The sequence below is a fragment of the Manihot esculenta genome, chromosome 11 (genome assembly GCF_001659605.2).
Source record: "Manihot esculenta cultivar AM560-2 chromosome 11, M.esculenta_v8, whole genome shotgun sequence".
NCBI classification, from domain to species: Eukaryota; Viridiplantae; Streptophyta; class Magnoliopsida; order Malpighiales; family Euphorbiaceae; genus Manihot; species Manihot esculenta.
In genome coordinates, this window is record NC_035171.2 from 29713981 (window position 1) to 29858159 (window position 144179).

The 144179-nt window shown below is 34.7% G+C and overlaps 12 protein-coding genes, 3 non-coding genes and 1 pseudogene across 23 annotated transcripts; 8 read left to right on the plus strand and 8 right to left on the minus strand.

Moving 5' to 3' along the window:
• Positions 1–371: 371 nt before the first annotated feature.
• LOC122725039 lies at positions 372–1122 on the minus strand. The gene is made up of 2 exons (XM_043961460.1): positions 823–1122; positions 372–707 (listed from the first exon to the last, which is right to left on the minus strand). The coding sequence occupies exons 1-2, from the start codon at positions 1120–1122 to the stop codon at positions 372–374; spliced, it is 636 nt and encodes a 211-aa protein (XP_043817395.1).
• A 9211-nt stretch (positions 1123–10333) lies between these two features.
• LOC110625486 (60S ribosomal protein L3-2) lies at positions 10334–12236 on the plus strand. The gene is made up of 4 exons (XM_021771100.2): positions 10334–10494; positions 10652–11067; positions 11265–11674; positions 11812–12236. The coding sequence occupies exons 1-4, from the start codon at positions 10410–10412 to the stop codon at positions 12068–12070; spliced, it is 1170 nt and encodes a 389-aa protein (XP_021626792.1). The 5' UTR covers positions 10334–10409; the 3' UTR covers positions 12071–12236.
• A 149-nt stretch (positions 12237–12385) lies between these two features.
• LOC110625696 lies at positions 12386–14751 on the minus strand (annotated as a pseudogene).
• Positions 14752–19125: 4374 nt separating this feature from the next.
• LOC110625805 lies at positions 19126–24046 on the plus strand. Its single transcript, XM_021771458.2, has 11 exons — positions 19126–19446; positions 19829–19913; positions 20569–20765; positions 21570–21652; positions 22460–22505; positions 22598–22654; positions 22822–22876; positions 22961–23061; positions 23182–23245; positions 23343–23476; positions 23781–24046. The coding sequence occupies exons 1-11, from the start codon at positions 19357–19359 to the stop codon at positions 23943–23945; spliced, it is 1077 nt and encodes a 358-aa protein (XP_021627150.1). The 5' UTR covers positions 19126–19356; the 3' UTR covers positions 23946–24046.
• A 4087-nt stretch (positions 24047–28133) lies between these two features.
• On the minus strand, positions 28134–30896 carry LOC110626418 (THO complex subunit 4A). Its single transcript, XM_021772300.2, has 5 exons — positions 30567–30896; positions 30323–30466; positions 29772–29840; positions 29504–29685; positions 28134–28558 (listed from the first exon to the last, which is right to left on the minus strand). The coding sequence occupies exons 1-5, from the start codon at positions 30726–30728 to the stop codon at positions 28396–28398; spliced, it is 720 nt and encodes a 239-aa protein (XP_021627992.1). The 5' UTR covers positions 30729–30896; the 3' UTR covers positions 28134–28395.
• A 74-nt stretch (positions 30897–30970) lies between these two features.
• Positions 30971–31044, plus strand: TRNAV-AAC. Its single transcript has one exon. It is a non-coding gene; the product is annotated as a tRNA-Val (tRNA).
• A 72-nt stretch (positions 31045–31116) lies between these two features.
• On the plus strand, positions 31117–31190 carry TRNAV-AAC. Its single transcript has one exon. It is a non-coding gene; the product is annotated as a tRNA-Val (tRNA).
• A 69-nt stretch (positions 31191–31259) lies between these two features.
• On the plus strand, positions 31260–31333 carry TRNAV-AAC. The gene has a single exon. It is a non-coding gene; the product is annotated as a tRNA-Val (tRNA).
• A 19443-nt stretch (positions 31334–50776) lies between these two features.
• LOC110626920 (actin-depolymerizing factor 2) lies at positions 50777–53291 on the minus strand. The gene is made up of 3 exons (XM_021773110.2): positions 53085–53291; positions 51297–51562; positions 50777–51195 (listed from the first exon to the last, which is right to left on the minus strand). The coding sequence occupies exons 1-3, from the start codon at positions 53085–53087 to the stop codon at positions 51045–51047; spliced, it is 420 nt and encodes a 139-aa protein (XP_021628802.1). The 5' UTR covers positions 53088–53291; the 3' UTR covers positions 50777–51044.
• Positions 53292–58264: 4973 nt separating this feature from the next.
• LOC110626311 (histone H2A) lies at positions 58265–59364 on the plus strand. The gene is made up of 2 exons (XM_021772134.2): positions 58265–58554; positions 58892–59364. The coding sequence occupies exons 1-2, from the start codon at positions 58345–58347 to the stop codon at positions 59129–59131; spliced, it is 450 nt and encodes a 149-aa protein (XP_021627826.1). The 5' UTR covers positions 58265–58344; the 3' UTR covers positions 59132–59364.
• A 1295-nt stretch (positions 59365–60659) lies between these two features.
• On the minus strand, positions 60660–62912 carry LOC122721233 (glycine-rich RNA-binding protein 4, mitochondrial). Of its 3 annotated transcripts, none has more exons than XM_043961718.1 (5): positions 62553–62912; positions 61400–61539; positions 61257–61325; positions 61058–61167; positions 60660–60956 (listed from the first exon to the last, which is right to left on the minus strand). In XM_043961718.1, exons 2-5 carry the CDS (start codon positions 61497–61499, stop codon positions 60909–60911), a joined length of 327 nt encoding a protein of 108 aa, XP_043817653.1. In that variant the 5' UTR covers positions 61500–61539; positions 62553–62912; the 3' UTR covers positions 60660–60908. The 3 variants fall into 3 exon arrangements, with proteins under 3 accessions (XP_043817653.1, XP_043817652.1, XP_043817654.1); XM_043961717.1 differs by having other exon boundaries at positions 61400–61528; positions 62553–62901; XM_043961719.1 differs by having other exon boundaries at positions 61058–61164; positions 61400–61528; positions 62553–62884.
• Positions 62913–63769: 857 nt separating this feature from the next.
• On the minus strand, positions 63770–68145 carry LOC110626310 (cold-inducible RNA-binding protein). 7 transcript variants are annotated; one of them, XM_043961722.1, is made up of 5 exons: positions 68008–68123; positions 67846–67914; positions 67646–67752; positions 64180–64216; positions 63770–63987 (listed from the first exon to the last, which is right to left on the minus strand). In XM_043961722.1, exons 1-5 carry the CDS (start codon positions 68042–68044, stop codon positions 63980–63982), a joined length of 258 nt encoding a protein of 85 aa, XP_043817657.1. In that variant the 5' UTR covers positions 68045–68123; the 3' UTR covers positions 63770–63979. The 7 variants fall into 7 exon arrangements, 5 of the variants coding, with proteins under 5 accessions (XP_043817657.1, XP_043817659.1, XP_043817656.1 ...); XR_002489700.2 differs by lacking the exon at positions 64180–64216 and having other exon boundaries at positions 68015–68145; XM_043961724.1 differs by lacking the exon at positions 64180–64216 and having other exon boundaries at positions 63770–63983.
• Positions 68146–71975: 3830 nt separating this feature from the next.
• LOC110627127 (histone H2B) lies at positions 71976–72709 on the minus strand. Its single transcript, XM_021773372.2, has one exon. It carries the CDS (start codon positions 72630–72632, stop codon positions 72189–72191), a length of 444 nt encoding a protein of 147 aa, XP_021629064.1. The 5' UTR covers positions 72633–72709; the 3' UTR covers positions 71976–72188.
• A 36849-nt stretch (positions 72710–109558) lies between these two features.
• LOC110626589 (40S ribosomal protein S15a-1) lies at positions 109559–111433 on the plus strand. The gene is made up of 4 exons (XM_021772591.2): positions 109559–109704; positions 110396–110546; positions 110646–110806; positions 111143–111433. The coding sequence occupies exons 2-4, from the start codon at positions 110414–110416 to the stop codon at positions 111239–111241; spliced, it is 393 nt and encodes a 130-aa protein (XP_021628283.1). The 5' UTR covers positions 109559–109704; positions 110396–110413; the 3' UTR covers positions 111242–111433.
• A 6591-nt stretch (positions 111434–118024) lies between these two features.
• On the plus strand, positions 118025–125745 carry LOC110626588 (ras-related protein RABE1c). The gene is made up of 8 exons (XM_021772590.2): positions 118025–118295; positions 123341–123413; positions 123507–123607; positions 124362–124427; positions 124695–124792; positions 125025–125087; positions 125159–125251; positions 125371–125745. The coding sequence occupies exons 1-8, from the start codon at positions 118223–118225 to the stop codon at positions 125452–125454; spliced, it is 651 nt and encodes a 216-aa protein (XP_021628282.1). The 5' UTR covers positions 118025–118222; the 3' UTR covers positions 125455–125745.
• A 7624-nt stretch (positions 125746–133369) lies between these two features.
• Positions 133370–134110, minus strand: LOC110626977 (zinc finger protein ZAT12). The gene has a single exon (XM_021773189.2). It carries the CDS (start codon positions 134017–134019, stop codon positions 133525–133527), a length of 495 nt encoding a protein of 164 aa, XP_021628881.1. The 5' UTR covers positions 134020–134110; the 3' UTR covers positions 133370–133524.
• Between the last annotated feature and the right edge of the window lie 10069 nt (positions 134111–144179).

Sequence of the window (144179 nt, forward strand, 5' to 3'; positions counted from 1 at the left end):
AACCCCTCAATCAGAGAGAATGGTAGGAATAAAAGGTATCTCACCTTGAAGCCCGCCTGTACCATAAAAGAAAACCAACCAAGAAAAAACAACAAAAATAAAAGAAAAACAAACTATCTACACTCCACTCGGAGGGGTGATTTGTACAACTACAATGAGAGCTTAATAGGCTAGTAGGCACCTCCCATGCAAGCTGGTTTTCAGGGGTGATTTGTACCTTTTTTTTTTTCTTCAAGGTAACGGAATTGAGATTAATTAAGGAGGCATATAAAGCCAAATACAAAGTCACTTTGAGCCATGGGATTACATAGAAAATTTGGATTCAGAATGGCTTTAGAAGTAAAGGAATGAACCGCTTTGTTCCCATCTCTTTATGCATAAGTAAAGGAGATTGAGTTAAAAGAAAGACCAAGTTCCTCAATATCCTTGATCAACCCTTGAATAACCAAGGGAAAGATGTGACCATTAGCTGCTTGGATCACTATCAAGGAATCTCTTTCAACCATAATGTTCTTGAAACCTCTATGAAGAGCCATAAGAAGAGCATCCCTACAAGCAATGCATTCAAGGATCAAGAGATCATAAATATGATTCACCGTTCTATAATGCCATGCCAAAACCCTTCCTTGTGAATCTCTAGCAAGTGATGCAACGGATCCTTTCCTTTTAGACCGACAAACTGCAGCATCAAAGTTTACTTTCACCATCTAGGGAGGGGGGATTCCATGACACTGCAACATTCAGAAATTGAACATAGTTGAAGGATGTATTTGAATTCATTTGCATAGCTGTACAGAAGTCATCCAGATGATTCATAGCAACCCTTAAGAGCTCATTCACGTCCAAGTAGTGTTTTCTGAAAATAAATGAATTCCTATTATTCCATAAATGCCAAAGGATAAAGGTTGCCATTTGTAACAAAGCCACACTATTCGGCTGCTTTCCTAGAAAGCTTGCAAGATCCTCCCAGCAGGATTTTGCATTTGAATAAGTGAACAAAGCTGATCGAAGTCTCAGAGGAGAAGTTATCCAGATTGCCGCTGCTCTAAGACATGTAAAGAAAAGGTACACGATTGACTCAATATCGCCAACTGCTATGCAAGATGAATCAATATTTGTCATTCTATGATTGACAACTTCATTGCATGGAAGTCAGTTCTTTGAAAGCTGCGAAATAAAAACAAAATAATTTGCTTGGTAATGGAATTTTTCACAGGTCTTTTCATATTGCCTCTCTATTTGCATTTGAGCTTGCTTCAGGTTCTTGTATATGCTGAATCTTTTGGCTATTAAAAAACCAAAATAAGGAGTCCTCTCTTGCAAATAAGGGGATAGGAATGGCGAGCATACTTTGCACGTCCTCTTGTGAAAAATTCTCCTCTAAGATTCCCCTATTCCACGAACAAGAAGATTGATCAATGAGTTGAGACACCAATATTATAGAATGATTATGATTTTGTTTAGTTATTGGCCTAGAAGGATAATCTTCAGGAATCCACTTATCCTCTTTGCAAAGAATAGAGTTATCTGTACCAATCTGCCATCTCATGCCATCGAAAAGCACATTCCTCCTCCATAAAATACTTTGCCAACCCATAAGAGTGTACTTCTAGACTGAGCTTGTAGGAAGGTGGAAGAATGGAAGTATTTACCTTTTAAGGCTCTGGTTAAAAGGGAGTCCGGGTTCTTTAATACACGCCACCCTTGTTTTGCCAAAAGTGCCATGTTAAAGCTCTGAAATCTTTAAACCCCATCCCTCCCATGAATTTTGGATCGCACATGTTAGACCAAGAGACCCAATGAAATTTATGTTGTGATTCAGAATGCCCCCACCAGAAGTTGGAAACAAGCATGTTCAATCCTTGCACAAAGAAGCTGGAAGTTTGAAGCAGGACATCACATAGACTGGAATGGCAAGCACCAACTTAATGACAACCTCTTTGCCACCTCTTGATAGCAGTTTTTCCTTCCAACTTGCTGTTTTGGACGCAATGGGATCTTTAAAGGTGGCAAAAATTTGTCGCTTCAACCTTGGAAAGTCGGAAGGAAGGCCCAGATATTTGTCCAGAGTATTAAGGTGGTGGATATGGAGAATATGAGACACATTACGTTTTACTTCCAAAGGTGTATTCAGGTTAAAGAAAATACTAGATTTGCTCAAATTAATGGATTGTCCACTGGCTTTCTCATAAGAGTGCAACACTCTTTTAATTTTCTTGGCTTCATCAGATGTAGGTTTAGCATAAATTACTGAATCATCTGCAAAAAAAAAAAAAATAGAACCATAACTTGAGATTTTAAGACCCTATAAATCGGAAACTTTAATTTTATGAAAGAGACATTTGAGGAAAAAAAGAAACAAATAAGAAAATAAAGAATCTCTCGTCTCATGCCACGAGTAGGTTGAACGAAACCAGATTTGTGTCCGGTAACTTTAATAGAATATGAGGCTTTCATGACACATGCCATTATCCATTTCACCCAAAAATCATGAAATCCAAAAAATCGCAGCATGTGCTCTAAGGCTACTCCACACATTCGTAAGCCTTTCTAATATCAGCTAATTGTCGTACATTAGTTCCTGTATTTCTATCTCAGCTTAAGAGAACGGATAACCTCATGATTAATTAAAGTGTGGTTAGATATAAGTTTATTCTTACTGAAAGCACTTTTCTTCTTATCAATAATAGCATCCATAAGCGAGTCGTTAGGACTTTTAAGATGATTTTATAAATGACATTACAAAGTCCTATATATGGCCGAAGATCCTCGATAAATTGCACATGATTAGTCTTTGAAATGAGAGAGATCAGGTATGATTCATTATTCTATCTATCTCTCTAGTTGAAGAGACAGTTCTAAGGACCTCATTGCTAATGATGTGCCAGTATTTTTTAAAAAATAATCCAGGGCCTTACGGGGGTTAATGACAAAGGTTAACGCTCAGACCTCTTCCATGGAGACAAGTTTGATGAGAAAAGCATTCATATAGTCTGAAACCCTTTTCTGGAAACCCGCAGTGATAAAGGCATATCAAGAGTGTTTTGAGTATGATGTATGTGAAAAAAATAATCCATAGCAATAGCTTGGATGCCATTCAAGGATGTTTTCCAGACTCCCTCATTATTGAACAGACCTGCAATAAAATTTCTTCTTTTCTGAATCACTTTGGCATGAAAGTAAGCAGTGTTGGAATCGCCTTGCTGTAGCCAATTAATTTGTGCTTCTTGAGCCCAAAAAAGTTCTTCATTGCAAAGCTCAGAGGCTAACTTCTTATTGAGTGTTCGAATATGGCTAACCTCCCCAGTTGGGATTGTTTTAAGTAACGAATACAATCTAGGAGGTTATTGATCCGACTTTTAGAATTCTAGTGATTATGCCAGTTCCAATCAACAATGGTATGTCTAAACATTTTAAGCTTAGAAGTGAAAGAAGACATACCATGGTCAACCGGGTTAGAGCCCCAACAGGAAGATACAATATTCTCAAAATCATCCTTCAGGCACTACCTACTATCAAATTTGAATAAGCATTTAACTTCAAGGTGAGAAACTTGAGCATTAGGATAGGTTGTGAACCAAGAATGTAAGAAAAGGCATCTATAATTGTTGATCCATCTTGCTCTTTCTTTATTCTTTGTCTCCATAAGGAAGACTAAGTTTAGAGAATGGGATTATAAACCCCTTTGAGGTTGTAAATTGTCAGAGGATTCTCCACAATTCCAGCTTGGAAGCTTTGTTGAACGCTTTGAGGCCATTCCGGGCCGGCCTCCTCCACCCTCAGAAAAGATGCTTCTCCTGAAAGAAATGAGTTCTTTTGCTAGCATTGTCCACCAACACTTCAGTTCTTGTCCTCTTTTCACCTGACAAGGAGTCTCGATTCTCGGTCATTTTCTGCATATCCTCCCATTTAGGTGATGAATTTTCAATGATAACAGCAGAAATTGAAACTTTAGTTCTAGCTCTTCCAATTACGACGCTGGTGCACTGGGTGAATCGGATTTGGAGCATTATCAGGGGTGATTTATACCAAGTGTCTTTCACATGGTTCATTTCCGTTGATGATAAAGCCATCACCATATTGTGGGACCCAACGCTCAAACCGGCGGACCATAGAGTGTCGATTTGAGCCTATTGTGCAACGATAAGCGATCCAATGTATAAGGTACTATACAACTACAATGAGAACTTAATAGGCCAATAAGCACCCTCCCGTTGAAAGCTGGTTTTTAGGGGTGAGTTCTACTCAAGTGGCTTGCCTTTCACATGGTTCATTTCAATTGTTTAAAGCCATCAACATGTGATACCTAGCACTTGGACTGGTGGTCCAATGTGCAAAGAACCAACCATGATAAATGTGGCCATGACCAAGCAGAATTTTGCTTCTCCAAGCGTAAGTTAATTGTTAGAATCCCACATTGCAACAAATAAAATGCAAAATTCCATAATCTCATTAATGCATTGAACTTTTAGAAGCTCATGCCAAAATGAATCAAAACATTGTAGGTCGAAATGATAATCTCCAAAAAGCATAACATCAAACCATCTGGCTTTCGTGTTCTTTGGCCCCAAGATCATCAATTCAACCACGAAAGTTAAACAGCCATCCAATAAAGGTGTTCAATGTTATTCAAGCAAAAAAGCAAGTTCTGATTGAAAAATCACATTTGGAGTATCTATAACATCTCTCCCGTTATTATAAACCATGAAAATAGAGCAAGTCCATTTCCCTTCCTGCAAGGCACAGCTCATAACTTTGTTGGGTATCCAATTCACCTGCAAGACATTAAACCATGAAGCAGTGTCATAAACCTACAAGTAGTTTGATATGCCAATAAATGCCCACAAATCAGTGAGATTTTGGGTCTATTTGGCATTATTAATGGAGTTGCAGTTGAGAAAAAAGCCTTTTTAAATATGCTAACTAGAGTATTAAAAAATTATGAAAAATTAAATTTGATAAATTTTATTCATAAGAACACTAAGATAATAAAACTTTTTTGCAAATTGCTTTTTCAACATCTAAAGTACTGTTTTCTCCTCCAAGGCAGTTTTGCTCCTCAAATCACAATGCCAAATGGGCACTATGAACTTCTGTCTTCTGTACTTGCTAAAAAAAACTATCCTATTTGACCAGAACTGTAGAACAAGTTAACAATAACAATGACTTTCACACATCCCAGAAGTCTGAAGAACAAAACTCCCATTCAAGGGATAGCATTATTAACAATTACCAGTAGTAGAAGACGATTGAAACATGAATCTATCTAAATAATTGACATGGATCCATAATCACTAGAATTTCAAGGATAGTAGAATACTTTGGCATCTAATTGCAACAATTTAAAATCCAAACTTTATATGGATAGACATGCACACAATGGCCACAAGCCCCATTTGCAACACATTTCCAACCAATCTGCGGATCGCTGAACATGCATGTCCAACCAATAGCATATTCAAACAGCAAACAGTTTTACATATCTTAATACCAATTGCTTAAAATCATCTCCTCCATCTTGGCTGTATATATTCAATTTCAATTCCTTTGTTTTATAGAGAATTGGGCATAAAACCTTAGTTCCACTCGTATCAAACAGAAAGAAAGCGCAATATATTTAAGGAAAGGAATCTAGTGATTATTAAATTTCTAGTTTTTAAAATCTATGCATACTAATTTTAGCAACATGTATGACCCCTTTCAGACCTAATCCTAATTCCCACATTGTAAAATTTCAAGTGAAATCATGAAATTTTCGCATATATTCTAACAATGACTCTAGGGTTTACAAATTAGAAACGTACTTCTTGTGCCTCTGGACGAAAGGTGAATTTTTCGCATCCTCCTCTGCAAATCATTAACAGGGAAATCCAATCAAACCACATAGATCTTTATAAATCATCTCATGAAAACACACACAGATGGCCAAGAAGAAGAAAATGAAACGTAGATCGAGATATGGCACCTGTAAGGCTAAGAGAGAACTTGGTGATGAGGGTTCCAGTTACGGCGAAGCCGACCAGGAACGGCCAGTTCCTGTTGAACTCTCGCTTGAAGAAGACGGGCCACGGATCGAACCACCTAGGCATCTTTTTCTCTCTTTCCTTTGGTCAGGCACTGACGCACTGTCTACTTGTGATGATGGGTAGCGGCTGTGGGCAGCGAGTTTTGTAGTTTTGGGGAGTACAGTTGCAACCGTAGGATTTTATTTTAGCCTACTTTTGTGGGATTTAAGAATCGGACGGGTTGTAATTTGATTTTAGCATAGTAATTAGATGATGACTATTATTACTAAAATTCAATTAATTAATAATAATAATAATAAAATAAATAAGCAAAACTTTTTTCCCGTTTTATAGATATATATTTTTAAATAGTTTCAAATTGTAACACGCTTTATTTTTCAAAATAATAAACTTATTAATTTTTCTAATAATTTTTTTATTGTGTATATCAATAATAATTAATATATGAATTAGTAAATAATTGAAAAACAAAGAATATCTTATTATTGTCAACTTTTAAATAGAAGCCAGAGAAAAAAGAAAAGCGAGAGAAAAGAGAGAAGCGAGACATCATTTTATTTTTATTAGCGGAGAGGAGACTTTCATCTCCGCATCTCCTCTGTGTTAAACGATATATAATTTGTTTTATTTTAAATTTTGTTAATTTAGTTATAATTTAATTATGTTTTAATAATATTCGACGTTGAGAGTTTCGAATTCCACATTTTTCTACCTCCAGCGAGATCTATTGTATGTCGACGATTATAATTCAGGAAATTTCGTTATTAAATTATTTACTGCTATTTATATATCTGAATGCCATTGATTTCAGTGCCCCATTTTGCTCTCAAAGGGCATGACATTGATGATTTGAGATAACATCAACAAAGCCAGTTTGCTTGATGACTGATTAGAAGCATGTATGAAGTAATAGTATTTCTAATCATTAGCTTTCAAGTGTCTGCTTGAGCACAAAATGCAATACATATGATATTTGTATTATTTTTGTTAGATGCTTTTCAGTTTAATGTCCATGTTCTGTTAATAGATTGCCCAGATAATAATCGAATTTATTAATATCTATTATGTTAAGGTCATTTTTATCGTTTTTGAGATGTGTGAAATCAATATCAATTTAATATCAAAATTTAAATTATATCATTAATTAGGGTCTAAGTGTAAATTTATTTTTTCGGTTTGATTTAAAATTAAGATTTTAATATTTATAAAATTTAAATTAAATTGATTTTGATCGGTATATTTTAAAATTAAAATTTTAATATTTATTTATCTTTGACTTAAAATTTTGATATTTATAAAATTTAAACTAAATTGATTTTGATTAGAAATTAAATTATTTTTATTTAATTTAATTTAATTTAATTTAATCGGTTAAAAATTTTTAATATTTTTTTATTTTTTATATTTTATTTTTAATATTTTAAAATTTAATTAAATTATTTTAATTTTTATTTAATTTTTTATTATTAAAAATAATATATTATTATTAATAATCGGATCGATTTAATTTTTTTAATTAAAATTAAATTAAATTAAAATAATTAAAAACTTTAAAATTAAAAGTTAAATTAAATTAAAATAAATAAAAAAATTAAATCGAATTATCGAATCAATTTAGCGTGATTAATTTTTTTGATCTGAATTAGACCTAAAAGTACAATGATTTGGTTTTAATAAAAAACAACTGAATCCTGATTGGATTCTCTATATCCGACTCAGAAAAGCAAATGAATTTGCACATCATATAGAAGTAAACATTCGAGATTTCTTGCATTTATGGGCAAAAGGCCGCATCAAGCTAAGGAAAACTAGAATGGAGCCAATAGAATAGTTTAACTTTTTAATTAATTATAATTTTCAATTTTTATTTTTAAATAAAAATTAAAAATTAAAAGAATAAAATCTAAAATCTCTCAAATTTACACAGATGCATTTATCATTATACTAAACTTGTAAATACAATTAAGTTTTAAATTAAAGTTAATATTGAGAAACATAACTGAAACTGAATTTATAATTAATCCAAGCCAATATATGAAATTTAATTGAGTTGAACCAAATTAATTTTATCCAATGCAATTTCATTTTCTAGTTGAATATAATCTATTTAATGTTAATTAATTTACATTTTAGGATTTGTTGTCCGCAGTTGGAATTGTTTTGATACAAAGGTCCAAAGCTCATTTGAGGCACTCAGGTATGCTATGACTAAAAAGAAAAAACAGTATTGCTTGGTCCAAACCCATCCCAAATACATCTAGGGTAAATTATTATGTAATCCCTGAAATTTTATTAAATAAACTACTTTGTTTTTGTTTTCAAATCACTCTACTAAATCATTTTTGTATTTTGTAAAATATAACCTTTTAACTTTTTTTTTTAAAAAAGTTTTAAAAAAAATCATTAGCTACCTGATTTCTATAATTTTAATTATATCTATTATTTTAGTTCTTATACTTTTAAATACTTATACTATTTGATTTTTCTCATCAAATTTAAAATAAATTAACTAATGATTTTTTTTAATAAAATTTTTATTTTATAAAATATAAGAATATTTTAATTGAATAATTTTGAAATATAAATAAATTAATAAATTTTTTAAAAATTTAGGTATTTGATATTTTTTCTTTCATATATGTAAAACTCAATCTCATTACAAGAGATAACCCTAACTACACTAAACTAGCAACCAACTTATATTAATGCCGACAACAAAACTATTTATTGAGATGCCGATATTGATAAAAAGAGCAAAGGAATAGAAAGTATCTGAAGTAAGGTAAGAAAAAATTATAGAAAACCGAACCATATAGAGAAACTCTATATCTATTACATGTTGGCGACGATCGGAGGTGATAGAACTCTTTAACGTCTCACTTTTGCTTTCTGAACTGTTTATGAGTACGTGCGAGATGTAACTATTATTTCATTTCCTGTCCCCTCTATCAAATGATAATCATCGATTAATAGATTTTAGAGTATTTAGACCAACAACTACAAAAAAATAATAATTGAGCACAAAAAACATAACTCCTGCTAAGGAAGGGGCTATGTCCTCTAAAGAAAAGAGTTTCCTCTAAAAATAAAGTGTCCAAATAGAACATTATGAACCACCCAAGCAAATATAGGAAAAAACCAACAAAGATCCAAATATGCATATAGAAAAAATATAATTTCTTTCTAATTCTTAAATTCACCGAGAAAAAGTAGCTAAAAGAATGTGTCTCTCACTCTTAGAGGCAAAGGAAGGATAGAACTCACATTCGAGAAAGGAAGAAAGATCCTTACATTTTTTATTTGTCTAATTAATAAAAATTTAACATTTTTTATTGGACACCAATTTTTTTAAATTCAGCAATAAAAATTCTTTTGAAATCTGTGGGGATTATTGTAAAATTAGTTTAGATTTCGAAAGATTTTATGGTAATTAAAGATTTTATGGTAATTAAAGATTTTATGATCGTTGAAAATTTTATGGTAATTAAAGATTTAAATATAATATTAAATGTGATCTTTATGATTTTATTTTCAATATCTTTATAACCATATATAGCGGTTAGTTTTTATACAATAAATAGTCTTATCTCTACAAAGAAATAGACTCCCATTCTTTTACTTTATTCTTTTTTTGCTCTTCTCTGTGTAATAAATTCTTGTTGCACTGATCTTGGAATACGTCCAGTGATCTCCTCATCGGGTAAGACCTTACAATTTCTGTCATTTATTCATAATGGTTTGGTGTTGATATCAAATGCTTAGAGGTCAAGGGTTGATATAATTTCATTCCTTCAAGAAAAGAAATTCGTGATTATTGAGTAATGAAATTATATGACCTTTTGGTTTTGTAGCATTTTGATGGCGGAGTCTTTTTTTTTTTTAAAAAAAAATTTTAAGTTTAATGAATTTGATTTTTTCTCTTAATTATTTAGGATTTTACTTTTCCTTATCTTATCCAAATACAAGAAACTTTTGTCTGACTACATGCTATTTCAATGAAATTGTCAATTGTGTATTTTTTTTTAATAAAGTAATTGTTAAATATTAAAACTTACCCTTCTTTTTGATAATGTTTATTATTTTTAATTGGCTTGAATGTTTCTCTTAATTTGTATCTGTGTTTTAGTCATTATGATTTTATCCAGAAACTTTATCTCAATTTTCAGCTCTTTTATGGGATAATACCTGTTTTAATCCTTTTCACTTGGAGAGAATAGTGTTTCTCTGGTTTTATACACACATAGATTGATAAGTAGTAGCATTTGAGATTAACCAAATATCATTTGAAAATTTCTTGCATTCTGTTGTTGTGAATTTTCTGCATTTTTCAAGGAAAATAAGTTTGAAATTCATAGTGTTGCAGTGGTACCCTGAAGTTGAAGCATGTCTCATCGCAAGTTTGAACACCCCCGGCATGGTTCTTTGGGATTTCTTCCAAGGAAGAGAGCCTCGCGCCACAGAGGAAAAGGTTTCTAATTCTTGTTTTAATTTCAGTAATCAATATTTGTTAATGTTGATTTCTTACTCACTTGTGAGTCGTTTATATCTACTATTTTTGCAATTTGCATATTGGTTAGTGTTGTGCAATTGTTGATTTTTTTTACGCTTTTATGTGATGTTTACAGTGAAGGCATTCCCCAAAGATGATCCAACAAAACCTTGCAGATTGACTGCTTTTCTGGGTTACAAAGCAGGGATGACCCACATTGTCAGAGAAGTTGAAAAGCCAGGGTCAAAGCTCCATAAGAAAGAAACATGTGAAGCTGTTACTATCATAGAGACACCACCTATGTTGGTGGTTGGGGTTGTGGGTTATATGAAAACACCCCGTGGTCTCCGTTCACTGAACACTGTCTGGGCCCAGCATTTGAGTGAGGATGTGAGGAGGAGATTCTACAAGAACTGGTGCAAGTCCAAGAAGAAGGCATTCACCAAGTACTCTAAAAAGTTTGAATCTGAAGATGGGAAGAAAGATATTCAAACTCAATTGGAGAAACTGAAGAAGCATTGTTCGGTCATTCGAGTCTTGGCGCACACCCAGGTAAATTACTTTCACTTTTCCCTTGTGCATTCAGTTCTGCTAATGAGATATAATTACTCAACAATTTAGTAGCACCTTAAGACTGCTGGATTGCTGATCCTTGTATATATTCATGGTTTTGGTCTTCTGAGTACAACTTGTATGTGCTCCTCTTTAATCCTTAACTCTTCACATTTGCTGCACTATTGACTCTGCAGATAAGAAAGATGAAAGGGTTGAAGCAGAAGAAAGCCCATCTGATGGAGATTCAAGTAAATGGTGGGGATGTTGCCAAGAAGGTTGACTTTGCCTACAGTTTCTTTGAGAAGCAGATACCTATTGATGCAGTTTTCCAAAAGGATGAGATGATTGATATTATTGGTGTAACCAAGGGTAAGGGATATGAAGGTGTGGTTACTCGTTGGGGTGTGACTCGCCTGCCCCGCAAGACCCATCGTGGTCTAAGGAAGGTTGCATGTATTGGTGCTTGGCATCCAGCTAGGGTGTCATTTACTGTTGCTAGGGCTGGACAGAATGGGTACCATCACCGTACTGAGATGAACAAGAAAATCTACAAGCTTGGGAAGAGTGGCCAAGAGTCTCATACTGCAATTACTGAATATGACAGGTTAACATTCTTATTGCTTTTTTTTCCACTGTCCTATATTAATATCATTCCTCTTGATCTATCAATTCGGAAGAGGTTATTGTTGTTATTGTAAATTTGCTCCATCAAAATTGGCTAATCTGTTTCACAAATAACAGGACTGAAAAGGATATCACACCAATGGGAGGATTCCCCCATTATGGTGTGGTGAAGGAAGATTATTTGATGATAAAAGGATGCTGCGTGGGACCAAAGAAGAGAGTTGTGACCTTGAGACAATCATTGTTGAACCAGACATCTAGGGTTGCTTTGGAGGAGATTAAGCTCAAGTTTATTGATACATCCTCAAAGTTTGGCCATGGTAGATTCCAGACAACACAGGAGAAGTCCAAGTTCTATGGGCGTGTTAAGGCTTGAGTTTAGTTAAGCATGGGGGAGGATGGATGAACATGAGAACTTTTCTCCTTACGTTTGAGCATTTGTTTTTCTCCTATTGTTTGAACCTTTTGAGGTGTGCTTATGCTGTTGGTTTGCTTGGTGACTGCATCAGCTGCTTTAATTATTACTAAACCTTTTTGGATGAGATGCGAGGTTTTAAAGTTCTTGGTTAGATATTTCTTTTTTTTTTCAAGGCCTGATTACAATAAATAAAAAACTCATAAAGCCCATCATATTTGCGAATTCAACCTACAGAAATACTTGGGCTACCCTTGTGAACCTTCCACCCAGGAATTCTGAGTAAATCTTTGCTCCTCCTCTGTTATCTCAGCATTTGACCATACATAAGGGAAACGAATCCCTCTCATAGAAAACAAATAGAAAGAGCTGACCTAAAGCAGGTATACCTTAGCATGTTCTAGCTCTTCTAAGAGCAAAACCAGCTCCTTCTCCAATAAGGAACCAGTCGCAATCCTGTTCAATCAATAAAATTTAAAGGATCATAAATCACCGGAAGTAGCTTTTGTATTAGAAGAAAGTAGAGAGCTCTATGCCCTTCGGTATCCGAGGGGCGTGATGCTTTGGTTGGATCATCATTCCTTTGAGATAGAGTTCTGCAAGCCACAAATCCTCCCAAGCCTGAAACTCCAACATTAGAATAACATTTTTAGTATGTTATGGCTTACATTTGTTAGAGAAAAATTTATGGTTCACTGAAGCTCCAAGCGGAAAACTATCCATGGATGTAGAGGCACACTTAATAAACTATATACAATCATGTTCATCTTTTTCGTCTCTATTTTCTAATTCTCAAATGTGTTGGAGGGTTTTTTCTTGGCTATCAGTTAGTTCATAGACTTAAAAATTTCTCATTCTTGAAACCAACAACGTTACCTATTGGAATAATGGCTGCATCAGAAACACCACAAGTCCTGCAAATTCCACAGTTAAAAAGAGCACAGCTTTAAAATTTTGAGATTGAGTAGTTAGGGCCCATCCATCCCTGCAATTGGGCAACCTGTAAATTGCAATCTGCTGCACCAAGAAATTTGTTATGTAGCTTTTTGAGCTCACCAAATCCATTGCTAGTATAGCTGAACCCACATTAGTTGTTGCAAATGGTACACAAAATGGATTCATCTTTTTATATGAAACCCTCAATGCTTCTACCGCATCATTAAAAATCTGTTCAAACAGTGTCATTCATTCAGTAATCAGCAGAAGGAAGCAAAAGCAAGTTTGTCATTGATTACAGAATGCAAATGAATAATTCTGAAAGTGAATGAAACACATGAAAGTTCTGTAACTCACTATGGTAATACTTAGAGAAATGCTTGACATAATATCAAATCTTTCTTTGGTATTGAGTTGAAGTTTAGAGTTAAAGAAACACCATTAATATGATGACAGAGCTTCACTTACTTTCATGCCTCCCAATGCAGAGCCAATAATAACCCACATCTAGTTTTATCCAAAACATTCATAACTTATTCTGCAATTCCAGCATCTGCCAAGGCTTTCTTGCCAGCAGTGAGCAAGTAAAGCACAGATTTATCTGCCCTATTAAAAAGCTTGGGTGAGACGCATCCATCTGCTGAGAAAGATTTGATTTCACCTGCAATTTTCTGTTCCAACAAGAAAGGAGAAAGATTTGATTTCACCTGCAATTTTCTGTTCCAACAAGAAAGGAGAGTTGTAAAAAACTGATTCAACTAACTATACAACCAATGATTTATGTAATTAGGTATGAGGCAATGAAAATATACAGTGGGAAACTGAGAGCAGTCAAAAGCCTCAATCTCACTTATTCAACTGACGCCATCAAGAAGATTATTATAGAATGTATCTGCAACTTGACCTAGTGAGGTTACCACACCCATCCCCGTCACAACCACCGCCGATTCTTTGTCAGAGGTTTCTTCTTCAATATAATTTCCTTTTCAGGTTGCACGGCCACAGCCACAACCCCTAAAAGCACAATAGAAGTAGTTACTAAGAAATGTTATAAAGATGCACTTATACAAAAATGGGTGAGGCTAAGCCCGATATATTGATTACTCATGAAAATGAAATTATAATAAATATTTTCCTCATCCATATTTAATGGTGAAAAAACTTGTTTCATATGAGCACACGCTTTCTTTAGTCTATTCCTACAAAAATTGATAGATTAACCCCTACCCTACTCGAAATTAAATCCGTTTTAATATATATAATATCTGAACCATCCCAAATTCAATTATTCCTCAAAAAAAAAATAAAAAAATACCAAAGAAAAATCAGAATCCCATCAACCCTTTTTGAGTAGTTAAATATGAAACCATGTACAATTACAAGAGTGGACTGCACTTCTCTTCTGCATTTGTCTTCTTTTTGATGATTTTGATCCGAAGAGTGAGAAAATTGTACAACACCTCAAATGGCTCCAAGGACAGGCAGGAACTCATCAAGTTCTGCATGCCAGATACTTGGAAAGATGAAAGTAAGTTCTGTGAACAGTGGACTGAACCTATGAGCTTCTTGTGTCTGGACTTCTGCAACAGCCTCTTTGGATACTCAAATATAGAGGACTCTAGAAGATGATCTTTCTCGCAAGCAATGGACACGCAAGCTGCAAGAAACCACGTGCACAGAGGGGAGGAAAAAGAAGAAACAGCCATCGATTTGGACTGGTAATAAAGGCAAATGTAATTGACAACAAGGAGCTAAAGTTTGTTGATAGAGCTGCCACTGCAGAAACTGTAACTAACCCAATTGCAAATGACACAGAAAGTAAAAAAACTAAAACAAAAGTGTAACGATTAAGCTAAGAGATCAGCAGTTTGATAAGAAAATTGTCATCGGAAAACAGACACTTTAGAAAATTCATGGTGATCATATTTCTACTTCAGAGCTTTTGAAGGTCCTTAGTGCCACATTTTCTACTGGAAGTGTAAGTTAAGGCAAAGAGAAGGGATAAATCTAGGTGGGTTTTTATTCTAAAATGGAGAAACCTGCTTTTTTATACAATTTCTGTGCATTAAATTGATTATTGTATGTTTGTCTTTGTATTATGGTAAGTTTCCTATTCCACAGCATTCTTAATGCTGTAATTTAATCTGTATGTCTGAATTTGTTGTGCTTATTGTTGTTTTTGCCTGTTGATCATCTTTCTTTCGCTTCTGTCCATGGTGATGATTTCAAGCGGTGGTTTGAAATGGATGGAATTGTATCTGGGGCTGTGGGATGGGACTCTGATTTGGTTTTGGGCTGAACTTTGGTTTATTAGGTTGTGGGTTGGACTTTTCATTATTAGGCTTATTACTATATTTAGTCCAATAGACTTTTAAATGTAATTACCCTTTACATAATTAAAATATATATATATGAATTAGCAAATAAAAATAATAAGCAAAATTATTACTTTTATATATTAAAATTTGTCAATCATTAAGGTTTAGCTTCATTTACTCTTTCTATAATTAAATATAAGTAGCCCAATGAGCGACAAAGGCACATCAATATTAGTCTTGAGTGTTATGATGATCAGACAATAGAATTTTCTCTATTTTTTCTTATAAATAGTGATTTTGTGTTGTTTTGGGTTTTTCAGTTTCCAATGCCTATTTGTTTTTTAGATTCCATCTTTTAGATTTTTATTTGATATTTATTGTGGCATTATATCCTATTGAAAAGTTGGAGTTTGTGGATTTTGATATCAAAATCTTGTGTGATTTCTTAACGTGACTCCATAGCTATTATACATAAACTGTCATGGTAGGATTCTTTTTTCTAATGATTGATGATAATGAATCTAAAATTTAGTTAGATGTATAGACGGAAGTGATCGGCCGCAGTGACGATTTTGACATGCATACTTTTATTATATTTTTATTGTTGTTTTGGCATATATGATATTTTAATTGTTGTTGCGGCTTATTTTCACTAATCATTATATTTTTGTTGTTATTTTAGCATATATGATGTTTTAATTTTTGTTGTAGCTTAATTTTATTAATTATCATATTAGTATTAAACAACTCACCAAAAGAAAATATTATTATTAAAGACATTAAATATGAATGTCAATTTATGAGAAATAAATATGCTAGCTAAGTCTTTTATACTTGTAATTGTACGTACATTGCTTTAAATGAAATAATTTATCATCTTTAAATATTCAAATGATTAATTCTATGTTATGTATGTGCACAAAATAATAAATATACGTCTAAAAGAATAATTTTGAATATATTAATTGTAAATTAAAGATAACGTTAAAAGTTTTCTTGCAAAAGGGAAAGGAAAAAAAATAAAAAAAATGCAAAAATGTAACAAATAACCAATTCATTATGTTAAGTAATTCGAAAGCTTCTTCTCCAAAAGAAAAATTATACTTTATAATGATATTTTTTGGACTATTCTAAGTCTGCGCTCGTTGGATACTCCAAATTTCCGGTAGTTGGAATTGAGTGCCTTACCTCTTTTAATTTGAGTTTATTGAATTTTTGTACTGTATGAGGCTGAGAATTTGAAATGAACTTCTATTTTGTTACATTTGGGTGAGCATTTGAATCGAATCGAACAGAATAAATCGAAAATTGAAATTTTAGTGTTTATAAAAATCGAATCGAACCGATTTTGATCAGAAATCGAATCGAACAGATTTGATTCGATCGGTTTCAATTTTTAATAATTTTTTTATTTTTTACATTTTATTTTTAATATTTTAAATTTAATTAAAATATTTTAATCTTAATATAATTTAATTTCTCTATATTATTAAAAAAATATATTATTATCATTAATCGATTCGATTCGATTTTTTTATTTTTCTGATCAAAACTGAACCAAACCAAAATAACTGAAATTTCTGAGTTTAAAAACCGAACCGAACCGAAATGTATAAAAAACCAAACTAAATTTTTAAATCAATCCAATTCAGTCAATTTTTTCGATTTGAATTTAATACTATTCACCTAGTGTTACATGGACTTTAAACCCTTTACTTAGATCATTTTTAAATTAATTTTTCTTAGTAAGAAATTGGGAATATGATATTTAAATTTGATTCTATCAGCTAAATGATATATTTTCAATTTCTAAATCAAATTAAAATTAAATATTATTTTAATTAATTAATTATTAATTTTTTTTACAAAATGATAAACCTTTTATAAGTGATGGAAATGAACATAATATTTATATTTAAAAAAAGCTAATATACATTTGAAAGTAAAATTAACATTTCAAAATTTTAATAAAAAATTTAGAATTTTAGATGTTATAATTTATTAAAAATAAATTTATATTCAAATTACTCGTATAAAAATTAAAATTTTAGAAAATATAATAGTCTTTGTCGGCTCTCTCTTAGATCCGGTAAATCTCTTTGGAGGTATGGTCGGCAAACGTGTGACTAGCGAGCAGCACATGCCTTATAACAACTGTTCATACCCTCATACCACGTGCAACAGCATGGAGCTGTGTTCAATTCATCCAAACAGCCCAGCACAGAGTTCCCGTCCCTTCCGTTTCCTCCTTGGCCATTAAGTAATTCAATCACTTCCTTCTCTCCCCCTCCTATCATAATTTTGTTTTTGAGAAATTATTATTTACTCTTTATAATATGTAAAAACTTATTAATTAATTTTTTATTAATTTTAATTATTAAATATTAATAAAAAAATTAAAATACTTTCAATATTAAAAATTAATTATAAAATATTTTTTATAAAATTAATAAACTAATTAATAAATTTTTTTATGCTATAAAAATAAAACAATAATACATTCTATTGTTAAAATTAATACAAAAAATTAATTAGTATTTTAAAAATATTTTAATTTATTTTTTAAAATTAAAAATTAATTAAATAATTTTTTTATACTACATATTTAAATAATAAAATTTTCTTTTTTATCGAAAAAATTATCATAGTCCATGTTTGATATAGAATTGTATTTATTAATTTTTTAATTTTAAAAATATATTAGTAGTATTATTTTTTAAAAAGTTTAATAATTAATATATTAATCGTTTTATATTGAAAATTATAAAAAAATTTAGAATATTTTTAATATGAAAAAATTAATTAAAAATTTATATTATCAAAATTAAATAGTAAAATATTTAATAATTAAAATTAATAAAATAACTAGTTTAATATATATTTTTAAAATTAAAAAATTAATTTTTTTTATCCTCGTATAGATTAAAAGAGTGTTTGTCTGCATTTTTCTTATAATCGACATTTGATCAAGGTTTGGAATTTTTTTACTTGAATTATATTTTTTTACTATTTTTTAATTATAAAATTTTAATATATATACCATTTCAAAAAAAAATTTAATATATATAATAAATGATTTATACTTATAAATAAATATAAATATTATAAAAAATTATATTTTATTCACTGTCATATTTATAAATATCATATAATAATATTTTATTAACTTTATATATAGTTTAATCTCAAATAGATAATATATATATTTTTATTCATTATTTTATATATTTATAATAATATTAAATGTTTGACTTTTTATTTAATATGAATTATTTTATTAAAAAATTTAAATAATTTTTTTAAAAATTATTTAAATTTTATTTTTATAAATAATAAAAAAAATTAAAATTAAAATATTTTAAAAAAATTTTAATTTTAAAAAATCCAATTCAATTCAATTTTTATAAATTTATTTTATTCTAAACAGATAAACATTTTTCAATTGAAATTAATAATTAATTATCAATTAGTACAATCGACAATAACTATCCTTACCGACTAGCGGTCAAAATTTTCCTATTAACATCCTCCTATCGTCGTCATAATTCATAAGTCCAGTCTAAGTGGCCACGTCATACACATGTGTAACAGTAAAAAACTGAAACAGCACAGACACGTAATTTCTCTCTCCTGTAGCACCATGTCTCCTCCTCCTCGCTATTGTGTTGCTTTACCCCTACGCCACGTCGACCACAAAGCCAGCCGCTTCATTAATACTAATAAAATAATAATATAATAACAAAAAGTAAAACTTCTTTTTTGTTTTTTCCTTTTTTAATTTTACGTTTTTTCTGGTAAATGATCCCAATTTCAAACAGTAACTGATACTGGAGGAAACTTGCCGTTTCTCGATTTGGTTAGATTCTTGTTCTCGTCTTTTGGAGCTTCAAGCTTATATATATGAGACGCGAAGCTGATCTCAAATTCTCAATCTGTTTGCGTCGATGTTAGGGCTGTCATATTCTATTCGTGAGCTTTCTATAATCAAAGTCGATGAGAAAAATGGAAAAATCTTCTTCAACGCCTCCCAGTTCATCTTATCTCAATGCTCTTACTCTAGAAATCGAGAAAAAGCTCCAACGGGTGCGTTTCTCACGCTTATTCCTTCATTTCCGTTTGTTTCCCTAGAATATTTATTTCTAAAGCATTCAGGAAAGTTGATTGGTGGATTTCTGAAGTTTAAGTTTTTGTTTCCATTTTTTGTTATTATTACGTTGTAAAGCTGGTGGAGGATTTATTGAAATCTTATTTCGTTATTTAAATGTCCCTCTCGAAGGGTACAAACGATAATTAATTAAATAATGGTAGTTAATTAAGCTTTAACTGCAGCTAATTTATATCGTTTTTCTGATATTGTTTCCTTCCGGCTTGAAAATGAGTTGCAATATAATATTATAATCTGAAATTGGCCGAATTTGATTAAAAAACTACATGCTAATTGTTAGAATTCAAAATTTTGTTGCAGGCTAAAGCTTCTGCATCGCAGAGACGCAACTTGTTGCAAGAGTTGTTTGCTGACATAGCTTTGGAAGTTGATGATCGAGCCAGAGGTGAGTTAATGCTATCAAACACACGTTTTTTTTTTTTTTCTCTTTTGTTGGTCATTATTTGAAAGCATTATAGGACTATAATCTATAAGCCTAAAAAATTGCATGTTTGATATTGTAAAGCTTTCCTTGTTGGTTGTTAGATGGTATTTGTAGAAATAGAGAAGTTTTTTATATTTTATTTACCGACGTATAAACATTAAAAAGAAAAAGAAAGAAAGAGTTGCTTTTAACTTAAATTAGTAGTCGTTTGATGGCTATGGTCAATGTCAATAGGCTAGTTTGTATCTTATTACTAGCTGAAATTGGATGGAGCGGAAGCATATTGCAGTTTCCTGAAAAACTAAGACTTAAAAATTTAATACAACAATGGAGGAAGGGCATGCCTTTTGAGTATTTGCTTGCATGACACGGTGGGACATCATTTTTATTGACAAATGAGTAAGTTTGGCAGGGAATGGAATATTAGTGTTTTTTAAAGCCAAGGGAATAGAATATTAGTTTTTTAAAACTCACGTTTTGATCTGTCATAAAGATTGAGGCTTACAATCAGCAAATTGCTGCATTATCAATTGCAGGTGCTACGTATAAGATATAGCTATTATCTGACCTTCCTCCGTTGTATGGTTCTCATTTTTTGTATTGAAATTGAACACAGATATAATTCTCAGCGGGAAAGAAGATACAAATTCTCCTGCAGAGGATGGTGCTGGTGGTCAATTATGCTTTTACAATGTTCTTGCTGATTATTATGTTAGGGTGCCGGAGAGCGGAAAACGAATCCTTGATTTAATTGTCCAACTTTGGAGCCAATCATTTGCATCGAATATTTTCTCTCTTCTGTTCCATAAATGGGTATGCCAGCATAGCTTCCACCCCCTCTTCTCATTCTATTCTTTTCTATTGCTGTTCATTAGAAGTCCTCCTTATACTGTAGAATTGTGCAGTAATGGTAGGCATAGTTATAGAACTGTATTGTTTTGAGTGTCATATGGTTCTTATATTTTTCCTTTAGGAAATTAGAACTTTCTGCTTAATGGAACTTGAAAGCCTGCAGGAAAGCTACTTTTCCACTTCATCTTATGTTTTGAGTAGAGACCCTATTTACTTGTTGTTTGTTATTCCTTTGTTGAAAATTTAACTTATAGTAGCAATGAACTGGCAGAATAGGTGTAGTCTGTTGTAGCTTGTATTTTGACTGGTCAAATTGGCCAGGATTAAAAAGTATAATTGCAGCGAAATATTTGTGCAAAAAGTTCAAGTTAGTTTGTCCGGCTGTGCCTTTCATGATTTCTTAGGATATTCTCTGATACTAGATGCCTGATTTCTGTTTCTTTACTAGCTAGAAAAAGATAATCACCAACTCTGGGTTCCAGAGCCAGGGGAAATTTTTATTATTGTCAACCTCTTATGCTGCCACATTGCTGTTAAGCAATGTGTATGAATACCTTGGCTACTAAGGCGACGCAAGAAAATGGGCTTGGCAGGCAATTAGCACTTGTATGAGAATGTCAGAATGCACTGATTTATTATGGACTTTTATGTTAACAATATGTTGATGACATCTATTTCTACTATTGAAATTGTGCAGTAAATGATAAGTCTGGATCCCCATTTAAGTTCCTATGATGCCTGATCAGTGCTTGTACCTTTCTGCAGCTTTTTGATGCCCATCTTGATAGTAATGAAGTGCTTTTACGTTATTCATCTGCTCTTGTTCAAGGTGCTACAAATATTTTCTGGTATGAATATTGTCAAACTTGTGTGGATTGCTAGTGTTTTAGCTGCTGCATAGGGATCACTGATGGCGTTTGCTTGAATTGCAACCGAGTGTCAGCAGCACTCTTGGATTATGCTTGTTAACAGATACCAGGGATGGAACGTTTTCTTAGTCTGGATTTGGAAAAAAGAAATACTCACTAGTTTTGAAATTGATCATCTTAAGGTCCAAATTTATTTTTATTTTGCACATCGCTTCCCAATTTCCTCTTCTTTCAAGATAAATTAAGTTCTGATCATTCTGTGAAATCAATTCCATTGAGAAATGAGATCAAAATATAAAATGTTCATAGCTTATTCCCTGTAAAATTTTTCCTCAAGGGAGTATAAAATCAATGTATTTTGCTCCTTCTGGTGGTTGAGAATATCTGGGTGTCAGAACCAAGATGCCAATTCACTCTTCTTAACAATTTTGGGTGCTCATACAACCAAATAGCTTTTTTGGTGGGATAAGGTGTTAAATTGGCCAAAATGTCAAGCTGGCTAGAAGAGAAGAAAACGGGAGAGTTTTTTTTTTTTTTATGGGTTTTGTGGTTTTTTTTGGGGGGGTTGGTGTTGGTTTCGTCTGATAATTATGTACCTTTGCATAGTAATTTTGCTCTTTCCAACTCTGTGCTGTCAGATTTAATACTTTATCTATGTTTCAAGATAGAGGAAACTACACGGTTATATTTTACCTTGTGGTTGGAGAAGTTTCATGTAAAATCCATTATCCCTTTACAAATGTATAAAAATGATATGGTGATTTTATGTTCAATACCTGTTTTCAGGATTGACATCCAAACAAACACTAGGCATTTTCAAACCCTCTTTTCGGTAAGAGGCCTTCAATGATATAATGACATACAACCTTCTATTATTATTTTCTTATGCCCTTTACTTTACTTTTGCCCTTCCATTGGTTTCAGTATCTTCTTGAGGAAGTTGCACTAGAGCCTAAGCGCTTGAATAAAATTCCAGTGCAGGTCAGGCAGTCACTGCTTCTTTCTGTCTTAAATAGCAATTATTTTGCTTCAAATAGTTTCGCTTTGTTGTTGATACTCTATATTGTGAAAAAGTTTTGAACTCTGGAACCATCATTTAGCTAGCAAGCAAATTTTCCTTATAATTTGTCAATCTTTATTTAGTTCAGGCACAGCGAGATCTATTTCTTCTACTTTCGAGATTCTTACTTTTTTACAACTTGGGTAAGCTTTATTACCTTGCATATATTCAATATTGAACAACAAATTGCTTTGCCATTTACTTATGATATACGTTCTTCTTTTTAGGCAACAAACTTGAAATCTTCTTAAAGCGGTTTCCAGTTTTTCCAAATGCTTTCTTGGTTGGTGGTCCAGTGGACTTCTTTGTGATTGAACTGGCAGACCAGGTATGCATATTTTATTATTGAAATTTCATGCTTCTCTTTGTTCTATAATTAGGCACTTAGACCTAGGCACATGCTTCTATTTGCATGTCCTAATGCTGTTGGAATTCCTTTGGTGGTCAGCTTCAAAAGTTGAAGGTGGAGCCAGTTCTATTGCATTACCTCTCTCAAATTAAAGTTCTCCAAGGTTGTATGTTCAGCTACAAAGAGTTGAGATTTCTAGTCGCTAGCATTGGTGTATATTTGATCGTGTTCTGAATCAGTACTGTAATGAAATTCTGCAGGCATGGAACTGAGAATGACCACAAGTACAAGACTAAGGGCATGTTTATATAGTTTTACTTCTCCTGGTGGTCCAATGTATCCTACCAGAGCAGTCCGTCATGCTGCCTGGGAAGCTTTAGATTTGCTTTTCCCTGTGAGTACTCTCTTTCACCCGGTGATACTTCTCCATTAACCCACCAAATTAATATATATAAATATATATATGTGTGTGTGTGTAAATTAACATGAAAAATCAATATTTGTTGTCGAGCCTACTTACTCTTTTTTTATTGTGGCACGATGTCTCTTTTATCACAAATGATATGGTGATTGAAGATGATTGGTTGCATTTATGTACATTCCCAAATCATTTTGGTGAAAGTTGAGGACATGCATGATTCCCACCAGGTTTATGCCTCTCAACTTAGTTGCAATAACACGAGCGTGTTGTGGTACAGGTGGGACAGTATCCTCGACATCTTATAAGTCTGTTTTTTCGACTGTTATATCCATGGTGTTGGCCCTCTTCCTGTTGCAACTTCATAGTAGCTTGCATAAAGACAATTTTCTGTTCTCTCGTGCGGCTGTTGTTTTCTAGTTGGGAGAAGCTGAGGGACAACTAAGTGTTGAATGCTAAAATGTCAACCCAAAAAAAGAACAAGAAAATAAGTGTGCTGTAAAAGACCTTATCTGAATTGAAGGCCTGCAGGTGGATATTATTTCAGAATGTGTGTTGTACAAGTAATCTCTTTTCGGCCGTTCCTACTCACATTTTTAGTTCTGTTCCAGTTATTTAACTAAAGCCTTCATCGACCAGATTTATGTCAGGTTCGTTCACGCACGTCTTTCTTACCCTTGTATATGGTATATCAATATTCAATATGGTCCAAAAAGATTCGAATATAAATCAGTACTCAAAATACTTTTAAAAAAAATTATTATTTGGTTCTTATTATATAGAAAATTTTATTAGTTAATCAATTGGATTTAAAAAATATTAAAATATTTTTAAGTTTACTAATTAGATTTTTGTTTAAAATATTTTTATTATAAAAGATTAATGAGTAAATTTTTATAAAATGAATATTCATTAAAGATTAAATAGTAAAATATATAGCAATTAAAAGTAGCTGAACGGTTAATTTGTATATTTTTAAAAATTTCAGGGGACTTTTTTAGATCTGTTTTGAGTTTTTCTATTATTAAAAAAAAAAAGTAAATAAACCTAAGCTAGAGCAGCCTACCCAGGAAGTAGATAGCGTTTTGTTTTTACTTGATTACACACGTCAAACCTTTTTTTTTGTTTTTTTGCTTGGAAAAAACAAAGGCTGATTAACGGGTTGAATTTGCGGGTGTATCAAATATCGAGTAAATCACCCAAGGGAAACTTTCACAGAATTAGCATCACTAAAATACTAAAATGAACTAAAATTAAATGAGAACTTGAAAGATGAGTTTGGAATTTGACTGATGTTTTGAAAAAGTTTAAAAGATGGCTTGAATATAAAATCGAAACTAAAAGAATGGACTGATTGCTAAAATCTTATTTAATTGGTTGACTTGTTGGGGCCATCAATCTTGCTGTATACTTTATTTTATGAAACCCTGACTTTCACATTAATTTTCCTTCAGTTCAACCATCCATTAACTAATAATTCTTCTCGGCGAGTAACTTCCACATAAATGAATTTATCTGTCAATGAATAAGTCAGTAAACAATAATTAGACCATCTAATTAAATTAATAAAATGAAATTACCTTACAAAAAATCAACTTGATATAAATATATGTATTTCTGTATTAATACAAGATAGTTTTTAGAAGTGTTGACAAGTGATGATGATTTATGTTATTGATATATAGTGATTTTTATTTTCAAGTAGTTTAATAAAATTTGTTAATATATCAATTTAAGTTTAACCCTTCATCTCCTAGTTTTATATATCTCTAATTTCATAACCGTACATATATCATCACCGCGCTATGTATAAAGTAATACCATTTACTTTTGCACAATTTATATAAAATTGAAAAGCAAGCGATTGAGAAAATTGTAAGAGATGTATAATTTTCAAAGAATTTATAATTCTTGCATCGAAGGAAAGGCCTGAGGCCTAGTTACAGAAGTAAAATAAAATAGCAGAAAAGCCTATAACACAAGAATGGCCTAGAAAGAAAAACCAGTTTAGACTAGCCCAACCTAGGTATGAGTCCCAGCCCATTATCTAAAACCTCATTCCAAACTAGTGCAGAAACAGAGAGAGCTCCAGCACCATATTTTGCTAACGCTGTTGATTTGATCCTCAGGTAGGTCACACATCGGCGCATGAAGGACCATGAGCCAAAAAACAGAAAAAAATCCACACCCAAAAGCACAAGAAGTTTAAAAAAAAAAAAAAAAAGAACAAAATTTGGGACGAGGCAAAGCAAGCCATGACAGGCAACCCATAACCACTTCAGCACCAGCAAAAGGAAAACTGAACCATTGAGGCTGGGCGTTCCATTCGTATCTTATAAACTCTCTGAATTTCGCAAACCAACCATAGGTGTTCCTTTACTGGAGGTAAATATAGGAGACATCATAAATCTGGGTGATGAAAAGCAATAAGCATAAGATTTGAGAGCCAAATCAGAAAAAAGAACCGGCAAGAGAGAAGATGGACGAAATTCGATGCCATCAGCCTCCCAGATCTACATAAAAAAAAGCCCACAAATCTACTCTGCCATTTGGAATCAGCCGCATGCACATAAGGTACCAGCAAAAAATTGAACCAAAAGGAGAAAGACAAAAAAAAAAAAAGGAAAGAAAACAGACTACAAAGCATCAAGCAGATATAAAGGAATTCCTCTTCAAAGAAACTCGTATATGCAATCCACAATACAAAATCCTACATACACCCATCCAAAAAGGCAGGAGGAGCCCACGTGCTCCTGTCTCTGCGTGGAACGAAGAGGACGTCCCCCGCCCTGATGGGACAGGGAGCGACCGACTTCAATGACAGTGGAAATGACAAAGCCTCGAAAACTAGGGATGAAAGATGAGAAAAATTCTCTCCAGACTAAACCAGAGAGGGTTTTCTTTAAAAGAATTTATGATTCCATGCCCTAGAAAACCATCAAAAGCAATGTTCACAAGACTTGCTGGTTTGGCATGCGAAAAATATATCAACACTTATTTTACTACAATCGAACTGACAATTTTTTATGCTTTTTATTGAAAACATCCACCATCTGATTCTGAATACAATTAACACAAATTAATATATGTGCGCCTGTATATTTTGCCGCAAGAATTTTATCACAGTATGCATACTAATGTCTGCTCAAGTAATTGTCACAATTTTACATTACAAGGCTAAATTGAAAAAAAAAAAAAAAAAAAAGAACCGGCCACTCTTTAAAACTGTTATTTACGGGGTCAAACAGAGCATGTCCACAAACGATTTTAAACAGGTGATCCAGAAGGCTTTCAGTTCACAGCCACCATCCTCCATCAGGCATTTGATCAACGGAAAGACCTCGCCCTGACTTCCACAACCACCGGCCACCGCTCAATATTTATTTAAAAAAAAAATTCAATTCAAGGAGCTCTCGTTATTGCCTTGATATCTATTCTGGAGAAGCAAAGACATGTTTTTAAAGAACTAAACGGATTTAGAAAATTCAACCTCACAGCAATTGGTGCAGTTTCTTGCATATTTCTCTAATTTCATTTCTTTCCACCAGAAGTTTCTTGCCCAGTGTAAAGATAACAGCAGCCACATAACAATGTTACAAGAAACATAAGTTGGCAGTATTAGTTGAAGAAGCACAAGGTTGAATTCTAAGGCAGTAACACAAAAAATACTGCCACCACTTCCGTTCCCTAATTCTCACTAGAATACAATCAGCTTTAGCAAAATTGCCTGAATAAGACACCTACATCATAAATACACATTACGTTCATTCCACAAGCAGACTATTAGTTCTATGGCCAGTTGCTTCTCGTCCAACCCCAAACAGTGAGAAGTGAGAAGTAAGCTGGCATTATGTTCACGGCAGTCTCTAGATAGAGGGCAGAACTGATCTAACAAGTTCAACAGCCTCGACAACAGAGCGTGAACACCAGAATCCAGCACCCATTCTGCATAAACAGTACTGGGCAATTTTTCATTTTAGCAGCAAATTCTTCCGTTAGAGAACAAGTACCAGTAGCGCATACCACCGACTTTCATTCCTTAAAGATAACAGTCCAATTCTTTCCTGCCCAATTAGAGAATATTTGAAATCCTCAAACCAGGAGGTCTAAATATGATCACTCACCAGAACATCAGTACAGTTCTTAAATCCAAACAGATTGCCAAACACCTAACACCAGTTCCTACTTTAAACATGTTCCAGATTTCCTCTACAGTTGTGACTTCAACATTTCAGGCTGACTGAAGCGGAGAGATTCCAACACTACATATGCTACATCAGATGCCATGTCTAAGGGAAGAGCCAGGGGAACTAAAATTTCCCTGGAGATAATACAAAAAGACATGCAACTTACAAAGCTAAGAACTCAACCATCCAAATCAACTGGACCATGATGAAAGGACAAGTTGTACTGCTAATTATAGTTCAAATATAAGGAAATCTACCTCAAGAGGAATTCTCCCTGTTCTTATGATGAAGAAGCAACCCAAAGAAACAGGAACTCTGGTAAATTTCTGTTCAGGCTGAGTCTTCCACTCCTTGAAGACAGCATTTCATTGTGCAAGAACACATGAGAAAAATAGTTCCACTTCCTACTCCAACTTGCAGAGTAAAACAGAAGGGGCTTGAGAAGCTAACAAACCAAAAGCATGAGTGCAATTACATACTGACAGCTGTCCATTAACCCCACATATTTAATACCCAAGTCAAGGAACATTCCATAATAAAAGCCCAAACTCAAAAATAAAGATACTAACAGTTTCTCTCTGAGTATTTCTGTAATTCCTAAAGACTTGATAAAGTTACAGAACATAGTCGCAGTTGTTCCATCATCAAGCACATAAAAGCCCACAAAAGGAAGGTGTACGACCAACCAAAAAGGCAGAAGGAGATCCTTTAATTCGTCTGCATTGCTTCTGAATGATACTTCTCCAGATCAGCATCAAGATCTTCTGCAGATACTTTCTCACCACGACCCCTTCCACGTCCACGACCCCTTCCAAATCCACGGCCACCACCACCGCGTGGCCGTCCAGTGGTGCCACCTCTTCCTTGTCCCCTAAAAGAAAAGGGAAAAAGTACTCAAAACACTGTAACAAAAACATTGCAAAGCCCATCTTTTTGTAAAAACAATTACTACAATAACAACCATACAAATAAGAAATTGTAAAAGAGCATAAGCAAGCTAAACCAAGGATGGATAGCCAATGGGAAGTACATACATGCAAACAAATCAGAGTCGCAACAAGTATTACATCTTATAAATGAATGTACTTTCAGTAGACAATTGATGAAATTCATCAATATGATAATCCAGTGTTACTGCTGCAAGACACACCAACACATGCACATGACAAATAAAAGGCATAAAGCAGCAGATTGTAATGATATATAAATTAGAACGATAGACACACAATTCAACAGTATTAGACTAGAAAATAGACAAGAGTTCACTCTTCTTCATTTTATCCTTAAAATTTTATGAACAAAATTTCAAATTCTAATGGAATCCACTACAAAAAAGAGATATAATCACACAACTGCTGGCAGTAGAATTATTAGTTAGCGGAAAGTTCAAATCAGAAGTCAAACTGTCAAAATATACAAAGATCACATTTTGGCAATTTTATCAATCACATGCACAAAGCTATTGAGGTCATTCAACTACTTTAAGGAAAGCTATACTTTCTCTACAAGACTTCTGCATGTGCTTCCAAGGAGCAAAATTTTGTTAAGAGCTGTAAGATTTTCATATCTTGGAGAATTGTAACGAAGGAAGTCATTTTCTCCTAGGATAACAAAATATAACACAACCTTCTAAAACAAATCAGGACCATTCAAAGCCAATGTCTAAATCCACAGCAAATTATGTTTAAGATCTAAGACATCAAAAACAAAACTGAATTGATTAGGGGGGCACAAAGAAGAAACATAATAAATTGACAACTTTTCAAACTGTGAATCACAATTAGAAAATGGGAAGTAAAGCGAACATAAAACATACCCTCTAGGAACTCCATTTGAATTTCCAAAAGAAACGTTATTAGCAGGAGGTGCAGCAGGAGTAGCAATATTTGTTCCCACAATCTCTATCTTCATCGGTTTCCCATCAAGCTGAACATTGTTATATCTCTTAACAGCAGCCAAGGCATCTGTTCGCCGAGAGAAGACTACTTCTGCTGTTCCCTAAGAAAAAGAGGTATTCTAAACTACAGAAGGATACAAAGTATTCATCAGAAGGATGAAGTTTATGTCAAATTTGAAGTAGATACCTTCGATCTCCCACTCCTATCATAATGGATTGAGTACCGCTTCAAATCACCAACTTCCGAAAACAATTCCTGCACATTCCACATAGTTCAACAAATATTAGTTAAAGAAACATTTAAAATGAAATCATTTCCGTCAACTATTACCGACAGTTTTCTATTCAATTAAAAGCCATAACAAAAGTGAGATTACATTACTCAGATAACAGATTCATAAACAGGTGGAATACAGACTACTAAAACCAAATTTTCAGGCATTTAAAACAACCAAGAGAATTTCCTCGGCAGAATTCTATTATACCGACCCTTCATAATTGAAAACAAAATAAAATTTTCAATGAATAATAATAAATCTTCCAATTTCCCCTATGCATGCAAGATTAAAGCAAATACATGCAATTCATTTCAGCAAGCACGTTGATTAAGAAAATCCACTGAAACTAATTCAGGATCTATAAACCACACAAATAAATACATACATCAGTATCTGATTTCTATAAAAATAGATACCAACGAATTTACAATGCAAACAGACTAAGTTTTTAATTAAGTACCTTAATATCTTCATTTGAGACACCATAATCTAGATTAGAAATGTAAAGCTTCGTTCCGGTCTCTATAGCGGAAGCCCGGCCTGCTTGCCCGTACGCCATACCCTGATCCGTAAACATGTCGTGCTGCCACGTCGTTTCAGGCGCCTAGGAACAAATCAACAACAAATCATACCAACCGCAACAGATTTAGACTTCATATAGAAAACAAACACACAAAACATCGAAAACCTAAATAAACAAATACCTTACTGGCGGTATACGGCGCAGCTCGATTAGCGCCACGGTTGGCCAAACGGCGAGCAGGTCCAGGTCCGGAAGGCCGGCCGCGGCCTCGGGCGTTACCGGATCCGGACTTTTTATTGTTCTTGATGATATCATCGAGAGACATATCCAAAGCGCTAGACATTTTTATGTCAAAATTTGTATAAATTTACTAAATTGCTTAAATAAAAGCAAAGTACAGCAATTCTGGAAAGAAGAAGGAGAAAGAAACGAGATTAAGCTTATGGATTCGAAGATAGAGAAAGACGAGGCCAAAGAAGGAGGAAGATAGGGTTTCCTCAAAGAAAAGATCCGGGATTGAGACGGTATAGCGGTTAAAGGAGGTGCTACTTAATCTTAAAAAATATAGAGCCAAAGTACCAAAACGGTGTCGTGGTGTAGTTGGTTATCACGTCAGTCTAACACACTGAAGGTCTCCGGTTCGAGTCCGGGCGACGCCAGTGTTCTTCTTTGTTTATTTTTCATTGTACGCATACTTGAATATACCTTGACTCGGGTACATATGTCACAGTGGTGTCGTGGTGTAGTTGGTTATCACGTCAGTCTAACACACTGAAGGTCTCCGGTTCGAGTCCGGGCGACGCCAATGATCTTTTTTTTTTTTTTCTTTTAAGCATTATACAATATATTTTGAACCCCGTCTGTATGTCACAGCGGTGTCGTGGTGTAGTTGGTTATCACGTCAGTCTAACACACTGAAGGTCTCCGGTTCGAGTCCGGGCGACGCCAGTGATTCTCGCAAAGTCAATTTAATTGTTCAATTTTTTTAATGTTTCTCCGTTTCATTTAGAGAATTTTCTGTTTATTATTATTCTTAGTAAAATTGGATTAATCTACCCATCTCTGTGTTTAAAGGGAGTTGCTCTTTTATTATTAAGATTAAATTAATGTAGCCATCTCCATAGTTTGTTTAAAGAAGGAAAAATATCTTGTTTATACATATAATATAATTAATAAATATATCTTTTTATTTTTATAATTAAATATTTTAATCTCTCAATTTTTTTACTATCTAAGTTTAAAATTTTTTTATTAAAAACTCAATAAAGTCGATGAGAATAATTTTCACTTTTAAAAATATCTTTTTTATTTAATCTTTACCATAAATTAAAGCTTAGTAGCCTTTACTATAAGCAAGTTCTTTCACTCTTTGAGTCTAATATGTATGTGGCATTTTTATATTTATTCCCACTTAAAAGTAAAAAAATTGTCCCTACATATTTAAATTTTTCACTATTAATATATACAATTTTATTATTACCTCTATTTTGAAAAAAAAAATTATATCCTACTAATTTGTTATAACTTCAATTATTATAGTGTAATACTAATACTTGCTTTTTATTAAACTTGATAAATTAATAATTACTCTAGCTCATTATTCATTTTTACATATGTAATATAATATATTTACCTATATATCTAGTTTATAAACTAAATATATATATATATATATATATATATATATATATATATATATATATATATATTTTAGCGTTATTGAAATTAAATATTGAATTCGCTATTACTCTTTCATCTCTACTATCTTTGTCATTGCATGCATCGTTAATCTCTTGCAAAATACATCTTGCTAACATAGACTCATTAGACACCACTTATCATATAATTTTTTCTATGAACCTTACTTGTAAAACATAAAAAGGAAGGGTAAATTTATAGTCATCTTAATATTTTTTTATCATAAGATAGAAGAATTAATTAAAAAAAAAAAAAAGCTTTAAGACATCAGTAGAGTTATAAAAGATTTGATTAATCCATAAGACAAACTCAACCTAAGGTCTAAATGTAGTCCGGTCTAAATATAGTCCGAGCACAAAAAAAACCTTAGCTACTAACAGATATTAGATCTGGGAGGTGAATCCATATTAGAAATGCAGTAACAGCGTTGACTCTTGCACAAAGGGACCACTGCAACAGGAGAAAAAATGGCATTTATATCCTAAAGTACCTTTGCCAACTAGAAAAAAAGACTTATTGTAATACCCGGCTAGACCCCGGTGTAACAGTCCGAAAACCGGTACCCCTCTGTAACGGTCCCAAACTGCTCGGCGCTAGGATCCAGATCGGCTTAAGGCCGCCGGGACCCGTAGCAAGCCTAAACTGAACTCTGTGTACCTGATCAATCCCATACATGATCCAACTAGAACACTAGCTTTGAAAACCTTTTTTGTAAAATCACCAGGCTTAACCTTAAAACCACAGCCGACAAGGCCTACACCAGTGATCTACTAAGCTGAAAACATAGAACCCACTCTCTTAGGGTCAGCATGTTACAGGCTAGCCTTACTTGCCCTTATGGGTCAAGGGGTTTTATACCCTTTCTTCCCTCTCAGATGGGTCAAGGGGTTTTATACCCTTTCTTCCCTGATCAATGGAGTTTTATAAACACATCATATGTTAAGCCTAGCTTGACACATTTCTCATCAAGAAACGAAAAACAGGACACATGCATACACTAGGGATTCAGCATACACTGGGCAAAGCACAACTCTAGACATACTCTATCTCTTTATCATCTGCTCTTTCCATGCATAACCTGTATATACATCATGCTAACACATCATGTCCATACATCATGTCCACTACTATACTATACAAACAAACATAACATCACATATCATCCTTTAATCTTTACATCGTCTTGCATAAACATATCACCTGAAGCCAAGCTGTGGCTAACTCTGGGCCAACTCTCACACTGGAGCTAAACACCTCACCTCAGATCCGCTCCTACACAGGTGGACTCACATGAGGTGCCAAACAATGCTAACATAACTCTCACACATCTCCCCAAAAACCCCCCCTAAAACACCATAGACATGCATGGAAAAACATGCAAAGGAAGGCAAAACAGGGCACCTTCGGCGGCACTTTCGGCGGCCGAAAGTCCTCTCCAGAGACGAAAGTCAGGCATGTTCGGCGGCCGAAACTCCACTCCAGAGCCGAAAGTCCAAACCTTCGGGGGCGAGTTTAGGCGGCCTATCCCACCTCCTCAAGGGTTCGGCGGCCGAAACTCCTTTCGGCGGCCGAACCTGAGTTCCTCCAGAACCCAGATCCATGCACCAACAAGCCTCCCTCAACCTTCCTACCCCTCTTAACATGCATATACCCTCTTAAAACCATGCACAAACCCTTAAACACATATATAGGAGCTTAAACACCCTTAAACTCCCACACACAACAACACATAACCACATCGAGCAAACAAAGGCATAAAGGATGCATAAACCCCTTCATGCACAACTCATGCAAACCATGCAAACCTACCCTTTATCCCTCCATAAAACTTGCTTAAAACACCATAAAACATAAGGATCACCACTTACCTCTTCAAGAACTAGAGTTGGTGTGATCCTAACTTCAAAACATGGAGAAACCAAGCTTCAAGAGCTTCAAACTCCAAAACCTTGCTCAAAGCTCACAACTCTTCAAAACAAGGATAAAACTCATTAAAAACCATGCCAAAACTTGCAAAAACCATGAAATCATCTCAAGGAGGACATGAGCTCACCTTGGGTGGGAAGAGGAAGAAAACTTACCTCTTGAACCGACCTAAGGGCTTTTATAGGTGGCTTGGTCAACCATCTTCGGCAGCCAAACTTACACCCGCACCTCAGCCAACTTCGGCGGCCGAACCTAGCTTTCGGGGGCACAAACTCTACCACCTTCGGCGGCCGAACATACCTTCGGCGGCCGAACCTCTGCTTTTCCCTCCTTGACCTTTTCTCTTCAAAATTCATTTCCTTTTCTTTCAAAACCATAAAACACTTAAAACCATGTTAGAAAACCTTTAGAAAACCTTGTAGAACACTTCAGTTTTGTAACAGCCCGGACGTGATCCCCGGCACTGTTACCGTTCACGGCCCAGGGCTATCCCTCGCCTGGCCCTCTCGCCACCTCGGGCTTTCCACTGGCCCCGTGAACAGCTCTTAACATCCCTTCACCCTCACGGGTTCCGGGCAGGATTTGTCCCCTTGGGTTCTCGTCAAACGCATCCTTCCCCAAGTGGATTTGGCCTAAATTTCCCTTTGGAAATTAGGTCGCCTCCCCCACTGCTCGAACCCTTGACCTCCCACTTTAAGGGAATAGTCTGGTGAGAGTGAGTACCAATTGTTCCATTTTATGTAACAGCCCGGACGTGATCCCCGGCACTGTTACCGTTCACGGCCCAGGGCTATCCCTCGCCTGGCCCTCTCGCCACCTCGGGCTTTCCACTGGCCCCGTGAACAGCTCTTAACATCCCTTCACCATCACGGGTTCCGGGCAGGATTTGTCCCCTTGGGTTCTCGTCAAACGCATCCTTCCCCAAGTGGATTTGGCCTAAATTTCCCTTTGGAAATTAGGTCGCCTCCCCCACTGCTCGAACCCTTGACCTCCCACTTTAAGGGAATAGTCTGGTGAGAGTGAGTACCAATTGTCACTCTCACCAGACTATTCCCTTAAAGTGGGAGGTCAAGGGTTCGAGCAGTGGGGGAGGCGACCTAATTTCCAAAGGGAAATTTAGGCCAAATCCACTTGGGGAAGGATGCGTTTGACGAGAACCCAAGGGGACAAATCCTGCCCGGAACCCGTGAGGGTGAAGGGATGTTAAGAGCTATTCACGGGGCCAGTGGAAAGCCCGAGGTGGCGAGAGGGCCAGGCGAGGGATAGCCCTGGGCCGTGAACGGTAACAGTGCCGGGGATCACGTCCGGGCTGTTACATAAAAAGGCGCCTTTTTTTGTAACAGCCCGGACGTGATCCCCGGCACTGTTACCGTTCACGGCCCAGGGCTATCCCTCGCCTGGCCCTCTCGCCACCTCGGGCTTTCCACTGGCCCCGTGAACAGCTCTTAACATCCCTTCACCCTCACGGGTTCTGGGCAGGATTTGTCCCCTTGGGTTCTCGTCAAACGCATCCTTCCCCAAGTGGATTTGGCCTAAATTTCCCTTTGGAAATTAGGTCGCCTCCCCCACTGCTTGAACCCTTGACCTCCCACTTTAAGGGAATAGTCTGGTGAGAGTGAGTACCAATTGTTCAAATGGCACAATTGGTACTCACTCTCACCAGACTATTCCCTTAAAGTGGGAGGTCAAGGGTTCGAGCAGTGGGGGAGGCGACCTAATTTCCAAAGGGAAATTTAGGCCAAATCCACTTGGGGAAGGATGCGTTTGACGAGAACCCAAGGGGACAAATCCTGCCCGGAACCCGTGAGGGTGAAGGGATGTTAAGAGCTGTTCACGGGGCCAGTGGAAAGCCCGAGGTGGCGAGAGGGCCAGGCGAGGGATAGCCCTGGGCCGTGAACGGTAACAGTGCCGGGGATCACGTCCGGGCTGTTACAAGTTTACCCTTGCACTACCCCTCAAAATGAATTCGACATCCGAGATTCCACCGGACGGTAGGAATTCTGATGCCTGAACGAGCCGGGTATTACACCCGGTATCGGAATTCCCATCTTTCGGTGGAATCTCCGTTGGAATCCGGAATTTCTTGGATGTCGGAACCCTCTAGAAGGGTAAAATATGTTTTTATAAAATGTTTTTACATGTTTTTATAGTTTTAATGAAGAAAAAAAATTGAATCTTGAAAGAAAAAGCCATGGAGAAAAAACTCAGGTGTAATACCCGGCTAGACTTCGGTATCGGAATTCCTACCGTCCGGTGGAATCTCGGATGTCGGAAGCCTCTAGTAGGGTAAAACCATATTTTTATGAAATGTTTTAATGTGTTTTATGTTTTAAGCATGAAAGAAAATGAGTTTTCGCATGAAAATAGCATTGGAGGAAAACTCAGGTTCGGCCGCCGAACATGCATGCGTTGCGGGTGTGCTTTAGGCCCCCGAAAGCATAAGTGAGGGAAGTCCAGGTTCGGCCGTCGAACCCCAAGTTCGGCCGCCGAACATGGCATGCATGCGGAGGCACTTTCGGCCCCCGAACGTGGTCTGGCCAGCCACTATAAAAGGGTCCCTTAGCCGAAAACGGGCGAGCTTTTTCCCCATTTTCGGCCAAGGTGAGTCTCCGCCGCCCCTCACCCATCTTTGGCGTCTTTCCTCTAGATCTTTCAAGATTTTCATTTGTTTTAACTTTGTTTTGAAGATTTGAGCTTTTGAGCAAAGTTTTGGAGCTTGGAGGTTCAAGAACCCAATCTCTCCCACCCCCGAGTTTTAGGTCGTCTCTCTCTCGATCTTCAAGAGGTAAGAGCCGATCTTAAGCTCATTGCATGTTTTAAGTAAGTTTTAAGTAGATCTATGGGATAGAATGCATGTTTAGGTTATGGTTATGTTTTTGGAGTTTATGGGTATAAATGTATGTTCATGAACAATGTGAGTTGCTTGATGTGTTGTAGATGGGGTTTATGATGGTTTGAGGCCCCTAGGAACATGTATGCTTGTGTATGTGTGTTGTAGAATAGGTTTAATGCATGTTTGGAAGGTTTTGAGGCGAAATGTGCAAAGGGAGCCAAGTTTCTGCCCTTTGGCAGAAACCAGGTTCGGCAGCCGAAGGACTTTCGGCCGCCGAACATGGCTGGGGAGGCAGCCTTTCGGCTGCCGAAGCTTGCCCTCGAAAGGAGACTTTCGTCTCTGTCTGGCAGTTTCGGCCGCCGAAAGTGCCGCCGAACATGCATGAGTTTCGTCTCTGTCTGAGAGTTTCGGCCGCCGAAGGTGCCGCCGAACCTGCCTGACTTTCGGCTCTGGAGGGACTTTCGGCCGCCGAACCTGCCGCCGAAAGTGCCCTGTTCAGGCCTCCTTTGCATGTTTTTCTATGGTTGTTTCATGATGTTTTAGGGGGTTTTTGGGGAGTAGTTTAGAGATATGTTCTAGTATGTTTGGTCCCTCATTTGAGTCCACCTGTGTAGGTTCGGACCCGAGGAACTGAGGACCCCAACAGTGAGTTCAGCTGCTTCGGTGTTGTCAGAGTCAGCCAGAGGTGAGTGGAACTAAAATTAATCCTTTAAATTAAATGTTTTATCATGTTTCATGCATCATGATTATGCAATAGGATGATTGCATTAGTTTCACGAATATGCCGCATTGCATCGATTGTTGTTGATGTGGGTGAATGTTGGATGACCCAATTAGTCCATGACAGGAAGACCAGGACCCCATTCTACGGCCTGGCACAGAGTAAGGAAAAACCAGGACCCCATTCTACGGCCTGGCACGGTTATGGGACTCGAAGACCAGGAGCCCAGAGGAGGCCCTGGGACAATGGTAAGTAATGTATGTATGACAGGAAGACCAGGACCCCATGCCACGGCCTGGCACAGAGTTAGCTTGGACTAATTGGTGACAAGTTCACCCAACCCTTATGTGAATTGTCTGTGTTATGATGCATTTCATTGGAGCATAGTGTTAATATGTTTTATAGTTCTACTCACTGGGCTTTTAGCTCACCCCTCTCCCTTTACCCCCAGGCTTGCAGGTACAGGATAGAAGAGGAGGTCGGTTAGAGTAAAGCTTGTTTATGTAATAGATAGAATGTGGACATGACAAATCATAGAACGATGTAATGTAATAGTACTGTATAGTTATGTAATGAGATGATGTTTATGGATATTAGAGGTGTGCTTGACCATAGATTATTGTTATCCCTTTTTAATTACATGATCGTAGAGATTTTTATGATATTTATGTAAACCAACTCAGCATATGTTATGTCACCCATTGGGGGCACTGATGAGATCCCACTGAGGGATCAATGTTATGATTATGTTATAGTGCATGCACAGGTTGAGTTGGCATATGAATGGAAAGAAAAGTTTTAATTTTTATGTATGTTGTTGATCATGTATGGGATTAAGCAGGTTTTCAGGATGCATGTCAGGCTTGCTACGGGTCCCGACGGCCTTAAGTCGACCCGGATCCTAGCGCCGGTAGCGGTCTGATTTTCGGATCGTTACAGAATGGTATCAGAGCCCTAGGTTCATATAGTCGGACCTAGAGTGTCGGGCTCATAGATGTTATAGAAGGTCAAGCACAATAGGAAAGATCATGTCCACTAGGATAGGATGTGGAGTCCTGTCTTGAATAATGATATGAAATGCCATGATGATATGCTATGATATGTGATGTATGTGCTGAAGGTTCATGTGTGCCCACATGAACCATATGATGCTAATGTTTGTGCTATGTGTGCTGTTTTTCAGAAACAGGATGAGAGGAACTCGTCGATCTGCACGATTGACTGGAGTACCACCTGAGGATGAGGGCACGAGCGCCCGTCCTCCAGCATTGCCGAGGGCAATGTCTAGTAGGTCTAGCAGAGAAAGAGTAGCAAGAGACCCTAGAAGGTCTTTGGATCTGGGTAGGAGCAGATCAGTTAGAGGAACAGTTCAGGGCGGAATGTCAGAGGAAGTGGGGGACCAGATGGATGTAGAGCAGAGGAGGGATGGCAGTTTGAGAGTTAGCATGTCGGAAGAAGGTATGGGAGAGTCCCAAGGAGGCACTCAGGCCTCGGGATTTGTTCAGCCACCCCACTACCCACACTTCTCACAACATCCCGGGTATTCGATGGGAGGCACGTCGGATTACCCTAGCTTCACCCCTTATCCCACACAGATGCCATACCCACCATACTACCCACCACATTCACAATACCCAATGTATCCACCCCCACCATACTATCCAAATCCAGCAAACTCTACCTCAGAAAATGTTGCACCACCTCCACCACCTACAGAACCAGCAGCCCCAGTTGCTCAGCCATCTAGACCTAGCTCAGCCAGTGGGAGCAAGGTTAAGATGACTGACTACATGAAATTGGGTGCTCCCCAGTATGAAAAAGGGGATGACCCATTTGTATATCTTGAAAGGGTTAAAGTGATCACAGAGGAGATTGGGGCTGATGACAGTAGAGCCATTCAGATGGCTGGGTTCACGCTTAAATGCAAGAAGGCACGAGAGTGGTTCAAGAATTATGTGAACCCGAGAGTGGACAGCATGTCCTGGGAAGAGTTTGCAAACGAGTTTGCAGGTTGGGCTTTTCCCGATAGTTCAAGGGAGTTGAAGATGATAGAGTTTGAACAGTTGAGGCAGACAGAGGACATGAGTGTAGAGGAGTACACCGACAGATTCTTGGAGCTGTTGCCTTTTGCTGGGCAGAGTCTGGATACAGATTCGAAGAAGTCAAGGAGGTATGTCATGAAGCTTCATTCCAGGTATTCCTCCTTGATTCAGTCCGTGGACAGGGAGAGCTTCCATGCCATAGTAGATATGGCTAGGAAAATGGAGGCCAGTGCCATCATTCAGGGGACAGTTAAGCAGACAGTGGCACAGCCTTCTGGTTCTAAAACTCCGGGTGGGGGAAGATTAGATCCTTCTACCCTGAGTGCAGCAGCTTCAGGCAGTAAGAGATGGGGTAAGCCCAAGGGTAAAAAGAACAAGTTCTGGAATAAGGTTAAGTCTAGTCCGGGATTTGGAAGTGGCTCAAGCTCTAGTGCGGATAATGCAGTTTGTGCGAAGTGTGGTAGGCCACACAAGGGAGTATGTCGGTTTGGGATGAACGCCTGTTTCAGATGTGGTCAGGAGGGGCATATGGCTCGAGAATGTCCAAGAGCAGTCCCGATGGCTCAGTCCCAGCAGACAGCCTCAGGCAGTGTAGCGCAGCCAACAGCTCCAGCCATGACTCAGGCCAGTGGCAGAGGCAGAGGGAGAGGGGCAGCCTCTTCTTCAGCGGGTTTCTGAGGTGAAGGTCCATCAGCTCCAGCACGGATCTTCACCATGACACAGCAGGAGGCAGATGCATCTAACACCGTGGTGGCAGGTAACTTAATCATTGGTTGTTCAGATGTGTATGCCTTGATGGACCCTGGTGCATCTCATTCTTTTATTGCTCCGAGAGCCGTGGGGAGGTTAGGTCTGATGACTTCTGGGTTAGAGTGTCCTCTCTGGGTCAGTGGACCCAAGTGTGATCCATCAGTGGCAAAGTCAGTCTGCCAGTGTAGTCCTGTGTTTGTTGAGGGAAGATGCTTGTCCGCCGACCTAGTGGTTCTAGATTTGACAGATTTTGACGTCATTCTAGGGATGGACTGGTTATCTACCCATGGTGCTACCTTGGACTGCAGGGACAAGGTAGTCAGGTTCAGAGGTCAGGATGGGTCTGAGGTTGTCTTCAAAGGAGACAGGAGGGGTACACCTAGAGGTCTGATATCAGCTCTTCAGGCTCGTAGGTTGCTCAGGAGGGGATGTCAGGGGTATTTGGCTCATGTGAGAGAGCTTAGCGGTCAGGTCAGAGAGCCCGCCTCAGTGCCAGTGGTTAGAGAGTTCTTAGATGTGTTCCCAGACGAGCTGCCAGGTTTACCACCTGCTAGGGAGATAGAGTTCGAGATAGAACTAATGCCTGGAACCCGACCGATCTCTATCTCTCCCTACAGGATGGAGCCAGCAGAATTGAAAGAGTTGAAGGAGCAGTTGCAGGAGCTGGTAGACAAGGGCTTCATCCGACCGAGTACCTCACCCTGGGGTGCTCCAGTTTTGTTTGTGAGAAAGAAGGATGGATCCCTTAGACTTTGTATCGACTACAGGCAGTTGAACAAAGTCACTACCAAGAACAAGTACCCTTTGCCAAGGATCGACGATCTATTCGACCAGCTAGCAGGAGCGGGTTGTTTCTCCAAAATAGATCTAAGGTCCGGGTATCATCAGTTGAGGATCAGGGAAGAGGACGTGCCAAAGACAGCTTTCAGGACCAAATATGGGCATTTTGAGTTCCTTGTAATGCCGTTCGGGCTAACCAACGCCCCTGCAGCATTCATGGATCTCATGAATAGAGTGTTTAGCCAATACCTGGATCACTTCGTTATTGTCTTCATAGATGATATCCTAGTGTATTCCAGGAATGCAGAGGAGCATGCCCATCATCTGAGGTTGGTTCTACAGACCTTGAGGGAACATGGCTTGTATGCCAAGTTCTCCAAGTGTGAGTTCTGGCTGAGGAGCATTTCGTTCTTGGGGCATGTAGTGTCAGAGAATGGGATAGAGGTGGACCCCAAGAAGACAGAAACTGTGGCTAACTGGCCTAGACCCACTTCGGTGACGGAGATCAAGAGTTTCTTGGGTTTGGCAGGTTACTACAGGAGGTTCGTTCAGGACTTCTCGAAAATAACCACTCCTCTGACCAGACTAACTAGTCAGAAATTTCTGTGAACCGACCAGTGCGAAGAGAGTTTTGAAGAGCTTAAGAAGAGGTTGACTTCAGCGCCAGTTTTGGCTCTGCCATCTAGTGATGAGGACTTTACGGTCTTTTGTGATGCGTCTCGTGTGGGACTGGGTTGTGTACTGATGCAAAATGAGAGGGTGATTGCTTATGCTTCGAGGCAGCTAAAGAAGCATGAGTTGAATTACCCCACACATGACCTTGAGATGGCAGCAGTAATCTTTGCACTCAAGATGTGGAGGCACTACCTCTATGGGGTAAAATGTGAGATCTTTACAGATCATAAGAGCCTGCAGTACATCCTGAGTCAAAGAGATTTGAACTTAAGACAGAGGAGATGGGTAGAGCTGCTGAGTGACTATGATTGCAAGATTCAGTATCATCCGGGTAAGGCGAATGTCGTGGCAGACGCCCTAAGCCGAAAGTCACTAGGCAGTCTATCCCACATCACGGCAGAGAGGAGACCAGTGGTGAAGGAGTTTTACAAGCTCATTGAGGAAGGTCTACAGTTAGAGTTGTCTGGTACAGGTGCTTTAGTTGCTCAGATGAAAGTGACACCTGTGTTTCTGGAGCAAGTGGCTCAGAAACAGCATGAGGACCCAGAGTTAGTGAAGATTGCCAGGACTGATCAGTCAGGCAAAGACAACGAGTTCAGATTCGACAACAAGGGGATCCTCCGCTATGGGAGTCGTTTATGTGTACCAGATGACATAGGGCTAAAAGGAGACATTATGAGAGAGGCTCATAATGCAAGATACAGCATTCACCCCGGAGCCACCAAGATGTATCAGGATCTGAAAAAGGTTTATTGGTGGCCAGCTATGAAGAGAGAAGTGGCACAGTTTGTGTCAGCCTGCGAATTGTGTCAGAGGGTGAAGCTGGAACATCAGAAGCCGGCTGGAATGCTTAACCCGCTACCTATTCCAGAGTGGAAATGGGAGAATATAGCTATAGACTTCGTAGTGGGGTTACCGGCGACGTCCAACAGATTGGACTCTATATGGGTGATTGTGGACAGACTCACCAAATCTGCTCACTTCATCCCTGTCAGGAGTGGCTATTCTGTGGACAAATTGGCGCAGGTGTATGTTGAAGAGATAGTCAGACTGCATGGGGTTCCTATTTCTATAGTGTCAGATAGAGGACCCCAGTTCACCTCCAGGTTTTGGCGGAGTCTGCAGGATGCCATGGGTACCAGGTTGGATTTTAGCACTGCCTTCCATCCACAGACAGACGGACAGTCAGAGAGGACCATCCAGACCATAGAAGATATGCTAAGAATGTGTGTGCTGGACTTTGGCGGTTCTTGGAGGCAGCATCTACCTTTGGTGGAGTTTGCCTACAATAACAGCCATCATGCTAGCATCGGGATGGCTCCATATGAAGCTTTATATGGGAGGAAGTGCAGATCACCTGTTTGCTGGGAGGAAGTTGGAGAAAAGGCCTTGGCAGGGCTTGAGCTAGTAGAGATCACCAGCAGGGTGGTACCCTTAATCAGAGAAAGAATCAAGACTGCTGCAAGCAGACAGAAGAGTTATGCAGACATCCGCAGAAGGCAAGTAGAGTTCCAGGAGGGGGATCTGGTATTGCTCAAGGTGTCTCCAATGAAAGGAGTGGTTTGGTTCAGAAAGAAGGGTAAGCTGGCTCCGCGGTACATCGGACCCTTTGAAGTCCTGCAAAGGATTGGGAATGTATCGTACAAGCTGGATTTACCTGCTTCAATGGAGAGAATCCATCCGGTTTTCCATGTTTCTATGTTGAGAAAGTTCGTGTCAGATCCGGGCAAGGTTCTTAGTGAGCCTAATGTGGAGATCCAAGAGGATCTCACCTATGTTGAGCAGCCGGTACGGATTCTGGACACTCAAATCAGGAAGCTGAGAAACAAGGAAATCCCGATGGTGAAAGTCCTTTGGAACCACCACAATATGGAAGAATGCACCTGGGAGACACGGGAGTCCATGCTCCAGCAGTACCCTTATCTTTTCTAAGTTTGGTTTCTTATATGTTTCATGTGTTTTATGTGTATAAAATGTTGTATGCCTTGCATGTGCTAGTTGAGGAACATTCGGGGACGAATGTTCTTAAGGGGGGGAGAATGTAATACCCGGCTAGACTTCGATATCGGAATTCCTACCGTCTGGTGGAATCTCGGATGTCGGAAGCCTCTAGTAGGGTAAAACCATGTTTTTATGAAATGTTTTAATGTGTTTTATGTTTTAAGCATGAAAGAAAATGAGTTTTTGCATGAAAATAGCATTGGAGGAAAACTCAGGTTCGGCCACCGAACCTCAAGTTCGGCCGCCGAACATGCATGCGTTGCGGGTGTGCTTTAGGCCCCCGAAAGCATAAGTGAGGGAAGTCCAGGTTCGGCCGCCGAACCCCAAGTTCGGCCGCCGAACATGGCATGCATGCGGAGGCACTTTCGGCCCCCGAACGTGGTCTGGCCAGCCACTATAAAAGGGTCCCTTAGCCGAAAACGGGCGAACTTTTTCCCCATTTTCGGCCAAGGTGAGTCTCCGCCGCCCCTCACCCATCTTTGGCGTCTTTCCTCTAGATCTTTCAAGATTTTCATTTGTTTTAACTTTGTTTTGAAGATTTGAGCTTTTGAGCAAAGTTTTGGAGCTTGGAGGTTCAAGAACCCAATCTCTCCCACCCCCGAGTTTTAGATCGTCTCTCTCTCGATCTTCAAGAGGTAAGAGCCGATCTTAAGCTCATTGCATGTTTTAAGTAAGTTTTAAGTAGATCTATGGGATAGAATGCATGTTTAGGTTATGGTTATGTTTTTGGAGTTTATGGGTATAAATGTATGTTCATGAACAATGTGAGTTGCTTGATGTGTTGTAGATGGGGTTTATGATGGTTTGAGGCCCCTAGGAACATGTATGCTTGTGTATGTGTGTTGTAGAATAGGTTTAATGCATGTTTGGAAGGTTTTGAGGCGAAATGTGCAAAGGGAGCCAAGTTTCTGCCCTTTGGCAGAAACCAGGTTCGGCAGCCGAAGGACTTTCGGCCACCGAACATGGCTGGGGAGGCAGCCTTTCGGCTGCCGAAGCTTGCCCCCGAAAGGAGACTTACGTCTCTGTCTGGCAGTTTCGGCCGCCGAAAGTGCCGCCGAACATGCATGAGTTTCGTCTCTGTCTGGGAGTTTCGGCCGCCGAAGGTGCCGCCGAACCTGCCTGACTTTCGGCTCTGGAGGGACTTTCGGCCGCCGAACCTGCCGCCGAAAGTGCCCTGTCCAGGCCTCCTTTGCATGTTTTTCTATGGTTGTTTCATGATGTTTTAGGGGGTTTTTGGGGAGTAGTTTAGAGATATGTTCTAGTATGTTTGGTCCCTCATTTGAATCCACCTGTGTAGGTTCGGACCCGAGGAACCGAGGACCCCAGCAGTGAGTTCAGCTGCTTCGGTGTTGTCAGAGTCAGCCAGAGGTGAGTGGAACTAAACTTAATCCTTTAAGTTAAATGTTTTATCATGTTTCATGCATCATGATTATGCAATAGGATGATTGCATTAGTTTCACGAATATGCCGCATTGCATCGATTGTTGTTGATGTGGGTGAATGTTGGATGACCCAATTAGTCCATGACAGGAAGACCAGGACCCCATTCTACGGCCTGGCACAGAGTAAGGAAAGACCAGGACCCCATTCTACGGCCTGGCACGGTTATGAAACTCGAAGACCAGGAGCCCAGAGGAGGCCCTGGGACAATGGTAAGTAATGTATGTATGACAGGAAGACCAGGACCCCATGCTACGGCCTGGCACAGAGTTAGCTTGGACTAATTGGTGACAAGTTCACCCAACCCTTATGTGAATTGTCTGTGTTATGATGCATTTCATTGGAGCATAGTGTTAATATGTTTTATAGTTCTACTCACTGGGCTTTTAGCTCACCCCTCTCCCTTTACCCCCAGGCTTGCAGGTACAGGATAGAAGAGGAGGTCGGTTAGAGTAAAGCTTGTTTATGTAATAGATAGAATGTGGACATGACAAATCATAGAACGATGTAATGTAATAGTACTGTATAGTTATGTAATGAGATGATGTTTATGGATATTAGAGGTGTGTTTGACCATAGATTATTGTTATCCCTTTTTAATTACATGATCGTAGAGATTTTTATGATGTTTATGTAAACCAACTCAGCATATGTTATGTCACCCATTGGGGGCACTGATGAGATCCCACTGAGGGATCAATGTTATGATTATGTTATAGTGCATGCACAGGTTGAGTTGGCGTATGAATGGAAAGAAAAGTTTTAATTTTTATGTATGTTGTTGATCATGTATGGGATTAAGCAGGTTTTCAGGATGCATGTCAGGCTTGCTACGGGTCCCGGCGGCCTTAAGTCGACCCGGATCCTAGCGCCGGTAGCGGTCCGATTTTCGGGTCGTTACATCAGGTTCGGCCGCCGAACCTCAAGTTCGGCCGCCGAACATGGGGAGCTTGCGGAAGCTCTTTTGGCCCCTGAAGATGGTCTGGCCAGCCACCTATAAAAGGCCCCTTGTCCGAAAATGGGCGAGTTTTCTCTCTCTATTTTCTGGCATAAGTGAGATTTCGCCCTCCTTTGGTTGATTTGGTGTTTTCCTTCAAATCCTTCAAGTTTTTGATGAGTTTTTACTTTGTTTTGAAGATTTTAAGCTAAGATCAAAGTTTTGAAGTTTTGAGACCCCCGGAGCTCGATTTCTCCCCATCTCCAAGTTTGGGTCACGCCTACCCTCGATCTTCAAGAGGTAAGTGTAGATCCACGCCTTTTATGATGTTTTAAGTAAGTTTTAAGAAGAGATTAAGGGTTTTGATGCATGTATAGAGTAGATGTAAAATGTTAGGGTTTATGTTAGTTTAATGATAAATGTGATGTTTGTTGGGGTATAGGCTAGTTTTATGCCCCTATATGCATGATGATGTATTTATGCATGCTTTTGAGTGTTGAGTATGAGTTTGGAGGGTTTTATGAGGCTAGATGAGAGAAGCATCGGGTTCTGCCATTCTGGAGAATCCAGGTTCGGCTGCCGAAGCCATGTTCTACCGTCGAACCTGCCTGTGGAGGCAGCTTTAGGCCGCCTAAACTCACCCCCGAAAGTTGGACTTTCGGATCTGGAGGGAGTTTCGGCCGCCGAACCTGCCCCCGAAAGTGCCTGACTTTCGGATCTGGAGGGAGTTTCGGCCGCCGAACTTGCCCCCGAAAGTGGTTGACTTTCGGATCTGGAGGGACCTTCGGCCGCCGAAAGTCCCCTGCCCAACCTTCCTTTGCTTGTTTTGCATGCATGTTTTGATGATGTTTTAGGGGGTTTTTGGGGAGTTGTTTAGAGTCATGTTAGAGTATGTTTGGTCCCTCATTTGAGTCCACCTGTGTAGGATCAGACCTGAGGAATCGAGGTGATCAGCAGTGAGATAGCTGCTTCAGAGTTAGTTCAGAGTCAGCCAGAGATGAGTAGAACTAAACTAATCTTTTATTTTAAGAAATCAAATGTTTTAAGCATGCTCATGTATCATGTATATGAAATAGGTTGGATGCATTAGATTTCACGAATATGTCGCATTGCATAATTGGTTGTTGATGTGGATGGACAACAGGACGACCCATTAGCCCTCTAGATATTATGTTATGTAATGAAATACCAGGGCTGCCATTTTACGCCCCTGGCACAGAGTACAGGAAAGACCAGGTGTGGCCTGCACTACGCCCCTAGCACACAGCTTATGTTATGTAATAGAAGTCCTGAAGAGCTCCACCGAGGGCCGGGCACAGAGTATAGGGATTTTTGGATCAGTCCATCCGTGATGTGAATTGTTTGTGTTGTGATGTATTCCATGAAAGCATATGTTTATTAAACCGTTTTTACTATTCTGCTCATTGGGCTCTTGTAGCTCACCCCTTTCCCCTAACCCCCAGGTTTGCGGGGCCAGAAATAGCAGGAAGTAAGCAAGGGTAATGGCTATGTCATGTAATAGAGTAGTAATGGACATGTAATGTAATGTAAAGTAATGTAATGAGGATTAGTATTGTGCTTGGCCCTAACAGTAGTGGTAATCCCTTTTGTACATTATCTGTACGTAATGTTTTTAATGATGTTATCTGATGAACCAAACTTCATATATGAAATGTGGACCCAACTAGAGCATTTGATGAGGGCTCTAGTATGGGGTTTTATGTTTACAGTTATAGTGCATACACAGGTCAAGCTTGGTGTATGAAAAGTTTAAAATTTTTATGCAAAAGTATGATCATGTATGGGATTTTATCAGATGTACAGGATGTATGTTAGGCTTGCTACGGGTTCCGGCGACCTTAAGTCGATCTGAATCCTAGCGCCGGTAGCGATCTGGTTTCCGGGTCGTTACACTTATAATACAGTCTCAAACCATAACAGACTCTAGCGGAGGAAAAAATCGACATGCAAGTTCAAAAAAAAAAAAAAACCTCCAAGAGACTTGTGAATGCCCATCCTCAGATACCAAATGCTTTGTATGAAAAAGAGAGATTGGATTTATAGATCAGTGGCTTTCATGAAGAAAACACATCACAAGAGAACTAACATAAGCCAAATCTCCGACATCCTAACTAACCTCAGTTGCAGCAGAGATAGTGGTAAAACTATAAAGGATCGAACATCCTATTAGTGGGCATCATGACGTCCTAAAGATTTCGTTAAACACCTGAGAAGCTTAGGATCACCTGAAAACATAAAGGAAAAAACACTCATAAAGATATTAATAAAAAAACAACAATACACGCAAGAGAAAGCAGCTTCTATGAATCTTTCAACTCTTCCATTGCTATACAATCAAAAATAAAATATCTACCATCCTTTCTAGGAGGGAGAGGGAGACTCATGTTTAGACTTGACAAGGGATGGCCTTCTCCTGCCCAGAGGGATAGAAGAAGGCCAATTGAAAACAAAAAATCAAAAGAACAGAGCCCTAGCAACAAACAAACTGAAAAAGGCAAAGGAAGACATTGTTCTTTGATGAGATCCTTCTAGAGTTAATTTCAATTGTCCCTCAGCTAGTTGCTCAATAACCATTAACATTCCATATAATTTTACTTTGTCCATTAATGCCTTGATTATTACTGGGAGCTTTGAGCTTATGGGTTATGATACAAACTTTTTCAATGAAATTATAGCAAACACAATTAAATTTATTAGTGCCATAACAAAAGAGTGGAACCTCTCAAACCTTGTTTGGATTATGTTTTTTCATAGTTATGTAATATATTATTATTAAACTAACAATGTTTGAAAAGATTGTATTTTACACTATACGATTTTTTGCGATTAAATTTCATAGTTATAGAAGTATGAAAACTCACATGTTATTTAACCACCAAATTGGTGATTTTGTATTATTATATAAAATTTATTTCTTCTTTTACCCTCATATTTTATCTATAACTAGCCAAACTAACCCCTCCAACCTAATAATCACCCTCATTAATATATCATCAACCTATACTCTCTTAACTTTTATTCTCTTATTGAGCAAATATTTAATACATCAATATTAATTTAGAAAAAAATAGAAAAGTCCTTGTAAATTGTAATAAATATAAAATGTATATTAAATTATTAAAAATAGAAATTAATGATCAAATTGCACACAAAAATAATAAAGATATTAATATAATTTAATTATTATTTAAAATAATACTATACAATCAAATTAAGGAATGATTATAGAACCATGATAAACTATAGTCTTTTTTAATATTGTATAACACAATATATTATCAACCATATAATGAATACAATATCATACAAAACTATACATTAATAAAATTATGTGAAAACACCATCTAAATAGGGTCTTTGGGAATAGACGATGCTGGAGGAGGTCATGGAGGAAGGTGGGCGTATTTTATCTTTAAGATTGATATAATTTAATACAAAAATTAAAAAAAATTATAATTAATAAATCATAAATTTTATCATGTTTTACAATTAATTTTAAATTAAAAATTTTAAATAATATAAATTTATTTATTATTTTTTAATCCATTAAAATGAAAATAATTTATGATAAATATAAATACTAGTATCTTAAACAATTTTATTATTTGCTATTTTTCTCACTTTAACATATAGTATAAATTATATGTAAACTAAAAATTAATAGAAAAGTATATAAATTTATTATAAATAATAGTTCAATTAAATTAATAATTGATTAAATAATTTTTATTTTATTTTAAAATATAATATATTTTAAAATTTTAATTTCTCTTAATATATTAAAATACATTATATTTTATTAGTACTATTATAAATATTTAATATTTTTTACAAAACTCGCTTATTAAAAGTAAAAAAGATTTTTTTATAAAGCTGTTATAGTTTTTATCATTTAGAATTTATCCTTTTTGAAATAATTTTATAATAAAAATAATTATAAGAATTTAAAAAAAATTAAGAATTTGAAATTTATATAAACTGTATAATTTATTTAATTAATAAAATTTAGATAAAATTTGTTTGAATTTTTTTAAAAAATTTTGAATTATGTATTTATTAAAATTATTAAAATAATTTCATCAATAAAATTTTTTTATTAAAATAATTTCATCAATAAAATTATAAAAATATTTAAATAAATTTGAAGTATTCCACTCCCTTCACACATTTATATGTATTTTAAATTATAGATTTAATAAAATTATATTAGTTATTACAAATCTATAATGTCTATCCTCTTAATGTTAGAACTTATATTTGATAATAAAATGAAAATTAACTACTGAAATGCATTATTAAATTCACTTCTAAGCATTTTAACTTAATTTCATCTTCCCAAAATATATTAGATTAAATTAGTACTTGTCCTTTCAAAAAAAGAAAAGGGGAAAAATTCACATTTCTCCAGCCACATTGAATAGCCAAAGAATAATCTTTTCAGTCTCAAACTATGCATGAATAGGTTCTTTCATATGTATATAGGCAAAGTGGCAAACCACCCACAGACCCCATTGCTTCGTTCTGCAAAGTTTGAAAAGAGCAAGACATCCATTTTCAGAGATGCATATACAAACCCCAATTTGCTCTACCATCAGATGATGATACACCATATATTTTGAACATGACTATAAAGAAACACACATCGCATAAGTTCAGTACATGACAAACCATAAAAAAATAATCCAAAATCATCGGAACTGTTCCAGAATAAGACTATATAAGGTGAAACTCAAACAACAAACCAGTAACATATTCAGTCAGGTTCACCGCCCATGAACTATAAACATTTCGCTAGAGTGCATAAGAAACTCTTCATTGCGAAATTGTATTTCTCTTTAGCTGGCACGGCTCCTAATGACATCAAGGCCCATTTCAGTTGGATCAGTTGCCTGCAACTCTACCTGAATACCATCCAGTTCTCTCTTGAACCGGTCCTTAGAACTTGCATAGATCATTTTGCTTCTCACCCTTGAAGTGTCAGGAGACCTTTGCAGATAACAATTGACAAAAACACAAAAAATTAGAAGGAACGCCAAAATATACACACAATCATGCATGCACAAACAATGTTTAGCTTAAGTTATTACCATGCAATGAAGAAAATTCTGCTTTTTTGGCAATTCTCTTCAGTCACAAAGTCAAAATCATAAACAGCATATCGGCACTCATCAGCAGGGAGGCTTGCTGTAAAATCCTCATAACTTTGTGTTGGCTCACCTAGCTTTTCCACAATAACCTGCTTTTGTTTTTCCTCAATCTTAAAAACTATGGAGCGGTAAGTTCGTTTAGCCTTCAGCTCCAAAAACCTTAGCTTGCAGTCATCATGCACAGCCATTCCAGAAGCTGCATTGGCCTGCACAGAAAAAGAGAAAGGGAGAATTAAAAGAAAGTGAATGATTACATATAATTTCTTACAGGTCCATATTCTGTTATTTGCTAATTACATTCTCCACTCTTCTAAAAAGTCAGGATTCTTTAAAAGAATAGATTCAAATATAAGCAATGCGGTTCTACATGATGATATTTGAGTATCATGAATCATATATGATATACCGTGGCTATCAACTTATCGTTTGTAACACCATAATCAAAATGTTTGAACTGCAGTAACCTAAGGTCCTAACTCCTAATCCACATCTTTCCATGGCAAGACATCAGGCATTTCACGTAGGACCATATATATAAACATCTCACAGAATACACAAATCCATTAAATGAATGAACCATTACATCCTATCCTATAAAGTTGAACCAAAGACCTAGAAACATGGATCTGCATACAATCCAAAACCTCAAGGTGCAAACAATTAGGCTGTAGAGTACCTGAGAAAGCTGAACGCATGAACTTTATTTTCCACAAATAACAATTAAAAGGTAATCACACAAATATGAAAAAGAAACTGGTACTAGCTTCAAGGGTTTCTGGTGACATAATCTACTAGTTGATAATTATAAGCCAAGAACAAATCCACCTAGTTCAAATATGAACCCAGAGCTTGTGAAAGAGCAAACCAGATATCTTTGGTTAAATTGAGCCAAGATGTGAAGCTAAAAGTAAATAACAATAATCATTCACCACTGGATGTGCAAAATAAAAAAATAATGAACTAAATTTAACAAAGCTAAAGAGCATACAAGATATTTTTACACAATACCGAGTCAAAGCATACACTAAAAATCAAAAGCCTTACTCATCATTTGGGTGGAATCAAATCAATCAACAATAAACTAAATTCAACAGCACAAATCACCTTAACAACTATTTATACAACCACAATAATACATTTTTAAAGTTGAAACACAAGGTAAAAATCACAGGTCACAAGATGAAAATGGTGCCGGATTATATCCATCTCCAAAAATAATTCCATAGATCGGAGATTATTATTGAATCTGACAACTAATAAATCAATTAGAAAAAGAACTAATTCCAAACAACAGTAGATCCATTATCCTGATCAGCAATTTATTTAATACTAACAATTCTGGACGATGGAGATAAAATTTATGAATATAAATAACGCCTAATACGCTATCTAAGGCCACTCCACCAATAAACCTAGATTTTTGTTAATTCAGTCTTCTCAACAATAACAGTACAGTTTCAGAATCAAAAACTAATTAAAATTCACAGAACAAATAAGATCCAACCAAACAGCCAAGCACTAACACACAGACCAAAGATCAAGCCATTTTACTGTTAAATAGCTTAATCAACATCAAATTGAAAGATCTGAAACTAAATTAAAGCAAAATCAGATCTAAATTGAATAAAAATGAAATTGTATCCACAGAAAATTGCAAATCGCAGATCAAAAGCCAAAAAATAAAAAGCGACTTAAGAAGATTAAACTGAAAGTGGAAAAGAGACTGACCATTGTTATAGGAATCAAGGAGAGCTACGAGATAAAAATAGCAAAGCGAAATAGAAATTAGAGGATATCTTTGAAGAGAGATATTTATAGAGGTATCTATCAGATAGATAGAGAGAGAGAGAAGAGGGTAAGGTATTTAAGCCTTTTCTTCTAACGGAGACTTGGACGATAGAGGAAAGAAGAAAAGCAAGCAACTCTGTATTTCTTTCTTTATTTATTTATTTTGAATTTTTTGCCAATTTGAATTTTCAATATAAATTAAGAATGTAAATTTTTTTATTTAAAAGAAAAGAAAAAGTAAATTTTTTTGGTGGCTCCATTTCCTCTAAATATCATGATAGTGCTCATGCGTGACAACAGAGACAAAGAAAGTTTATCCAATGAGAATAAGACACGTGGTGCACATTAAATGTCAATTTTACCCTCAAGACTATATTGCTTTAGGCCTTTTTGGTCGGGCTTCGACTGAGTACAATGATTGGCCAACTAGACACTCCATTGAGAACGAGACTTAGGGCTGAAGGCTCAGGTAATGGTTGGGCTGGGCCTCTAATTTTTTTTTAAATAAAAATTTGGCACTATGCTTTTTTTTTTTTTTTTAATTCTCTTTATTTAAAATTTTTCTGCATTGTTTCTTTGTGTTGTTGTTTTGTTCATTATTCACTTCAATGTGCTGTTCTTCATTTATTTCTTAAATTCTCTTTCTAATATGCAACAATAAACCATGAATCTCATTCCTCTCTAAATCGTAATAAAATTGTCAGAATTGAATGATGAAGGATGGAGGGCCTCTATTTATGGTGCAAAGAGAAATATATACACCAGCCATTGAGATAAGGCACCATTTATGTTGAATCATAAATGGCATGGTAGGTGAAGAAGATCATGATAAGTGTAACATGGAGTTGCTACAAGTTCAAGAAACTTTTGAGGAAAAAAAATTCAAGAAACTTTGCTCTTAATTATGAGGATGTTCAATGAAAGAACCCATTAGTCTTGTAGCCTTTCAGATATTCTAAATGTGATGAAGAAGGCCAAGATTCTGCACCAAAGGAAGTGTAAAGTGCACTTGTTAAGATACACGCACTAACATCATGCTGGTTGCTTCTTTTTTTTTTTTTCCGTGAGGCGAAAGTTTTCAGTTTTGCCAGATTCGTGGCCGCTTCTGTTCTAACTGGGTAAGGGGCTTCCTCCATTTTTTTTCGAAGTGGATTCTCCTTCCTACTCTTTCAAATGAGGATGTATATATTTATTTCTCTTTTTTTTTTTTTTTTTCTGTTTCTGACAATAGATGGTTCTGGTGATGAAAATTTGTTTGTATAGATGGAGATCCCCTAGATCTAGACTTTATGATGTTTCTCTCCAATGAGGTGGCTTTGGTAGTTCTTTTCTGCTGGCAAATGCTTCCTTCCCACTCGCTGACCTTTCTCGCCTCAAGGACTTCTTTTCTTGATTATGGCAGTAGAACTAGACTCGATTGTATAGCCTTCTTCTCTTTCTTTTGTATCTTGTTCTCATTAATCACATTGATTTGGCTGTATGTGTTTTCTCTTTTCTAGTTTGGACCTCTCCCAATCCTAAAAAATTTCTAGTTAGTTATTTTTTTTTGGCTAAATTCATATTTGCACACTTACACTTACTTTTATCTATTAAACACATCAACTTTAATTTTGATCTAATAAACATTTAAACTTTAACCGTTAGACACATCAACTTTTTTTTGCTAACAAATGGAGGGTTGGCTAGCCCATACTTGAACCATCAGACACGTTACATCGATATTGTTCATCATACGCGCATTTAATATTACATTGCAGTACGAGCTTTTGAAGATATTAATTAGTTAATTATATTTGTAGTTAACATATTTAAAATTAATATATCACACACATAAAAAATTATAAGAAAAAATAAAACGAAAAATTAAATAAAAAGAAACTTAATTGCATATTAATTAGTTAAGTTGGATTGTATTTTGCGTAGATATTATTAGAAATTAAATATTTAACTGTCTATAGTTTGCGACAATTTAAATAAATCCAACGATCTCAATATTTTACAGTAAGAAAAATAAAATATATACATATATTTTTAATTATTATTATTTTTTCGTTCAAATGTGTTGATGAAAAATTTTATTTTTTTATTTTTTATTATGAATTTAAAACTTTATTTTTCTATTTCTTATAATGAATTCAATAGAATTGAAACTCAATACCTTTTAAAATTAAAAATAAATTTAACTTTCAAATAAATTGCATTTGATTTTTTTTTTGTTCGAATTTCACATTTCCTACCAAATATGGATACGCTACAGGGGTAAAACTTTAGTAATGAGTATTATTTTATCCAAGCTTAGTAAGCAAATTAAAAATTCATCATGTTCTCAAAATAGTTTTTCAGTAAAGAAAATTTTAATCTTATTTTTCATGACAAATAAAAAAAATATGAAAAATGCATTAAATTTTTAATTTTTTTCGAGTCTAAATAATATCTTTCACTATTGAAATAGTTTAAATAAAATTCTAAAATTTTTTAAGCATATCTAGTAAGCTGAATAAAAAAGTCTTTTAAATCTTAAAACAAATCAACAAGTCTTTTAAATGTTCAAAATATATCAAATAAATATTGATTTTAAATTTATATTTTTTCATATTCTATCTTTTTATTTTTTTTATTTAAAAATAAAAACTAAAAATTAGAGAAATAGAATTTAAGATATTTCAAATTTACTCATATATACTTACCATCAAATTAAATCTGTGAGTGCATCTTTTTATCTCTTTATAACTAAATTCCTTAACATGCCATCTTATGTTTCATGCTCAACATTATATAATTATGAATTATAATTAAAAGGTGTAATATATAATTTAGCCCTTCAGCTTTATTTAAAAAGTCAGTTGGTACCATAATTTTTTTGTTATTAACTTTTAATATCAAACATTTATAAAAATATAACTATTTAATTCTTACATGCGCATAAGAGTGATATATATTTTAATTTTTTAAAAATTAAATAGTTATATTTTATAAAATTTAAGAGTTGAATAATTATATTAAAATTTATATTAAATAGTTATTAATTTTATAAAATTCAATTGTCAAAAATTAACCACTGAAAAATCAGGTATTAACTGATTTCTTGTGCAGGGTTAAATTATGTATTTGATCTGGCTAATCAATAGGATAAGCATAATTAACTTTCATAAGACTGGGAATTGATCTTGCCTGCAAATAATCAAGTAATAGACAATCTTTTTAGATAATCCAACAAAGAATAACTCATCAAACTATTTCAAAATACAATAGATGCTCGCCATGCATGATATTGTAGATTAAATAGGGAGAATAACTTATGGGAATATATACACTAGACGATTTTTATACTCCAAATCGGTTAGATTTAGAGTTTGTTTAACATTACTATTAAATCTGTTATACAGAAAATACATCCCTAAATATTTTAGTTAAATACTTTTAAAAATTAATTTAAAATTATTTTTTATATAGTTTAGCCTTAAAAAGTACTAAAATGAATAAAATATGTTTTTTTAAACAATATTTCAAATAATGTACGTATATTTTCAGATATTTAAAATTAGAATGGAAATAATCAAATATTTTTTATTACGGATTCGATCGAATTTTAATAGAGTATTATAATTGAATGATTTAAATTTAAAAAATAATACATGTGACCGTTCGAATTTCATTAATAGGATATTTGGTATTTGAACATGTTTATATAAATAAATAATTAAATATAAAAATATATATTATATAATAATATTCATAAAAAAATTTATATGTTTTTATTTAAAAATTAAAATTCAAATGTTTTTTAGAAATATTAAAATTTTTAAATAAAAATTATTAATGAAAATATTTTTTTATATAAATTATTAATTAAATTATATAAGAGTAAATGAATTCAAATTTTATTTGGATAATAATAATTGAGTTTGAGATGGATTTAAATAATTTATATTAATTTTTAATTAAATTTAAGACGGTTCAGATATAACTAATATAAATCGTGTTCAAATGGTTATTTTATTTTAAATCAAGATAATGTTTAAACATGCTTTTAAATTGAAACTAAATTATCATTTTTTTTGAAAAAATAAAATGGTTTATTTTATTTTTTAAATTTAACGGATTTATTTGATAAGTATTATTAGTTACTCGATTAAGAGATTTATAACTTTTATGTATTTATTTAAAATAATATATCACATTAAATCGTCTTTTTTAAATTTCTAATAAAATTTTTTTTTAAAGAAATTCATGACTAAATAATAAAATTTAATCAAATCATAATTATAGATAAATTAAGTCAATTTAGCAATTCTATTAGTCACATGAATTACCTGTGCTAATATTATTAAATTTATTCTAATGTCTATTTCTATCTCTCTTTCCCTCTCTCTCATAAGTTATTTGATGAATTTTTTTTATTTTTCAAATCGTTTCACAGCATATGTAGTGGAGAATACGACAAGAGGTTTATAAAGTGTTCAAATTTTAGAATAAAATGATTTCAAATTTGAATTTCTAATATTGTAAGTAGTTAGAAGGATTATAATATATGTTTTGTTTCATTATAGATCAAAGAGTGTAAATTTTTTTAATAGATTGATATTTATAAGAGGAAGAGAGAAACGAGATCTCTTTCTGTTTTTGTATTTGAGTTCTTGTTGATTTTTCATGCTGTAGCACATTGTGGAAGAGTTTGTTAGTGTGGGTGTGGATTCTTAGGTGTGATAGGGGCTATTCATTGAACGGAAGGGTGAATGATAGTTAATTTTTTAATTTAATTGATCAATATTATTTAATAAAAGAGTTTGATGGACTAAAAATTTTAGTCATGCCAGACATTTAAAAAGACATTTTTCTTAAATCTTAATAACATTTCAAAGAAAATAATCCAAATTTATTTTTTTAAACAAAAAAATCTAGCGGGAAAGTGAAATCATTTTAAAACGGTACTAAAAATATTCCCAAGAGAAAATTCAAAACACCAAGCCTTCTCGCTTCCTATTGGTCAATTTCAAATGACGCGGATTTCTCCCTAATCAAAATAAAACCGTCGATATGTCGTCAATCCAACGGTCTCCGTTCTCTCACCTCCACTGCCCAGACGCCCATACTCGGACGACCGGTTATAAAACCGCGCCACTACCCAATCCTTGAATCACACACTCTCTTTCACAAACACCAAATCGGCGATTTCCATTTTTAATCTTTATTTGGCCAGATGGAAACCGGAGGGAAAGTGAAAAAGGGAGCCGGAGGGAGGAAAGGTGGAGGGCCAAAGAAGAAGCCCACTTCTAGATCGGTCAGGGCGGGTTTGCAGTTTCCCGTTGGGAGAATCGGGCGGTATTTGAAGAAAGGAAGATATTCGCAGCGGGTCGGAACTGGGGCTCCAGTTTACTTGGCCGCCGTTCTGGAGTATCTAGCTGCTGAAGTAACCTCTCATCTCCTTTCTCCCTTTTTGGATTTTCTGTTGTGTGTAGTTGTTTGTGCTTCGATTCTTGCAATATGAAGCCTTATACTGCTTGCTATTTCGAATTAGGCGTTTTTAGTAATTTTGGTTCGAAATGTCTGTTTGGTTGTTGAGAAAATGACCCAAAAATTTGCGTTGCATAAACTATAGCTATTACAACTAGCAATTGTAGCTTCAAATGTTCTCTTACAATGTCCAACTTAGTCAAGTGAAGTATTGAGCGTAGACACTTGTTAGTACTCTTTTGAATTCTCCATTTATTCTCTATATTCTAATGCTTATTGTTTTGGGCATTCAGGTGCTGGAATTGGCTGGAAATGCAGCAAGAGACAACAAGAAGAACAGAATAATACCAAGGCATGTATTGCTTGCTGTGAGAAACGATGAAGAGCTTGGAAAGTTGCTTGCAGGTGTAACAATTGCTCATGGAGGTGTACTTCCCAATATTAATCCTGTTCTGTTGCCCAAAAAGACTGAGAAAGCCACCAAGGAACCCAAGTCACCATCTAAAGCCACTAAATCTCCCAAGAAGGCTTAGGCCAATTTCAGTTCCCTAACCATTCTGTCTTCTGTATGTAATTTAGGGTTCATTGCTGGTTTATTTTGTAGGTAAAGTTGTTTGAATCAATTTGTAGTCCATTAGATCTTTGTAATACCATGTTAGGATTTGACCTATTAAGATTAATGGATTGAAACTACTTGTTTCCTCTTCTTTAAGAAGAGTAGAGAATATATTTCCTTCAATATATATTTTTTTTGCTTCCTATTTAATCTTCCTTCCATTGCCCACCTAATTGATGCTTATATTCCATAATCTTTACAAATAACAAATCACTCCCATGTGTGCCTTTTGCAGTTGGAATTAGTATCTCATTTGTGGTAATCAGATTCTTGGATTTTAATATATGCTTTGATTGGGCAATTCTAAATTAGCAATGGGTGGTGTTTGCTTTTCTACTCAATTGGCGTTGGCGGCTTAATGAATATTTCATTGCAGATGGTGGGTGGTCTTGACTAGGTTTGAATGCATATATGTATTGATTTGTGCATAATAATGGTATTCTTTTATGGTTTGAACTTGGAAGTATTGGAGAGTTCTAGTAGCAGGAATAGCTTTTACAGGAAATTGATCCTTTTTTATAGTTTCTGAAAGTAGCCAATTAATAATCATAAACTGCTTCCAAAATTCCCCTTACTAGTTCATGAGTAATTGTGCTGAGTTGAGGGCTTTGTTAGCTTATACTAATATTGCTAGCAATCAATCTTCAAAGGATGTGAGCAAGCTTGAAATAGTGATAAGTATTAGCAGACATGCCTAGAGGGTAAAGGATCAGATAGTCCTTTCACCTGTACAAAAGTAATTTTCTTGGACATCAAATGAGTAAATAGAATAGATCTTAACGAATGCAGGACTGGAATCTGAAACAGGCATTGTGTGATTCATAAGTAGATAGCAAAACGCCACCTCAAGATTTTTTACTGTCGATCTTTCAATCTGCCCTTCCACAGGTTTGAAGCGGTACAGTGCATGATTGAAACAGATACTCCTGCGAATATGTCTTGCAGTGTATCAATGGAGGATCTTGCTTTAAGGGAAATCAAGGACGAAGAAGAGTGCACTTACATTTCAAAAGAAGATCAATAGTTTCTTCCATTTGGCAGAAAAGCTGACAGGAAGCAGCCGTATAGCCAAAAAGGTATTATGTTTCCATCTTTCTCAAGTGGAATCAGTCACACTAGAGATTGGACAAACTCGTTTATCTATCACGATGAAGCAAAAGCTCAAATTAGATGGAAATTCCTAACAAGGCTTACTTCATTGCCCCTGCAATTGCCATGAGTAAGAGTTCGAGTTTACTGAACATCCAAGAGTCTGGGAGTTTTCCAGGCTTCTCAGGGAGGTGTAAATGATTGGATTCAGCAATTCAATAAATTCCTTTAGGAGCAGCAGCTCAAAATGATAAATTGGTGTGCTATTATGATTAAAGGGAGCTTTTTTTTTCCATCCCCTTTCTAGTGACGTGTTGCTGACATGAATTTCAAAACAATGAAAAGCAAGGTCCGACTCATCAAATGGTTTATGACACTCTTATATCTAATACGTGTTCTTGTTTGTATTTCTTTGCAAAAAATCTAACTTCATTGTCCGGGAACCAAATACTTGTCGAAAATATCCAAAAAAATAACAATAAACATAAAAAAAAATGCTCCAAGATGAGAATGAATTATATTTATTTTTGCAAGTCCAGTATCCATGTACGGGAGAAGCTTCCAACGTATATCTTTGACAAATACCAATATAGAGCTCCTTGATATCACCTCCCTTTCGCAAAATATACACGAATTTGTCTACCATCTAGAAACTGAAAAGAACATTAATTAATGGACACAACATTAATAGACCATACCATAATGCAAAAAGAAAGAGCGGAAGATACTAGAGAAGTATACTCAAATCATGTACCTGATCATTCATTTCTTTCAAAGCAGTCGAGGCTGCAGATTCAGAAGTGAACTGCACAAATCCATACCCTTCTGACTTGCCACTCACATGATCACATATAATTTTAACTGCTAATACAAACGTAGGACACAAATTTGATAAAGATTGCAGGAAGAATAAGGGAAAAAGTATTAAAAAACAGTCTCACCCTATATATTACCTTCAATTATTTCTCCATGCTGTTTAAAAGCATCCTTCAAAACAGTTTCGTTGGTGTCATATGAAAGCCCTGCAGTTCAAAAACAAAATATGAAAAAATGAATGAAGATTTTAAAGGTGAAACAGACCGAGGAAGGGAGTAACCTCCAACAAATAATTTGGTGCACGAATGGCGAGTCCATAGCCATCTCCCTAAGGAAACTGTACTGGAGAGACTAACACCACAACGACTCCAACACTGCATTAGATCTGATCCTCAGCCACAGTAAATAACTGCATAGTTGCTAATTTAGCAATTAACACTGAACTGAGATGTGCAATAATGAAAGAAACGAATGCAAGCGCAAAGGATTAAAATGATGTGTTGATGCACAAACATTTAAAGCTGTAATTTTTTCAGTGTTTTTAGCGTGAACGTTTTCGGTTTGATCTGGAAGCCAAACTTATGTTGAGTCTATACTCAACCAAATAAGGAGTGAAACCAAACTGAATGGAACCAAAACAGTTCTATTCGGTTTAGTTCATCAGGTTTGGGCTTATTTTGAGCAGTATTAAAAGTCATAAAACTTCAGTTCATCACAAATGAGATGATCACTTGAACAGCAGTAGCAGCACATTGAAAGTTATACAGCAGCAACACTAAAGAAACATTAAATTTTCAAATCTAATTGAGCAGAAAAAAATTTGAATATAATTCATCCAAGCATTTTTAGAACCGGAAGAGTGGGATTGAATCTACGATCGGTTTGGAACCGGAGTAATGTGGCTCTATACCTTATAGAGCCTAGAGTAACGATAGATCCTAAGGTAAACGTGACTCTTATAAGTGCTAACTTTTAGATTGAGTTAGGTTTAGCTCAAATTTAACATAGTATAATAAGAGTCCATCAATAAGCCTCCGTAAATATTTCAAGCTTCGGCTCCGGAAGGGTGTCCTGAATAGGACCAATAAATAGGCAAAATTGTACATGCACAACAAGCACCTAAATAATTATAACCTAATAATCTAAAATAGAGGATTTTGTTAATCTTCCTTGTCCATTTTGCCATCACTTTTTCGTATTAACTTTCCATTTCCCATAGTGAATTATACATCAGATACTGAACAAGTGATAATTCAGAGGCAAAACGATTCACCAATCACTATCGAACGACAATTTCATTGCTCAAAATTGCATAATTGTGAAATAAATAAAACATGGGCGAGTTATAGCAAATCGCAGAATTGAGAAAACAACCCATAATGGAGAGCTATGAGGTCATAAAGATAACATTAAAGGGGGTTCAATTTACTGACCAATGCTGTGCGGTTGTTTCTTCAACAGTGACAGTGAGAAAGAAAGCAAACAGAAATAGCAAGCAAGAGGGTCCTTATCCTCCTGGTAGTCTATTGAGCCTTGAAGTCTGAGGAGAGTCTTCAGCGGCGAGACTGGAAGACAGAATCAAATACGGCAAATGGAGAGGAGATGGAGGGGAAAGAAATCGAGTTACTGAGATGGGCGAGCGAAACGACAACTGTGTTGGTTTCAAGGGATAGAGCGCGGGCTTCTTGGTTTTCTGGGTGGGCTGAAGGCCTGCAAAAGATGGATCATAACAGCCTTGGTTCCATTTTGGCATTTTCTGCTCAAAATTTTATGAAGTTGAATTTCATATTTTTTATATTTTTAGTTCTAATAAAATCCATTTTCATTAAATTTTAATAAAATTTAAAATTAAATTTATAAAATAATATTTTTTAGATTAAAATGCTTATATCAAAAAATTCTCTAAATTATCAATTTTTATATTTAATAAAATTCTATCAGTAAATCCATTAGACTAATTTTTTTTTACTTTTAATATGTTTACATAAGAATATAATATATTTTATTTTTATCCCAATTCTGCACTCAATAACTTAATTTATTTTACATTCATTAATACATTTTTATTATATATATATTGATTATTACAGATTTATTAGATACAAAATTTTAAAAAATAATACTTTTTAAATTTTATTCTTATTATAGTAGATATGCATTACGTAAAATTCAAATTGTAAATTAACAAACAAGGAAAAATTTTCAAATGAATTCTCTAAAAAATATAATAATATTTTGTGAAACGAAATTAAATCAAATGCTAAAAGAGACAAGTAAAATTTATTTTATCAATAATTACATTTAAACGATTTGAAAGCAATACAATAGAAATAAAGTAATTATGGGAAAAAATATCAAACTTGTGCACAAATTCCTCGGACGGCTAATGATTTTTGTATGACAAAATGCATATACGAGAAAATGCATACTTACATGCCTCATACCAAACACCCCATTTTAATTATGATCTAATAACTTTGAAAAAACATTACTGTTAAATAAAATATATCATTATTTTAAATATTTAAATTTAAAAAAAATCTAATTTTAAATGCAATTTTACAATCATAAATTTGACAAAATTATATTGAAAAGTAATATTTTTTTAAAGTTAAAAAAAAATCTAATTTTAAATGCAACTTTACAATCATAAATTTGACAAAATTATATTCAAAAGTAATATTTTTTTAAAAGTTTAGATAAGAATTAGGTGTCAATTAAAGTTGAGACAATATGGAACAGCCATTTAATACAAAATACAATTGGCAGACAAATAACAACTGTTTGAGATATCTTTCAATTGATGGAATCATCTGCTGGTTCTGTACTTTCTGCAAATTCCACGAATATCAGCCTGCCATCAACTATCTAGTTGCAGTAACAGCCAACCCATTCATATGCATGGAGAAAAGGAGGAAAGTAAGTGCTCTATACCATGCATTCATATCAACAAAGATTGAATTCATTCTTCTTTTTCTCTTTTATAGTCATGTTATAACAAAAAAGAATTAGGAACTTCAATAATGGTTCTTGAATCTGAAAATTTGCAGAAGATTTTACCTAAATTGAAGCTAGAAACTTTTGAAGGGAAAAGAGCCTGAGGTGTGGATTACGAAATGTGTCAGTACTTTGAGGTGTATAAGTTATTCATGATAGGAAGGACAGATTCTTGGTTTCATAAATAGAATAGTGGTGAAGACGGGTATCCTGTGAGAAATTTGCAAGAAATTTTTATCCAATATTTGGGGATGAAAGGTTAGATGATACTTAGAAGGAATTTATGAAGTTAAGGAATTGAGGGAGATGTGGAAGAATACCAAGAGAAAATTTGGGGATCTAAGGATCTGGATGAAGAGATTGATGCCTAACAAGAACAGCTGATTGCTCAGCACAGAGAGCCAAGAGCGTTTAAAGTAACTCCAGACCTTCTGCAACAACAGACCCTAACCTGACTGACAAGCCCTCTCAAATAACATCAGAATTTTCCTTATTCCCCAAAACCTCCTGCGAAAATAAAACTAGATCTGACCATTCAGTGGTAATATGCACTAGGGGCAACCCATCAAATTAAAATAAGCTAAATTTCCTGTGGAAGGCCAGGGATCTTAATTTGAGGTTAAATCTATCCCATAATTCAACATGTTAAAACTACCAAACATAAATTAACCCTGTATGTATTATTATCAAACCCCAAGCATGCTAGCGAATCAGTGCCAAAGTTTGCAAGTCATGGATGAAATGACTTTAAAACATTAATAAAATTTTAAATGGCAGAGGAGCTCTAATATGCAGAATTTTCATAGTAAAACAGTAGACTTTGAATTGAGGACTTATGAAAAAAAAAAGAAAAAAAGAAATATAGCAGGGCAAACATCAGCTAGTGCTCAGACAATGGAAAACGTAAAAAAACTATATTTGCAAATGTTGCATCTAGGATTTACACTACATCCTAGTTATCTGCAGTAGCATTCCCTAAAATTACTAGCATGACCAAATCATCGGATTTTTTGTAACTAAACAGAAGAATTAACATAATCTCTTGCTTTGGGCATTAATAGCTACAAGGAAGACCTAGATCACCAAACTCCATGCCTCCTTTGACAAGCTAACAAGAACATGCAGAAAACCTAACAAGCAAATAATATATCCGCCAATATGTTCAGTTTTCACTAAAAATTTGATGCATATCATTTGTAATGGATGTAAAATAACCTTAAAAAAAATTCAAAAAAGAAAATACAAGGAAAGCATACTTTACCATTAAAGCAAGACCAAGTGAAGCAAAATTTCTTTTCAGGGAACTTTCTGTCCACAAAACTAATCTGCTGTATGTAAAAGCTAAAGAAAATTTTGACAGTTCTTGCATCAAAATTAGCAATGAGAAACTGTATGTAGATAAGATATCCGAAGCTCTCAAACTTGGTACCCTAGCTATTAAAGGCACGTCTCAGGCTCAAGGCTCAAGGCTCACCACACTCCAAGCCTCCAATCCTAACGCCTTCTGCACCTAAGCATGTCCCTCGTTCTGGGTGTAGGGCTCTGGGGAGGCACACCTTTATTTCCACCTTCAGTAAATACTTCCACTGACAAGATGACCCCACACTCGAATTTTTTGCAAGTCTACCATTCTAAAGTATTGATGATTAAGAAGTTTAAAAACTAACATCACTAGTGATAACTAGTCACTTTTAACCTGTCTCCCCATATGTTGTTTTTGATATTTTCTTATTATCTTTATCACCATAATCATCTTAACTGCTTTTTGGACTCCTTAATTTCTAGTTTATTTGAAAATTATACTTTTTAAACACCACTGACAGTGCTATGTGAATAATTTTTATGACATTGGCAATAATGCTATTTAAGTATTTTTGTTTCTTAATCATATGGCGTATATGTCTTAGAAAAAAAAAAGAGAAATATTACCATGTTACTTAGGCACTCTGTTTATTCGTTATCTAAAATTTTTTGTTTAGTAAATTTTATCTTTTGAGTGTCACCTCATTGCAGTGCCTATGCCTTGCACCTTAGTGCACCTAGGCCTATGCATTGAGCCTTTAATAACTATGCACAGTATCCAATAGCAGAGTGTATCTCAGACTGCATGAGCATATTGAAGCTTGAGCAAAAGGCATGTGAAGAATTCTAGTAGAACAAGTAATTTTGCCTAGATATCCCAACATGAGACATGACTTCAAATCCTAATAGGAATAGAAATCACAATAGTAACAAGTTAACATGGATCGTGAAATCTGTTGCAAGTAGTCTTCAATCTCCTAATGGACTCAAAAGCATCATGATTCCTCTACTACAATATACCCTTGCAGGTATGAAAACCTAACCTATTCCTATGAATCCTCTCATTGAATGAGATATCTAACTTGGGCATTGGAGTGGAACTCCCGACCTTGAGTCCTCTTTAAGCTTTTTCCCCTTGCTTGCAGGTACTGTAATTTTTAACCCTTTACATTTTACTTCTTTTTTGGTCTTTTTCTGTTTTTTCCCTATGTGCTTGGTCTCAATGAATGATATATATGGGAAAGATATATGATAAAAAGTGTAACTCAGATTTGACTATTGATTGAGCACACTAAAATCTGAGAGAAAGACATATTAGAGTTCTAAAAGAATAAATGATATCGTTATGACTATCCACCAAGGAGACAAGACTTTCAAATCCTAGTAAACTGAAATTCACAAGATTTAATAAAAATATCTCACAGTGAACTCCAACAAGGATCATGATTCATTCACTAAGATATAGAACGTATTGAAACCAATTTATTCCTACAAATATCTTCGTATTGAACGACATACTCAGTAAGCTTTTTCTCTTTGCTTGCAGGTATTGGACGTGCTCAATCTTGGAAGCCCATTGTCATCAATAACCCTACCCTTTGTTTGGATTGAGGGAAATGGAGAGAAGAGAAGAGATATTAAATTTACACCCTCCTTTGTTTGGACAAAAATTAGAGGAGAAAGGAAGAGAAATCAAGAGAAATTTGACGTCTCAACTCCCCTCCATTAACCCAAACTATTTCAATCCAATTTGGAGAAAAATAGAAATTATTCTGAACTATTTATATTAAGTTACTTACATACTCTTTATATCATGTAACAAGGAAATCATAACTTGTGGCAATAAAGTAAATTCTACTGGAAGAGAAATTTTTATTTCTCTTCTACATCCAAACAATGGAAAACAATTTTTTTTTCTTTCCTTTTCTCTTCATGTCTCCTCTTTAATTTCTCCTCAATCCATTGCATATTTAAGGATACAAACGGAGGGTTACTAATTTCCAAGAAATATAAAGGTTAACTTAAATTCAGGAGTATGTCCAATCAAGTACACGCTTTCTTTATTTTCATTCAATTTCATCCTAAGTAAATCATAATTAAATTAAACAAAAGAATTAAAAATATCAAAGTCCAAAGAAATAGAAATGCAAGTGGTCCAAATACGCTAATCAACAGATATAATAAGAGACTATGCATGAATTTCTTAAGATACGAGTATGATAATTACTCTGCCATTCATGGCTTTCAACGCCTTGCGTGCCTGGCTCTCAGAATCAAAGGTAACGAAACCGAATCCCCTAGGTTTTCGAGTTTCTGGATCTACAACAAGCCGAGCTAGAATCAAAGACCCAAAAAGGTTAGCATTTAGTTAAAAGTATGAATTAAAGATCATAATGAAAATGTATAGAAAAATACAGTGAAAAATACCTTCTTTCACAACTCCAAATGGTGAAAACAATTGTTCCAGTTTCTGATTTGTGGTGTAGAACGATAATCCTTAAAGAGAGAAAACCACGAGTCAAAACGAGAGCTTAGGAGGATACATACGTATACTCTATACAGAGAGAGAAAGAAAGACGAATAGCAAACTGCTAACAAAGAGCTGCGAGCTGAGTCGTTTTGCCATTTTCTTCACGTCGCACGAAGCTTGCTGAACGGCAGAAAAGACTGAATGAAGGTTTTCTTGTCAAAATATAACTAATGAAAAAGGCCAGATTGAGAATTCATTCCATAAGAGATTTGAGCCTTAGGCCATTACAAATACAGAATTTGGGCTCTAAGCTAATGTTTAGAAATGTGGGTTGCAAAGAAAAGAAAGGCCCAAATTCCTTAATTTATGAGCCCAATATCAGGAGGCTCAGTCCAAAATACAGAGAAGCTCCACCTGCCACAACCACAAAATCAGAGTCGTTAGCCCCAAAAGAAGCCCATCCCCTATACCCAAAACAACAACAGCAGCTGTGCGTCTATTCAAAGAGACTTTGGATGTGTTTTGGTTTACCTTCTCATTCAACCATAGCTTAATGTTGCTAATATGTTTTATAGTGAATTTGTTAATTATAGTTAGATATTATTTTTTTATATATATTTTAAATATTTAAATACATTATATAAAAATTATTATTTATTTTTAATATTAATTTAATTAAATTTTAAGTAAAAATAAAGTTTATGAAACTATATTATTCTGAAAAAAAATTATAATTTAATTATAATTGTGATGTTGGTATTATATTTAAGTGATGTTTCTAAATATTTTTAATAAATATTTTTATTATAACTGGACAATGTTTAGAGTTATTGAAACTAGTATATATGGTGTTGTTTCAATCTAATAAATTGAAATATGTGAAATATTTAGAATTAATATTTATATGCTTATTTTATGAATAAATGTACTGAAATTTATATAAAATATAATCTATATCTATGAATTACTCAAGCGATAATTATATAAATTATCTTTTAATTTAAAATCAATAAATAATTTTATATAGAGACTTTTATATTTTGATTCATTTTGTATGTTACTTTGTTTATGAGTAATAAATGTGAATGAATTTGATAGATTATGAACGGTAAGTATTTATATGATTGTGATATGATTTATCAACCTAGACTTTAATTAATAAATATTCTATTTGTTATATATTAGCATTAATCACGAAATTCTTACACAAAATGGAATAAATGAGATTTAAAATTTTATTTAATAATTTAATAGCTATAATTTAATATTAAAAACATATTTCATATATTAAAAATCAAAATATTTGTAATGAAATGATATTAGTTATATTGACAACTATACTGATTAAGTCAAACTATTTTTGACATTTTCAATATTTGAATATCGTTAATTTTTAAAATAATTAATTAATTAATTATATTTATCATCAACGTATTTAAAATTTAATGAATCACACGCATACAAAAATTCTATGAGAAAATAAAATAAAAAATTAAATTAAATAAAATTTGATTGTATATAAATTGATATTGAAATAAAATTGTAATATGAAATAATTATTAGAGATCAGATACTTAAAAAGTTTGTGATTTGCAACAATTCAACTAAAATAAATTATCTCGTATTTTATTATAAGAAAAGTAAAAAATATTTATTTTTTTTTAAATATTATTATTTTATTCGTTTACATATGATTTATATCGATAAAAAAAAAAAAATTTTCAATACATTCAATCCGATTGAAATTCAACACTTAATTTTTAAATATTAATTTTTATATTTAATAATTTAAAAAAAACTAATAATTTTTATATTTAATAATTCTTTAAAAAAAAAAACTAATAATTGGTATGGAAGAAAACTGAAGTACTTGTTTGACCTTCAATGTGTGTTTTATGGTCATTATTGGCTAATGTTGCAAGAGAAAATCCTCTACTGCCTTGGCTTATGTCGATTCTACAGACAAGGAACACAACTATAAATCTACTAGCGGATATTTTTTTTTCAGGTCAATATTGCATTCGAGTCTCCAAAACCCTGTATTTCAACGGCTTTATTCTTATTTTTAAGCCCTAAAAACCATTAGACTTTGTAATTTTTTATTATAGACCTTACATCTTGTACCTATCGTAAGCTTTGGATCTTAAAATTTCGAACGCAATTAATAAACAATCATTATTAAAATAGAGACTGCAAATACAGTTGACTATACAAGTCTCTAATTCCCGATTCAAAAGAAAAAAAAAAATATATATATATATATATATATATATATATATATAGATATATATAACAATTGTTTGATTTATGTGTTAACCCTATCAAAACAAATCAATTAATTTTAATTGTAACTTAAAATAAAAATTAAACTGTATTTTTTAATTTCAATTTTTTTTTCATAAGAGTCAAACCAGCATAAATTTGTGTAACTTTATTTCATTAAGAGAAATTATATTTTGATTTTTAAATTTAGTATAATTAATAAATTAATTTTTATATTTTTAAAATTAAATACTTAAATTTTTTTTATAATTAATCTGTTTCAATAAAAAATTTTTTTATTTTTTTACCATTAAAAATATAAAAATATCTTTATTATCTTTATAAATAAATAAACTACACGGTAATTCTTAAATTTTGAATACATTAATTTATAATTATTTAAATTTTAATTTTTTTATCCATTTTTAACAATTAAAAGATTATCTTTTTAAATTTAAAATATTAGAGAGTTAAATTTCATCCACCCTCCTTCATTTATTAAAATTTAAATATTTTAAACTTTTTATTTTTATTTACGACAACACTTAAGTATCTATTAATTTTTATCTAAATTATTATATTCAATTAAGTTTTAATATTTTTTATTCTTTTATTTTTATTTATTAAAATATTTCAATACTAAATCAATTTAAAATTTTCTAAAAATAGTTATAATTTTAATTATTTTTATGTAGTATCAAATAATTTTTTAATATATTATAAATTTTTATAAAAAATATTTTAGAAATGAATTATAAAAATTCAAAAATTTAATTACTCACTATCTTTAAATTAATATTTATAATAAATAAAAAAATTATATTTTTAAATGTATTGAAAATAATAAATTTAAAATTTTAATTTTAAAAATATAAAAATTAATATATTAACTATCCGAAACTCAAAAATTAAAATGTAATATATGTAATAAAAAAATATTTCATCCACATTAATAAAAATTTAAGTTGTTATAAAAATATATTAGATATCTAAAATATTTATACTTCTTTAATCTATTAACTAATAAAATTATAAATAATAAAAAAAATTCTCATTTAAATAAAAAGATTTAAATATTTAAATTTAAAAAAATAACTAAAATTTAAAATATAATTTATAAAAGGCACCCATATCGATAGAGGATACTGAAGCCAACACATAATAAAACCTTTTAAGAAAATTAGAATATTAAAACAAAGGAGCCCAACAACGTATACATCAACTTTAGGATCTACAACTTGCTAATGAAGGGGGCCCATCTTCACACCGGTACCGCCACCGCCGATCAATCCAAGCACCAAGCACCGCCCTTGTTTGTAGCAAGAAATTGAGGATTCAAATCCCTAAAGCCCTGCGTGGCCAAACACATCAACCCAGACCTTGAATACAACCAACAATAGATCAAGCTTCATAGCTGCAAAGAGGTTATCTAGGCAAGCCATACCACCAGAGCATCAAAAGAGAGGAAAATTAAGGTGACAACAATTTCAATATCTTATAGCCATAATGAAGTCAGACACCAGCAGTTGTGTCCTCAAATAGAACCTTACCGAAGAAACTTTCCTAGCAAACGCGCCAAGCTAATAGCACAAAACTTAATGGCTGCCAATGGTTCTTATGGGATCCTCATCCAGGTGGTCATGCCCAACCCCAGGCTTCTGCAAGGCAAATTTTGATATTGTTCCTAAAATTATCAAATTTGGATCCTTGGCATTGATTGCACGGACCATGAAGGCTCCTTTGTTACTCCCAACCAACAATAATAGACTCAAAAGAGTTCCTTTTTCCCAGGGACATTGAGTCGAACATACACAAGTCAAGTAGATTAAACACAATTAAGCAATTCTGCATTTTGAATCCAACCATATAAATACTCATATCAAGCAGATCCAAGCTTGGATTACAAACCCAAATATTAAATTTAATAATACACTAGAAATAGAAAAATATGTCATATACTACCTAAAGCCTAACACTACACACAAGAAATCCTAATTCACTAACACACCAAAGGGATCCCCTGTTCACCGCCACCGCTTCAAGAGCTAGTAAACTTGGTCACCGCCTTAGTCCCCTCAGACACGGCGTGCTTAGCTAACTCTCCAGGCAACACCAATCTCACAGCCGTCTGAATCTCCCTCGAAGTAATTGTCGGTTTCTTGTTGTACCTCGCTAGCCTCGAAGCTTCCTGTGCAAGCTTCTCGAAAATATCGTTGATAAAGGAGTTCATGATACCCATTGCCTTGCTGGAAATACCGATGTCTGGATGGACCTGCTTCAAGACCTTAAAGATGTAGATCTTATACGTCTCGGTACTCTTCTTCGACCTCTTCTTTTTCTTGTCTCCGGCCGCCGCGCCACCCTCTTTCGGTAGCTTCTTTCCGGCCTTCGGCTTCTTCTCCGCAGGGGCTTTCTCCGCCACCGTTTTCTTCTCTTCCGCAGGCTTCTTCTCGGCCGGCTTCTTTTCTGCCTTTGGAGCCATTCCTTACAGCTAGAAAGTTGCGGTTAGCTTCTGGGACTCTAGAGAGAGAAAGGAAAGCGATAAGAGATATTTCTTGAAACTACGCATGCGGCATTGTTTTATAAAGAGCAACGATGGAATGCTATTGGTCAATAGAACTTCACGCGGATCCGTGACAAGTAGATCTCAGACCGTTGGATTAGGTTTGCAATTGTCTGTTAATGGACGGTGGAGAGTGATTTGTCCTATTCGGATATTTCTCCATTTTCCTAGTGTCGAAGGTCAAGTAATGTTTAAAGCGGATCGATGATGTAGACTTTAAGGACCGTTGGATTGAGTTTTATAATTCATGTGTCCCAATCGATGGATAAGTGGTTTGAGTGATTAACGGAAGCGTATATATTCTGATTGATGACGTCAACTGGTTAGGCTTACAGTAACTCTCCATACACAAGGAGGAAAAGGCTTACAGTCTCCATTCACTTCATGTACATTAAAAGAAGTGGAAACTATACTGTTGGCTGCTTAGCTAATAAGGTTATCGTGGGCTTGAATTTCTCATGTAATCTGATGGCTCAGATGGATTATGCACTTAGCTTTATGCTTTCTTATTTTTAATAAAAAGCTTTATTTGACAAAAAAAAAATATTTAGAAAAAAATATTTATAAATTTACTCTATAATGTAACAAATATTCATGGAAAGCTGGAGAGAAAACAAACTAATTTGGATTCTATCCACTATCTTTATGCACAAGCTTTATTCTATTTGAATTGAATATAAGTTATAATTTTATTTTTTAAAAAAATTAAAAAGAAAAATCCTTAAAAGTATTAATGGAATTATTTATCTTATTTTAAAAATTTAAAATACTGATTTACTATTTTTTGAAATTTTTAGAATTCATCTAGAATTGAAAAACATAAATGACTTATCTATTGAATCAAATTTTAATGACATAAATAGCCTTTTGTCTAAAATTTCTTTATTATTTCTTCTTATGTAATCATCAAAAATAAATTTAAATTCCATACTTTGTCAACAAAATCTTATACCTAAACAAAATTAGAATTTGAAAGAATTTTTTTTTTTCCGGTAACATGTTGAAGAAAGAATTTAAGGAATAAATGATGGGTAATACTTTGCAATATGCTGCTGTGAGCCAATTAAATACGTAATGAAATTATAATTATATTAAAATTTAATTATTTTATTTGATAATAGAAAATAATTATATAATATGTTATGTAATTATTAATTTATATTTATATTTAATTTTTTAAATTTTAAATAGTGAAGCGAAACCTTTTCCATTTATAACAATTACAAATGATAACAGATCGAGTATTTTTAGATATCCTATTTGATCAAATTTTAATATGATGAATTTGAGTTTTGAGATAGATTTAAATTTAAAAAATAATATCGATTGCGAATTCGGATTGAATTCAAATTTTATATATTATTCGAATTCGTTTATATAAATAATTAATTTAATATAAAAAAATATATTTTATGATAATATTTATAAAATTTTTTTTACATATTTTTATTTAAAATTTAAAATTTAAATATTTTTAAAAAATATTAAATTTTTTAAATGAAAATTATTAATGAAAAATATTTTTTATATAAGTTATTAATTAAAATATATAAAATTAAACAGATTCGATTTTATTACATAATAATGATCAGATTTGAGACGGTTAAGATAATTTAAGTTAATTTTTAATTAGATTCGAGACAGATTCAGATATTACTAATATAAATCGAGTTCGAATCCGATTAGTTTAATTTTCACAATTATATATCCGTTTACATCCCTCAATTATAGTTAAGAAGACTAAATCAAATTTGTACAAGTTAGTGATAATTTACATTATAGTCCCTAAAGTAATTTTTATTTTTATTAGATTTGAATAGTAAAATACTCCTTAAATATATATTTTTATTATAACAATGTAATTTTTTGCTAATCTCATTATTTACTCTCTATTTTTATTTTTATATAATATTTTAAATATTAATAAAAATTTAAAATATGAAAAAAAAAACTTCATAATTTAAAACGTATAGTATTTTATTTTATTTAAAATATTATTAATAAAGTTTTCTAAAAAATACACATAATTTATAATATTGAGCATAAACATTTAGTAAAATACTTTATATTATTTATATGTAATGTTTTATATAATAAAAATTTATTTATAATAAATATTTTATTTAATATAATATATTTAATATAACATAAAATAAATACAAAATATATTTAATTTCAATATAAATTTAAATTAAAAAATTATATATTTTATTAATAATATAAAACTTTAAAAATTACATTATAATTTATCATTAATTTTTTAAATTCAAATTGATTCTCTTAACTATAATTATAGTAAATTGAAAAGATTTAATTTTACTGATAGAGTGTAAATTTTGCCTATTTAATATACATTTTTTTCTTATGAAATTGGAGTTGATTATGTTGAATTGTTTATATTTTTTTACTTTTTACAATATTGACAAATTTTATAATACTCTTTAGGAGGAAAAATTTTTAATTTAAAGTTTTAAGCAGAAATTAGAGGTGCAGTCACATTGTGGACACATATTATATCAGATGACTTATTCACTGAATTTTTATATCTGATTTTCTATTAAATAAATTGAAGAAACTAGTGTACGAAGAAACAATTTTAGAAAGAATATAAAATTTTGAATTGTTACTTCCCTTTTAAAAGGATTTTCTTTTATTCCTCTTTAGTTTAGACTCCTATTTAAAAAGAAAATTCTTTGAATCTAGGAGGAAAGAGTTTTTGAACCTTTTGAATCTTTTGATACTTTACTTTTTATTGGTGGCTAATCTTCAACAACTAATCTTTTTTATCTAACTAAATAATTTTCGAAGTGTAATTCATAAGGATTGTGATATTAAATCGACGTTAATTCTCCTTCTTATTTATGGTTTCTATATTGTTCTTTTTATTATTGAAATTATATTTGTTTAGTTGATGTATTATGATCAATTATTCAATTGAGTAAATAGCATACAATCATTCAGATTTATTAAATTTGTAATCACTTGTGAGTTTGATACTTGTGATAAATAATATTTTATTATAGAATAATATATTCTGATTTCATAGCTACGATGGTGTGAACTTTTTAGTCGGAATCAGGTTTTCATAATTTTTAATATTGTTATCAAATTAAATCTCATTGAGATGATCATGTGATTTATTTGTTGATTAGGAGCTAATTAGTTAGCTAATCCTTTTTAGTCTATTATCTAAGAGAAAATTAGCTTGTTAGACCTTGTCACTGACTATAAATTAATTTGGATGTCTTTGTATCTATGATCAATCCTGATAATTAACACCAAAATATTTCCGAATCTATTTTCTTAATATAATTAATCCAATCCTCCCTTTATATTTATAGTTTAATTTACTCTGTTGTGAAGTCAGTCATAAGGTCGTCAGATCCTTAAGTCATCAAAATACCAGTTCGGTCATTATGTCGATCAGTCATCAAGTCGTTCGATCTTTAGGTCGTTAGGTCATTACATAGTCATTAGGATGATAATCGTCAATCGGTCATTAAGTCATCAAATCATCATGTAATTGAGTGGTCAGTCGTCAATCGGTTATTAAGTCATCAAATCATCATGTAATTGAGTGGTCAGTCATCATGTCGGTCATAAGATTGTTAGATTATTAAGACGCCAATTCGATCATTAGGTCCATTGGTAACAAATTGTTCAATTTTTAGGTCATTCGGATGGTCCATCGTCAAGTCGGCCATAAAGTCATTAATTAGGGTATTAAAAGGTCGTTCGTCAAGTCATAGTCAAGTTATAAGATCAATATATTATAAGATTATAAGATAGTAAGGTTGTCATATCGATCATCAATTTAGTAGTAAAGACGTGAAGTTGTGATTGTCATTTATATTCTTCTACATTGTTAATTCATTCTTTATGCACTCGACTTTTCTCGCCATATTTGTAATTTATAATTGTTGATAAGAGTAGAATTTATTTTTGTTAAATTCGACACCCATCATTTAAAATTTAAAATATAAATTAACGTAATTATTTAATTTTTTTTATTCAACATTTCAATTATACAATGTAATTAATTACATTTTAAATAATGTAACAATTTTTATGTTTAATTTTATGTTAATTTTATTATTAAAATGATATTACGATGTATTAATTTCATTAATCAATTAATTTCAGTTTATTATTATTATATTATAAAATATTCTTAGTATTTTTAAAAAAAATTATGAGGAAATTAATAAAAATAATAAGATACATTAGTGTGGTCAATTAAATATTATAAATGATTTTCTATTTTATTTTTTGGCTAATTAAAATAAAGGATAAATTATTATTCAAGGCATCCATCTGTAATTTTTTTTTGAAAGTATTCGGATATACTTACCATCAGGTTAAGTCTGTGAGTGCACATCCGTCTGTAATTTTAAAGTCATAAAAGACATAATTATTTATTTTTTATTTCCTATACAATCATATAGTGCCTATTTATTGAAATATTAATGCTCAGTATAATACTCTTACATCAATTTAAAATATAAAAAATATAATGTCAATGGATAATTTTAATAAATTTTTTACACTTTTCTATCCCATTTTTTATATTCTTAAACAATCATTATAATGTTGATTATTTTTATTAGATTAAATTATTAATGTTAATATATAAATAAATAAAATCATTATTATTAGTAGATAATTGATGACCGCTGGATTCCTTCACCCCGGACCAGGGGCTTGATCACAGTCCAAGGCCCATGACGTAGAGGCCCACACACCTGATATACAGAACAAGCCTGGCTCACCCGACTCTCAAGGCCGGGCTCGACCCATTTTCTTCACTCAAACCGGCCTGGCCCACACGAAGAAGGCCCTCTCCACTCAGGCTTAGCGTCTGACCCAACTCTCGGCCCAGCTCAGGATCCAGAGAAATATTCACCAGACGGCCTGGCAGATCCACTTGAACGTACGCACGAGGAGAATCAGAGGCCGTTACGCATGGAGCAGGCGGCTGATACCCTAGTACCTCCGAATCCGCATGGCAGAGACGCGTGGCCCAATCCTGGAGAGACCTTTACACGTCACCAGCAAGCAAGACAATGTATAAAAGAGGAGTCCCCTCCTCAGGAAACTCAGGCCTTATTCAGTAATACAAAACCCTTGTAAAACCCTATTCATTTGGATCTCAGATCATCAATTGGCGCCGTCTGTGGGAAACGAAGGAGATCTTTTCATCACCGGAGTTTTCACTTTCAAAACCCACTGAGATCCACGATGGCGAACCACCAAGACAGTAACCTTAATATTCCAAATGACCTGAGCTCCGCCCAAGATGGGCAGCAGTTCTCCTTTTCTAGCCCTACAACGTTGAATAACCAAACTCCTATTTCTCTTAATCCCTCGCCAAGCCTGGCAGGGAATACTCCCACCATGACCCTGTCTAACCAAGACATTCAAACCATGGCCCTCCAGCTACAAACCACTGCTCACTGGTTAGGCCAGATAATGCAACAAAGGGGACTTAGCACCCCCGTAAACGCACTCCCAGTAGTGGAGGAACCCAGAACCGATGAACCCCAGCCTACCTCCGCCCGCCTCAGAACTAACAACCACGATGCCGGAGAAGAGGAAGAACCGGAGGCCCGAATTCATGGGCGAAGGGCAAGAGAGTTGATAGAAAATGAAGAGGTGAACGACTATTCTGCCGAAACAACCAGAGAAACGGGAACTGAAACAGAGGAGGAAGAATGCAGTTTGGGCAAAAGACCCGGCCTGGAAGACGAGAAAATGAACCAAAAGCTGAAAAGGTTGAAGGAGCAGCTCCTAGCCGAGCTAGGTAAGAAAGATCAGAGTCAAACCTCCTTGCCTACTTCTTCCCCCTTCTCAAAGTTAATGCAGCAGGAGACCGTTCCCAAAAAGTTTATGATGCCGCCGATGGCGGCCTATAATGGAGCTGGTAACCCGAGAGAGCATGTCATGAACTATAAGACCTTCATGGAGTTGCAAACTCTGTCAGATGCTCTGATGTGCAAGGTGTTCCCAACAACGCTCTCGGGGCCAGCAAGGGCATGGTTCAACAGCCTGGAGGCCGGAAGCATTAAAAGTTTCGGAGATCTGGCCACCCGCTTCATTAGCCGGTTCGTAGCCGGGGTGCCAGCAGATAGGAAGACGAGCTATCTGGAAACAGTGAGACAAAAAGCTGGTGAATCCCTCAGAGAGTATGTCGCCCGTTTCAATACGGAGGCCCTGCAGATTCCTGAGCTTGACGAAGGAAGGGCGGTAGAGGCCATGCAGAAGGGAACAACCTCTGCCGAGTTCTTTGGTTCTCTAAGCAGGAAACCTCCGACCTCACTGGCCGAGTTAATGAAAAGGGCGGAAAAGTATATAAGGCAGGATGACGCCTTAGTAACGAGTAGATTTGCCAAAGGGGGAGAAGGAAAAGAGAAAGCCCCGGAGGAGGGGAGGTCGGAGAAACACGAGAAGAAGCGTGGAAAAAGGCCTGAGCCGTACAAGCAGGCCTGGGAAAGAAGGGATCAAAGGCCTCCTCCTCCTCGGGTTCTCGAACCAAGAGTGCTCCCTCCTTGGGTCCCGGAGAAACCGACTCCATTAAATGCGTCCAGAGCCGAGGTGCTCATGGCCGTCCAGGACAAGGAGTTTCTCCAGTGGCCCAAACCTTTGAAGTCGGAAGCAGATCAGAGGAATCCTGACAAGTATTGCCAGTACCACCGGACGCATGGTCACGATACAAATAACTGTTTTCAGTTAATCGCAGAGATTGAAAGATTGATAAAAAGGGGGCATCTCAAAAATTTTGTGAAGAAACCGGAGGGGCAGAGGCCTCAACCCGGTTCGGCAGCCCAGATGCCCAGGAGAACTGGAGCTGGACCAGTGAATGATGGGTCCAGTGGGACTATTAATATGATTGTTGGAGGAACTGGAGGACGGATGAACCGTCGAGGCAAGAAGAGAAACCGGGAAGGGGAGACCAGTAATGGCGAGGTTATGCAGATCGTTGAACACTCTCCCATGACCATCGCTTTCTCTTCGGAGGATGCACAGGGCGTTCAGATGCCCCATGATGACGCGCTCGTCATTGAAGCAGTCATCCATAATTTTCGGGTGAAGAAGGTCCTGGTGGATGATGGGAGTAAGGTTAACTTATTGCCATATCGGGTTTTCCAGCAGATGGGAATCCCAGAGGAACAGCTGGTTCGGGACCAATCACCCATCAAAGGGATCGGAGGAGCACCGGTACTTGTAGAAGGGAAGGTGAAGCTAGCCCTTACCTTGGGAGAAGCACCCAAAGCTCGCACCCATTATGAGGTGTTCTTGGTGGTCAAACTCCCACTGAGCTACAATGCGATTTTGGGGAGGCCGGCACTGTTCAGTTTCGAAGCTGTTACTAGCATCAGGTATCTGGCACTCAAGTTCCCAACGGAAGGAGGAGTGGGAATGGTCCGGGGAAGCCAGGAGGAAGCAAGGGCAGTATACTTGGCCACAGTAACGGAACCGAACTCAACCGGAGAAGCGCTTGATTCGGAAGTTTTGGAGGTCAGGGATGAGACAAAGGAAGCCCGGACAGAGCCCGTTGGAGAGCTGGAGACTTTCTCCCTATCAGAAGAAGAAACGAGTAAGGTCTTCAGTCTCAATGCTGGACTCACCAAAGAACAAAAAGGTGAAGCCATGGCCCTGATCCGACGTCACTCGCCGACCTTCGCATGGAAGCCCTCAGACATGCCGGGAATTGACCCCAAAGTGATGACACACCAATTGAATGTCCTCCCCGAGGCCAGACCAGTAAAGCAAAAGAAGAGAGTAGTGGGAAGAGAGAAGCAGCAGGCTACCCAGGAAGAGGTGCAGAAGCTAGAAGAGGCAGGCTTTATTAGGGAGGTTATGTACCCACAGTGGTTGGCAAATCCTGTGTTAGTCAAAAAAGCCAATGGCAAATACAGGATGTGTATAGATTTTACCGACCTAAATAAGGCCTGCCCAAAAGATTGTTACCCCCTCCCCGATATTAATAAGATGGTCGACTCAACGGCTGGTTTTGATTATATGTCTTCTCTGGATGCTATGTCTGGTTACCACCAAATCCCAATGGAAAAAACGGATGAGGAGAAGACCTCATTTATAACTGAAGACGGGACTTACTGCTACAGAGCTATGCCCTTCGGATTAAGAAACGCCGGGGCAACTTACCAACGATTAATGAATAAAATCTTTAAAAATCAGATCGGCAGGAATGTAGAAGTGTATGTGGATGACATGGTGGTTAAAAGTTCAACTTTTCAACAACACATAACGGATCTAAGGGAGATATTTGGGGTGTTAGATCAATACAGGATGAAACTGAATCCAGCAAAGTGCGCTTTCTTCATCAGGGGAGGAAAATTCTTGGGGTACATGGTGAGTGGAAAAGGCATTGAGCCCAATCTGGAGAAAGTGGAAGCCATACTGAATATGCCAGAGCCGACCTGTGTAAGGGACGTCCAGAGATTAACCGGGAGAGTAGTGGCGCTTCATCGATTTATGTCAAGGTCGGCAGAAAAGTGTTTGCCATTCTTCAAAAAATTGAGGAAGGTCCCGAATTTTGAATGGACAGAAGACTGCCACAAAGCCTTCACAGAGCTTAAGGAATACCTCAGCTCACCTCACGTGCTCAGTAGCCCCGTAAAAGGGGAAGAACTCTTGATATACTTGGCAGCCTCAGAGCAAGCAGTCAGCGCAGTACTAGTAAGAGTGGAAGAAGGGGATACTCGAACATTGAGGTCAGATACTCGAACATTGAAAAATTGGCGTATGCCTTGTTGTTAGCAGTCCGGAAATTCAAAGTTTATCTGGAAGGCCACCAAGGAGTTGTGATGACGGACCAACCGTTAAAGAAGATCCTACGTAGGCCGGAAACTTCAGGACGGATGTTAGCATGGTCCGTAGAAATCAGTCCTTACTGTCTGGAGTACCGACCTCGGACAGCTATAAAATCTCAAGCGCTGGCTGACTTCATAGCAGAATGCTCATTCAACAAGGAAAAGGAAGGATCATCCTCGGAGATACCAAGCAAAGAAAGAGAGGGAGAGCTTTCCCAAGAGTCCAGCTGGAAGCTATATGTAGACGGAGCATCAGGCTCCGAGGGCAGTGGCGCTGGGATAATACTTAAGGGGCCGGAAGGCTTCAAAGTATGTTATGCCTTACGGCTAGAATTCAAAGCTTCTAATAATGTGGCCGAATATGAAGCCTTGGTGAACGGAATGTTGGTGGCTTTGGAAATAGGGGTAACCGACCTCGAAGTAAATAGTGACTCTCAGCTGGTGATCAACCAGGTGACGGGAATATATCAGGCCAGAGATCCCATCATGCAGAGTTATCTTGATAAAGTAAAAGCTGTGGAAGCCGACCTCACGCGCCGAGGAGTATTTACGAGATTTCAGAGGATACCTCGAGATGAAAATGAGGAGGCAGACCTGCTTAGTCGACTGACCAAAGAAGAGTTAGAGCAACTCCCTGATGAAGTCTACATACAGCATGTCAGCACACCTGCTTTCAAGAAAATATATACAATACTGCAGGTGGAGCAGAGCCCAACTTGGATGACTCCATACTTGAGATACTTGGAAAAGGGCGAACTCCCCGAAGATAAAGTTGAAGCCAAAAAGATAGCAGCCCGAGCTGCCAATTACCAAGTAATAAGGGGAACTTTATACAGAAAAGGGAAATCCAGCCCATGGCTCCGGTGTGTGAGTCCGAAAGAAGCTGCAAAGGTAATGGAGGAAATACATAGAGGCCTATGTGGAGCTCACGAGGGAGCAGGGACATTAGCTAACAAAATATTCAGGCAAGGATACTACTGGCCCACTGTTAAAAAAGAAGCAGAAGAGTTTGTCCGGAGGTGCGACGTATGTCAGAGATTTGCTAATGCCATCAGGACCCCAGCCACTCCTCAAGCAAGCATATCCAGTCCATGGCCCTTCTCACAATGGGGAATTGACATCCTGGGACCTTTCCCCAAGACTACGGGGCAAAGGAAATTCGTAGTGGTGGCTGTGGAATATTTTTCGAAATGGCCAGAGGCAGAAGCAATAGCCACAATCACAGCTCGCAAGATGATACATTTCGTATGGGGACATATCATCTGCAGATTTGGCATACCAAGAGTACTTATCTCAGACAACGGCAGACAATTTGACTGCAGCACTTTCAGAGCCTTCACGACGAACATGGGCATATGGCATAAGTTCTCCTCCGTGGCTCATCCTCAGACTAATGGCCAAACGGAAGTCACTAATAGAGCTATCCTTCAAGGATTAAAGAAACGGCTGAATGGCTCAAAGGAGAATTGGGCAGAAGAGCTCAATAGCACTCTATGGGCACTCCGAACCACTCCCAGAGCGCCCACTCAAGAAACCCCGTTTGCACTTGCTTACGGCACAGAGGCTGTAGTCCCAGTTGAATTGCAGATCCCCACTCATCGAGTTCAATTCGTTAGTGAGAACGCTAATGGGGACAAATTAAGGAGCAACCTAGATGCTCTTGAAGAAGTTAGGGAAGAAGCCCAAGTCCGAACCGCTGCTTATCAACAACGAGCAGCAAGATATTACAATCAAAAGGTCAGAGAAAGAAGCTTGAAGGTGGGAGACCTGACTTTAAGAAACCTGGAAGCTACCGGAAAAAGAGCAGCTGCAGGCAAACTAGCACCGACCTGGGAAGGTCCATTCAAGGTGACAAAAGTGGTTAAGCCTGGGGTATACCGAATTGAAGATATGCAAGAAAACCCCGAGCCCCATGCTTGGAACATCCAGCACTTAAAAAGGTATTTTTCTTGAAATATTTGTAAAGAAAAAATCGTATTTTGACAAATGTGAATAAATGAAAATTGTTTATACAATGTGATTATCTTTGTGAAAAAACATTTTTCATGATAAAGAAAAGAACAGGGCTCAGAAAGATCCCTCGCAAACAAGACCTCAGTTAGGCACAAAAACCAGCTGAGATGACGAAGCGACAGTAAGGCCAATGAGCCTGAATTTTGTACAAATAACCGGCGAGGCCCCGAGGTCGTCCCGGAAATTCAAAGAAAAAACAGGATCCCGTAAGATCTCCTGGAAATAAAAACAACCGGCGAGGCCCCGAGGTCGTCCCGGAAATTCAAAGAAAAACAGGATCCCGTAAGATCTCCTGGAAACAAAAACAACCGGCGAGGCCCCGAGGTCGTCCCGGAAAGTCAAAGAAAAACAGGATCCCGTAAGATCTCCTGGAAACAAAAAACAACCGGCGAGGCCCCGAGGTCATCCCGGATATTCAAAGAAAGAACAGGATCCCGTAAGATATCCTGGAAACAAAAACAACCGGCGAGGCCCCGAGGTCGTCCCGGAAAGTCAAAGAAAAACAGGATCCCGTAAGATCTCCTGGAAACAAAAACAACCGGCGAGGCCCCGAGGTCGTCCCGGAAAGTCAAAGAAAAATAAGATCCCGTAAGATCTCCTGGAAACAAAAAACAACCGGCGAGGCCCCGAGGTCGTCCCGGAAATTCAAAGAAAACCAGGATCACGTAAGATCTCCTGGAAACAAAAATAGGTCGGTAAAGGACTTAAGAGCCTCCCGAAATGAAAAATTTCTCCACCGGAACAACTTATAAAAACCAATTCCGACCTCGGAAAGAGAAGAGCCCAGAGCTAAAAAAAAAAAAAAAAAAAAAAGGCTTGTAGGGGGCCGAGCTACAAGCTCGGATAAACTTATATTCTTACAAAACTCAACGTTGAGCTCTCAGCACGGACCAATATTCACAAAGGCCCAAGACCGAGCTCTCAGTTCGGATAGACTTATATCCTTAAAGGATCAAGATACGAAGGCCAAAGAGAACGACCGAGCTCCCTCCATAGAAGGACTCATAAATGACGATATCCTTAGGAGGATAAAAAGGCTATCATCAAAGCCTCAACCAGTTTATCTGAAACAAATATATGAAGTCACAACGAAGAAAGAAGGACTAAAAGCCAAAAACTGACATGATAGTTAAAAAGGTGCAAGATTTAATCTCTCAGACTATCAGCTAAGAGCTGAGCTCGCAACTTAAGATTAATTCAGAGCTTCTGAATAAAAATATATAGTTTATATCACAAATACGAAGAGTAGATATAAATGTCAAGAAATATGAAAGACAAGAAGAAAACTAATATTTCATTAATGACTATTACAATTTATTTCTCCGGCGAGGAAGGAGGATAAATAGTCCTTAAGGGACTTGCATCAGTAAGAACACCCTCGCCTGCATTATCTCTATTTACAGCCACCTCCGAAGGAAGCTCGGTGTCCCTGGGGCCAGAGCTCTCAACATTAATAGTAGGGGTCACTTCTGACCTAGGGTGGAGGCCGTCTTTCTCAGAATCAAGATCATCTTCCTCCGACCCTACCTCAGATTCCTCTGACGAAGACTCAGATGGCCGGTCTATGTTCCTCCGAGAATCTCCTCGGGGCAAAGGGCAATCATCCTCCCCGTATAGCACTGACTCGCCATCTGAGTCCACTTCGAGCCTCCGAAGCTTGGCCAAAGGAACATCAGGAGCCTGTCTAGCTTCTCTTAAACCGCGATTGTAGCCAGTTACATACATGCGGTAGGCCTTATCAAGGATAGCCTTTTTCATCTCACCAGACGCTTTATACTCATCAAGGTGTTCTTCACAAGCCTCAGCCACAAATTCCTTAAACTCAGAAGAGTCTTTGTAGTCCTGAAGATGAGCTTCACAGGCCTGATCAATTTTAACCTTCAGCTCATCAGACTCCTGATACTCCGCTATATACTGCTCACGCTTCAGCTGAGCCTTCCCTTCCGCATACTTTACCACCTCAAGCAGGGCTAAACATTTACGTTCCAAAGCCCTGACTTCATTCTTCAGCTGTTGTTGGCGAAGCTTAAACTCTTCAGCCGATGAAGACAGATCTTTGATACGTTCAGAACTTGTGCCCAACTCCTGCTCAAGGACCTCCACCCGGGCTAGGGCACTTTCCTTCTGAGCCTTCACCTCACTCAGGTGAGCTTGAAGCCCCTCAAAATCAGCCTTTAAGGCCTCATGTTGGTGCTGGACCTCAGCCCTTTGGCTTACAGCCTCATCCCTCTCCTGAAGGGCCGTCGTCATAGAGGACAGCTGCTTTACAACCTCTACACAACGAGTTTCCACTTCAGCTGCCCTCTCATCAGACTCCTGGAGAACTCTGAGGTTCAAAACAACTAGCATACACATCTCAATACTTTCACGTGAACGCACCTGACGTCACCGTGTGTGATGTAGCAGCCTCTTACTGAGTCAGGGTGAAGATCCAAGCTAAAGCAAATGGAACTTCTCTCGGGAATTCACTGAAGAAAAGACTAACCTTTTCCTCTGCCTCAACTACCACCTATTCCCAGACTAACTCTAAACTTTTTTTTTTTTTTTTTTTTTGTCTCACTCTTACCCACTTTTCTTTCTGCTTTTATCTTACTTACCTGTACTTCTTACTTGAGAGAACCATTCTCACAATGCCTGGGATTAGAGAAACCTGAAACATAGCATCTTCTACCAACTTTCTCTCTTTAACTCTTTTCTGATACTCTATTTCTTTAACTCTTAGCTATTAACTTTTCTCTAACTTTTACCATGTAATTCTATTCCTTTCTAATCCTACTAGGATCCACAAAAACAAACATATACATCAAAACTCACAAGCATACCTGGCACCACTGGACCTGAGGGTGCTATTCCCTGTTGAACCTTTCTAGTCCGCTGGGACCGAACCATCCAAGGCATCATACGACACTCACGAATCACATGCCCCTTCTGTCCACACCGATAACATCCTATTGTTCCTGCCAGACAGATTCCCTTATGCAATCTACCACACCTCAAACATTGTGGCTTGCCTATACCAGAACTTGGACCAGCACCACTAGTCCCTATTGTATTCTTCTTTGACCCTTTAAGGCCCCTAACCTTTTTCTTTGTAGCTTTCCCCCACTTTGCTCCTTTCCAGGTAGCTGTACTCCAGGTGGAGGATTCATTCTCTCCTATCCTAGAATCCTTGGTCTGAGTATCCTCTAAAGTCTCTTCATCTATATTCACCTGTACACCTACATCCCTTCTTTGCACATCCACTTCTAGCTCTCTCCTGTTTTCTGAATTCATTCCTTCTCTACTACCATCAAAAGACCCTTCCGACGGATCTGAATCACTCTGCGGACTAAGTCCACTCATCTTAGCTCTTCTGAAAACACAAAACACAAATAAGCAAACATTAGCACACATATAGTTCATATGAAAGACACATGAACATAGAACATATACATGCATAGCATCCAGCATGGCATTTCACATCAGCATGCAAAACAAACTTCCTATCTTAGTGGACATGATTTAACTTATTGTGCTTTGCCTTTCTATAACCTCTAGACCAACCTCTTTCCGATGTGAGATATCTCTAATCCTTGAACAAAAATGCTCAACACACCGTACTTATGAGGCCCTATGCTCTGATACCATCTGTAACAGCCCGAAAACCGGTACCCTCTTTGTAACGGTCCGAACCGCTCGGCACTAGGATCCAGATCGGCTTAAGGCCGCCTAGACCCGTAGTAAGCCTATCCTGAACTCTGTGTACCTGTTAAAATCCCATACATGATTCGACTGGACTATTAACTGTTAAAACTTTGCTTTTAAACAACCAGACTTAACCTTTCAAAACACTCTCTGTAGGTCCAATCATATGAACCAAAATGCTCAGATATACTAATCTGAACTAGCCCTCGGGCTATCTATAATACACCAGTGATGCTTTACCAAGTAACCTCCATACCCTATGCGCTCTGCAGCATAGAACCCACTCTGCAAGGGTCAGCATATCATAAGTTAACTTGGCTACCATAGAGTCACAGGAATCAAACCTGGTTTTCTCTAGTGGTCTACTCTGTGGATCACAGGAATCAAACCTGGTCTTTCCTTTGCACTGGTCTTGGGGCAAGGGACTGAAACCCTATCTTCCCGCACAGTTATCCTTCACTGGGTTTTCGAAACACAACATTGAGTAAGTCTGGTTTGACACAGTTCTCCTCAAGAAACTGAAAACAGGATACATGCATATACAAGGGATAAGCAAACACTAGGCAAAGCACATTCTAAACCATATCATACTGACTTACTAGCTATTACATGCCTTTACATATCTTTCTTTGATTTACATCATGTCCATACTAGGCTATTACACATGCAGTCTTCTAGTCACCACTCTGCTGTTGCTGACTTTCCCTGCTATAACCTGCAAAACTGGGATTAAGGGAAAGGGATGAGCTTCTAAAGCCCAGTGAGTAGAAACACTGAAAATAGTTCATTCATACACATCTTTTATGAACATGCAACACAACTCATACAGTCCACATTATTGATTGGACATGACCTCAAAACTCCCTCGACGGGCTATTGATGTCGCCTGGGTCCAATCATCTGGAATTAGACATGACCTCAAAACTCCCTCTAAGGGCTATTGATGTCGCCTTGGTCCAATTCCCACTATCAATGAATAATGCAATGCACCATCTTCGTGATTCTAATGCAATCACCCTAATACATATCATAGCATTCATGATGCATGAACTATGCTGAAAAGCATTCTGTCTCTTTAATAAAAGATTAAGTTTAGTTCTACTCACCTCTGCTCCTCAAGCAGTAACCTGACTGACGCTGCAACTGCTAATCCTGACGACCTCCCTGAACTGTCGGGTCCAATCCTACACAAATGGACTCGAATGAGGTGTCAAACATACTCTTAGCAACTCTTACACAATCCCCTATAATCCCCTCTGAACCTCTGAAAACAATCACATAAACATGCAAAAGAAGGCTGGACAGAGCACCTTCGGCGGCCGAATGTGCATGACAGAGCCGAAAGTCCATTCTTTCGGAAGCAACCTTAGGCAGCCGAAACTGCCTCCACAAGGGGTTCGGCGGCCGAATCCTCCCTTCGGCGGCCGAACCTGAGTTCATCCAGAACTCAGCTTCGTGCATGAACAAGCCTGCCAAGCACCAACCCCACTCCATACATGCATACCTCCTCCTTCACTCACATATACTCAGGTATATGAACCAAGGGGTCCAAAACTACCTACTAACCCCAACAAAACAGCAACTATAACACATATACATACTTACACCATTAAAACATCAAAACTAAACCTATATACATAACTCTCCCCTTAACCTTAAAAGCTGTTCTAAATCATTAAAACAAGTTTAAAGACTTCCCTTACCTCTGGAAAACAGAAGAGGAACAGCCAACTCAGCAACTCCTCCTCCAAAGCTTCAAACCCTCACAACTCTTCTTTTCTCTCAAAAACGTTCAACCCCTTTGCAAAAGACCAACCCTCTGCATAAGCTGATTAAAGCTTGTAGATGAGTCAAGGGAGACGTGGCCAAACCTCTGGTCATGATCTGGAGGTGAACACCTGGCCAAACCACGGACTGAGGAGTGTGCACAACTAACCGACCACCTCAGCTTCGGCTGTCGAAACTGCATGCAAAACCATGCAACGTTCGGGGGCCGAACATAACCTTCGGGGGCCGAACATTGGGCACTTTCGGCGGCCGAACTTATCATTCGGGGGCCGAACATGACAGAAACTCCTTAGGCCACTTCTCCTCAAAACTTAACTCTTTTCTGAATCAAACCTTTGAACCACTTAAAAACCTTTTAGAAAACCTTCACTCTTACCCTTCTAGAACCTCTGACATTCCGGAATTCCACCGGATGGTAAGAATTCTGATGCCTGAACTAGCCGGGTATTACATTCTTCCCCCCTTATAAAACATTCGTCCTCGAATGTTAAAAACAAACAGATAAACATATAAAGCCTACCACTTCTCTCGAAAGAGAGAAGTCCTGAATCTCTATTTGCCTGAGTTGAGTCCATACTGCAAAAATCCTTTTTCGGAACTCTACAGCTTTTGCTGCGCTATGCTGATCCTTATTCCTTTTTCTCTTTATCTTTTCTTAACCAACCTCTTTTCTAACCTTTACTTCCAAACTCTCAACTGGTAGCATTAGCTAAAAGATCATCAATCCAAACAAGGAAAACTTGGTACTTACTTACCAGCTTGAACTTACTGATCTATTAACCTATCAGAGCAAACCTTAAGGATTCATCTTTCGTTTCCCACACCAACTTGTGCATATACCAGGGTGAGGTACTAAGTCAGATAAAACCCTTAACTACCAAGCCTCTTTTCCACTATCCTGACTATTCTTAGCTTTCTCTCTGCAGGTGCCATTCTGTAGAGGAAAGAGAGGAAGCAATGGTTCCGCGTCCAGATACCATTCTCATTCCAATCCTACCTCCCTTACAGATGGTAAACCTGACAGCCTACCTGGGAAACATCTAGTACTCACTAGAAAAGGGCACTGAGGCTGAGTCCCTGTCCTGACAAACTTGCTCACAAGAGCTAAGAGAACCCGCTGACAACCTTTCCTGTATAACGATGAGCCTGTAGGACTGATATCAACTGCTAGGCACCTATACTCTGTCCCCCTAAAGGACTGCCTGACCCATCCAATTTCCCTACCTTGTCTCTATGGACACAGGTAGTACCATGAGTAATGCATCAATCCGCCCTAGAAGGACATCATACAGTCACCTCTAGAACCATAAGGTCAGCTGGATTGCATCTACTCACCACAAACTCTGAACTGAACTGACTGACTCTACCTCAGATGGATCACACTCAGGTCCATTGACCCAAGAAAAACACTCTAAGCCCAGAAGTCACCAAACCCATGCTATCATCGGCTCACTAAGCAACAAGAAAAGCGAAGACACTGGGGTTCAAAACAACTAGCATACACATCTCAATACTTTCACGTGAACGCACCTGACGTCACCGTGTGTGATGTAGCAGCCTCTTACTGAGTCAGGGTGAAGATCCAAGCTAAAGCAAATGGAACTTCTCTCGGGAATTCACTGAAGAAAAGACTAACCTTTTCCTCTGCCTCAACTACCACCTATTCCCAGACTAACTCTAAACTTTTTTTTTTTTTTTTTTTTTGTCTCACTCTTACCCACTTTTCTTTCTGCTTTTATCTTACTTACCTGTACTTCTTACTTGAGAGAACCATTCTCACAATGCCTGGGATTAGAGAAACCTGAAACATAGCATCTTCTACCAACTTTCTCTCTTTAACTCTTTTCTGATACTCTATTTCTTTAACTCTTAGCTATTAACTTTTCTCTAACTTTTACCATGTAATTCTATTCCTTTCTAATCCTACTAGGATCCACAAAAACAAACATATACATCAAAACTCACGAGCATACCTGGCACCACTGGACCTGAGGGTGCTATTCCCTGTTGAACCTTTCTAGTCCGCTGGGACCGAACCATCCAAGGCATCATACGACACTCACGAATCACATGCCCCTTCTGTCCACACCGATAACATCCTATTGTTCCTGCCAGACAGATTCCCTTATGCAATCTACCACACCTCAAACATTGTGGCTTGCCTATACCAGAACTTGGACCAGCACCACTAGTCCCTATTGTATTCTTCTTTGACCCTTTAAGGCCCCTAACCTTTTTCTTTGTAGCTTTCCCCCACTTTGCTCCTTTCCAGGTAGCTGTACTCCAGGTGGAGGATTCATTCTCTCCTATCCTAGAATCCTTGGTCTGAGTATCCTCTAAAGTCTCTTCATCTATATTCACCTGTACACCTACATCCCTTCTTTGCACATCCACTTCTAGCTCTCTCCTGTTTTCTGAATTCATTCCTTCTCTACTACCATCAAAAGACCCTTCCGACGGATCTGAATCACTCTGCGGACTAAGTCCACTCATCTTAGCTCTTCTGAAAACACAAAACACAAATAAGCAAACATTAGCACACATATAGTTCATATGAAAGACACATGAACATAGAACATATACATGCATAGCATCCAGCATGGCATTTCACATCAGCATGCAAAACAAACTTCCTATCTTAGTGGACATGATTTAACTTATTGTGCTTTGCCTTTCTATAACCTCTAGACCAACCTCTTTCCGATGTGAGATATCTCTAATCCTTGAACAAAAATGCTCAACACACCGTACTTATGAGGCCCTATGCTCTGATACCATCTGTAACAGCCCGAAAACCGGTACCCTCTTTGTAACGGTCCGAACCGCTCGGCACTAGGATCCAGATCGGCTTAAGGCCGCCTAGACCCGTAGTAAGCCTATCCTGAACTCTGTGTACCTGTTAAAATCCCATACATGATCCGACTGGACTATTAACTGTTAAAACTTTGCTTTTAAACAACCAGACTTAACCTTTCAAAACACTCTCTGTAGGTCCAATCATATGAACCAAAATGCTCAGATATACTAATCTGAACTAGCCCTCGGGCTATCTATAATACACCAGTGATGCTTTACCAAGTAACCTCCATACCCTATGCGCTCTGCAGCATAGAACCCACTCTGCAAGGTTTAGCATATCATAAGTTAACTTGGCTACCATAGAGTCACAGGAATCAAACCTGGTTTTCTCTAGTGGTCTACTTTGTGGATCACAGGAATCAAACCTGGTCTTTCCTTTGCACTGGTCTTGGGGCAAGGGACTGAAACTCTATCTTCCCGCACAGTTATCCTTCACTGGGTTTTCGAAACACAACATTGAGTAAGTCTGGTTTGACACAGTTCTCCTCAAGAAACTGAAAACAGGATACATGCATATACAAGGGATAAGCAAACACTAGGCAAAGCACATTCTAAACCATATCATACTGACTTACTAGCTATTACATGCCTTTACATATCTTTCTTTGATTTACATCATGTCCATACTAGGCTATTACACATGCAGTCTTCTAGTCACCACTCTGTTGTTGCTGACTTTCCCTGCTATAACCTGCAAAACTGGGATTAAGGGAAAGGGATGAGCTTCTAAAGCCCAGTGAGTAGAAACACTGAAAATAGTTCATTCATACACATCTTTTATGAACATGCAACACAACTCATACAGTCCACATTATTGATTGGACATGACCTCAAAACTCCCTCGACGGGCTATTGATGTCGCCTGGGTCCAATCATCTGGAATTAGACATGACCTCAAAACTCCCTCTAAGGGCTATTGATGTCGCCTTGGTCCAATTCCCACTATCAATGAATAATGCAATGCACCATCTTCGTGATTCTAATGCAATCACCCTAATACATATCATAGCATTCATGATGCATGAACTATGCTGAAAAGCATTCTGTCTCTTTAATAAAAGATTAAGTTTAGTTCTACTCACCTCTGCTCCTCAAGCAGTAACCTGACTGACGCTGCAACTGCTAATCCTGATGACCTCCCTGAACTGTCGGGTCCAATCCTACACAAATGGACTCGAATGAGGTGTCAAACATACTCTTAGCAACTCTTACACAATCCCCTATAATCCCCTCTGAACCTCTGAAAACAATCACATAAACATGCAAAAGAAGGCTGGACAGAGCACCTTCGGCAGCACCTTCGGCGGCCGAATGTGCATGACAGAGCCGAAAGTCCATTCTTTCGGAAGCAACCTTAGGCAGCCGAAACTGCCTCCACAAGGGGTTCGGCGGCCGAATCCTCCCTTCGGCGGCCGAACCTGAGTTCATCCAGAACTCAGCTTCGTGCATGAACAAGCCTGCCAAGCACCAACCCCACTCCATACATGCATACCTCCTCCTTCACTCACATATACTCAGGTATATGAACCAAGGGGTCCAAAACTACCTACTAACCCCAACAAAACAACAACTATAACACATATACATACTTACACCATTAAAACATCAAAACTAAACCTATATACATAACTCTCCCCTTAACCTTAAAAGCTGTTCTAAATCATTAAAACAAGTTTAAAGACTTCCCTTACCTCTGGAAAACAGAAGAGGAACAGCCAACTCAGCAACTCCTCCTCCAAAGCTTCAAACCCTCACAACTCTTCTTTTCTCTCAAAAACGTTCAACCCCTTTGCAAAAGACCAACCCTCTGCATAAGCTGATTAAAGCTTGCAGATGAGTCAAGGGAGACGTGGCCAAACCTCTGGTCATGATATGGAGGCGAACACCTGGCCAAACCACGGACTGAGGAGTGTGCACAACTAACCGACCACCTCAGCTTCGGCTGTCGAAACTGCATGCAAAACCATGCAACGTTCGGGGGCCGAACATAACCTTCGGGGGCCGAACATTGGGCACTTTCGGCGGCCGAACTTATCATTCGGGGGCCGAACATGACAGAAACTCCTTAGGCCACTTCTCCTCAAAACTTAACTCTTTTCTGAATCAAACCTTTGAACCACTTAAAAACCTTTTAGAAAACCTTCACTCTTACCCTTCTAGAACCTCTGACATTCCGGAATTCCACCGGATGGTAAGAATTCTGATGCCTGAACTAGCCGGGTATTACACAGCGGAGGCCGGCGACTCCGAGGAAATGCTTGACAGGTTCAGAATGTTGTCAGTAGGGGACGACGAAGGAACAGCAGAAACACCCTTCCCTTTCCCAATGGGAGGAAGAGGTGGGGAAGGACCCACAGCAGTCCGGGATTTCTTCCGAGCAGGAGATGGGACAGGCGTTCCAGCAGGGGTCGGACGCTTGCCCCCAGTCTTGGAGGGGACACCCTCAGATCCCTCAGGTTCAGTCCTCACAGGGGCAGGGACACCCTCACCAGAAACCTCCGGGCTTTGATCCTCCAGGAGGATGACCTCCATCCCTGTCCTAGAGATCTCCTTATCTCCAACAGAGGACTTAAATTTCCCCCCTAACACCTCCTCCGTAGAATGAACGGCACCCTGCCCCACTTGTTCAGTAGTTTGGGTCTGCTCCACAACAGCTAGGGCAGTTTCCCTCACGACCTCTGAGGAGGCTGGAACGGATCTAAACCCTTCAGCAGGCGTCGAGGTCGAGCTCGACCCACCATGGCTAGATGACCGAGCTGATTTGGTGCTGCGAGAGCTCGGCTTGGAAGTTCGAGAAGAGGCTTTGACGGGAGGTCGGCTGATCTTCTTGGAGGAAGCGGCCTGAGCCAGCTCTGCGGCAATCTCAGTTACAGAACGCCCATCCCCAAAGGCGTCAAAATTCTTGGGGAATTTGATGCCATCCATTCTAACCTCAGACGCTGCAAGAAACAAGAAGTTATAAAGAGTCAGCATACTTCCTGATATCATGCGCAAAGAAGAAACAGAATAGCCGGACAAAGCACTATACCCGTGTCCCGGATATCCCTAAGGTTGGATGCAAACATACACTTCTCGACATCATACTTCCTCTCAACGGAAGTCAGTCGAAGCAGCCCGACCTGCTCAATAAGACTCAATTCGGGCAAATCGTTACAGCCCGGAAAGATCTCCCCCCACCTTAGGTCCACCTCCCATGATCGGCAGGACCCTAATTTCAACTCCGCCACAAGGAAATTCTCTACCCATCCCTTTATAGAATCCTTGTAGCCCGTAAGAAGAGACAGCCCATTACGGGGGGAAAAGTAATAGAAGTTTTGCTTCGCCCTAACCAGGCGGAAAAAAGTGACAAACAGACAGGCCGTAGGGGCGAAACCCCAACCCAGGCAGATAGACTCGAAACAGGACATGAACAAAATGGAATTTGGGGATAACATTCGAGGAGTTACCCCAAAGTATTCAAACACCTCAACAAAGAAAGGGGTAAAAGGAAGCGGTAGACCAAATTCTCTCTGCTTCAGGAAAAACACTATGCTACGAACCTCTTGGGGATCCACTAAACCAGGTGGGCGAGGGTAAGGAAGCACTATCCTCTCATTTGGAAGAGGTGCTCGAATAAGATACAACGGAGTATCTAAAAGCCTCCGAGAAATGTGATTAGTTATGTTGGAAGGGGTAATATGCGACTCAAGGTCAAAAACATCAGGAAGCTTTAAACTTGCCATGGAAGAACAAGGAAGCGTACCTGAGAACACGATAGGATGAAAAAAGAGACGTAGAAGGAATTGCAGGAAGACAGAGAGCAACCAAGAACTAGTTCTTCAAAAGACAGAAGGAATTCGAAAAGAAAGAAAGAAAGGCTGTTATGAGGCAAGGCGTTGATACTGAACAGTTTTGTCTTGGAGCGGCGTGATCATTAATTGTTCTCGAAGTTTACCCTCTCGACGGTTAGGAAATAACCGACGAGACGGTAAAGGGGCAAAAGGACGATCGCTGGGCTTCTCTACATCTATCAAGGGCCAAGTATACGATGACAGTCCCTCATTTAAAAGCCCATTCGCCATCCACATAGTACAGGCCCAACTCATTGGTCAGAGCAACTTAGCCTACTACTTTACCATCCCTACGGTAAATGCCGAGGAAACGGAGGGGCAAGTCATGAAAAGACTCAACAGTACAAGCAAATAGGAGCATGATAAAGGTCAGACTTGCGCATCACTTAAAAAGTTATAAGATTTGATTTACCGCTACTAAACAAAGGGTGGGAGATCGGAAAGAGGCGCCAAAAGCACCTCGGAGTCATACAAAGCTGAGAGCTTAGAGTTCAACTCATCATAAGCCGAGCTCATAGGTCGGATTAGTCCAGCTCAGACAGCATGACTTGAGAGCTCGGCCAGCTAAAGGAAACTCAGAGCTCATTTCACTAAGCAAAGACAGAACTCTCAGGTCGGTCAATTCATCTCGGACAACATGACCTGAGAGCCCGGACGGATGAAGGAGACTCAAAGCTCAAATTCATCGAAATACATACCGAGCTCACAGGTCGGTCAGACAGTCCAGTTCGAAAACTTGAAAGCCCAGTCGACTAAGTGGATCCGGAGTTCAACTCATCAGAGCTCGCAGATAGGTTAGATTAGCTCGGGAAAAAGCAGGACAGAGCTCAGTTGGCTAAAACTATAAGGCGAGCAATCTAAAGTATTTCACACATAATAAGAGAAGAACAGCTTAAGCCTGAGAGCAGAACAAGAACTTCATTAAAAGAAAAGCACATTACAGCACGTTACAAAGGCTTACACTGCGGGATGAAAGACTATCCTTAAAGAATTTACATATCCAGATACTTCCTCATCTACGACTATCACCTACCCTACTATTCTAGTCTTCAGCTCGGAGGACTTCTCGTAGCTCGGAATGAGAGTTTTTCAGAAAAGGCCAAGATCCGTCTCGCTATTACAGGGGAACTGAACAAGTTGATTCCCATAAGCATTTCTCACTGTTCCCCTGGGCGAACGTCCGGTTACCCAAATGTGATGCACGATACATTCGAACAAGCTCAGATATGGTATGCCGGCCGTGCACCACACATGAAAAACATAAGTCTTCGAGGCTATGACCCCGAAGAGATCGCGAAGTACACATTCGAAAAAATCGCTGGAGACCTGACTGAGTGCAGCAGATCCCAGTCTCACGTAATACTGGTACTTCACACCAAAGGGAATAATAATACTGGTACTTCACACCAAAAAGAACAACAAGCTGAGCGCCGGCGCCACTCCCATTTATATCAAAAGAGGACAACAGGGGCATCGAGGAAATTCCCTGTTTCTCTGTGGAAAAAGGCGAAGTTAGATCGAACCCCTCAACAGTCCAGAACTTCTCTGGAGCCTGGACAACAACCAGAAGAGGAGGCCGGCTAGACGACCTGGGTAAAGCAGTTTCAGCAGCTTGCTGGATGGTCCCGCCCTTCGCCTGCCATACCCGAAGGATCTTCAATGCACCATCCAGACGCCTTAGAGGTAACATCGAATTTTCAAGAATTTTGAACTGACCCATTTTTATTTCAGGAACTGCAAAAAGTTTCAAAACAGTGACAAGTCAGAAACAGTTCTCCCCTAAGATGATAAGAGCAAAATCAAAGCAAACCTCTGGGGCACAAGGCAATCTGCTTGAAGAAGGCGTCGAATAGACCTGCCACAGATAAAACAAGAATTTTTCATTTCAACAGAAGGCTCAAGAATGAAGAAAAGCTGGCGCTGATATATACCCGGAGCCTGATAATTTAGCACAGGGCAGAACTACACTAGACTCTAAGCTAATGGTGTCAGATTTCTAAAAGATATTCACAGAAAAGGAAAGAAAGGAGATGTCCAGATAATGATGACAAGAAAGTAAAGGCGGCAGAGGACAAGAAGAATAGAGAAAAGACAGAAAGAGGAAAGAGCAGATAGAATTCAGAAACTGTGCAACGACTGAAAGATGAAAGGATGTTATCAAGGCACCTGAACCCGAACAGACGCGATCATAATAGTTCTTGGTATTCACCCCCTCGGCAGTTGGAGCAATAACTGCCGAGAAGGTGAAGGGGCAATTGATGACCGCTGGATTCCTTCACCCCGGACCAGGGGCTTGATCACAGCCCAAGGCCCATGACGTAGAGGCCCACACACCTGATATACAGAACAAGCCTGGCTCACCCGACTCTCAAGGCCGGGCTCGACCCATTTTCTTCACTCAAGCCGGCCTGGCCCACACGAAGAAGGCCCTCTCCACTCAGGCTTAGCGTCTGACCCAACTCTCGGCCCAGCCCAGGATCCAGAGAAATATTCACCAGACGGCCTGGCAGATCCACTTGAACGTACGCACGAGGAGAATCAGAGGCCGTTACGCATGGAGCAGGCGGCTGATACCCTAGTACCTCCGAATCCGCATGGCAGAGACGCGTGGCCTAATCCTGGAGAGACCTTTACACGTCACCAGCAAGCAAGACAATGTATAAAAGAGGAGTCCCCTCCTCAGGAAACTCAGGCCTTATTCAGTAATACAAAACCCTTGTAAAACCCTATTCATTTGGATCTCAGATCATCAATAATAAAAATAGCAAATTATCACTGTGTCCCTAAAATTTAATAGATCTAATTAAAATGTAGCTGTATTTTTTATATTAAATTAAAATATCTGGCAGTTTTATTTTATTAATTAATAAAGATATTCACTTAAATTTTATTTTTTTTATTATTTAAGCTGATCAACGGAGAAAAAAATCTTTTCAATTACCTAAATGCCCTTAAAAAATAAAAACAGAGAAGATGAGAAAATTTCTTAGCTAAGCTGATTCAAGGTAAGCATCAAGCTGGGTTTTGCAACTGGAAAGAGTCAGAGGAATCACAGATAGACCAAGACGCCTATAGGAAAGAGCTGTTATGCTGCGAATGATGGTCCTTAAACGATTGAGCGAAGTCCACATAACCAGTAATATGAGGGCCTTTGTTCCAGTCGTTAAGGAGACCTGTATCAAAAGCAAAACAATAGTATCAAAAATTGCATTGTAGAAATAAAAGAATGGCCGTAGGTAGAATAATAAAGAAAATAAAATTGTACGTTTGAGGATATATAGAAGATTTATGATATTGAGAATTCTATGTATTTGTATTTCTGTATAGAATACATTTATATAGTATATACCAGTGGTTGAGTTTGATACAGATTATATGAATAACAAATATTATCTCAACCAACTATAAACCTTATCATAACTCTAAATCTTATCACAACTCTAACCTTATCATGACTCTAAACCTTATCACAACTCTAACCCTTATCACTAACTAAATACAAGATAAGTATACAGCTATAACTCAAGTTACAAATAGATAAAACTGTTATAGTTAGTCTTTATCTTTAATACGCCCCCGCAAGATTGAGGCGCCATCGGAGACTCCAATCTTGGTTCTAAAGTAACAAAACTGAGTTCTTCCCAAAGCCTTTGTAAGCACATCAGCAACTTGATCTTTTGAACTTATGTGAAGAACCCTTAACTGTCCAACATTAATTTTCTCGCGAACAAAATGGTAATCCAGTGCAAGATGCTTCATCCTAGTATGATAGATTGGATTGGCGCAGAAGTAAGTCGCACCAAGATTATCACAATGAAGGACTGGTGGTTGTGATATTGGTACTCCCAAATCTTGTAATAAACTTTGAACCCAAAATACCTCTGCTGCAGCATTGGCTAAGGCTTTGTACTCAGCCTCTGTAGAAGATCGGGAGACAGTCTTTTGGCGACTAGATTTCCAGGATATAATATTAGAACCAAGATATAGAACATAAGCTGTTGTAGACCGCCCATTATCAAGGACACCACCCCAATCAGAATCAGAGAAGGCAGACAGAGTATGAGTGGAATTTCGATTGAGAAATAAGCCATAATGTATGGTTCCTTTAAGATATCGCAAAACACGTTTCAGTGCTTGAAGATGAGTTTGCGTCGGTGCATGCATAAATTGTGATAGCCGATTCACTGCAAAAGAAACATCAGGACGCGTAATTGCCAAATATTGAAGAGATCCAACAATTTGGCGATATACGGTGGAATCAGTCGAACTAGAACCATCATTTAAGATGAGCTTGTCTCCTGTAGACATAGGAGTATTCACCTCTTTAGCTCCAGCCATATCAAATCGGTCTAACAAATCAGCAATATGTCGATGTTGCGAAAGAAATAATCCTGCAGCTGTAGAAATCACTTCAACCCCCAAAAAATGATTTAATATTCCCAAATCTTTGACAGAGAACTGAGCAGATAGCTTCTGTACACAGGTATGCAGAAAATGATTGTTATTACCTGTAAGTACAATATCGTCAACATATACTAGAAAATATGCAATAATCCCATTGGAGGAAAAAATAAACAAGGACGCATCAGCATTTGATTTGCGAAAACCAAGTTTGAGCAAAAAAGAAGTAAGTTCAAGATACCAAGCTCGTGGAGCCTGTTTCAAACCATAAAGAGACTTCTTCAGTTTGCAAACATAATCAGGAAACTCAGGTTGCACATATCCTGGAGGTTGCTGCATGTAGACATCTTCATAAAGTGTGCCATGTAAAAAGGCATTATTTACATCCAATTGCCTTAACTGCCATCCTTTAGAAATTGCAAGAGTAAGAACTACCCGAATTGTAACCGGTTTTGTAACCGGACTAAATGTCTCAAAATAATCACGCCCAGGTTCTTGAAGAAATCCTTTGGCAACCAAACATGCCTTGTACTTATCAATAGTACCATCCAGTTTACGCTTAATCCGAAACACCCATTTGCAACTAATAAGATGATGTTTGTCTCTCGGAACCAGCTCCCAGGTTTTATTTTTCAAAAGAGCATTGTACTCTGAATCCATCGCCTGCCGCCAAAGTGAACTGGCCAGAGCTTGTTTCACTGTTCTTGGCTCGAGTGTATCCGGTAAAGGATATTTAGTTGTAAGATTAACAAAAGAAGAATTAAAATACTTTGAGTTAGGCTTCCTTTGTCGCTGCTGCCGTTGTACAGGAGCTGGAACTGAGTCTTGTGAAACAATCGGTAGTGGCAAATCTAAAGCAGTAGTAGAAGATTCAGTCATCAAAGGGTCAACTTGTTGAGTCTCAGTACTAATTAATGGCATGGTAGATTGATCAGATTCTGCTGATAATGCTGTAATAGATTCGGAACCAGTACTTGAAACCAACAAATCAGAATCACTTGGAATAGAAATTGCCAATGGAACCGAAGCAACTGCAGTTGGTGCAACAGGTGATGGATTTGGTTGTTGTGCCGAACCTGTACAAGAAGCATCTCGAAAATAATCTGTAAATTGATGAGAACTAGTGCAAGTTTCAGATGGAAAAATATGCTCAACAAATTGAACATGACGAGACAAATACAAACGATTAGCCTTTGGATCGTAACATTTGTATGCAGATTGAGTTGGAGAATATCCAAGAAAAATACAAGGCAATGAACGACACTGAAGTTTAGAATTATTATATGGCCTTAGCCATGGAAAACAAAGGCAACCAAAAGATTTCAATCTCTTAAAACTATGAGGCATACCAAACAATCTAGAGAAAGGTGTTTGAAACGAAATAGCGGACGAAGGCAACCGATTGAGCAAATAAACAGCAGCCTGAAAAGCATGAGACCAATAATTAGAAGGTAAAGACGAAAATTGTAACATAGCAAGACCTGTTTCAACTATTGAGCGATGACGACGTTCAACAGTACCATTATGCTCTGGCGTATGTGGAGGTGTTGTATAATGTGAAATACCACAAGACAAAAAATGATTCTTAAGCTTTTGATACTCCCCACCATTATCAGTGAACACAGAAACAATTCTAGTGTGAAAATAATTTTCAACCAATTTCTGAAAGTGGATAAACAAATCATGAGTATCAGATTTCTGCTTCATGGGATATAGCCAAACATACTTAGAATAGTGATCAATAAATGTAACGTAATATGCATAGCCATCAATAGATTTTTGTGTAGGACCCCAAACATCGGAATAAACAAGTTGCAAAGGCTTATTACTAACAAGAGAATTCTCAGAAAACGGTAATTTATGACTCTTGCTCATAGAGCAGGAAGTACAATGAAAACTAGAAACATATTTAGACATAGACTGAAGACCAATATTTCGAAGTACTAACAAAAGGACTTTATTGTTGGGATGACCAAGCTTGTGATGCCATTCAGAAAGCAAAGACAGACACCGAGTAGTAACATTCAGCTGAGAACGTTGAGAATTAACTCTGGAAAAACTTGCACAGTAGATATCATCAATGTTCTCTCCCCGTAGGAGAGACGCCCCCGTGTACAGATCCTTCACAACAAAATAAGATGGAAAAAATTCCACAGAAACATGATTAGTGCGACACAACTTAGCAATTGAGACCAAATTCTTGCGCAGATTAGGCACGCATAACACATTAGGCAATGATAAATTCTTAGAGTAAGTAGGAATTTGCACAAAACCAGTATGTGATACAGCAAGTGTTTTACCATCACCAAGTTGTACTTCCTCAGGACCTCCATAGTCAGAATAGCTTTGCAAAGAAGCTGGATTCGACACAACATGATTAGGGCTGTAAATGAGCCAAACTATTCGTGAGCTACTCGAGACTCGACTCGATAAAAGCTCGACCGAGTTCGGCTCGTTTTTTAAATGAGTCAAGCTCAAGCTCAATTTTGAGGCTCGTCACTTAAACGAGCTGAGCTTGAACTCCATAGTATTCGGCTCGTTAAGGCTCGCGAACTGGCTCGTTTTTAGGCTCGCGAGCTAGCTCGTTGAGAAGGCTCGCGAGCTGACTCGTTGAGAAGGCTCGTGAGCAGGCTCGTTGAGAAGGCTCACGAGCAGGCTCGTTAAATAGGCTCGTGAGTAATATTGTTTAAATAAATTGGTGAACCAATTCATTAAATAAATTTATGAACAAGTTCATATATTATTAAAAAAATAAAAATAACTATAAAGTTATAAAATTTAAACTATTATAAATACTTGAAAATTATAGTATTGAAAATTACAAATAATTAAGATTAATTATTATAATTAATATTCTTTAAAATTAAATTATAAAAATCTTTTGTATATAATTATTATAATAAGATTCTATAAAATTAATGTATAATCACAAATAATTAATATTAATTATTATAATAAGTATTCTTTAAAATTATAGTACTACATGATAAATTGAGTTGTAAAAATTATATACATTTTAAAATTAAAGTATAATTATAAAAAAATTTTTGTATATAATTAAGCATACAATATAAAAGATGATAATAATTATCAAAGTATATTAATAATAATTAATTAAGGTTATATGGATGTTGAAGTTGAAATTCAAGTTAACTAATTGAACAAGCATGAAGATGATTATGAAGATAATTAAATTATATTAGCTTGTTTCAACTATTGGAAGTTGGAATCAATTTTATTCGTTTGATATTAAACTTTGTGTGTAATCTAATTTTATTATGTTGTTGAATTTATATTTATTTGTGTTATTTTAGTTATAAATTGTGTTACGTAATTTTTTTTATGTACACTCTCTTTTTTTTATATTATTTAAATTAATGATGATTAAAAACTTATTAAAGTGTAATTATTAATTCGAGCTCGAGCCTGAACTTGAGCTCAAACCAAACTTTTTAATTTTGAGCTCGGTCTCGAGCTTTTTTAACGAGTTTTTTAATCGAGCTTTCCGAGTTCGAGCTCGAGTTTTATTAACGAGCTTCTTAATCGAGCTTTTCGAGCTCGAGCTCGAATTAGGCTCGTTATTAAATCGAACGAGCCTTTCACGAGTCGAGCTCGAATCGAGCTCGATTATAATATTTAATTCTCGAGCCGAGCTCGAATCAAATATTAGAGCTCGAGTCGAGCTCGAGCTCGAGCTCGAGCTTCCAAACTTTTTTAATAAACGAGCTTGAGCTTTGCAAAGCTCGACTCGGCTCGGCTCGATTACACCCCTAAACATGATGAGAAGCTCCGCTATCAAACAACCATTGTTGTGGAGAAGAAGCAGCCATAGAAGAAGTAACATTAACTGCAGGTATCGGTGCTGAAGAATGCGAGGTATCAGTCTTCAAAGATATATTATTCTCCTTAAGAAAGCGAGCCAATTTGCGACATTCAGCAGTAGTATGCCCAGTATATTCACAAAATTGACATACCACATCAGGTCGATAAGAACCTCGACCTCGACCACCAGAGTAAGAACCACGACCACCACGTCAATTTCCAGAATAATTGGAGTTTTGTGGAGATCGATTATAATTGCCATTCTGATTGTGTGAACGCCCTCCAGAACGTTGAGTGTAATTGACAGTAGCAATCACTTGTGACATAGCTGAAACGGTTGTGGAATCTTTTTCTTGTAGGGATCGTTCATGATCAGTAAGTTTTTCAAAGAGATCAGAAAAGGTTATTGGGGTTTCACGAACTTTTAACGCAGCAACTATGGGACTGTAATCATCTCCCAATCGCGTGATAATATAAACAATTAAGTCATCATCACTCACCGGATTCTGGGTAAGAGCAAGCTCATCTGCAATAGCCCTCATCTCATTGAGAAAAATAGCAATCGGTTTGGTTCCCTTAGAGTTCTGTGCTAATTTAGTTTTTAAGGACAAAATTCTAGAACGAGAAACATTAGCAAAACTCTGGTGAAGCCGATCCCATGCTTCTTTGGCAGTATTGGCTGAAGAAATCAAGGGTTGAATAGTATCGGAACAACTTCCTAAAAGAGCACTGATCAAAATTTGATCTTGTCGAAACCATAAGGCGAAAGCTGGGTTGGCTGTTTTGTCTTTTTCAGAAATAAATTGTGATGGTGCAACCCGTGAACCATCAATAAAATCAAGTAAATCAAGACCAATTAAGGTTGATTGGATCTGTTTTCTCCAAACAGGAAAATTCTCCGGAGTAAGTTTAATTGGAAAATACGTTGGAGCATTTAATTGAATGACGGTATTGGATGACGAAGCCATTAATTAAAAGAAAATTGGATCAGAAAACTCGTGAGAGCAGATTGCGGCTCTGATACCATATAGAAGATTTATGATATTGAGAATTCTATGTATTTGTATTTCTGTATAGAATACATTTATATAGTATATACCAGTGGTTGAGTTTGATACAGATTATATGAATAATAAATATTATCTCAACCAACTATAAACCTTATCATAACTCTAAATCTTATCACAACTCTAACCTTATCATGACTCTAAACCTTATCACAACTCTAACCCTTATCACTAACTAAATACAAGATAAGTATACAGCTATAACTCAAGTTACAAATAGATAAAACTGTTATAGTTAGTCTTTATCTTTAATAGAGGATGAGGGTGGTTTTGCAGGGCCGCGGGTCCTATGGAGTATGAGAGGCTAAGGAGCGCGGTGGTGCTGAGCATGGTAGTTTAAGATTGTTTCAAGTAATGGTCTTGGTATTATCTTCCATGTCTTGGTCGCCATCGCTTTCTCTGTCTGCAGTGGCGGAGGTAGAGGATGTGGGAAGGAACATGGTACTGAATTAAGCTTATAAGCGTGGAGGCTGGCAGCTGCTAAAGTAGGGATGCTTGTGATCACTCCCGAATGGGTACGTACTCACTCCTTGAATCGCTCATGCAAACAAACACTGCATCATTACCTCTGGCAGAAGTAATGAGTGATGAGAGAGGATTATGGGTCGGAGCGGAGACAATGGGGATCTTGAAGAGAAGTTGCTGAGACTTGATTTTTCAAGGAATAAAGTTGATGAGAATTGATTATAGAAAAAAAATGGAGACTATGGAAATAAGTAGTTAGCTAGGAAATTTTTTCTTCCCACGTTTTTTTTTTTTTTGAGGGCATTTAGTTAATGAAAAGATTTTTCTTTCGGTTCACCGCTTAAATAATGACAAGAAATAAAATTTTGACATAATAATAATTTGCCATTTCCCATTTCAAAAAAAATAAAAATAATTTGCCATTTTCTTATAGATGGCTCACTTTAATTAAAAAAGCAAAAAAGAATTCAAAATGCATCAGCAAAGTTAAAATTCTATTTAAATAATAAAGGCTATGACTAGAATTAAATTTTTTATTTTTATTTAAGGATCAAATAAATTAAATTAAAAATTTTAATTAATTAAACTCAGTATATTTTATTGAAGGTTAAATAAGCCCTCACTCAATACAATATTATTTTTAATAATAAAAATATTTTTTATAGAATAAAATTTCATTTTTATATAATTTTAAAATTATTTATTATATTTATATATTTTTAAAATTTTTATATTAATTAAAATACTTCATTTTTTATATTTTAAATTATAAAAAATAATATTTTATTATTTAAAAAATAATACTATATTAGGATTTATTTAATCCTTAATATATATATATATATATATATATATATATATATATATATATATGTATATAATTAGTTTAAAATTTTAAATTAATTTTATTTAGCTCTTAAAATAGAAGTTTAATTGAATTTATTTTTAAATAGTAAAATATAATAGTAATGGATTGGATTTATTTTTAAATAGTAAAATATAATATTAATGGAGAATGAATATTAACTTGAATAGTGATCGACTTTTACTATTTTGTAAACTAATGCAACATGCTAATTAAGACGATGATAAAATTAATAATAATAAAAGCTTATTAATTTTCAAAATTTTTGAAATTAGAATTGAACTATACCTTAATATATGGAATCATAAAAAAGGTGTCCAACTCATTAAAACTATAGCAAAAAGATGTGGAAAATTAAAAATAAGTTAGTCAGCATTACAAAATATAGCATAAACAATTTAAAACTCAAAACGAAAATCTAAATTCATCAATATCTCATAAAAAAATTTATAATTTAATATGTAAATATTATCATTATTTATAAATAATCTTTATATTTTAAAAAACTCATTAAAAATTTTTATTTTTTTTATCGTTTATAATTTGATTCTTCGATTTCATTATATAATTAAATTACAGTAAAAAAAAATTATTATGCAGTTTTATTTAGAGAGAGAATAATATCTTTCTTATTCTCAAAATCTCTAACTTTTTCTTCAACTCTGTTCTTTGGTTACTATCAATTAGGACCTCAAGTTAAGGAGAAAATTTTATTATACATTTAGCAAAATTAGGACCTCAAGTTAAGGAGAAAATTCCCTAACTTGTTCTCTCTTAACGTCACAGTCCTCCTTTTCATTTTCTCAGCCATTTTCGATCAAACACCATTACCCATTTCCACCTTTTCATAGACCCACTTATCCATTTCAGTGTTCCCACCTCTCTCGACTAAGACCTCCTCTCAACCATCCACTCCTTCTGTCGACCAGCTAAAGTGGACCCGCCTAAAACTAGCAAGTTAGCTTTTTTTCAGCAAGTGACGCCAGTAACATTCTATAGGGTTTTCAGGACACACTCGATGTTTTCCATGCACAGAGTCAGAGTCAATGGTTTAAGTATTGGAGTATTTGAATCGGGTTTTCTCAATGCACAGGGATTGATGCCCATGAAAACAAAAAATGGTCGATGAACAACTGATTTTTACTATGTGACGAAGTAAGGCCAGAAATGGATTCATACCTGGACCATCATTGACAGTTTCATACCGATACCATCTTTGAGCTTACCTCCATCCTCATCTCCAAAGCATGTGGAGCTTGCCATTATTGAAGCAATTAGTATGGAATATAGAAAATTTAGAAAAAATAAGCATTGAATAAGAAATAAAATAATTTAAGTTAGGAATTTTGTTACGAGAATTAGGGATCCAAGATGATAAAATTAAATTTTAAAATATTTTTCTCATTTTTTATTTATTTTTAAAAAAAAATTATATAAAAACTTGATTATTAACCGTTTAATTATGTAAAAATATTTTAATATATTTTTTAAAATAAAAAAATTAATTTATTAATAATGATAATATTCAGATATTAAACAACATATATCATTTATTTCAAATATTATATTTGAATTGAGTTTATAAGTAATTATACTTCAGAAAGTTGAATTTATTTAGTAGAATTTTTTTTTTATTAAGATGTAACGTTTATTAAAGCATAATGTAAAATAATTATAATTTGCAATAAGAAGAAAATAAGTAGTTTTCCAACTACAAAAACATAATCTTTATAATTATAAGTAACCTAAATATATTATAATTATATTAGCATGTTAAAATAAAATAAATTAGAATAAAAAGTACTACTATAGCTTATCTTTTCTTTATTTTTTAAAATAATTATTCAAATTAAAACTATCTTAATATTTTCTGAATTCTTTGCCTTTCTTAAAATTTTTTAAATAATATTCAAAATTAAAATTATACAGGGACGAAGTCAAAGAATTTCTTTCCTACAATGCAATCTTAGTTTAATAAATATAATTTAATTGTATTAATATATTAGAAAAAATCATGTGAAGGTAAGGATTTATATCAATTAGTACAACTAATTTGTACTTCTTCTTAAGGTAACTTAATCAAAGTATTTTATTTGATAATTATATAAAGTATTTGTTTATTATTTATTCTTTTTGAATTTAATTTTATTTAATAATTAATTAACATTTAAATATATTTTAATAATTCTTATGTTAAAATTTTAACATTGTTGTATTAGATCCAAAACTTTATTTTTTAAATAAATTTAAAAGTAAATTAAATACTAAAAGTATCATCAACTTTCAATTTAAATATAATTATAAAAAATAAGGATATTTAAGTAAAATAAATTTTGAATTATTAATTCATTAAAAAAAATAAATGATGATTTCGGGTACTTCAAAAAGCGTGTTATTTAAGTATGCCCTAATTAAATTTAAACCCATCATTTTAATTTCGACTAAAAAAATTATAAATTTATTATTTTGATAATCTTTTCAAGGTTTATCTAATATTTGTAAATATTACTTTAATAAATTTTATTTAAAATTTAATTTATTGTATTTTTATATGTATTTTTTGATTTCTTAACAAATTCTAAAATTAATTTAAATAATCAATTTACATATCCTTGTTTTAAAAAAAATTTAAATTTACGTTAATTTTATATATTTTGCTTAATTAACTATAAAATAATTTAAATAATAAAATTATTATCTATTTTGAAAATAAAATTGTTTAAATAATAAAACCATCTACTATTTTAAAATAAATTATTATTATAAATAATTTAAAATTTTAAAAATATTTTAGAAATTTAGTGAAATAAATATTAATTTATTCAAACTAAAAGATATTTTAATGCAATTTAAATGATTTAATTTTTTCAATCATTGTGTAAAAATATTAAATAACAAATAAATTTTCATATTAAAGATTGTGAGCCAAAAAACACAGAAAAACATCATTTTAAATGTCATTATAAAAAGCAGTTTAAATTAATATATTTTATCATTTTAGTGTTTTATGATTACTTTATGTTAAAAATAATTTAAAATATTTTTTATATAATATATATAAAAAGTGATTTTCTTAATAATAATTCGAAACTAAACTTTTGCATTGATACTATTTCTTTTCTCATGTAGCTGCTGAATTTCTCAAGAAGCCAGGCCCAGGCCCAAGGCATCTCCAAAAGTAATCTGGGCCCAAGTCAGTTTATCAAAGATGGGAAAAAACCGAGCTTTGTTTTCCTCATAGGAACAATTTCGTAAAATCGGTCCAAACCAAATAAGCTCTAAATAACGCACAAAAGGCAAAAACCCTACCGCTGCTTCCTCCGCTCTGCTGCAGCTACAACACGCAGCCTCCATCTCTGCTCTGCGGTAAATTTTCCCTCTCCCTTTTTCTCTCCATGTATGTACCGGATGGAAAATTTCTATTCCTCCTTTTTATTTTAATTTTTTAATCTGTTCCAAGTGTATGAACGATGAATCGTTCCGTAAATCTAGGGACTTGATCGGTTTCTTTCTTTGATCATTTTGATTTAATAATAGCGTTTGAAATGTAGACTAAACTGTTTAATGCAAGTCTAGATCTATTGGTTAATCTGACGGAGGTTGTCCACTAATGTTCTCCAATACTGTGTGATTCATTTTGCTTTTGTTGGATTAGGAATTTTTTGCTTTGGAATGTTTGGTTCAGGGCAGAGTGTTTGTTTCAGAGTTGGATTTATTTTTGGCTTATGATATTTTTTTGAGAATTTGATTCGAAACAGATTATCTTTTTGTGTGCAAATAGATCTTTATTCTTTTGGCCTATTGAATTTCTTTTCCCGTTAAAAGCAGTGTTACAGGTTTTTGTTGAGATTTACTTGTGTGGATGTCACTTGAAGATAAGCTAATATCAGAATTTAGTTTATTTATATACAGATGATGAGATCTTCTCACTTGTTGCAATTATTATTATCATCATTATCCTGGATATGAACTTGTGTTAGTTGAAAAGTAAATGGCATACGTTTTCCTCTTGCTTTTGCATTTTTTATGCTAATTTGATATTTGTTCATATTTTCAGGGGTTGCTATTTGTAAAAATGGTGAGAGTCAGTGTTCTGAATGATGCTCTTAAGAGCATGTATAATGCTGAGAAGAGGGGTAAACGACAAGTTATGATCAGGCCATCCTCAAAAGTGATCATCAAGTTTCTTTTGGTCATGCAAAAGCATGGTTTGTTAATTTGCAAATTTAGTCTTTTGCACTTGTTTGAGTATTGAATGCTACAAGAATATGTGGTTGTGTTTATATATCGTTTTATGGATATTGCAGGATATATTGGAGAGTTTGAGTATGTTGATGATCACAGAGCTGGCAAGATTGTGGTTGAACTGAATGGACGATTGAACAAGTGTGGAGTTATTAGTCCTCGCTTTGATATTGGAGTCAAAGAGATTGAAGGTTGGACTGCTAGATTGCTTCCTTCAAGACAGGTGAGTCTTAAGAACACAGTTCGCAGAGAACAATAGTTTTCCAACTTGATAGAAATTGGTTATGAAAACTTCTTGTCAAGGGGGATGTCTAGGGGCTTGGTTTTAGTTCTATGTTTACCTTTTCTATTGGAAGGTAATTTGATGGATGTTATTCTGTCACTTAGGTCTAATTTGTGGGAACAGATGACCATATTGTTTAGGCTTATATATTCCATGTCTGATTGCATTAGACTGTCATTGTGTTAAAAGTTTTATCTGTAGATGATAAGCCATTAGCCTTTGCACTTCTTGCTTAACCCTGAGAGTTTATCTAATTTTTATAATGAATACATGCAGTTTGGCTATATTGTGCTGACAACATCTGCTGGCATTATGGATCATGAAGAAGCTCGGAGAAAAAATGTTGGAGGCAAAGTACTTGGTTTCTTTTATTGATCAGAGCTTTTGGGATAATTTTTGGCTTACTGTTCACTGGTTTATCCACCTACCAAAATTTACAGTTACAATGTTTCAGTTTTTAATATTTTGTACCTAGGTATGGTTATGATTTAAGATTATGTTCTATGCCACCTGAATTCGTATCAAATCTTTGGTTTTTGCCTGCTAATGATTGTCAAGTTTTGTTTCTCTTCTCGTGAGATTGGTATTTCTAAAGATTGTGCTTATGATTAATCCTTTATATGCATAGAACACTTTTATCTTTGGATTTCCTCTCTAAGGAGGAGCGATTCTGGAAAGATGGTAGTAAATCACCTTGGGTCATCAAACGCCTTCAATTTGCTTATTCACTAATTTCTGAATTTGAATCCATCAATTCAATCATTCCAATTTAGCATTGTGCCAGCTGCTCACTCAACTATTAATTATGAACATATTTGTTAAGAAATGGTCAAATGTATGGGTAGTCATTGGTGTTGATTATTTCAGCAGTTATTATGATTCAGTCCTCGTTTAACACCAATGATTTTATTTGAAAAGAATTCAAATGACTTTGCAAGCTTCTTGCAAAATCATATGCTACTTCAAAATCATATCCAAGTAGCATATGGAGATAAAAGCAAAATCATAATGATTTTATCTACATGATTAAAATTTTTTAAATTAAAAAGTTTTAAATTCTTTTATTTCAAATAAGAATTTTAAATAATTAAATTTAAATTTTTTAAATTTTTACAAAATTCTAGATTTCAAACATCTTTTAATTTTTAAATACTAACCAAATTCTTTAGTTGAGTTTTGTATATAATATGTATCTCACTTAGGTTTATGTCTTGTTTGGTTGTATCAAGTTTTCAAGAAGTAATTTTGTTTATTTGGTTGGTAGCTTTTTTAATTTCCCGAGTGATTTCTTTCTTTGATGTAGGGAATTATTTTTTTTTTAATATAGTTAAATTATTTTTTAAAAAATTATTTTTCAAAAAATAATTTATTTGATTCATAGGAGGTCTTAGTTCATATAATTTAGAGTAAAAGTACAAAGGAGTACAAATTTTTTTCTTCAGAGTCAATAGTTTAATTTATTTTATGATATGGCAAACAGTATTAATTTTGGCACACTATTACAAAGTGCTGAAGTAATTAATAAAATATAATTATTAATTAATATTTTTTAAAACATTTATAAGAAAAAAATATAAAAAAAATTTTAAAATTTCATCATTTTTTTTATTTTAAAATACGTAATACAATTTATATTAAAATAGTATTTTTATAGATATTTTTTAACAATATTAAATAATTTTAATATAGATTAAACTTAAATTAAAAAATTAATAAAACTATACAGTAATTTTTTTATACTTTCCCCTGTAATTTATTATTAAACATGGGAAGTTCCAATTTCAAGTTTAATCGAGTCCGTCATCACATGGTTTTGTTCCAGAAATTCCAGTTCCTTGGATATGCAGACAATCTTATTGCAGGAAGTGCTTGAATAATAACATATTTAATCAATTTTACATCTTTCAGAGGTTTGACCAATTTTATGCTCTAATTATGACGTGGAAAGGGGAAAAATTATTTTATCTGGAAATGCTGCTAAATGAATCCTCCTAGGAAACAAGCAGGTATGATCTCATGGATTAATTTACCGATCAACTGATTCTATTTCATACTTAAATAGAGCAAACATTAATTTCTCTATAAAATTGAGTGGTCTCTCCAGGTTATAATGTCTTGGGATTGGTGGGTCTACTGCAAATTTTATTGTTGTATTACTGTTTTAATAGTTAAACAACTGTTTTGCTCAAAAAGCTAAATGGGAAAAAATCATCCCTCATTTGAAGAAAACGTTTAAGATTTGCCCTATGGAAATCACATTGTTTGCTTTGAAATCCTAATCTCATAATCAACAAATCAAGAAAAACAAAAATTCCCAGATATTTGGATAAACAAGTCAAACCCTAATAATAAAAACATACATGAATACTAAAATCTCCAATATAATAATAACTCCAATATCATTTCATAAGAGCTTAGCATTAAGAGAATCAGAAAATAAAAACAAAAACACAAGTTTCAGAACTTATGTATGCTTGAGCCATGAACATCTCAATCCTAGCTACCTGTGATTGCCAAAGGATCCATAGTTGCCCAAATGATTATTATATCAAACATGTGATACAACTTCAAGGGTCATGATTTCTCATTATGATCTTCATCTCCTTCATCATCACCGTTGATCTCGCTGCTGCTGTGATTATAGTTTGCCATCATCATAGCTTCATGTGGGAATTGCAGAGGAAGCCATGGATAAGTTGTGGTGAAAGAGAATTCAGTGAAGGAGAGATTGCTGAGTTTTTAAGGAATAAAGATTTGGATTGTGGAGAAGGGATCTTCCTAAGCATATGCTTATATGCTTGAAGCATTAACTTGCTGGCCCTTTTTTTTTTAAACTTTTAGTTGTTTTATTATTATTATTATTGAGACAAAGGTGGGTTGCTAATAAAACTAAAGTAGGATGCCATGCATTGCATTTCAAGCAGGTTTCTATCACATTTTGCCATGTCACTCAAATTTTGGAGAATTTATTCCATGTAATCCTGGTATGTTATCATTGGTGAGATATATAAAACTTACCAGGATCAATTTTTATTGTATTATAAATTTTTTAATAATTTGAACAAATGAGTTCAATAAGAAAAATAAAATACTAGTTTTAAATTACAAAAAATAGCACTCAAGACTTAATCTGATGATAAATGTATCTGAATAAATTTGAGAGTTCTCAAATTATACTCCCAATCCCCAATATTCCATTTAAAAAAAACAAAAAAAATCACAAAGAAATAATGGATCAACGTATTGTAGTATCAACTCCACTAATAAAAATTCATTCCTTACAGTTGAAGATTCTGAGCCTCCAATCAACAGCAATGAATGATGTCTTAATACTTTGGACTTTCAAAAGCCCTATAAAGAAAGCCCGCTAAGGTAGAGAAATAACATTCTAAGAATGGAGAAGTATGATGAAAAATTATTACATATAATGTCTTAAAATATTAATTATTAACTATAATAAAATTTCTCATAATTAATTATTATAATAAATATGTAAAATTTCTCCTTGATATTAGAAAACAAATCTCAAGATTAAATGGAGATTTAAGGAGATAAACTTAGATATATTCTAATAATACACAAATCTAGGAATTTATCACAGAAAATTTGAAAAATAAAAAAGAGATTTAAAGGAGGAAAAAGAAAATGAGACTAGATGCACTGACAAAACATGTTGTAAAATTTTTTTGGTGATCAAGGTTGGGTTCTCTTTCTTTATTATTAAATACCTATGAATGAAAAAAGAAAAGTTGAGACTATATTAAGTACTTATATTATATTAATAAATAAATACCATTTATTATGAGTATTTTAAATTTTAACTAATGTAGTCAAATACTTTTTAAATGCATAATTAATATTGAATTAAATTTTGTGTGTTTCATGAAAAATATTTTATAAAAAATTATTTTTATATTTTTAATTTTAGTATATTCAATAAAATTAATAAATAAAAAATATTTCAAAGTTAAAAAAAATGATGAATTTCTCATTCGAAAAGAGAAAGTTGCACTTTGAGAATCTTATTAACATTTCGATATATAAAATTTTAAATTAAATTTAAATAATAATAATAAATAATTTTTTAAAAAATATTTTATATAAAAATTATTTTAAAAAAAATATTTTATTAAAAATTATTTTATAAAAAAATATTTTATTAAAAAAATATTATACTTAAAATATTTTCGAAATATAAATTGTTTTTTACTAATAAACTGACCCTTAGGTTTTGTTTGAATGGAGCAAGTTGATTAACAAAGTAATATTTTCAGAAAATATTGAAACTCTCTTTGTTTGGTTTAATTATCAAATTAATTTATTGAATCAACTTTCTAAATAATCTATCTAAAAGAAATATGGTAAGTTAGACGTGACTAGGTAAATATAATATAATTTTGGCCTAATGGTTTCAAAAGTTAAACTTTTTCATTTTTTTAGATTCAATTTAATTTTTATAATTTTAGCGAAATATCCCAAATTTTCAAAATATTTGAAAGTCTTATATAATTTTTTAAATTGAATTTGAAAAAATTTGACATGGCAATCTAAATAAATTATTTTAATATTATATTATGGTTCACACGTGATATATAATCAAAAAATAACTAATTATAAAAAATCTAAAATTTTCTTTTTATCGATGTACTATTTATAAAATCTATAAAGTTAAAAGTCCATGAGAAGAATACCTATTGAATTAAAAATCAATCAAAACAAAAGTTCACACAAAAAATCTAATAAAATTAAATTAAACAAATCAATTTTAAAAAAAAATCAAATCAGATACTGACATCTAGATAAAATAGGTTTATAATAGTTGAGTAACCTTGCCTTGAGAGGAAAGTGTTTCTCTCATTTTATTATTTTCTTTTATCTGTTAGTGACGTCCAACGGCCTTACTGCTATTGGGCCACCTGTCTTTATCATATGGATACGTATAAAAGCGTCAGACGTCTGCTTCATGTTAAACTGCCATTTAATTTTTCCCCTGACATGTGTGTAAACAGATCTATTAGGTGGATGAGCCGGTTATCCCCTCTCCTATTAAGTCTCATGACCGAGCTGGGGTGAACAGACTGAGGCCCAAGGGAGGCCCGATCTCAAAGCCAAATGGTCTGGACCGGCTCATTTAAAAGGTTTCATGAACCTTAGATTAGAGCTGTCATCATGGGTCTGACCTCGTATTTGGGTGGTGAAACCCGGCGGTTATCAAACACCAATCAAAAACCCAAACCAGCATCAATTAAACGAACCAAATCCAATGCAAAAGATAGCTATAACTGCTATGCCACCGATTTGCACTACAACCACTGAAATGCACAATACAAAACCAGAGCAACCAATTGAACCCAACACAGCAAACGGAGAAACTATTATTCGAAATAGAAAACGAAATACCATTCGAAATAAAAAAAGAAATACCATTAATAATAACATACTGGGATGGAGATATAGCATAATTTATCTGAAAATTATCAAAAGAGAGCTATAGTCATCGAATAAATTGGTATGATTTTGAAGTTGTCGATCTCATATATCAAAATTTACTCCAAAAGCTATAATCTAAAAAAACTTTCAAAACAAGTCTATCATACAACGTTTTTTTTACATACAGTAAAGATCTGAAATATAAATAAAAAACCACATAAAAGAAAAGAGTAAAAGTAATTGACACCATCTCGGTGAGGAAAGAAATTGAGAGGGATGAGACTATTTCAATTTTTTCAATTTTAAAAAATTTCTAAAATTTTATATAATTTTAAACTCAGTACCCTTTAATAATGAAACACAAGAAAAAAAGGGAAATTTATATTGTTTATGAAAAATATGAGAAATCATAATACATAAAAAAATATTTGTTGTAAATCGAATCCAACATAAACACTAATCAAATGAATTATATGAGTTTTAAGAGTGGGAATGGGAAGAATAAGAAGAAATTGAGATGGAAAATGTGGCATAAAAAGAATAATTACTATTAAGTTTTTTTATTTTTTAGTTTTCTTAATCAAAGTTAAAATAAATTAATTAGTATTTTTATATAAAAAAATGTAGAAATAAGACAACGGATTATAAAAAGACTCTTAAGGATTACGTATCTATCTGTTATCTCAATCATATTTCATATGCTATGTGCCTTTACACCCTTAAATGCATGTGGGATATAACAGATAAAGACAACTTTACTCCTTTTTTTTAAAAAAAAATTTTAGCATACAGCCCATACACATGGCCTAATCTGATTACTTTAATTATATTTGTTTTTTAATTAACGGAGAGATGATTTAGTTGATATTATTATTATTATTATTTTTAAATTATAGGTGGGGAGTGGTCTCAAATAAATAAATTAATATTTTTCCATAACAAAAATATTTTTCAAAATTTTTTAAAAGAAATTAATTAATAAAAAATATTTTCTTAATAATTTTTGAAGTTTAAAATGGCTTTTAGTTTGTTTTAGTGATTTTAATTAAATTTAAAATTAATTTTAAATATTAAAAATATTAATTAAATTAAAATTTAAATCGAATGGTTTTTAAAACCTTTTCATTAATTGTTAATCTTAAATCTGCGATTGTAGTTGAACTAAGAGCAAATTGAAATCATTGAATCACAATTAGTATGAACAAAGACCTAAAATGAAGATGAGTTGGATTATTAGTAAAATTTTCGATATTTGATTTAATAAAAATTCTTTATGAGTATTTATTTTTATTAAAATAAATTAAATATAAATTTAATTTGTAGATTTATTTATAAATGAGTTTAAATTTAAATTTATTAATAATCAATTTAATGTTTATGAGTATGAAAAATTTCAGATTTTATTCTTTAATTTTTTTTATTTTTTATTTTTTATTTTTTAATAAAAAAATTTTATTATGCAAGATTTTATTTATTTTTTTAAAAAATAAAAATTTAATTAATTTAAAATTTAAAATTAAATTTATTTAGCACTCATAAATTTAAAATTTAATATAATAATAAGTCCATCTAAATAGATTTAAAAAATTTCGATTCTATCTCATTAATTTTTAATTCTCAATTAAAAAAAATTTTTATTTAATTTTAAAGAAAAGTGTAACTTATTTCCAAAAATAAATTGAGTTTGGTCGTTAACTAGCGAAAACACTATTATATAAAAATTGACTTAGGCTCAACTCGTTTCACAAGTTTATTAGAAAAAAAAAAAGAAAATTAAGAATCCTTAGTGTTCAAATTTCAGCTCTCTGATCTAATATCTCCATGGCCTTTCAATTCTAAGCTCTTTGGAGATCTCTCTCTCCAACCTTGACTCTCTTTCTCTCTATTCCCGGAACTGGTTCCTTTTTTCTACTCGTCGATTATTCGATGGCTGCTCCACCTGCGAGGGCTCGAGCCGATTACGATTACCTCATAAAGCTTCTCTTGATCGGCGACAGCGGTAAGCGATCTCATCGATGTTCATTTCCTTCTCCTTTTATCCGCAAGAATATGGATCGTTTTCTGTTGTAGTTGTGTTTTTTCCCCCTTTTTTTGTGTTAAATCTCTCTTCAACGATCTGATTTCTTGAAGGATTTGATTTGTTATGGCATATTTCTTTAGCATTATGAGATTTGTGTTAGGTGCATTGATTTGCATTTTCATGCATCATGAGGATGGTAATTTTGATTTTATAGGTATTTTACAATGGTGAAATTTGTTTTCTTGCCAATCAGGTCTCCAAAATGTTTTCGGCTTAGAAGTTCGTTTTTTGTTTGAAATAATGCTATTTAAGCTTTCTCTGTAGCTATCATCTGCAAATTTCCCCCTATTTATTTGTAGTTACTAGAGCTGAGGTAGTGGGGATAGATAGAGGTAATGAATCTGATCGAAATTATGGAATATTAGAAACTTTTTTCTTTTAGTTTTTTCATTTTTCTAGAGAAATATAATTTGAGATATTTTTATCAATATTTTGCTGAAAGATGAGAGCAAGGATGTATTTAGCTATTTTTAACCTGTGATGTTTTCTTTAGGACTCCCTGCTTTGCTGGATGTATTTCATGATTTCTTTTTTCATTTGAGTCTGTGCTGGGATATTAGAAGTGCTTCTTTTATATTAGGGTAAATTACATTTTATACCGATCTATAATTCTTTTTTAGGGTAAATTGAAGGTTATTCCATCCATAATTCTTTTAATCAATCGGTCAAAAGGAGAATAAACATCTTAAATATCTAAAATACACTCATGAACACTTAAATCCTTTCAATATAAGTGAAAAATTTTATATTGTTTAAGCTACACTTTAGTCCCTAAGTTTAATATAATTGACGGATCAGTCTTTATATTTTTAAAGCTAAATTCTTAAATCTCTTCATATTTAATCTGTCTAAAATTAGAGTTTTACATCCATTATAGACATTAGTTCAAAATTATTGGATGGTCTGAAAGTAGAATTTTTTCATAAAATACTCTTTATAAAAGTTTACAATCTATACTTACTCTTTATAAAAGTTTACGATCTATACTTAAAGGTTATTTAGTACCACTTAAAAATAGCTGAAATTGTAAGTATTTTCTCAAAGTTTTGAAATTATAAGTATTCAAGTATTTTAATGAACGAAAATTAAAGAATAAAAATTGTTAAAAATTAGTTAAATGAGATATTATAAAGAAAAATTAATGGGATTTAATTGTTCTTTTAAATAAAAAATGAAGGATCAAAATGTTTAAATTATAATAGATGATGATAAATTGATTATATAGGGATTTAAATGTATAATTTTAAAGATATCTATTAATTATACTAAAACTTAAGGATTCAAATGTAGTTTATCTATTCAAAAAGGGTAACAAAGGCATTTCTACACTTTAAATGGATGGAGGGACCTCTAATTTGGACGGACTAATTATAGAGAGATTTAAGTGTTTGATTTTAAAAATATAAGGACCGATCCATTAATTATGCTAAAATTCAAGGACTAAAGTGTAATTTACGCTTTATATTATATAATGTTCTTTGAGCTAGCAAATAGCTCTTGTAATTATATGTGCAATGATGCTTCGATTTGAAAGTGAATAGAATTTTTGTTATAGAACATTGAATGCCCTTGAGACTCAAGATTTGAGGATATCGTGCTTCCAACATGAATCTTTGGGTTATATCTGGTAATTGAGGTCTGCAGTTCCAATTCCGGTTAAGCATGGTTCTCAATTCTTCAGTTCCACTTCATTCAATACGGTTCCGTTTCTCGGTTCTTAAAATAAATTTATGCAAAATTTTCATGAAAGTTTATGCTTGAATTACCATTTAAGTTTTAAAGTTAGTTATTAATGCAAATTATATTATATATATAATATACATTTAAGCTATTTGCATATATACAAAATTAACCTTGAAAATAATAATATAAGTATATTATTTAATCAGAAAATTACTTTTTCGTCCTCGAGGTATAGCATAATTATGAAATTTGTCATTTTATTTTTAGAACTCAAGCCTTCAGTTCCTGAAATTTGATTTTGTCCAAATTCAAAGTCTCTCTGTCAAAAAATTCTGTTAAGTAAATGATCTAGGCCTAATTAAAGGAAAGAGAGTAAAATATAATCCCAAAAATATTCTTATCCTCCTTTTCTCTTCTGCCCTTTCTCTTCTCCCTATCCTTTCCCTTCTTTCTCTCAAGCCGATTTCTCTCCTCCCTTCTCCTGTGGTTGGTGCCGACTCATCACTGTCCTCCTCGTCATTGCCACCACCGAAGGAGAAGCCTTCCTCATTGCTAAGAAGAATCACCCATCGTCAAAAAGAAGCACCCGTCATCGTTTCCATTGCCTTCATCGTAGCTGCCGCGAAGAAGCCCTCATCATCGTTGCTGCTCTTGTCATCGCCTTCTCGAAGAAGCACTCCTCCTCGTCTTGCTGCCTTAGTCGAAGCCGTGAAGCCTCATCATCTTGCTGCCTTCGTCGAACCTGCGGAGCCTCATCGTCGCTGCTTGCTGTCTTTGTCAAAGCCACTAAGAAGCTCTCATCATCAACGCAAACGGGAGGCAGAACTAGTGGTTGGTGATGGGAACAGGCAAGCGAAGGGCGACAGCGCGATGATGGTGGATGGTAGAGGGACATCATCAAGCAACAATGGTGTGAGGGGTGAGAATCAGGTGACTGCGAATGTGTTGATTGTTGAGAAAAGAGACCTTTGAGTTTGACGGAATTAAATTTCAGGAACTAAAGTATTGGATTATAAAAAGAGTAGTTTGGTTATTTTTTCTGTCACTAATGATATTTTTTACGGACTGACCTCTGATGTTGACAGTATCAAACATTAAGGACTAAAGTATTGGGTCTTAAAAATAAATTCGTTAATTATACTACACTTCAAAGACGAAAAAGTAATTTTTCCTTATTTAATATACATTTTAATTACCTTTTTTATTATATAATATTTAATTATAGCATATATATGTAACAAATGATTAAATATATTGTAAATATAATAATTCACTTGTAATTAAGAATGATAAAATGATTTAGTATTTTTATAACTAAAGTTATTAATAAAAATAGATAAATAATAATGATAGTATGTAAGTTGTACATAATTATAATATATACATATTATGATATTAATGCATATAAATATATATAATTATGTTTATATATATAATACACCTAAAAATTATAGAAAAGCACGTGTGTAAAATCAGTGCAGGTCCGGAATGGTCCACGGACGGTTTCGGTTGAGTTCTTAGTGAAGAACCAGAATTGTAAAATAAGTTCAGTTTGGTACAGATCTTAAAATTGTGGTATGGTTCTTCAGTTCATGATCCCAAGAACCGTGCACAACCCTATATGATAATATTCGATAGGGCACCTTATTAAATTGGGGTAGTCCAGCATTGCCTTTGCCTCTTGCTACCTGTCCTCTCCTCTCCTCACGTTTGAATTCCAATGCTGCAATTCATTTGTTCTGTGTTCATGTCGCTTGTCCTTGTTATTAAGGTGTATTCTGTGAAATCTTTGTTCAGTTTGGTAAACTAGGACCATGTGCTCACTAAATTTTGACGATTGACGAATCTACAATGAATATCTCATCAGTCAAAATCTTATGCTCATACTGAACTTGTGAATTGTGATCAGGATAAGAGTCTCTCTGCTTATGTTTATGTTCAGTGATTTGCATATCCTGCCACTTTTTTCTGTCTCATTCAGCTTGTCACCTAATTGTTTGCAACTTGTTCAAAAGCTTAAAGAGTTGAGTTGGACACTGTTAGTTACAGTGTTGAAGGCCTTTGAAATTTTTTTTTTTGTCAAATAGATATAGAAGATTCATTAAAGAAAGTCCCAAGGCCTAAATACAACAAGGTCCATCGAGAAACAAATCAAGGATCAAAGGCCCATACATATAAAACCACAAAACTTAGATCCAAAAACCCGAAAAGGACCCGATATCCAACCCGGAAAAGGCAAGAAACGCCTCTTCAAACCTGAAAGCACCGTCACCGGCAATAAAAAATTGAAACTTGAAGCCATCAGGAGAAGGCTTTTGAATTTGGAAATTGTCTGATTTTCGCATAGCTGATATGTGAGAACTTTGGATTTGTACTTAGCTATTTATGGTGTTTTAGAAGTAATATTTCTACAGGGTTTTATTCTTTGACATTTTCCTTCTTTTCTTTTTTCCCTTTTCAGTGATTAGGGATTTATTCTATGACATTTTTCCTCTTTACTGTTTTGGTTAAAAATAATATACTTGTAAGCATACTTATAGTGGAAAATGGAAAATAGATAGCTAATTCAGAGATGAGATTGGCTAATGCTTCTATAGAAGGATTAATTGGCTAGTTAATCATTAGTGGTAGACTTGCCATTTATAGATGATTAAGAGCAAAGCTGAAGAGGTGCCATTGTTTTGGGGCAGTGGCAAAAGTCTTTGTGTAAGTCCATCTTATTCTTATGTTAAAATTAGTGAAAGGTAATGGCTTTGTTCTTTTCTTGGAATGATAACATGGTAACAGCCATTAAATGGAAAGCTGGAGATTGCATGATCTGCTTACTGGCCTCGCAATTTCTCATTGTTGGATGAACTGGTCTGTTGTGCTCTGATGTTTTGTGTTATTTGTTTACTGTTGGACCTAGATTTATTGACTTATGTAAGGAAACTAGGAAAATCTAGATAGTAAACTAATAAGTCAATTGTGAAGTAAAAGTATACTGCTAGTCAGGGATTTAGGTTCACCAGATAAGCGAATACACTGGTTTAACGTGGTTAATATCCAGATTCACATGCTTCATGCTTGGTGCATAATTTATTGTCTTGAACTTTCTGCTGGAGAGTGTGTAATCCTATGAGTTCTAGCATGTGGTTTCATTAATATTATTCTTGTTTTATTGCTATTTTAATAGGAAAATTAATGTCCTTTACTGGATTTGAATAGTCAGAAAAGCTAATTTGATCTGCAAGTGACTTTGAACTAAATATTTCTATTGATCTTGTTGTTTAACTCCTCAGGGGTGGGCAAGAGTTGCCTTCTTTTGCGATTCTCAGATGGTTCCTTCACTACTAGTTTTATCACCACCATTGGGTCTGTATTGCCTGAACTATGGGTTCATACTGCATTATTTGCTTCCTCTTAGATGAATTCTCTGACTTCCCAATATCACTTCTCCTTGTGCAGTATCGATTTCAAGATAAGAACCATTGAGCTTGATGGCAAAAGAATTAAACTTCAAATTTGGGATACAGCTGGTCAGGAACGGTTCCGAACAATTACAACTGGTAAGTTTCTGTTCTATAGGTAATGGTATTCCATTCTAACAAACGGGAGATGGTGTTTTGGTGACATCTAGTCTTATTTGAGGTCGGTAATAATGCATTGCACTTGCAAGGAATTGAATTGACAGTTCATTTCTGATATTTATGTTATTCGCCTTGAATATTTCAAGTTGGAATCAGTCAATTTGATAATCTTAATGAATTTCAGTTTTCCCCTGATTGGAGAAATGGGCCTTTTCCTTTGGACTTTTGGGAATGAGGGTCGCCTGGAAGCAGTTTAATGGTTGATTGTGATTGCTCAAGCTCAGGTCCTAAAGGTTTTTCTTGTGTTAAATACTAAGGTTGAACAAGGACTCTAGACAACCTAAAGAAAATCCTTTGGCTACTTTCTTTCGAGAAACAGGCTTTCACATTAGTAGTTAAGTGAATGACTAAACCATAGGCATTTGAGAAACCTAGAAGTCTGATGCTTGAATGCATTCTTTGTTTTAAATTACATTTCATGGTATTTCACCTAGTGCCAATGCTGAGTGTAGAAAATTGCCAACGTAAGTGAATTAAAGGTTCCCGTCAGGCTAATAAACTGTTCTATGCATTTATGGGCCTGTCAGAAGGTTTAGATCTAGAAATTGTTAATGTAATTATATCTTTGTGGTGCTGTTTCCTGAAAGTTGTTTTCTTTGTTTCCTCCTCCATTTGTTTCAGTGTCATCTCTTAATTTGTTCCCCCGCTCATTCATTCCTTACTGCTTTTGCAGCTTACTACCGTGGAGCCATGGGTATTTTGCTAGTGTATGATGTTACTGATGAATCATCTTTCAATAGTAAGTTTCTGTGCTCTTTATCTGGTAGCTGTCAAAATTACGAGTGTAAACTAATTTTGCTTCACCCTGATGTACGGTTTGGATTACTTTTTTTTTTTCTCTATACTTGTGCATGCCTGTCTAGACCATTCTCATTTACACAGGTCCATTTTCACTTACAATGAGGTGAATAGTTGAAGTTACACTAGGTTTATTGAGCAGTTCACCTTTGGGTGTCCTTTTTTATTTTTATTTTTTCTCATAAACATGGCAATGTAACCTTTTCAGACATCAGGAATTGGATTCGCAACATTGAACAGCATGCTTCAGATAATGTTAACAAGATATTGGTGGGGAACAAGGCTGACATGGATGAAAGCAAAAGGGTATTGCTATGTTTTTATATTTATTGATTGAAAAGAATGCTTAAATGTCTCTTCATTTTCGGATTGTTTTAGTTGCATGAGCTGAGTTGTTAATTTTTCCATCGATGCATGAGCTAGGTTGTTAATATATTTAGAAATTTAAGCAGTTAATTTCTCTCTCTTGTTCGCACACATCAAACCTTATGGCTTAAAGTTCATGTACCTCAATGTTATTTTCTTGATATTTTCTTAGGCTGTCCCGACATCCAAGGGTCAAGCACTTGCTGATGAGTATGGGATCAAGTTCTTTGAAACTGTAAGTAATGCTCGCACATTCCAAAGCTAATTGCACAGTTTGGTTTTTTTATTGAAAACTGTGAATTGCAGAGTGCAAAGACAAATTTAAATGTTGAGGAAGTTTTCTTTTCCATAGCAAAGGATATAAAGAAAAGGCTTGCTGATACGGACTCGAAGGCTGAGGTATTTTGAATTTTTGTTTTCTTAATAAAAGAAGAAGAGGGAAGAAAAAAGGAGTAGAAGAAGAGGAGGAAAAGTTTCTAAATATTAATATAATTTCTTTTTATTTATAATTATTGCAGCCTACAACAATTAAGATCAATCAACCAGACCAGGCAGGTGGGGCGGGTGAAGCTGCCCAAAAATCAGCTTGCTGTGGTTCTTAAGAGCAAATTATTTTTAATAGGGCATTAATTGCAGATGACACTTATCTAAAAATGAGGGGAAGTTGAAAATAGAAAAAAAAAATTCTGATAACAGGATGCTGTGTGCTTGTAATTTTTCTTTTTGTCATTCTTTTTGAACCTGGTTTTAGTGTGTTAAGTGTAGGTTGTTAGACTACATTTTTTATTCTGACAGTGCGTCTCCTGTGGTACACTCTTTCTTTTGCCCTTCTTGGGCAACTAGTTTCTTCTTTGCTTTTGATGTATTGGAAATATTTGTTAGTTTATCTGTAACGTAGAAGACGATTACAGTTGTTTTTTAAGTAGAATATATATATATATATATATAAAAGTTCTCGAGTTTAATCCTACTTTGCACGGCAAAAAAACCGTCACACTTGTCAGGTTCAAGATGTATTTATGCCACTTTAGATCTTATACGTTTAGTTAGAAATTGAACCTAGTTTAATAGAGCTTACATGTATGCGTGAAATTTTCAAAATCCTAAGGATAATAAAAGTTGAACCTAGTTCAACAGAGCCATGTATGTGTTAAATTCTCATAATGGTTTGCGAGAAGTAAATGTGTTCATTATAAAGTCTTGGATAGTCCTTTCCTCTTATTCTGCTTCAGGGCGAGTAAAGTCAGGTCCATTTTCAAATGTTTGATATCATATCCGTGCTACAAAAACTACTTTTATTTTCCCTCTAAATATGCATTTAGAGATATCAATGTTACTCTTTTTGATAAAAGTCTGTTTGTAGACTTGGCCATGGCCTCAATTTCGATCCATTTTGAGGCTGGAACCGCGGGTTTGTTGAACTTTACAGTTTGAATTGATCTTGGTTCCCGTTTTGGTTCAAAAATATTATTATTTTACAATTCAAATTTAATTTCAGTTTAGTTTGATTCCGGTTTATGATTTTTTAAAAACACAACAATAATAATATTCTATATTTAGAATATAAAAATTTTATTAAAATGTATTTAAAATACATTATTTATTTAATTTTATAGTAAAAAATTAAAAGAAATCAAATCAACTATATAAATTATTTATTTTATAATAAGTGAAGAAATTCTTTGAAACGGGCTGGTTTTAATACTAGTTCGAGAGGGGGAGCTTGTAACTGCCCTCTCTCAATCCAATTTATATACTGAAATCATTTTATTATTCTAATCTCGGATTTGAGTAGTATTGTTATTAACTTGATTAACTTTTGTAAACCCATTGTAGCTAGGACAGACTTCAGCATCTTCCAAATCGTGTGATATAGAGTCCTAATATATGCATACTGGTCATCCATTCCATGACGCATGGTTTTTTCAGACAAATTGACAGATCTTCCAGTTTTGCCAAGGAGGTGAATAGATTGGACGGGAACTTGCGGAAAACCAGAGGAATCCTCTCTGTATTGCAAAAAAAAAAAAAAAAAAGAAAGAAAAGAAAGAAGTGCACCTAAAAAGAAAAAAAAGAAAAAAAAAAACGTGTACCTAAAAAATGCTTTAACAAAGAATATAGAATTAAGAATCATCATTCCAAAAATGAATTAAATCAAATAAATTGAAAATTAAAATTTTAGCATTTATAAAAATCAAACTGATTTTAAATAAAAATTAATTTAAATTGAATCAATTTGATTCAGTTTGTTTCAATTCAATTTAATTTATTAAATTTTTTAATAATTTTTTTTATTTTATTTTTAATATTTTAAAATTTAATTAAAATATTTTAATTTTAATTATGATATAATTTTCTTATATTATCAAAAATAATATATTATTACTCATTATTATAAATTCGATTCGATTTTAGTGATTTTTTAAATTTAAATCGAATTAAAATAATTAATTTTTTTAAAAAAATTATAAAAAATAATAATTTAAATTAAAATTTTAAATTAATCTAATTCTATCCATTTTTCCAATTTAAACCTAATACTTTACACCCTTGTATAGCACTACCATTTTGCTTCTCCACTCCACAGTGTCTATTCCTCTTTATGACAGTGGTAAACTGATCATAATTTTTATTTTTCTTTAATTTTTTTTAATATGTATACTAAAATTTTATTTTTATGTTAATTAATTTATTAAATGTTTATAAAAATATAATAAAATACAATAAATTTTAATTTTTATATTGATATCCAATAATCTATTATTTTATTCATTATAAATAATGCAAAAAATAAATAAATAAATTAAATTAATTTTTCAAAACTTTACATAATTTGCATTCGAAGACAACTTAAATACATTAATTATTATTCAATATCGATGTATCCCAATTATAATTCATATATATATATATAATAAAAATAATAAATATTTCACATAAAATTATGGGTCAACTCTTAGAGTCAAGTCCATAGAGAAAAAAAAAGGGTACTTCGTCCCAATGGAGAAATCATGATGGGACCATTTCAACACGATGACCTCCACCTACCAAATTTCTTAGATGGGATCCCTTAAATGTACAGTTATTAATTAAAATTTTCAATTGATATATTTTAATTAATTAAAAAAATTAAAAATTTATATAATTTTATAAAAAAATATTTATTTTTTTTTAAAATAAATCATACCAAATAAAAAAAACTATATGATTTTGATTTATTTATTAATTAAAGACAGTTGCATATAAGAAATTTTCAATTTCTTGGTGTCATTTATATTCTGCAACATTGCCATTGCATTTCACTAATTCTTTTTAAAGAAAAAAAGCTAAAATTAATAATAATTAATAATCATATACAAGATCATATAATAAAATTCATACTACGTATAATAAAAAATAAAATAAAAAAGCCAAATGTATTTATTTTTTAAATTAAAATAAAATTCAAAATATAACTAATAAAAAGGAGATTTTTTTATTTATTTTTTATAATTGATAAATGATATTATTAATTTATATTTTATTATTATGATTTTTATAAGTTTAAGTATTTAATAAATTTATTTTGTTAAATAATAAATATTTGGTTAAAAATAAACCTAAAATAAGCACAAGGGCGACATAGTTTATCTTAAATTATTGGATGCTTTTATAGTATCACTTTATTATGCTAAACACATCAAATCAATAGTATTACAAAGAAATTGTTAAATAATTTAAAATTACTCACTAAATTTACACTATTAATAAAATATTAATGTTTATTTAAAAATTAAAAATAAATTTTAATTTATTAAAATTTTACTTTTTATTATAATTAGTTTGAATTATTACACGATAAATGATATGAAACTACCATTTAATTGGATCGATTTAAAATTAAATTCAATAATTAAATTTTAAGTTTAAATATTTATAAAAATTTAATTAAATTAAAAAAATTAATTTAAATTAAATTAATTTAATTTAATTTGGTTAGATGGATTAAATTTTTAATAAAATTTTTATTTTTTATATTTTATTTTTAGTATTTTAAAATTTATTTGAAGTAATTGAATTTTGGATTAAATATCATCTTTGTATGTTATCGGTTAATTAATTAATTTGGTTTTAAAAAATATTTTTTAATTAAAATGGAATGAATTAAACTTTTTAAAAATAAAATAAAATATAAAATAAATATAAAATTAAACTAAAATTTTAAATTAATTCAAATCCAACAGGGATGGTACTTCCTTAGCTTTATTGTTACCGCCGCCGGATCCTCTTGGCTGGAGCAATACATTTTCAGTTGAGATTTCTGCGTAATATTTAAGATTCAGCCTCCCAAACCAAAAGCAATTACAAGCACACGACAAGACAAATTAAAACGTCTTCTTCTCAAAAGCATTTAGGTACTACCTTCACCCGAGCTTCTCCTCTTTTTCCATCAAATTTCTCCTCAAAACCCAAGAGACTACCCTCTACAAAACGCCAAACTAACACCAATTCATATATCTCCACATCGATTACTAGGAATTATCATCAACCTCACCAACAAGAACGAAAATTCCAAGATGAAACAGCGCCACCAACAACGACAGAAGCCGCGGCCAGCTGATCATGAAGCTCCCCAACCCCATGATCGTCATCATCAGCAAGAACATCAGATTCTGTGCTGTCAACTAATGCCAGATCAGCAAACTACAAGTGATATTTCTGATGATCATGCCGGAGAATGGATCAGTTCTTTGGATTATTCACGGCTCACTTCTTTCTTGGAATTTGATGACTCTTTCTTATCACCCTGGAATTGGAATTCTGATTTCCTTTTTGTAGAAAATGGAGAGAAACAGCGTATGATGTTCCTACAGGGTTCTTTCTTCAGCCATTACAGTTATAACTGAACTTTGATCTCTGTTTTTTTTTTTTTTTTTTTTCCCCAAAGATCTCAATTAATTTTCCATAGTTTACGATAGAGTAAAGTAGTCTCTAAATTTCAGTGAAAACTATAAATTTCTTACACAGGCCAGGGAAGAAAATTATACAGAATCAAAATGCTATTAAGGGAGTTATTCCAATTTCCAACCCTCAGCTATTTAATCTTATACTCCCATTCTATAATTTTTTAAAATAACTTGATTTATATTTATATTAAAATTATTAAATTTTATTAAATATCAAGACATATTCTAAATAGTCATTTGATAAAATAATGATTAATAAGAAGTTATTTTAAAAATAAAATAAAATTATAATAATAAATTTATATATTATAAAAATGCAAAAAAAATGAATAATTATTTTGAGATAAAAAAGATAGATAAATTAAAATTATGAGATAGAAAAACCATATGAAATTATAATAATTAAAATTGTCCATGAAATATGTGAATCCTAATTATATCTCTCGTTATAAAAATTATTTTTAAAATTATAAAAACTAAATAGCTTACTTTTAATATATAGATTTTTCAAAATAAATGGTGACTTACTCTTTGTTATAATTGAAATTTAATCCATCAATTGCAACTTGGTTAATCTATCAAGATTTTTTAGTTAAATGAAAAGAATATATAAGGTTAAAAGGCTAAATTTGTCCTCCAATAAAATAGAAAAAATTAAAAATATTAAATTTAATATTTCGATCTAAATTTATCATTAAATTAAAAAAAATGCTATACTACTATATTTTAAAATTGTACTCTCTCCATATTTCCATTAAAATTAATCTTGAAATGAGTAAAATTGTACTCCGTTAACATTTCCATTAAAATTAATTGTGAAACTCGTTTCAGCAAAAAAAACTTAAATTAATAAAGATAGATTCTAATTAGAATAATATTTAAATTAAAAAAAAAACAGAGAAAAATAACCATGGAAGCAACGATGAATATCAAATTCAATGGGGCAAATAATTTTATAGTTAGATGGCGAGAATTTTACATCAACAACAAATGGAATATATATAAATCTGCAAATAATATTTACCGAAACAAGTGAAAAAAAATAATTCAACCAATATTAATACTGAAATTAATAATTATTCATATGTAATTTAAGACTATACTTTTAAGGATTATACAAGATAAAGAAATACTTTTTTTTATTTATCTCTCTTTAAATTTATATATTACTTTAATTATAATTTTTATTTGTTAATTTAGAGAATTTCTTGTACTGAAATATTTTTTCTATTAATTTTTAATAAAAACATAAACAGAATATAATTATAAAATATAAACGGAATATAATTATAATATATTATTTTATTAAATGGGAATATGGACGGAGTATAATTATAAATATATTATTAATATAGGATATTTTTGTCAAAAAAAATTAAGTGTAATTATGAAAATGCAAAGTTTGGATTTTTATGCATATTTCTCATAAGTTTATTTATTTACCTATATATATATATATGCTCTTTGGTAGCAGACTAGGGTGGTAGGCGTCCAATTAACAAGGACAAAGGAGAAGGAGGTGTGAAATGACCGGGAAAAACTAAAGCAGCTTAGGATTACTTTTGTAAGGCGTACGGTTTTTTATTGTTCTGAAAATCAAAATTAATTGAAATTTTTTGTATAACTTTACTTTGGTTTTATATATATATTTATATATATATATATATATTTATATTTTCAATTCTGTTTGATTTTCAGTGATTTGATTTTGATTCAGTTTGGCTTTTGATACTTTTATTCTAATTCAATTCAGGTTTCTTTTTTAAATAATTATATGTAATTCCTCATATAAATCTTATAATTGCCATTTAAATTTAAATTTAAATTTGAAATAGTCATATAATATTTAAATATGAGTTACTTATATTCTTAGCGATTAAGTCATCTAAAATATTATATAAAAAATATATATATAAATATTTTATATTTTTATTTTAAAGTATAATTTAATTTATTTCAAAATAACATATATAATATTTTATTGTTAATAAATATTGATAATTTTTTAACGTTATAAAAAAATATTAATATAATAAATAAAATATAATGCAATTTTACTTATTTTTATTTTAAAATTTATAATTTAATTAATATTAAATTAGTACATCGTGATTTTTATATTAATATTTTTTATATAGTCTAAAATTACTATTATTTATTAACAATGCCATACATAAATATCATAAATTTTAGAGCAAAAAAATTAATAATTATATATATATAACTCCAAAAAAATATGAATAAAATTAGTTTTTGATCCAGTTCTCTTTCAATGCCATTTTGATATTATTTTAATGAAAAACAGGGTAAAAATAAAACAAAACTAATTCAATATAATTTTAATTAATTCATTTTTTCAGTTTAATTCAAGAATCTAAAACCTATACGTAGGGGTGAGCATTCGGTCGGTTCAGTTCAAAATCGAATCAAACCGAATAAACTGAAAATTAAAATTTTAGTGTTTATGAAAATCGAATCGAACCGATTTTAATCAGAAATCGAATCGAACCAAACCGGTCTGATTCGGTTCGATTCAGTTGGTTTCGATTTTTAATAATTTTTTTATTTTTTACACTTTATTTTTAATATTTTAAAATTTAATTAAAATATTTTAATCTTAATATGATTTAATTTCTCTATATTATTAAAAAAATATATTATTATCACTAATCGGTTCGGTTCGGTTTTTTCAGATCAAAACCGAACCGAACCGAAATAACTGAAATTTCTGAAATTAAAAACTAAACCAAATCGAAATGTATAAAAAACCGAATTAAATTTTCAAACCAATTCAGTTCGATCAATTTTTTCGATTTAAACCGAATATTACTCACCCTACCTATATGTACACCCCTGTTATTTTCAATTTAATTTAACTCATCTTTTTTCTTTTAAATATAAAGTAAACTATTTTAGCTCTTTTTTTTTGTTTTTAAATAAAAAGTAAACTACTCTGCTTAGAATATATACAATATTATACATATATTTATAACGTCAGTATAAAATAATGGGTTATATAGTATAAGGTAAGTAACTTTCATCCTTCCTTACCATAAAAAAATAATTAATAAATTTTTATGTTTAGGTTGCTTAATTAAGAAAATTGATGAATAAAGAATTTTTTTTAAAAAAAAATCTATATTTAAAAGAGATTTTTATTTTTAAAATTTTGATAAAAGTAATAAAATGTGAAAAATTTTAAGGTTGTCGATACATCCACGCCTATCGATCTAACTAACACATTTAAAAAAAAAATCCGAAGTAAATATTATTTTCAATAAAATTAAAAAAAATGTTAATATAAATAATTGGCGTTCCGATGGTTTAATTCTTAATTAAAAACAAACCTTACTAAAATTTAATTCAATCATATATAAATTATTTGTAGAAATATACAATTTTAAATTTGAGTCTCAAACAAAATCAATTATAATAATATAATGTCAGCATTTATATATTAATCGATAGTGATAGTGAATGCATTTAAATAAATCTCACCTTCAATTTTTTATTTTCATTTAAAAAATATATAATCCCAATTTGATAAATTTAATATCTTTTAAGGAAATTTAGCCGTCTTGCCATAAAATATTTACTTTCAAATTCAAATCAATTGTAAAAAATTCTAGGACTCGTTGTAGAAAAATGAATGAATCGATCTGTACACAAAAATCTAACTCTCAAATTGAAAGATAGAAAAAATTCTACGTCCAAAGTTGTAATTAATTAAACATAACAATTCAAAACAGGAGACTTCACCATCTTCCCCAACTGCAACATCAAGTCATTCTCCACCGGCGTCAAGTTCAAATCCAAGCACAATACTCTCTTACTTGTCGATTTCTTCATCGTAACCGGCACCGGCAACAGAGGCCGAGTCACTAACCTATCACTCATATTCTTAACATTTCCTCTGTGTCTTCTCATGTGACCTCCGAGAGCTTGTCCAATAGGGAACTCAAGGCCGCAGATAGAGCACTCGTGGGTTTTGGGTTTCGGCGGCGAACTGGGTAGCTTGAGCAAATAATCTCCGATGAGTTTTGGTTTCTTATGGCTTGCACGGTGGCCACCCAATGCTTGAAACGATGTGAATCTCCGGTTACACGTCTTGCATGCGAATAAACGACCAGAGGGTTCATCAGTTTGGCCAACTTTAGAGATCAGCATCAAGCAATTGGCCATATCTATGGCGGACTCAGATTCTTCTCTGTCTCCCTTCATATTTAAAACCTAATACAACAGAAGAATATGCAAATAACGTGAAAGTGAAGATTTTTTTTTTGGTTGATTTTGAATCTGATGGAAGGAAGAGAAGGGAGTTTCGCGTGTTTATATAGAGGAGTTTCTGAGCTGGTGGAATACGTCAGAGCTTAAGGCAGTGAAGTGTTGAATTGGCAGATTTGCCCTTGGATTCGCGCGGACGAAGGCTCTATTATGGTGGGAATTGGATGGCAGTTTGTGTAAATAGTGGAAAGTTATTGGGTAGAGTGTAGCCGCCGTAGTTGTTACGTCTACGTGAACGCGTTGCTGACAGAACGTTAGCAATGGCCCTATGAGGCTAGTCTCCGTTGTAACCTGACAATTCTAGAATCCTTTTACTATTATTAGTAGGACTTGGGACTACAACCCCAAGCGTGTAATCGGGCGCGTGCTTACATTTACTGCTTTTTTTTTCATTAAATTTATTTTATTTTGTTATATAATATATTTTTTACCGAGTAATTATCAAATAATAAATTTTCTAAAAATATCAATATCACACGTAGACAATATAATGTAGAACATAAAGGGCATTTAGGAAATAAAAGAGATAAGGATTTTTTTTTGTTAAATATTAATTTTTAACTAATTATCAATATCAATCATGATAATTTTTTTAGGAAAATAGCTAAAATTATAATATATTTTATGAAATAATTTAGATATTACATTGTAAGATTACTATATAATAAAAATATTACATTCTAACTAAAATGAAAATTTTAAAATTGGCAAAAAAAAGAAAAATTAAATAAAACTAATTTCTATTTTTTACTGAAACATTATTGATCTTTAACTTTAATTAATACTTTTTTCATTCATTTATTTATCAAAATTTGTTAATATCTTTTAAAAAAGAACCCTTATATCTTATAAATAAATTCCCCTGCAGAAACGCAAAAGACGTAGAGAAAGTTGGGGAGTGTGACAAGCACATGACTGAAAAGCGCGTGGACAGTTGACAGAGGGTTGAGAGTACAAAAAAGCACAGTGAGAAAGCGAGGGCAGTTTCCGAGGAGAAATGACGAAGAAGAAATAGAGAAAGGGAAGAGACGTGGTGAACAAGTAGCGATAGTGGTGTCTTACTAGTAAATCTACGCGCTCCATTAACTCGCTCTTGTGAGCTGCCTCGTTTCACACCCTCAGCTTCCCATCTCCCGCCTTTAAATATATATTATATATATAAATTAATTAAAAAATATCATATTATCAAAACCATATAAATTATAACTAAAATTATATTATGAATTATTAAAATTTTAATAAAATAACTTACTTTTTATTTTTTAATTTTAATTTAAAAAATAAAATATATTAAAAAATAAAATATATTAATAAATTTATAGATAAAATTTTAATAAAATTTTTAAAGGGTAGAAAATGATTCTTTTTTAAAAAATAAAATTATATTTTTAAATAATTTAATTTTTTAAATAATAAAAATATTTTCTGTTAATTAATTTTTTAAAATATTTTAAATATTACAAAATTTAGAAAATATTGTCCTTAATTTTTTGTTTAAAACAATCGAAGCCTAAAATTAAATTTTAATATATAACGTTAATAGGAGTAGTAGCTTTCACAAGTGATGTTATATTTGACAAGTTAATTGAAAACTCAAACAATACCCTTTATCTAGGATGGACAAGTCCTCTCCCAGAAATGCAAGACCAGCAACCCGAGACAAGTACGTACGGATGGAAAATTTGAATTATCTTGTCTTATGAAAAATCTTTTTTAATTCAAAAAAGCAAATTACTTTTTAAAAAATGTCACTTTTGAAATTTATTAATTTTTAATACTTAAATTTATTTTAAACTCGATTAAAATTTATTTTAAAATTATTGAATTTATAATAAAATTATTATTATTATCTAAATAGTATTTAAATACGTTTTATTTTATATATTTTAATTAATATCTCTATTCAATAAAATTAATTGTATGATTTTGTCAAATAAAAACAAGTAATAGGAAAACAGCCCATTGATTAAGGGACAGATTGAGTTGGTAGGTTTGGAATTTATTGATAAATTGGTCGTCACAATGTGGGCAACATAAGAAAAGCAATTGTTGTTACTTGTGAGTATGTTTCACATTATTTCTTAAGTATTTCAATGCAAATTTAATTAATTAATTAGTTGAAGTTTGAAAAAGACTGAACCTTCTTCAGTTTCAGTAAAAGAAAAAAAAAACCGCCAACTTTATACTGTTTAAATATTCGTAACAACTTTACATACATGTGTTGTTATTTTATTGGTCCGATACAGCAGATTCATGCTGGCGACATAGTAATGTGTCTATGTGCTTTCATGAGCATCATAATTGATGGAATTAGGTACACTGCCATGTTTTTTATTTGGGCGGCCGGATTTTCTTTGAAATTTTTATTTTGTTAATATGGTGTTTTTCTCTTGAATTTATTTAATAAAATTAAATTTGCATCAAATAATTTTTTTTAAAAGAAAAAAAAAAAACCAAAGGTAACGTTTGTTTGTTATTAGTATTGAAGTAGTGATGGTCAAGGATGCAAAAAATTTAATCGAGGGCCACTTGTAAAAAAAAAATAAAAAACATTATATCAAATAAATATGAATAAAAAAGTAGACTACCTTCTTTCTATTTTCTGAATTTTGAAAATTAAAATATATAAGTTTTTTTTTAATATTTTTATAAAAGAAAGGAAAAACAGAAGAGTTGGAGTTGAGGGAGATCTATTTGTTAAGTTAAGAAATTGCAAGAAGTTAAATTAGCTTTGAATTATATGGGTAAAAATGTTAAGTTTTTTTAAAAAATTTAACAATAAATTATTATTAAAAAATTAAATAAATCTAAATAACAGCAAATAAATTGAACAGGTTGTAATTTATACTCTAACATCAAAATAAATTTTATTTGATATTTTAATAATAATTTAAAAAATTAAAAATAAAATTTAATATTTTGAACCTCACTCTAAATATTCAAATACATATTTACACTTTACACTGGTATACTATTTCATGATAGTTTATTAAGAATTCAAACTAAATGGGTAATTTATTGGAAATCTAAACTTATAAAAATTATAATAATTAAACACTAATTGTATTATTAATGATTTAATTTATAAAAAACTAAAATAATATAATTTATTATTAAATGCGCTCGATATTTTGCTGATTAAATTATAAATTTTCATAAAACGATAAAATGACTCATTTAATTTGTCTATTTATAAGAATTTATTACATACTTAACAATGTATTGATTAATTTTTATTTTTTTTCTGAAAGATTATCAATAACATAGCTATTAACATAGCTAATTAATAATTGTTATAATTTTTATAAATTATAATATTAAATAAGTTAATATTTTAATTTAAGTGTTCATTAGATAAATTGTAATTAATAAAAATATATGAATACATATTTCGTTTGTTTTTTTTTTTCAAAAATGAAAATATCATTAAATATGGACTAAAAATTCAAGGATTACAAGGTTTTATAAACAAAAAGGCTCAACGCAGTCCAATTCCATCACCAAATACCAGGTCCAAAGGGAAAGAAAACCCTAGAAACTAACCGGGTTATCCAAACTCGACCCAAAGAAGCACAGGAATTCTAAGGGTGCCGTTCATCATCCCAGAAGAGAAAACGAACGCTGATCCTTTTTGAACTCAATGAAAATCGTTAACCGCCACTACCACGCCGCCATGCCCCAGACTAAGAAGACAACATCACCCAGAAAAACCTATCTATAGGGCACATCAAAATAGTCAAATGGACATAAATGCCAGCTATCATAAAGTTGAAAATGAAAAAATATATATAAAGAATGCATGGCGGCAAGCCGTTCTTCAAATTTCAACTGATACGTCATGGAGTATAAAATTCACCACTGAGGTAATGATTATATGATTATATTGAAATATCGAAGTTAATAATATATTATAAACTATATATTATATTTCATGATCTTAATATAAAAAAATTATTATATATTTTTATATTTTTTAATATATAAATATATAATATTTTTAATTATATTTTATTTTAAAATTCACAGAAAAATAAAAAGAATTTAATTGCTATGAATATAGTCAAATTAATTAATGGGAACATGAGAATAACAGAACTTTTTAATAATAAGTAATTCATTAAAGTATTCACATACTTTAAAAATTATATATATGAAATTTTAAATTACAAAATTAAGTATTTGAAATTTTAAATTATAAAATTAATTATGTGAAATTTTGAATTACGAGGAATTAAAAAGAATTTGAATTATTTATTCTGAATACTATATTTTGAAGATAAGAAAAAAGAAACGAGAAATAGTTTTATTTTCTTAAAAGTTGCTACTGCAATTCTAATCATGATTTATTTATTTTTGAAAATCATATAGGAGATATTTTAATATTTTTGGTATCTTTTATAATTTTTTATGGATTAAGAATTAAATTAATATGATTAGTTATAGTTTTTATTGTTCAAATAGGATTCTGATGCGAAACTCAGAATAACTCGTGATAAAAAACCCCAAATATATACTTGACAATGAACAAGGTAAAGATATATTTAAGAAGAATGTTCTATTACACCCTTAACCAACTAATATAATTAGAAATATAGATAATCAAGTAAATTTTAATTAGAGAACACAAAAAATTTTTTTTAATAAATTAACTAAATATGGTGGAAATCTATATTAAAATGTAACAAAGTTGATCCTTGATAAATTGCTAAACATGGAGGCACAAAAGAATTAATTATCTTTACAATGGAGAATAATATCAAATCTTTATTTATTAACTTCCTCAACATACAAAATAAAGGCTATTTATAGCTAAATATCTCCTAATCCTAATTGAAATAGAAAAACAAAAAAAATTCTAATTGAAATAAAAAAATAAAATAAATTTTAATCGAAATAGGAAAATAAAATAAATTTTAGTTGAAATAAGAAAATATAAGGTAATCATATTTCAATAAGAAAAACTATAACTAATTCTACTAATTTGACTCATATTTTAATAAGAAAAATTATTATTATTATTATTATTATTATTATTATTATTATTATTATATCATTCAAAAACGCTAAATTTTACTTCCCTGTGCTTCTCAACCAGACTACATTGAATTTAAGCTGCTTTTTATTTTTAATTTTTATTTAAATTAATTTAAAATTTTACATTTTAAGTTTAATTTAATTAAAAACAAAAAAAATGAGTTACTTAATAGACTAAATAAAGAAATTAAGAAATTTAATCTAAAAATTAAATAATTAATAAATCTGATGATCCGAGATCCAATGGAATAAGGTTTTACAAGGGTTTTGTATTACTGAATAAGGCTTAAGCTTTCTGAGGAGGGGTCTCCTCTTTTATACATTATCTTGCTTGCTGGTGACGTGTAAAGGTTTCTCCAGGATTGGGCCACGCGTCTCTGCCATCCGGATTCGGAGGTACTAGGGTATCAGCCGCCTGCTCCATGCGTAACGGCCTCTGATTCTCCTCATGCGTACGTTCGAGCAGATCTGCCAGGCTGTCTGGTGAATATCATTCTGGATCCTGGACTGGGCTGAGAGTTGGGCCGGATGCTAAGCCTGAGTGGAGAGGGCCTGCTTCGTGCGGGCCGGGCCGGTTTGAGTGAGGAAGATGGGTCGAGCCCGGCCTTGAAGGTTGGATGAGCCATGATTGTTATATGTATCAGGTGTGTGGGCCTCTACGTCATGGGCCTTGGGCTGTGGTCAAGCCCCTGGTCCGGGGTGAAGGAATTCAGCGGTCATCAATTGCCCCTTCACCTTCTCGGCAGTTATTGCTCCAACTGCCGAGGGGGTGAATACCAAGAACTATTATGATCACGTCTGTTCGGGTTCAGGTGCCTTAATAACATCCTTTCATCTTTCAGTCGTTGCGCAGTTTCTGAATTCTATCTGCTCTTTCCTCTTTCTGTCTTTTCTCTATTCTTCTTGTCCTCTGCCGCCTTTACTTTCTTGTCATCATTATCTGGACATCTCCTTTCTTTCCTTTTCCGTGAATACCTTTTAAGAATCTGATATCGCTGGCTTAGAGTCTAGTGTAGCTCTGCCCCGTACTAAGTCCACAGGCTCCAAGTATATATCAGCGCCAGCTTTTCTTCATTCTTGAGCCTTCTGTTGAAATGAGAAATTCTTGTTTTATCTGTGGCAGGTCTATTCGACGCCTTCTTCAAACAGATTGCCTTGTGCCGCAGAGGTTTGTTTTGATTTTGCTCTTATCATCTTAAGGGAGGACTGTTTCTGACTTCTCTGTTTTGAAACTTTTTGCAGTTCCTGAAATAAAAATGGGTCAGCTCAAAATTCTAGAAAATTTGATGTTACCTCTAAGGCGTCTGGATGGTGCTTTGAAGATCCTTCTGGTATGGCAGCTGAAGGGTGGGACCATTCGGGAAGCTGCTGAAACTGCTTTACCCAGGTCGTCTGGCCGGCCTCCTCCTCTGCTTGTTGTCCGGGCTCCAGAGAAGGTCTGGGCTGTTGAGGGGTTCGCTCTAACTTCGCCTTTTTCCGCAGAGAAAAAGGGAATTTCCTCGATGCCCCTGTTGTCCTCTTTTGATATAAATGGGAGTGGCGCCGGCGCTCAGCTCGTTGTTCCTTTTGATGTGAAGTACCAGTATTATTATTCCCTTTGGTGTGAAGTACCAGTATTACGTGAGGCTGGGATCTGCTGCACTCAGTCAGGTCTCCAGCGATTTTTTCGAATGTGTACTTCACGATCTCTTCGGGGCCATAGCCTCGAAGACTTATGTTTTTCATGTGTGGTGCACGGTCGGCATACCATATCTGAGCTTGTTCGAATGTACCGTGCATCACATTTGGGTAACCGGACGTTCGCCCAGGGGAACAGTGAGAAATGCTTATGGGAATCAACTTGTTCAGTTCCCCTGTAATAGCGAGACAGATCTTGGCCTTTTCTGAGAAACTCTCATTCCGAGCTACGAGAAGTCCTCCGAGCTGGAGACTAGAATAATAGGGTAGGTGATAGTCGTAGATGAGGAAGTATCTGGATATGTAAATTCTTTAAGGATAGTCTTTCATCCCGTAGTGTAGGCCTTTGTAACGTGCTGTAATGTGCTTTTCTTTTAATGAAGTTCTTGTTTTGCTCTCATGCTTAAGCTGTTCTCTTTTTATCATGTGTGAAATACTTCAGATTGCTCGCCTTATAGTTTTAACCAACTGAGCTCTGTCCTGCTTTTTCCCGAGCTAATCTAACCTATCTGCGAGCTCTGATGAGTTGAACTCCGGATCCACTTAGTCAACTGGGTTTTCAAGTTTTCGAACTGGACTGTCTGACCGACCTGTGAGCTCGGTCTTTATTTCGATGAATTGAGCTTTGAGTCTCCTTCATCCGTCCGGGCTCTCAGGTCATGTTGTCCGAGCTGAACTGACCGACCTGAGAGTTCTGTCTTTGCTTAGTGAAATGAGCTCTAAGTTTCCTTTAGCTGGCCGAGCTCTCAAGTCATGCTGTCCGAGCTGGATTAATCCGACCTCTGAGCTCGGCTTCTGATGAGTTGAACTCTAAGCTCTCAGCTTTGTATGACTCCGAGGTGCTTTTGACGCTTCTTTCCAATCTCCCACCCTTTGTTTAGTAGCGGTAGGTCAATCTTATAACTTTTTGAGTGATGCGCAAGTCTGACCTTTATCATGCTCCCATTTGCTTGTACTTTTGAGTCTTTTCATGACTTGCCCCTCTGTTTCCTCGGCATTTACTATAGGGATGGTAAAGTAGTAGGCTAAGTTGCTCTGACTGATGAGTTGGGCCTGTATTATGTGGGTGGCAAATGGGCTCTTAAATGATGGACTGTCATCGTATACTTGGCCCTTGATAGATGTAAAGAAGCCCAGCGATCATCCTTTTGCCCCTTTACCGTCTCGCCAGTTGTTACCTAACCGTCGAGAGGGTAAACTTCGAGAACAATTAATGATCGCACCGCTCCAAGACAAAACTGTTCAGTATCGACGCTTTGCCTCATAATAGCCTTTCTTTCTTTCTTTTCGAATTCCTTCTGTCCTTTGAAGAACTAGCGCTTGGTTGCTCTCTGTCTTCCTGCAATTCCTTCTACGTCTCTTCTTTCATCCCATCGTGTTCTCAGGTACGCTTCCTTGTTCTTCTATGGCAAGTTTAAAGCTTCCTGATGTTTTTGACCTTGAGTCGCATATTACCCCTTCCAACATAACTAATCACATTTCCCGGAGGCTTTTAGATACTCCGTTGTATCTTATTCGAGCACCTCTTCCAAATGAGAGGATAGTTCTTCCTTACCCTCGCCCTCCTGGTTTAGCAGATCCCCAAGAGGTTCGTAGTATAGTGTTTTTCCTGAAGCAGAGAGAATTTGGTCTACCGCTTCCTTTTACCCCTTTCTTTGTTGAGGTTTTTGAATACTTTGGGGTAACTCCTCGAATGTTGTCCCCAAATTCCATTTTATTCATGTCCTGTTTCGAGTCTATCTGTCTGGGTTGGGGTTTCGCTCCTACGGCCTGTCTGTTTGTCACTTTTTTCCGCCTGGTTAGGGCGAAGCAAAACTTCTATTACTTTTCCCCCCGTAATGGGCTGTCTATTCTTACGGGCTACAAGGATTCTATAAAGGAATGGGTAGAGAATTTCCTTGTGGCGGAGTTGAAATTAGGGTCCTGCCGATCGTGGGATGTGGACCTGAGGTGGGGGGAGATCTTTCCGGGCTGCAACGATTTGCCCGAATTGAGTCTTATCGAGCAGGTCGGGCTGCTTCGGCTGACTTCCGTTGAGAGGAAGTATGATGTCGAGAAGTGTATGTCTGCGTCAAACCTTAGGGATATCCATGACACGGGTATAGTGCTTTGTTCAGTTATTCTGTTTTTTTCTTTGCTCATGATATCAGGAAGTATGCTGACTCTTTATAACTTCTTGTTTCTCGCAGCTTCCGAGGTTAGAATGGATAGCATCAAATTCCCCAAGAATTTTGACCTGTCTCGGGAGAACATGCATGCAATTTTTGACGCCTTTGGGGATGGGCGCTCTGTAACTGAGATTGCTGCAGAGCTGGCTCAGGCCGCTTCTTCCAAGAAGATCAGCCGACCTCTTGTCAAAGCCTCTTCGCGGACTTCCAAGCCGAGCTCTCGCAGCATTAAATCAGCTCGGACATCTGGCCATGGCGGGTCGAGCTCAACCTCAGAGGTCGTGAGGGAAACTTCCCTAGCTGTTGTGAAGCAGACCCAAGCTACTGAACAAGTGGGGCAGGGTGCCGTCCATTCTACTGAGGAGGTGTTAGGGGGGAAAATTAAGTCCCCTGTTGAAGGTAAGGCGGCCTCTGGGACAGGGATGGAGATCATCCTCCTAGAGGATCAAAGCCCGGAGGTTTCTGGTGAAGGTGCCCCTGCCCCTGTGAGGACTGAGCCTGAGGGATCTGAGGGTGTCCCCTCAAAGACTGGAGGCAAGCGTCCGACCCCTTCTGGAACGCCTGTCCCATCTCCTGCTCGGAAGAAATCCAAGACTGCTGCGGGTCCTTCTCCACCTCTTTCTACCATTGGGAAGGGGAAGGGTGTTTCTTCTGTTCCTTCGTCGTCCCCTACTGACAGCATTCTGGACCTGTCAAGCATTTCCTCTGAGTCTCCGGCCTCTGCTGTTGCCGCACTTCTCCGGGAGCGGATGTTCGGCGGGATAACAGAGGCTTCGGATCCCCGTCTTCTGGCCCTGACTGGTCACTTGGCCAGTTCTACCAAGGAGCAGGTGTCCTTCCAATCTCGCTCTCGTGAGGAGCTCGGATCGACGATTGGAGAAATGCTTCTGATGGTAAGTTATTTTTTCTTTTCACTTCTCTTTGAGTTTGCTTTGTTTCTTTTCTTGACAATTGTTCTTCCGTACTAGATGTTAGGCCTGGTTATGGAGGTGGATGCCCGTGACCTCTCTCTCCGGGAGTCCGTGGACCGCCGGATCGAAGAAGCACGTCGCGATGAAAACCTGACGGCCACCAGCGACGCGAGGGGCCACCTGGCAGCCGCCCGGGAGCAGATCCAGTCTCTCCAGGTGGAGTTACATTCTGCATTGGAAACCTCTAAAAGAGCTGAGGACAGAGCGGTTGAGGCGGCGGAGCATAGCAAATCCCTGGAATCAGAGC

Excerpts from the sequence above, each read along its gene's own strand:
- LOC110625486 (XM_021771100.2), top strand. The coding sequence starts at position 10,410 with ATGTCTCATCGCAAGTTTGAACACCCCCGGCATGGTTCTTTGGGATTT. Across the intron at positions 10,495-10,651 it reads CTCGCGCCACAGAGGAAAAG|TGAAGGCATTCCCCAAAGAT; the intron begins GTTTCTAATTCT and ends TGATGTTTACAG. Across the intron at positions 11,675-11,811 it reads GCAATTACTGAATATGACAG|GACTGAAAAGGATATCACAC; the intron begins GTTAACATTCTT and ends CACAAATAACAG.
- LOC122725039 (XM_043961460.1), bottom strand. The coding sequence starts at position 1,122 with ATGACAAATATTGATTCATCTTGCATAGCAGTTGGCGATATTGAGTCA. Across the intron at positions 708-822 it reads ACGTGAATGAGCTCTTAAGG|ATGGTGAAAGTAAACTTTGA; the intron begins GTTGCTATGAAT and ends CCCCCTCCCTAG.
- LOC110626418 (XM_021772300.2), bottom strand. The coding sequence starts at position 30,728 with ATGTCTAGCGCTTTGGATATGTCTCTCGATGATATCATCAAGAACAAT. Across the intron at positions 30,467-30,566 it reads CGCCGTATACCGCCAGTAAG|GCGCCTGAAACGACGTGGCA; the intron begins GTATTTGTTTAT and ends ATTTGTTCCTAG. Across the intron at positions 28,559-29,503 it reads TCAAATGGAGTTCCTAGAGG|GGGACAAGGAAGAGGTGGCA; the intron begins GTATGTTTTATG and ends CTTTTCTTTTAG.
- LOC110627127 (XM_021773372.2), bottom strand. The coding sequence starts at position 72,632 with ATGGCTCCAAAGGCAGAAAAGAAGCCGGCCGAGAAGAAGCCTGCGGAA.
- LOC110626588 (XM_021772590.2), top strand. The coding sequence starts at position 118,223 with ATGGCTGCTCCACCTGCGAGGGCTCGAGCCGATTACGATTACCTCATA. Across the intron at positions 123,608-124,361 it reads GTTCCGAACAATTACAACTG|CTTACTACCGTGGAGCCATG; the intron begins GTAAGTTTCTGT and ends CTGCTTTTGCAG. Across the intron at positions 124,793-125,024 it reads ACATGGATGAAAGCAAAAGG|GCTGTCCCGACATCCAAGGG; the intron begins GTATTGCTATGT and ends ATATTTTCTTAG.
- LOC110625805 (XM_021771458.2), top strand. The coding sequence starts at position 19,357 with ATGAGAAAAATGGAAAAATCTTCTTCAACGCCTCCCAGTTCATCTTAT. Across the intron at positions 22,506-22,597 it reads ATTTTCAAACCCTCTTTTCG|TATCTTCTTGAGGAAGTTGC; the intron begins GTAAGAGGCCTT and ends CATTGGTTTCAG. Across the intron at positions 23,062-23,181 it reads TGATTGAACTGGCAGACCAG|CTTCAAAAGTTGAAGGTGGA; the intron begins GTATGCATATTT and ends TTTGGTGGTCAG.
- LOC110626310 (XM_043961720.1), bottom strand. The coding sequence starts at position 68,044 with ATGGCAAAACGACTCAGCTCGCAGCTCTTTGTTAGCA. Across the intron at positions 67,753-67,845 it reads ATTTGGAGTTGTGAAAGAAG|CTCGGCTTGTTGTAGATCCA; the intron begins GTATTTTTCACT and ends CTTTGATTCTAG. Across the intron at positions 67,015-67,645 it reads TGAAAGCCATGAATGGCAGA|GGTAGGGTTATTGATGACAA; the intron begins GTAATTATCATA and ends ATCCAAACAAAG.
- LOC110626920 (XM_021773110.2), bottom strand. Across the intron at positions 51,196-51,296 it reads AGAATTTTCTTCATTGCATG|GTCTCCTGACACTTCAAGGG; the intron begins GTAATAACTTAA and ends TTATCTGCAAAG.
- LOC110626589 (XM_021772591.2), top strand. The coding sequence starts at position 110,414 with ATGGTGAGAGTCAGTGTTCTGAATGATGCTCTTAAGAGCATGTATAAT. Across the intron at positions 110,547-110,645 it reads TTTGGTCATGCAAAAGCATG|GATATATTGGAGAGTTTGAG; the intron begins GTTTGTTAATTT and ends TGGATATTGCAG. Across the intron at positions 110,807-111,142 it reads GATTGCTTCCTTCAAGACAG|TTTGGCTATATTGTGCTGAC; the intron begins GTGAGTCTTAAG and ends GAATACATGCAG.
- LOC110626311 (XM_021772134.2), top strand. The coding sequence starts at position 58,345 with ATGGAAACCGGAGGGAAAGTGAAAAAGGGAGCCGGAGGGAGGAAAGGT. Across the intron at positions 58,555-58,891 it reads TGGAGTATCTAGCTGCTGAA|GTGCTGGAATTGGCTGGAAA; the intron begins GTAACCTCTCAT and ends TTGGGCATTCAG.
- LOC110626977 (XM_021773189.2), bottom strand. The coding sequence starts at position 134,019 with ATGAAGGGAGACAGAGAAGAATCTGAGTCCGCCATAGATATGGCCAAT.
- LOC122721233 (XM_043961718.1), bottom strand. The coding sequence starts at position 61,499 with ATGCAGTGTTGGAGTCGTTGTGGTGTTAGTCTCTCCAGTACAGTTTCC. Across the intron at positions 61,326-61,399 it reads CACCAAATTATTTGTTGGAG|GGCTTTCATATGACACCAAC; the intron begins GTTACTCCCTTC and ends TTTGAACTGCAG. Across the intron at positions 61,168-61,256 it reads GCATGGAGAAATAATTGAAG|CAGTTAAAATTATATGTGAT; the intron begins GTAATATATAGG and ends CGTTTGTATTAG.